The sequence below is a fragment of the Helianthus annuus genome, chromosome 8 (genome assembly GCF_002127325.2).
Source record: "Helianthus annuus cultivar XRQ/B chromosome 8, HanXRQr2.0-SUNRISE, whole genome shotgun sequence".
In the NCBI taxonomy this organism is placed as follows: domain Eukaryota; kingdom Viridiplantae; phylum Streptophyta; class Magnoliopsida; order Asterales; family Asteraceae; genus Helianthus; species Helianthus annuus.
This window is the reverse complement of record NC_035440.2, coordinates 47,330,537-47,474,715: the sequence shown is the minus strand read 5'-3', so window position 1 is coordinate 47,474,715 and position 144,179 is coordinate 47,330,537.

The following is a 144,179-nucleotide window of genomic DNA, read 5'->3' as shown; positions in this document are numbered from 1 at the left end:
TATTATTAATTTATTGTAGAATACGGTTTTTAATGATTTGATTTTTTAAAAATTCAATCCTTTTTTTCTAAGTTTTTCAAAGGATGCAATGAAAACTTAATTATTGGTTTAAAATTGTTTTTTTTTATCAAAGTGTTCTTTACTAAATATTTATACTTGAGTTACAAGCTTTCTCCTTTTATGAAACATTCTACTACTGTACTACATCTTAAAGCACAAAGTCGGTGCATATACTAAAGTTACAATTTTCTCCTTTTGTCAGAAATTACAGTTTTGCCCCTTTGTTTTTGTTTTATTTTCCTTTTACGTTTAGGGTTTCTGCCTTTTTTTCAGACGCCCACTAACATCAAAGAGAGAGAGAAGCATAGAGAGTGGGAGGAGATCGAAGATGAGATAGTAAAGGACGTCGAACACCCTGTTTTGGTAACCACACACGGCCATACTTTGGAGAGTGAGGAGTCTTCAAACTCCAAGTATTATTATTGATTTTGCTGGATTTGGGGGAAATTTGATCCAGTTGCATATGTTTGATTTCTGTTGACAAAAACTTTGCTTAAATTAAGGAAATTAATATGTTGAATGTGCAGATGAGCACTTTCACATGGTTCATGCCATTGATTTAGGTGAACTATAACAACCCTAAACCGACACCCTCGTAAATTTTCCGACACCCTAATATATTTTAAAATATTCCAATATGTCTTTAAATACACTTCGTATGTGAAAACCGAGCCCGAAATACAATATAGCATTAAAAATAAATGAAAAACAAGAAAATTTAAGTTGAGGCGGGCCGCGTAAGCCTCACCCCAACCTCTACGCGGGCCGCGTGAACTTAAGGCCTGGAACGGCCCTGGGCCGCCACGTGGCCCAACACCCGGCGGAGCTAGTTGTCGACTCAGCCCAGCTACGCATTGACCGGAGGTCAACGCGGGCCGCGTAGGCCCCGCCCTTATGTTATGCGGGCCACGAGAGAACCAGACTCAACAACTATATAAGGAGGCATCGGGCCTTCAGTTTGTTTCGTTCAAAATTGTTTCTTTCTCTCTCAAAATTAAATAGTGGGCATTATACTCGGGTCTAATACTCCCCTAAATAGCGAGGTTCTGCTACGATGTAAGTATCATAACCCCTGGAGACGTATTAGATACTCTGCCCGATAGATCTAGGGTTCTGTAACGGCTGTCGTGGTTCTGCCCGGCGTAGTCGTTGGAATGTTGTCTCGGGGAGGGTATTACTAATGTTAAAATGGGTTATTATACTAACACACGTTCATTTGTGTAATTTATAGATTATTCCCAGGAAATCCATACTGAAAACCCTAAAACAGCAATGTGAGTAATCATCTTTTTGTTAAATGTTTTTTACAAAACCTCACTTAATTAAATATATAATAAGCAGTTATTAAGTATTTGTAAAAATACAATTATCGTGGGTATGTTGGGGTTTTGTATACAAAATTTGTTACTGGCGTGGTAACATTTCCACAAGTTGAGTATGACAATACCACAGATGTTAATTGTTATATCTTGGAAACAAATGTAATTGCGGATGTGCCCTCAATACTGTAAATTGGTTTTTATTTAAACTTGATTAAACTGGGATTTACTCACCAGTATTTCCCACTGACAAAAATGTTTTTAAAACGCGTTTCAGGTAACAAATTGTGAAAGCCAAATAGAAGCCAGCTGGACAGCACCGAAGGCTTGGAAAAGTGGCAATAAAGTTACCTAAAAGAAATAAATGTTTTTCTTAAATAAAATAGGGTGTATCCCTATGAAAATTTGTGTACTAAAAACTTGGGTTTTACCCATGTGTTTAATGATATGGAAATGTGGTATTTTACTCTGATAAAATATTTCCTAACTACGGTCCTGATGAAAATTTCCGCTGCCAAATTAGACAATAACAAGATACCACCGAAACTGGCTCGCGACCGCCCATTCCCGGGAATTTGGGATCGTTGGTTGCGACAGAAGGTGGTATCAGAGCTATGCCACTGATTCAGCCACAAAAATGTTCTGCTGACATCAACATCCAAAGTGTTAGGAAATAAATAACGGGAATACATGCATAATTGTATTTTCTTGTTATGTGTTATCTGACTATTTGTTAGTTTACAGTATGAGCGACCAAGGACCATCTAAAGCATATCGTCAATTGTCTGGTTCGCTTAGCAGCGAAGGTGCCTCTTCTCAGCCTGCCCTCTCGGGGTACTCTGCTGATACAGAAGAAGGAATATTCATATTTAAGGCTCAATCTGAAGAGCCATTTCCTCATAAAAAGAGGGGATGGTTCAGTAGGGGAGCACACGAGCGTAGAAAGCGTATGAAAAAGTTACAAGACCAGAGAGCACTAGCCGTAGCCAAAAGAGAAACCGATGCATATGCCCAGGATATGCTTAATAGGGGTATAGCCAATATCCATATTTTAGCAACCACTGCAGCTGACCCAAACCTTGAGCAAATGCTAGCACCCCAACCACAACCACAAATTTCTGACCAACCGATGGAGATTGAAAACCCTGAAAACAAAGTAGAAATGCATGATTTCAATCCAGAGGAAATACCTAGGGTACCTGCACCAAATCCCCTAGACCCAAATTACGATCCATGGTGGGATGATGTTAGGGACTAGGTGCAACGCTACCCGATACATGAAGATTTGCCCATGCCAAATCTAGGAGCCTACCCAGGGTTAGATCCACTAGATCTCTATTTTGATAATGATGCATACATTAGGGAGATCTTAGAGAATCCTTACCCATACCAGGCCTCGTACCAGGAACCTACACCCCAGATTCCAAACCCAGTCCTAAAACCTGCACCCCTAATGAGTGCAGAAAATGTACAAGAACTTACGACTTTTGGTGAGGAAATTTTAGAAAGCAGTGAACGAATGAGACAGGTGGGAGAGCGTATCGTATGGAAATACGATGAACGGAATATGGATTTTTGGATGAATCCATACCCTTGAATCGATGATGGAAACGGTAGAAATAACATAATAATATAATATAATAATATATGTGTGTATATGTACGAAAAAAAACTACGGATGCCTATTACTAGTGGTGTAGTTTTAATTTCAGTACTGGTGTGTAATAGATGCATAGTATATGGATAGAGTAAAAGTCGCAATGCTCGACGCTTTTGACCAAAAGTGCGTGTTATGTGATTAACTATATTCAAATATTATTGGTGATATTAATATGTGGTAAATGTTTAAAATTCAGATGGACAACGAAGTGAATCAGGAAAACCAAAATGATAATATTCAGAATGACAACCACTCGAATAATGATAATCTGAATAACGAGAATCCGAACAACAATAACAATGGAAATCAAGTGGATAATAGTGTCACACCCCTATTTTCCACGTGTCACCGGTGGGCCCGGTGGGGGTTCCGTGACTTAGTTGATATCGTAATAGTCAAAAAATACAAAATATAAATGCACAGCGGAAGCAAAAGAAAGATTTATTTCAACCAAATAAAATTGTAATATTCAGTATCACAAAAGTTGAAATAGATCACAGGCGGATCAAACGAAAGGAGACTTTTATTCAACAGACTTCATTCATCCTAAGCTTGCGAGACTTATACTGATGCTAAGGAGTGGCCAGCCTATTACGCGTAGTACCTGCACTTAGCCGTTTTGGAAAATACGTCAGTTTACACTGGTAAATACAATTTAACTGACTCATTTTGAAAAGGTTTAAAAATTGATTTGAATGCCCGTGGCACAAAACTTTTTATAACTTGGGGTAATTATTTGCTTATAATCTTGTAAAAGAATTACATGTTTATTATGCGTTCAGTTGTCCGTGTCGTACCGGGTTAAAGATTAATAGACACACCACATAATATAGTTCCACAGCGAGATTTCTTCTCGTACCGACTGTTATACTTTATTGATTTAATGCACTACGGGTGTACGCCTACACCCGTGCGCGAAGGTCGTGGCCATTCTTTGAATGATGCCAAGGATATCCGGGACATGGTCATTAAAGCCCCAAAGGCGTTAAACAAACAAAACAACGTTTTCAAACGGGTCATTTGACTGCTCTTAACCACCGACCGGTTAAGGTCAATTACCCGACCAAGCGGTATTTTATATACCGTACCCCAAGCCCGTATAAGGGAAAATAAGCTAAATGTATTTACCTAAGCAAAGTATAAATCAAATACAGCAAGTGCACGTAGCTTTTACTGGGCTCCTATATCTGGAATGAAGGTTTTAAGTAACCTATTAGAATCCTAACGGGTCTTTTAATTTAGCCTAAGCTTAGACCGGTTAGTTTTAAATGAAGATTACGGTTTAATCGCACGATAAGGCGAAGACCTTTTTAGAATGTGGTTTTGACCCAACAAGCTTGCATACTTGTTTAATATGGGTAACTTAATCACATTCTGGATTTTGAGACCGAAATGATAAGGTTTGACTCGTTTCGGCTAAAATGGGTAAACTAGTTACATAAGCTGATCCGTTCGCGTAAACATGTTGTAATATCAGAATGATACCTTCCATTATGCCCCAAATGGTTTTTAACCAAAGCTAGGCCTCATAAGGGCATTTTGGTCTTTTTAAAGGGTGTAAAAGAGTTTAAATAATAACCTGAGTTACAGGTCTGATTAAATCAGTAAATATACTTAATTTACTAGGTTATAACAATAGGGTATCAAATATATGTGAAATTTATTACTTATAACCATACTATGCTCCGTAGGGGCATTTTAGTAATTTCACATAGACCTAAAAGGTCAAAACTGGAATTCTGAGTTTAAACGATTCACCTACTGTTAAAATATAAAAGTTTACTGAATACATGAGTAAGTTTCAACCCCAGATGCTTAACAAAGTTCTAGTACATACTTATGTGCTAAAATGCTTAAAAAGGCGATTTGGAGCCATTTCCGGGTTTTGTATAAAAAGCTGATATTTTTAAAATTCCAGAAGGCTCAAAATACTTAATTTAACATATTAGATCAGTAGAAAAAGGTTTGGGGTCAATAGGGTTTGTAAAACTCATTTTATAGCCCAAAAGGGCAAAACCGACATTAACCGAATTAAGCTTAGAACACTAAGTTATGCTCAGCCTAAAATTGAATAAAAATCTTTAAAAATCCCAAAATATTATTTTATATCAGTAGGTATAAATTTTTGTATAAAAATTTGGGTTTAGATAGGCTATATGCAATTTACGCCATTTAATTACTAAAGAAGCTTCTAATTACGCTAATGAGCATAACTCTTAATCTACACCTTAAACTGATATCAAATTTTAGGTGCAAGTTTATAAATCAGTAGCTAAGGTGTTTACCCTTTTACATTTCCAAAAATCATATGTTAAGGTCATTTGGGCATAATGGTCAACATATAAGCAATTAACAGAAACATGCATGTGAATAGGATATCTAATGAACCAGGTTGTATAATCTCAGAGAGTTATACTAACATGTAAATAGGTCCAAAAGAAGCTTTAAGGCAATCCTAGACTTGGCTTAAACGGGTCAGAACTGAAAGTCAAAGCATAAGGCAAACTATGCGACTTTCGGTTCCAAACCAAGCCTATACTGAAAATTGTCGAGTTGAACATGCTTAGACATGTTCTTACATCAGTTACCAAGTTATTTTAATAATCAAACAGGTTGCATGTATCCTACATTGCTAATTATGCATTAATTGAAAATAAGCATTCTGTTGACTTTTTAAAGTAAGCTTTGACTCGACAATTAACATAGTTAGAGTGGGAATCTGGAAATACCCTTTTAAGGGTTTATTACCCACATAATTACCTACTCAAAGGTATTTTTAATTCGTGATTTGACTGAGTAATTATTGACTAATCTCGAAGTCAAACCTTATTACGACGGTTTGACTTTTAGCTAATTAACTAAGCTAAAATGAATTAAGAAAGGTTAAGGACACTTACAAGAGTCCTAATTACGACTAGGGAGCCTAATGAATCCTTGTTGCTGACCAGAGAGCTCCATAGGTGAGTCTTGTGAACTTTGCAAATGAATGAGCAAAGTTGTTACAACTTGAAGCTCCTTATATATGCATTTTAATTGCATAAGATGGTGCCAAACAACTCTATGCATGGAGTAAGATCATCACATCTGTCCCTAGTGGATGAAAACCAATTTGCCACTACAAGAAAACTAGGTTTTTAGTACGCGCAAAAGCGTCCTAAAATGCTATTTTATAGGACCTTTCATTTAATAGGACCAACGGTAAAAGCGTTTCATGTAAAGGGGTCGTAATAAGTCCCGTAACTAAAAAAGCGTCCTAACATCTCAAATAAGATTATGAAACCAATTTTATGGTCGCGTAATATGTCTTTGAACAACCAAAATAGTGTCCCAATAAAAACATATTAGGACACTTTTACGATGTTCTAACATGTGCTTTTATACTTTTAATTTTTTGATACACTTACAAGCGTCCTTAGAAATTAATTGATAGGACCCTTATGATGTAACATTATAGCTAATTTAGTACCAAGAAAAGGGTCCTAATATAACAAATAAGATTATAAAACCAATTTTATGGTCGCATAATGTGTCTATAAACAACTTAAATAGCGTCCTAAAAATAACATATTAGGACACTTTACAATGTTTTAATATGTGATTATCTACTTTTAATCTTTTGATACACATACAAGCATCCTTAAAAATTAATTTATAGGACCCTTATGATGTAACGTTATAGCTACTTTAATATCAAGAAGATGGTCCTAATATCTCAAATAAGATTATAAAACCAATTTTATAAACAGACCATCAACATATAACATCCTAATAGTTATTGTATAACATCAACTAATGAAAGAAATAAAACTTCATTATATTTCAAATAAGCATGTTCATAACAAAAACACTAACCGTAAATAAGTTATAACATTATCTAACATAAAGTCTTAACATTTAACAAAGAAATTAAAAGCAATTAAAGAAATAAGAAGCATAAAATCTTGAGTCATCATGTGTCCTTAATCCTCATGGACTACCTACAAATAAACCATCCATGTATAAGCATTAAGTTCCAGGATATTAAAATTATTTGTATCACAAGTTTAACAAATACATACCGAGATGAATGGATAGGGCCATGCGATCGATGCACCAATACAATCTTGAATTGTAGAAAATAAACCATATGGTCTTACCAAGTTTTCATTTTTTATTGGTACTTGAACGTTTACCTCACACCATTCTGACCCAATCTTTGTATCACCAACTAGATCATTTGGGTCCAAGCTCTGGACCCTTCCTCTTGCTACAGTCTCGGTAGAGTTTGGAATGCTTTTGAGGAAAACCTTATCTTCGACCTAGATTTTAGTTTTCAACAAATATTTATTAAACTCTAGAACAAAAATTAAAAAGTATACATCAGTAATCAGTTATGATGCCTAACAGCTAGCAAATAGTAAAATAACATCATTTTCACTCAAATTTTTGCATAATGAAATCCAGTACCTGTATGGTATATATGCTTATGTGTATGGAGATCCCTATACTTTTTGACCAGACCGTAATCTATAACGTAAACCTGTTGGAAATATAACCAAACATAAAAAAATGTTGAAGATCAGAATCTCAAACAGAAAAATGTATATAAACTCCTTAGAAGTGCAATTGAGTTCGTATAAAAAGAGAGTACCTGATTTACCTTTCACCCTAAACCCATCAAAAAGTTATATGGCTTTATATCATGGTGAAGGAAACCTCGTGAATGCATATGGATGGAAATTTCTAGCCCAGTTTACCATTTGGATGGAAATGACAGTAAAAATGAAACCTCAGGGACTTGGATACAAAAAATTCATTTTTAGACTGAAGTGGAAAAATAACCTAAACTCATGGACCATTTTGCATTTTACTCTGTTTTGAAAGAGGGGTTTTGATGATCTCTATTTACAAAAAAATGTCCTTCCCATTAAAACTATAACTATCAAAGAAAGTTATTTGTTTACTTAAAGAACAATTTTTCATGATAGCCGAATACTTTTATGATGAACAGAAATAATAATTGATCAATCGTTTTCTCTGTTAGATGCAAACAAAAATTATCATCTAAATTTTGAAATTTAAATGTATAATAAATTCAACAAGTACCAATGTATGAATGTATGATCACACAATAGTCTCAAAACTTCTAGAATTTTGCACTTTTAGATACTACCGTTATTTTAATTAATTTAAAAATAATGGTGACAAAACACTAAATTATACCACCATAAAAAAAACCAAACCAAACTCGTTTAATTTTTTGATTAATAACATATATCTTCTAAATCTATAATTCTTACATATAAATGTACGTATATGTTTATGTACATAAAATACCATAAAACTAATTTAGTTTGTAATCATTAACATACGCATGTTCGCGCGCACGCACAAATATATAAGATAATCAAGGATAGTATGGCAACCAGAGTGTAGTACAGTAGCCCCGTTAAAAATTGTAGCATTAAGAGCACCGTGATGGCCATGACTACGTTAGACACTGCTGTTTGACAGCCAGCAAAAAAGTTTACAGCAGTGCGCGAAAATGAACCTGAAAAAACAAATTGAAATCGAGCATACAAGTTAACTGATTTTTGTATGTCTTATCAAGCTTTTCTATTAGTTTATGATGTTGAAATTATAGCAAGAAAATATCAACAATATGTAATAAATGTACCTGTGGCAACATAGCTTCAAGTTTTTCTATTAGTTTATGATGTTGAAATTATAGCAAGAAAATATCAACATGTAATAAATGTACCTGTGGCAACATAGCAGGAAGTTATAGATCCAGCAATATTCATAACCTCCATAGCTATCATTTCTTTATTCCTATCCATATTATACCCCTTTACTGTAGCAAAAGACCTGCCAACTGCCACAGCTTCCTGTAAAGATATATAGCCATTATACATTATAATAAATCATTATACAAATCTAAATTTTTGTGTTGTTGACTAGAAAAGTGTCTATTTTTAGGAAGGCGAACCGTTAGAGCAATGACCGCACAAACGAGCCCAATTTTTACTGATTCTCTGAGATGTGGACTGTTGAATTTCAACTGATAAACTGAACTTGGATTCAATCCTCCTTTGACATGCTTGATTATTTTAACTCCATGCTCATCAGCTCTAGTTAGGTAGACGATCGCAGTTGAGATAATTACCAATCGGCAAGCATCAAAACCGTTTTTAAAGTGAACTTTCGGTTACAGTAATTAAATAAATCTTCTAAACTTGGTCTAAGTAGGTCGACGTACACATGATTATAATAGGGATATCAACATACTTCTTATTTCGGATAAGCTAAAAACCAAGTTTCTTTTGAAACAAATCACACACCAATACAATATTATCTGAATGATACACCGATAAACATGAAAAACAACACATTATAGCATACCTATCATGTCAGCAAATAAACTAATCAAATTCAGAACGATATGAACATTTTACAAGTGACAACAAAGAACTGCATATGCAAACCACCGTGACCATCTACCTCAGAGGTTCAAAGTAAGCCACCAGACCTAGGGGTGAGCAGATTCAGGTCGACCCGAGAATACACAAAAACATTACCTAAAAATCTAAAATATTTCTACAACATAGAAATTTAGATATGAAGCCCCCTCCCTCCTAAATTACACACAACAAACAACATCAACACCACAATAGATAGTGGAAAAAAGAACAAATTAACCTAATTCAACACAATATGACTATGATACTTGGTTTCCCTCTGAATCATGCAATGTGATGATCAAATTATCTCGCAAGATGCAATTTTGTACCATGTATTACTTAGACATTTCAACAAACACATGGTGTGCAAATAGTGTAGGGTTAAATACTAGACACTTACAAGGAAACCTAATCAAGATCCATCATGATGAAATAGTAACAGGTTTCATCTCAATGAAACATTAAAGAATTTGGTATAAGTTATGTCATATACTCATTCCATACCTAGAAAAATTAAAGGAATAAATTGACAACATCGAAGCCTATAAGGTTGTAGGTCACATACCTTGAAATTGAAATCTAAAAGCCAATTGCCCCATTTCTGGAACGAAATTGAAGTATTCCACACCGGATTTGAAGCATGATGATCGAAGAGTAACCGAAGATGGCTACATTAACAACCAGCAATTAGGAATCGAAACAAAGAAGGCTAGGACGAAGACAAAACAAAGTACATAGAAATTGACGTTACTTAAATTAAAATGATTGCTACTGATATCAACGAGTTACCTGGATGTCTAGGGTTTGAAGACGAAGAACATTGGTCGTGCAATACTGTTGAAGATTGAGGTTAGGTTTTTTCTAGAATGAGAGATGTTTGTGGCTAGGGTTTTCTTTTTCAATGCGAGGGAAGAAATTTGAAAGGGAGGTCATTGATTGGGGGAATTTCAGAATGTTTCAACTATTTAGTGGCATAAGTAAAAAACCTAAATTAGTAGCATCAATGCTAAACGCCACTAAAAGTATGTGTTAGACAAACATGACATGACATACATAAAGTGTCATTAAAAACCTAAATTAATAGCACAAAATCTAAATGTCATTAAAATTGTGTGCCATAAAATGACATTTTTTGTAGTGATAGATCAATAAAAATAAAAAAATTAAAAAAAAAACCCTAGAACCTAAACCATCGAAAAAACAGAAAAAGATACTATTTTTTCGAATCAATTAATGAAAACTCCTAAAAAACATACAGAGGTTAAAGTACCCAATTACGAATTCTCAATCGAACACAGAGAGTGGTGTGGCGGAGATGGGGCTGCAGTAGCACTCTGGTCCGGCTATCAATCGAGTGGTTATTGCGATAAAGGAATTCTCAATCGATTGAAAGGAATTCTGAAATCGTCAATTGTTGACCGCGATAATGGTTGAATCCTTCTTTGTGAAATCCGATTGAATGGGACACATAGAATAAAATCCTAGCCTGTTAGCCAATAAATAAAAGCAAGTGGAACCAAACTACAACCTGGTTATTGTTTACTACCATCCCGTGTAATCACGGGTCAATAACCTAGTGTTATTATAAAACTCTAGCAAGTAAACGTCCTATAAAACTTATGTTTTACGACTCAAATATCAAGTGTCCTATTACAGTGTATTCTAATAACACCATAATAATTAAGCGTCCTATAAAGGTTAAAGTTATAAGACCTTAGTATCAAGTGTCCTATTAAGTTATGTTATAATGGAACTCTAGTGAATAAGCGTCCTATAAAACTGATGTTTTATAACTAAAATATCAGGTGTCCTATTACAGTGTATTATAATAGCACCACAATGATTAAGCGTCCTATAAAGATTAAATTTATAATACCCAAGTGTCAAGTGTTTTTTAAGTTATATTATAATAAAACTCTAGCGAATAAGCGTCCTATAAAACTAATGTTTTATGACTCAAATATCAAGTGTCCTATTACGGTGTATTATAATAAAACCACAATGATTAAGCGTCCTATAAAGTTTGAAGTTATAAGACCCAAGTGTCAAGTGTCATATTAAGTTAAGTTCTAATATGACTTCGGCTAGAAAGGGTCCTATAACACTGAACATTTATGACTTAACTACAGCGTGTCCTATTAAGTTATATTATAATAGGACCCCAGATGATCAAGTGTCCTAATATAGTACCACATAATGGGACACTAACAATTAAATGTCTTATAAAGTACTTTATTAGTATCTACATTTTAAGTATCCTATTAAATTATATGATAATAGGACCCCAAAAAATCATCCATCCTATCAAATAGTTTTTTAGGACACCGGTTTAGTAGAGTATATTATAAATGGACCCCAAAAGTTCATTAGTCCTATTAAATAGTTTTTTAGGACCCTCTTTTACAAGCGTCCCACAGAAAAGGTCCTAAAAAGCCATTTTTGTTGTAGTGTGCACAGCCCCTGGTATCATTTTACAGGCCCATAAGTCGGTTACACAGGTCTGACTGGCAGCTGCAAGTTGTTTCTGTTACTGGCACTCTGACGCGGGCCGCGTAAGCCCATAAGGGGTTCTTACGCGGGCCGCCTGGCCTGTCAGAACCAGCCAAACAAGTTTCTAACTTTGCATTTTTGGTCCCTGGTCCTTTGTAACGTGGTTTTAAGTCCCAATTTTGCTATTTCAGCCCTCTAACTTGATTTTTAAGGGCTCTAGGACTTTTACTAACTTAGTTAAGTCCTTGACTAACTTTGTGAACACTCATCAGGCCTTAAAATTCAACGTTGACGCTTTTAACCCCTCGTACACGAATTTGATCATAACTTTCTCATACGATAACGAAACTTTATGAAATTTTTACCACATATTCTAGTGAGTATAATTTACCGTTACAAAGCTTCGGGTCTGCTAAAAGGTCACTCAGAGGTATACTTTGCACATGTTGACACATTTAGCCCCTGTAGTTTGAAATTTCTCACTTTCTTTCATATTTAGCTTCGTATGATCTATGATTCATTCGTTTGAAGGTATAAACATCTTGTAGGGCTATTTTTAAATATAATTATCCATCGTTGACACTTTGGACCCTTACATTCATATAGTTTTCCCCGTTTGTCAACATTAGTCCTTCTAAAGTATTCTTTCACACGTTCAGAGCTTGTGACACGTGTTCATACATTATTGGACATAAATTTTCAAGGTGTTACATCCTCACCCCCTAAAAAGAAATCTTGTCCTCGAGATTTATGAAAACAATTGAGGGTATTTCTCTTTCATTCTGGACTCTAACTCCCACGTATATTCAGGACCTCTACGGGCGTCCCATTTCACCTTGACGATAGGCATAAGCTTCCTTCGAAGTCTTTTTACCTGTCGATCCTCAATCGACACAGGTTTCTCCACAAATTTCAAGCTCTCGTCTATGTGCGCATCTGTGTGTGATTCGTCAGCTAGACATTTCTTCAGATTGCAGACGTGGAATACATTATGAATACCACTGAGCTCTTCGGGTAAGTTTAACTTGTAAGCCACTGACCTTATACATTCGATGATCTCGAATGGTCCTATATACCTCGGGTTTAACTTACCTTTCTTACCAAATCGCATCACCCCTTTCCAGGGCGATACTTTGAGCAAAACTTTATCGCCAACTTCAAACTTGAGAGGTTTTCGCCTCTTATCAGTATAGCTCTTCTGCCTATCCCGGGCAGCTTTTAGGCGGTCGCGAATCTGGACAATCTTGTCCGTTGTCTCGAAAACTATATCAGGACCTGATAATTGAGTGTCTCCTACTTCTGCCCAACAGATGGGCGTTCTTCACTTTCTACCATATAGTGCCTCAAAAGGTGCAGCCTGAATGCTGGTATGGTAGCTATTATTATAGGAGAACTCGACCAATGGTAGATGCCTATCCCTACTACCACCTAGATCAATCACACACGCACGTAGCATGTCTTCCAAGGTTTGGATGGTACGCTCACTCTGCCCATCCGTCTGGGGATGGTAAGCCGTACTGAAATTCAATTGCGTACCCAGAGACTGTTGGAAACTCTTCCAAAAATGAGATGTGTATCTAGTATCCCTATCAGAGATAATAGATACTGGTACGCCATGTAAGGATACAATCTTATCCACGTACAGTTGGGCTAACATGTCGGAGCTGTAAGTCTCTTTAATGGGTAGGAAATGGGCTGACTTAGTCGGGCTATCAACTATGACCCATATAGTATCATTTCCTTTCTTCGTCTTTGGAAACATGGTGATGAAATCCATCGTCACCATTTCCCATTTCCAAGTGGGAATTTCAGGCTGTTGCAGCAAACCTGACGGCTTCTGATGTTCAGCCTTGACTTGAGCACACGTCAAGCATTTAGCTACGTAAGCAGCTATAGACTTCTTCAAGCCTATCCACCAATAGTTTGCCTTTACATCTTGGTACATCTTGTCGGCTCCAGGATGAACGGAATATTTGGAACTGTAGGCTTCCTTGAGGATAACATCCTGAAGTCCTCCATAAACAGGAACCCATATTCGTCCATTTAATCTTAGGATTCCGTTCTTTCCACAGGATAACTGTTCTTCAGTCACTCCTAGCTTTTCATCAGGATAGTTAGCTTCCAACACAACCTCCTTTTGTGCAGCTAACAATCTTTCATTCAAACTATTCTTGCTCTCAATGCTCTTGGCATTAATTCTTATTGGCTTTATTCTCTCTTTCCTGCTCAAGGCATCTGCGACTACATTAGCCTTTCCTGGATGGTATCTTATTTCACAGTCATAATCATTCAGAGTTTCCATCCAGCGTCGCTGCCTCATGTTCAAATCCTTCTGATTGAACAGATGTTGAAGGCTTTTGTGATCAGAATAGATCACACACTTAGTTCCATACAGGTAGTGCCTCCAAAGCTTAAGTGCAAATACAACGGCACCCAGTTCCAAATCATGGGTGGTGTAGTTCTTCTCGTGCACTTTCAGTTGACGTGAAGCATAGGCAATGACCTTGCCTTTCTGCATTAACACACAACCCATCCCGGTGTGTGATCCATCACAATAAACTACAAACTCATCAATCCCATCAGGCAATGTTAATACAGGAGCATTGCTCAACTTCTGCTTCAAAATATCGAAAGATTCTTGCTGCTTAGGCCCCCAATTAAACTTGCTATTCTTGCGAGTGAGAAGGGTCAGGGGTGCTGCAATCCTTGAGAAGTTTTCAATAAAGCGTCTGTAGTATCCTGCCAATCCTAAGAAACTGCGAATCTCCATAGGCGTCTTCGGCTCTTGCCAGCTCATGACAGCTTCAACCTTAGCGGGATCTACTTGGATACCACACTCACTAACAACATGTCCAAGAAATTGGACTTCTCGAAGCCAGAACTCACACTTAGAAAATTTGACACAGAGCTTTTCTTGATGAAGCAGTTTCAAAATGCAACGGAGATGCTTCTCATGGTTAGCTTGGTTCTTCGAATAGATGAGGATGTCGTCGATAAAGATGATGACAAATTTATCCAAATAAGGCTTGCAGACGTGATTTATAAGATCCATGAATGCGGCAGGTGCGTGTAACACCTCGAAAAATTTCGTCCAATAATGTCTTGACACGTGTCATAAGGTTCCTGTATGTGAAAACATACTTTACAGGGACTAAAAGTGACAAACAGTGAAAACTATGGAACGTAAGGGTCCAAAGTGTCAATAATGGATAAATAGGCTCTATGATAACCCTACATAATGTTTATAATCTTAAACGGATGGTTCATGGTTCATACGACGCAGAAATTGCCCAAAAGTGAAGTATTGCAAACTATAGGGGCCAAAAGTGTCAACATGTTGAATTTATACCTCTGAGTGAACTTTTGGCAGACCCGAAGCATTGAGATGCTAAAATATACTCACTAGAATATGTGGTAAAAATTTCGTGAAGTTTCGTCAACGTATGAGAAAGTTATGGCCAAAACCGTACTTAAGGGACTAAAAGCGTCAACGTCGAATTTCGTGGCTTTTCGGTTGAGCGCAAAGATATCCGAGGACATTACCATGTTGGTAAATGTCCTAAGGTTCTTAAAAACCAAGTTTGGGGGTTTACGAGTCAAGAAAAGTGGCCAAAACCTCGTAACCAAAGTGCAGGGACCAAACTGCAACATTTAACAAAGTTTTGGGGATCAGACAAAGCCAGGCGGCCCGCCTGGCACCCCAAGCGGGCCGCGTGAGACCCCCAGTAACATAAATTCGCGAATTTTGCATTTCTGGTCCGAATTTGAAGTTGGTAACAACTCATGGCACCTCCAAAAGCTCCAATAAACACCCTTGCATGCCTATGGCAATAGTAACCTATCCTCAAACCTCTGAATCCATCTTTAAATCAGATCAAAACCCCATTTCTTGGCATTTCCTTTTGTGATCAAGAACACTCTCAACTTGCAAAACACTCTCAAGCATTTCTGGAGCATTTCTGATCATCAAGGCAACATCCTAGTGTTCTCTAAGCACCTATAGGACCTTTGTAAGCTTCCAATTCGTTCTCTAATCCGTTCTTGCTTTGATTATTGCTAAAAGTCAAACTGTTTGTTCATAAGCTTTGACCTTCTGATTAAACGGATTTCTTTCAGTCATTTCTCGAATTGAAACCTGATATATGTTGGTATTTATGTGGGAAACAAACCCTCTAAAGGGTACTATCTGAATCCCACTATATGCATGCTAATTGTCGAGTCAAACATGTTTCTAAAAAGTCAACAGAAGTGATTTTTGCAAAAATAAGCTTGAATGTTAATATATTAGACATGCAATCTGATTGATCATCATAAATGACTTGTAGTACATATAAGAATGTGTTTTACCATCATCAACTCGACAATCTATAGTATAGACACGAATCGGAACCGAAAGTCTTGTAAAACGATTATCTCGTAGACTATCGATTCGGATTCACACATGCATGTTCGAGATCTGTATTGGAAAGTATTTTGAACCATTTTTATTTGGTGAAACTTTCTGGAATTTTTGTTGATTGAGTCTATACTTAGCCGAATCAAATGCATGTTTCCGATTTATACATAAAGTTGACTATTTTGCCCTTTTTGAGATAAAACGTGATTTTTGGAAAAGTGAAAGAGTAGAAATCTTTATTTCTAATATATAGACTTGCACCGAAAATTTCGGATCAGTTGGTGGTCCAGATTTTGAGTTATGGCGATTAGCGTAAAACTATATCTTAAAGTTACATAAACGGCCCTTTTCACGTATAACTCATTTCTGGCCACGTTTTGATATAAAACTTTTTACCCACTGATGTATTATAATATTTTGGGATTTTTGATGATTTTTAATTAATTTTTGGTTGAACGTATCTTAGATCGCTTAGTCGATTCGGTTTATGTCGGTTTTGACCGTTAAAGCCATAAAATGAGTTTTATACCTTCTTTTGACCCGAAACCTTTTCCTACTGTTTTTATTTGTTGAATAAAGTATTTTAAGTATTCTGGAAATATAAAAATCTCAGCTTTTCTTTGAAAACCCGAAAACGCCCTTAAATCGCATTTTTAGCGTTTTAAGCGCATAGTAAGCGTTATACTCGTTTTAAACATATAAGACTTATACCTACTGATGTAATTAGTATATTTTCATATAATAACAGTAAGTGTAAGTATATGAACTCAGATTTCCAGTTTTGGCATTTTTAGCCCTTGTGAAATTACTAAAATACCCCTACGGTGCATAGTTTGATTTTAAATGACAAGTTTGGCATATGGGTCATACCCTACTGTTATAATATGTTAAATGAAGTATATTTACTGTATAAACCAGACCCGTAACTCAGATTTACAATTTTGCTCATTTATAATCTTTTAAATAACCAAAATGCCCTTCTAAGGCATAAATTGAGTTTAAAATTATTCCGGGCAATATAGAACATAACTTACTAATATTATGTCATATTTAAAGCATATTATCTCAGGGAACTTGCATTTGACTTATTTGGCTACCCGTAACGCCCTTTTTGCGTTCGGTTCGAGTTACGTAACTAGTTTGCGTAAATTGACCGAAGCGGGTCAAACGTTATCATTTTTATCTCAAAATCCAGAATGTATTTAGTATACCCATATTATACAAGTATTCAAGCTTGTCGGGTCTAAATCACATTCCATACGGTCTTTCGCTTAATCGTGCGTTTAACCGTATCATCCTTAAAACTAACCGGTCAAAGCTTAGGCTTAATTAAAGACCCGTTAGTATCCTAATTGGTTATTTATACCATCGTTCCAGACTAGAGCTTTCCGGTAAATTGTACCTACGCTTACTTAGGAATACGGCTGAGTTATTATTCTTGCTATTTAAGACAGGAGCTAGCTCAGGTAAATACTTTTAACTTATTTTCCCTTATACGGGCTTGGGATACGGTATTATAAAAATACCGCTTGGTCGGGTGTAGAAACCTTTTAATCGAAGATGATTAAATTGCATAATCCCGTTTTAATCTGTATTGATTGATAACAAATAACATTGGGGGTTAATGACCGTGTCCTGGATATCCTTGGCTCATTTTAAAAAGTGAATGGCCACGACGTAAGCACAAGGTGTAGACAGAACACCTCCTGTTGCATATGTATAACGTATACTCACTCGTGAGATTTTCTTCTTGTGAGATTATATTTGTGGTGTGTCGATTAATCTTGTCCGGCTTGTATTGTATAATCACCGGCCCTAAATGTTGGACAACCATGTAAATCGGATACAAGATTTTTATTAATAAAATTGTCCCAAGTATAAAGATTAATTTTGCCTCTGTGCATTTTAATCAATGTGTCAAAATAATTTGTGCCGTTTGCACTCAAATCACTTTTCAAACTCTTTTTCCAAAATGAGTCAGTTAATTGTATTTACCAGTGTAAACCGACGTATTTTTCCAAAAGGTTAAGTGACAGGTACTATGCGTAATTGGCTGGGAGCTCAGGGCGTCACTAAGGAGTCTTGCGAGTCCTAGATGCCTAAAGTCTATAGGACAGTTTTCTTTTATTGATCCGCCTGTGGATCCTCTACTTTCCGTTGTAATACTTGATATTACTTATATTCGGAATGTAATATATTTATTTTCTGCTTCCGCTGTGCATTTATATATATTGTGTTGTTTGTCTATGATGAGGCCAACTACGTCACTATACTCCCCACCGGGCCCACCGGTGACACGTGGAAAATTGGGGTGTGACAGGTTGGTATCAGAGCCAACATTGAGTGAATTAAACACTAGCTTTTGTGTTTAATCTCAATGACACAATTGCACATTCCTAAATCTTCTGAGTCTAGACTTAACATAGGAATACTCCCGATTCTAATCTGGAATTTACTGCTTCCGATTATTTTCATATTGGATACGTCGCCAAGCGAAGAAGCCGTAATAGGAGTTCTCCACACCGGAGCCCGAGATGCTGAGTCTCGTACCACGGCTAAAATGGAACGAACATACAAGGAGAAAGCATTCAGAAATGAGATGAAGAAGAAACTCCTTTTACTGAAAATCGTTTTCCTTATTAGTCCTTATAAGGACATAATTATCTTTTAATGCCTACGGGCCAAACTTATTTAAAACATCCATTAGTGATGTAGTGCCTACGGGCCAAACTTATTTAAAACATCCATTAGTGATATAGTGCCTGCGGGCCAAACTTATTAAACATCCAATAGTGATGTAGCGCCTACGGGCCATACTAATTGTCATATAAGACAAAAGGCAGTGGTGGTCTATGACTCCCTGTCAAGAAAAGGTAATGAACTTTGATTCACACCTAAATGCCTTGATCCCAGACGATCATGGCTTATCAATTAAACTTGTCCGCGTGACTAAGCCTTTTGTGCTATTACTAAATGCCTCGATCCCAGACGATCATGGCTTATAAATTAAACTTGTCCTCGTGACTAAGCCTTTTTGTGCTATTACTAAATGCCTCGATCCCAGACGATCATGGCTTATAAATTAACTTGTCTACGCGACTAGGCCATTTGTGCTATTATGAACTTATAAATTAGGATTTATGATAAAATCCTGAATAAAATAAATATCCTTCCTTCCCTGCCAGTAGGCATTTAAAAAAAAAAAAAAAAATCTAAAGGTGAAATCTAGCCCACGCGGCCAAGATGGTGAAACCTACCCAAGGGATTCAGATCCTTGTTAACACCTAAGAACGTGTTAGCACTCCTGACAAATGTGATTCGATAAATCACAACAATCAAACTTATATTGGATTCTTCCAATTTTCTTATCTAGCCTAGTGATTTAGAAATCATGGCTTGTGTCATCCTATAAGATGATCACATTATAAACATCCGATAGTGATGAAGTGCCTCCAGGCTAAACTTGTTGTCCGATAAGACAACGACGGTGGTGGTCTTTGACCTCCTGTCTAAAAGTGTTGGACCAGGTCCAAGCATAATAGTCGGTAGGATCCATACGATCTCGACTAATAGCATCTGAGAAGATGATCATATTATAACCATCCCTCAATAGGGGAACGCCCACGGGCTATGCCTATTGTCCTAAAGGACAAAAGACAGTTGAAGCCTACAACTCCCTGTCGATAGAAGGTGACGAACGTGATTCGAACCTTAAATGCCTCGATTCTCTGAAATCATGGCTTACAAAAATTTAGATCTGTCCTTGTGACTAGGCCTTATGCGCCACTTTAATATCCTTAATGTTTTATAACTAGGATAAACTATAATGGAAAATACTAATTAAATATAAATAACAAGTTAACCAATATGGTTTATATTACCATGGTTGATAAATCGTCAAGGATGATGATTCCATAATAATCTCTGAATAAATCATTGTTAATAATTATGTAGCAATCAAGCTACATGGCTGGATTAGATGAAGCTAACAGTCGTTTGAAGGAGAGCAATGATACTACCGGAATTAATGTAACTGGAGCAGAACTGCAGGCAATAATAGATTATGCTGTTACTCGAGCTCTTGATCGACAGAATGATGAATCAAATGATACCCACTCCAAGAATCTATCTATGGCTCATAGTAAGCCCCCTCCTGAAACACATGAGTCAAGGGAGGACGATGACCATAACTTGTCAAATCAAAGGAGTGTTTCGTCTAGACAAGTTGTGTTTCATCAAGAGGCACCAGTTAAGACCTGTTCATATAAATATTTTGTCTCCTGCAAGCCCAGAGACTTTACAGGAGAAAATGGGGCCATCGATTGCATGACATGGCTCGATGAGATGGACGCTGTTGTTGACATCAGCGGTTGTGCGGAGCGAGACGTTGTGAAGTTTGTTTCACAATCATTTAAAGGAGAAGCGTTGGCATGGTGGAGATCATTGCTCCAAGCCACGGGGAAAGTTCTACTCTACAACCTATCTTGGGGTCAATTTGTTGCTTTAGTCAAGGAAAACTATTGCCCTCAGCATGAAGTAGAAAAGATAGAATCAGACTTCTTGACTTTGGTCATGGAAAATTTGAATTGTCAGGCATATGTGACAAGTTTCAACACTATGTCCCACCTAGTTCCTTATCTAGTCACCCCTGAACCTAAACGCATAGCGCGATTCATTGGAGGCCTAGCACCAGAGATAAAAGGAAATGTTAAAGCATCTAGGCCAACCACATATAGGTCCGCGGTGGACTTATCCTTATCTCTCACCTTAGATGCAATCAGACTTAAGTCTGTTAAGGCTTCTGGCGAGAGAAGAAGAGAAAGAGAGGAGGAGAACTCTCATCAAACTAACAAGAAAAAGAAGGGAAGCTCGGAGCATGGGAAAGATTCCGAGTTGAGGAAGAACTCGAGTCAGTCTGATAACAGACCCAAATGCAATAACTGCAAAAAGCAGCATTTTGGAAAATGTACAATAGACCCACGCGCTAAATTGTGTGGAATCTGCAAGACCAAAGGCCACAAAACCTTAGATTGCAAGGGGTTAAAGAACGCCACATGCTACAACTGTAACGAGGAAGGACACATCAAAACCAACTGCCCAAAGCTTATAAAGAAGCCTGAGAGGCCAGGAAAAAAAAATCAAATGCATGAGTCTTCCGGATGAATGCCAGGAAGGATAACTATATAGCAGGTACTTTTCCTTATCAAGCAGTTTATGCAGAAATTTAATTGATACTGACACGTGTGATTCAATAATGAACGATCACTGTTGAGAACTGTTGTCTCCGTCTTAGTAGGACTTCGGTCATTTTATACGAAGAAGGAACTGGCCGATGACACTTTGGAAAATGCTCCAACAAACCTTAGATGGATATTTTATATCTAAATAGGAATCACTCTTTCTGATATTCCTATGGCAAGCTTTCAAGCTACCTAAATTCTTTAATATAATAAAGACAGATGTGACGTTTTGATCCTCTGTCAAAAAGGTAATGGACTAGGCCCAAACCTTTAATGCCATTGATGGTCTTTTGCGACCTAGGCTAAGTAATATTAATATATTTTAAATAACGTTCATTAAGAATGTTAGTGCTATAATAGCCTGTATAGGTGATTGACACCATGGTTAGTATATATTAAGGCCATCAGAGTGAAAAATAGCAGTTGTTGGATTTCAACTAAGAAATTGTTTTATTGGTATTAGGAACCAATATCAAGTATGGCAAACTCGGGTAAGATAACAGTCAATCGCGCCATTGATGACGCGACGCATGCTAATGATGCTGAAATTGTAAACCTTAGAATTTCCAAAGATGTTCTTCAAAATATGATAGACGCAGCCGTTGGAAAAGCTGTGAAGAAGGCTGTGAAAAAGTTAAAGGAGCCCCATGCTGCTCGGTCCAAGTTTTATCTAGGACCACATTTCCTTGCTCTTAAGGAGGATCTAGTTCACGCCTCGGATGCAAAGGATGAACTAAAAAGGAAAAGGGAGGTAGATAACTCCCAGAGTTCTAAGAAAAAGAACAAACAAAAGTCTGACAAGAAACCAGCATGTGAGACCTGCAAGAAGCGCCATTATGGGAAATGCAGGTTCGAACTAAGATCCAAATCACAGCCCAGGGCTTGTGGGATCTGCAAGTCTAAGGGACATAAAGCATTGGACTGTAAGGACATGAAGAATGCAGTTTGTTTTGGCTGTAATGAGAAAGGCCACATCAAGACTACGTGCCCTAAAAATGTCAAAGGAAATGCGGCGGAGGAAGTAAAGCCAAAAATTGAAAGCGCCTAAAATGCCTAAGCTGGCCCATAAATAATGACATCAGGTACAATTCCTTGTCGTTTTATCAGTAATTTAAATGCTAAAGGTTTTATTTTGGTTTGGATACCAGTAAATTCCTTCGTAAACTATAAGTATATCAAGTTTTTAAAAACTCTTCATAAGGACTCCATATATTAAATATGAGGTATGAATTACCAATGGAATCTTTAATGACCTCTCTCCCATCCTCGGAGAAAATCCTTTCATAAGACTCTGGAGTACTCTTCCCCAGAAAGAGTACGATAATATATATATTATTTATTTTATTTTATTATTTTTCTCATTGTTTTCTATCGTCTGCGAATGCCAAACTATGTTTGATAAGAGTACCATATGAGGATTTGCGTATCCTAGTGTGTCCCATAGATTGCTTCCATGCCTGATCAGTATGGAGGTTTAATGCATGGGATCCCCGAAGATATCCCAATCGTCATATTGTACTAAAGTCGACTAGTAATATTCAAAGAAGATATCCTATATAAAAATGTCCTTATAAGTATCTCTACTTAGGGCATCTTTGCAATGGAAAAGGGAATGTGTCATTTATCTGACACCGACAGTGATAGATGAGCCAAAGCCTGAGAGTACGGAAATCTCTGACATCTTTATGTGTCATAATTAGCTTCCTTATAAGAATTACCATGTTCACCTCTTGAGAGGCAAGTAGAGTTAAGATCTATATCCCATTTCGGGTTATTCTATTATGAAACCTTCAAGGTAGCTAGTACCATCATTGGAAGAATCGAAACCCCGAATAAGTAAGTTTTAAAATAAAGGATTCATATAGCCTAACTCGATATCCTAAAGAAATCGGTATTGTTAATTAAGAAAGAAGGTTCATTCTGCTGATGCATTGAATACCACAACCCAAATTAGGCAACAATTAAGAATTTCCATCACCTGCCCAGGATCGTCGACTGCTCGACTAACTGAGAGAATTAACTATCCCTTAAGATTAGTTTTAAGTAATGGTTGGAATAACCATTTCTCATTTAAGATAAGCTTTTCTATAATAGTTGATGTATAAGTATCAAGGCTGCTCCTTGGAGACCTTGCTTAATGGAATGTTGATTATCTATTGCTAAATAGAAGATTTGTAAGTCCAATCATCCGGTCTGATAGTTGCCTTGGAAACAACGAATAAGATCAGGCAAATCCATGATCATCTGTAAGATTGCCGGTTTTGGCAGAAAAATCAAAGAGTTGTGAAAATAGCAACCCTCCTAAGTCCTTGTTAAGAAATAAGGTTCATCAAAGACATCACTCTGGAAGGGTGTGCCAAATTAATAAGTATCAGGCTAGTTAAACTCTGATTATATATAAAAATCATTCGAAGGAACCGAATGTATCTTAGAGCATATAACTTATGAGCTAAAACCTATTCAAAGAGCTTGGTGGAACTCGCAATGTATTACACCCTAAGGATTAAGGGATATGTTTCGCCAATAAGTCAAGAAGCACTATCGCATAACGGTTGGAAGACTTGTGATATAATGATAAACCCGTATCGAATACGGACCCAAGGCGCAAAGATTTTCACGTCGAAGTAGGTGAAAAAGTGTTACTTAAGGTATCACCTTGGAAAGGTGTGATGCGATTTGAAAAGAAAGGCAAGCCAAGCCCGAGGTACATAGGCCTTTCGAGATAATCGAACGTGTCGGGGCAGTTGCTTACAAGTTAAACTTGCCTGAAGAACTTAGCGCTATTCGTAATGTGTTCCACATCGGTAATTTGAAGAGGTGTTTCGCTGACGAATCACTGGTTTTACCGCATACAGATATACACATAGACGCGAGTCTAAAGTTTGTGGAAAAACCTTTGTCGCTTGAGGATCGACAGGTGAAGAAGCTTCGAAGGAAGCATGTGCCTATTGTTAAGGTCAAATGGGATGCCCGTAGAGGACCCGAATATACGTGGGAAGTGGAATCCACGATAAAAGAAAATATCCCCATTTATTTCAGTAAATCTCGGGGACGAGATTTCTTTTAAGGGGGTGAGGATGTAACACCTCGAAAAATTTCGTCCAATAATGTCCTTGACACGTGTCATAAGGTTCCGGTATGTGAAAACATACTTTAGAGGGACTAAAAGTGACAAACAGTGAAAACTATGGAACGTAAGGGTCCAAAGTGTCAATAATGGATAAATAGGCTCTATGATAACCCTACATAATGTTTATAATCTTAAACGGATGGTTCATGGTTCATACGACGCGGAAATTGCCCAAAAGTGAAGTATTGCAAACTATAGGGGCCAAAAGTGTCAACATGTTGAATTTATACCTCTGAGTGAACTTTTGGCAGACCCGAAGCGTTGAGATGCTAAAATATACTCACTAGAATATGTGGTAAAAATTTCGTGAAGTTTCGTCAACGTATGAGAAAGTTATGGCCAAAACCGTACTTAAGGGACTAAAAGCTTCAACGTCGAATTTCGTGGCTTTTCGGTTGAGCGCAAAGATATCCGAGGACATTACCATGTTGGTAAATGTCCTAAGGTTCTTAAAAACCAAGTTTGGGGGTTTACGAGTCAAGAAAAGTGGCCAAAACCTCGTAACCAAAGTGCAGGGACCAAACTGCAACATTTAACGAAGTTTTGGGGATCAGACAAAGCCAGGCGGCCCGCCTGGCACCCCAAGCGGGCCGCGTGAGACCCCCAGTAACATAAATTCGCGAATTTTGCATTTTTGGTCCGAATTTGAAGTTGGTAACAGCTCATGGCACCTCCAAAAGCTCCAATAAACACCCTTGCATGCCTATGGCAATAGTAACCTATCCTCAAACCTCTGAATCCATCTTTAAATCAGATCAAAACCCCATTTCTTGGTATTTCCTTTTGTGATCAAGAACACTCTCAACTTGCAAAACTCTCTCAAGCATTTCTGGAGCATTTCTGATCATCAAGGCAACATCCTAGTGTTCTCTAAGCACCTATAGGACCTTTGTAAGCTTCCAATTCGTTCTCTAATCCGTTCTTGCTTTGATTATTGCTAAAAGTCAAACTGTTTGTTCATAAGCTTTGACCTTCTGATTAAACGGATTTCTTTCAGTCATTTCTCGAATTGAAACCTGATATATGTTGGTATTTATGTGGGAAACAAACCCTCTAAAGGGTACTATCTGAATCCCACTATATGCATGCTAATTGTCGAGTCAAACATGTTTCTAAAAAGTCAACAGAAGTGATTTTTGCAAAAATAAGCTTGAATGTTAATATATTAGACATGCAATCTGATTGATCATCATAAATGACTTGTAGTACATATAAGAATGTGTTTTACCATCATCAACTCGACAATCTATAGTATAGACACGAATCGGAACCGAAAGTCTTGTAAAACGATTATCTCGTAGACTATCGATTCGGATTCACACATGCATGTTCGAGATCTGTATTGGAAAGTATTTTGAACCATTTTTATTTGGTGAAACTTTCTGGAATTTTTGTTGATTGAGTCTATACTTAGCCGAATCAAATGCATGTTTCCGATTTATACATAAAGTTGACTATTTTGCCCTTTTTGAGATAAAACGTGATTTTTGGAAAAGTGAAAGAGTAGAAATCTTTATTTCTAATATATAGACTTGCACCGAAAATTTCGGAGCAGTTGGTGGTCCAGATTTTGAGTTATGGCGATTAGCGTAAAACTATATCTTAAAGTTACATAAACGGCCCTTTTCGCGTATAACCCATTTCTGGCCACGTTTTGATATAAAACTTTTTACCCACTGATGTATTATAATATTTTGGGATTTTTGATGATTTTTAATTAATTTTTGGCTGAACGTATCTTAGATCGCTTAGTCGATTCGGTTTATGTCGGTTTTGACCGTTAAAGCCATAAAATGAGTTTTATACCTTCTTTTGACCCGAAACCTTTTCCTACTGTTTTTATTTGTTGAATAAAGTATTTTAAGTATTCTGGACATATAAAAATCTCAGTTTTTCTTTGAAAACCCGAAAACGCCCTTAAATCGCATTTTTAGCGTTTTAAGCGCATAGTAAGCGTTATACTCGTTTTAAACATATAAGACTTATACCTACTGATGTAATTAGTATATTTTCATATAATAACAGTAAGTGTAAGTATATGAACTCAGATTTCCAGTTTTGGCATTTTTAGCCCTTGTGAAATTACTAAAATACCCCTACGGTGCATAGTTTGATTTTAAATGACAAGTTTGGCTTATGGGTCATACCCTACTGTTATAATATGTTAAATGAAGTATATTTACTGTATAAACCAGACCCGTAACTCAGATTTACAATTTTGCTCATTTATAATCTTTTAAATAACCAAAATGCCCTTCTAAGGCATAAATTGAGTTTAAAATTATTCCGGGCAATATAGAACATAACTTACTAATATTATGTCATATTTAAAGCATATTATCTCAGGGAACTTGCATTTGACTTATTTGGCTACCCGTAACGCCCTTTTTGCGTTCGGTTCGAGTTACCTAACTAGTTTGCGTAAATTGACCGAAGCGGGTCAAACGTTATCATTTTTATCTCAAAATCTAGAATGTATTTAGTATACCCATATTATACAAGTATTCAAGCTTGTCGGGTCTAAATCACATTCCATCCGGTCTTTCGCTTAATCGTGCGTTTAACCGTATCATCCTTAAAACTAACCGGTCATAGGCTTAATTAAAGACCCGTTAGTATCCTAATTGGTTATTTATACCATCGTTCCAGACTAGAGCTTTCCGGTAAATTGTACCTACGCTTACTTAGGAATACGGCTGAGTTATTATTCTTGCTATTTAAGACAGGAGCTAGCTCAGGTAAATACTTTTAACTTATTTTCCCTTATACGGGCTTGGGATACGGTATTATAAAAATACCGCTTGGTCGGGTGTAGAAACCTTTTAATCGAAGATGATTAAATTGCATAATCCCGTTTTAATCTGTATTGATTGATAACAAATAACATTGGGGGTTAATGACCGTGTCCTGGATATCCTTGGCTCATTTTAAAAAGTGAATGGCCACGACGTAAGCACAAGGTGTAGACAGAACACCTCCTGTTGCATATGTATAACGTATACTCACTCGTGAGATTTTCTTCTTGTGAGATTATATTTGTGGTGTGTCGATTAATCTTGTCCGGCTTGTATTGTATAATCACCGGCCCTAAATGTTGGACAACCATGTAAATCGGATACAAGATTTTTATTAATAAAATTGTCCCAAGTATAAAGATTAATTTTGCCTCTGTGCATTTTAATCAATGTGTCAAAATAATTTGTGCCGTTTGCACTCAAATCACTTTTCAAACTCTTTTTCCAAAATGAGTCAATTAATTGTATTTACCAGTGTAAACTGACGTATTTTTCCAAAAGGTTAAGTGACAGGTACTATGCGTAATTGGCTGGGAGCTCAGGGCGTCACTAAGGAGTCTTGCGAGTCCTAGATGCCTAAAGTCTATAGGACAGTTTTCTTTTATTGATCCGCCTATGGATCCTTTACTTTCCGTTGTAATACTTGATATTACTTATATTCGGAATGTAATATATTTATTTTCTGCTTCCGCTGTGCATTTATATATATTGTGTTGTTTGTCTATGATGAGGCCAACTACGTCACTATACTCCCCACCGGGCCCACCGGTGACACGTGGAAAATTGGGGTGTGACAGTGCGTTAGTGAGCCCAAAAGGCATCACTAGGAACTCGAAATGACCATAACGAGTCCTAAACGCAGTTTTGTGCACATCTTCATCCTTGACTTTCAACTGATTATAGCCTGATCTCAGATCTATCTTGGAAAAGTAGTTCGCTCCTTGTAGCTGATCAAACAGATCGTCGATCCTGGGTAACGGATACATATTCTTGATAGTAACCTTATTAAGCTCACGGTAGTCGATGCATAAATGCATCGAACCATCCTTCTTCTTGACGAACAAGATTGGTGCTCCCCATGGAGACGAACTACGTCTATTGAAGCCTTTGGCTAGCAAATCATCTAGTTGCGTCCTTAATTCCTTCATCTCTGTTGGTGCTAATCTATAAGGTGCTCTTGCAACAGGTGCAGCTCCGGGAATGATGTCGATTCTGAACTCTACTTGTCTATCTGGTGGCAAACCAGGTAGTTCTTCCGGGAAAACTTCGGGGTATTCAGAAATGACTGGAATATCTTCAATCTTGGGTTTCTGCTCATCAATAGTCACTTGTGCCATATTAATGACACAACCCTTCTTTAAGCATTTAGATGCTTTGAGCATAGATACCTGCTCAGGTAACCCATACCGGGTGTCTCCTTGAATGATAAGCGACTCACCAGACGGAGTCTTGATCACCACTTGCTTCTTATTGCAAACTATCTGAGCTTGGTTATGCGACAACCAATCCATACCTATCACTATATCAAAGCCAGCTAACTTAAATGGAAGGAGGGATAAGGGAAAAGAGTGGTTCGTAATGGATATGACACATCCGTCTAATACAGTCGAAGCGGTTTCTATGGTTCCATCAGCTAATTCCACTTCATACTTCACACTTAAGGTTTTAACAGGCATTTTCAACAATTCACAAAACTTATCATCTACGAATGATTTATCTGCTCCTGAATCAAATAATACTTTTGCGTAGACATCATTAATAAGAAAGGTACCTGTTATGACATTGTCATCCTGAACCGCTTCCTTTGCATCCATGCGGAAGACCCTTGCATTAGTCTTCTTTCCTTCCTCAGCCTTCTTTGCAAGCTTTAGGCAGTTAGTGCTCAGATGCCCTTTTTCATTACAATTATAGCACGTGGCATCCTTGATTTTCTTACAATCTAATGCCTTGTGGTCTAAAGACTTGCAAATCCCACATGCTTTCGGTTGGGATTGGGACTTCGACTCATACCTGGACCTCCCAAAATGGTGCTTCTTGTAAACCTTACATTTGGGTTTATCACCCGTCTGTTGATCACCTTTCTTGGATCCCGACCCTTTCTTGTGGTCGTTGTTTCCCTTGCGCTTCTTATCTGAGCGTCGAGAACCATCATCTTCTCGTTTCCTTTTCTCGGCATCCGCAGCTCTCATTGATCTCTGTCTAACTGCGTCCAGTGTGAGGGACAGAGATATGTCAGCTGCTGATCGGAATGTAGCGGGCCAGACCCCCAATAAAACGGGTTATCCTCTTCGGGTTCAGGTGTCACGAGGTAAGGAACTAACCTTGACAGGGTATTAGAGCTCGTGAGATAAGCCTGGCAATCCAGGTTCTTCATGACCAGGGATAGAAAATCAGATTCTATCTTTTCAACCTCATGTTGCGGACAGTAGTTCTCCTTGATGAGAGCAACAAATTGATTCCATGACATGTTATACAACGAATCTTCCCAGTAGCCTGGATTAACGACCTCCACCAGGCCAGGGCTTCACCCTTAAAATATTGGGATACAAACTTCACAATATCCCTCTCCGCACAACCACTAATATCCACAACAGTGTCCATTTCATCCAGCCAAGTCATGCAATCCACTGCCCCCTTTTCCCCAGTAAAATCCCGGGGCTTACAAGATACAAAATTTTTATACGTACAGGACTTGGTACGTGGGGCATCATCAAACACTATCTTCTTGGGTGGACCACTGTTATGGGTTGAGGAGTGTCTATCATCATCTTTCTTAGACTCATCCTTCTTAGACTTGGGTTGGACAGAGGGTGGCTTGCTGTGACCCTCCGAATGAGTCTTTGACTTGGTGTGTGGTGTAGACAGGGTCCTACTGTGAGTCTCACTATACTCACTATTTTGTCGATCCAAAGCCCTAGTAACAACATTATCAACTAGTGCTTGCAGCTCTGCACCAGTCAACTGTATCTTAGCGTTCTCGTGGTTCTCCACCGGACGACTGTTCACCTCGTCCGACCCCGCCATGCAGCTTCAATTGCTACATGTAGACAAGTAATGGGCAAGGTTTTATTTAGAAGCTTTTAAAGAATTTTATAATTTATTAACCATGGTTTTAAATAGCCATTTCTGGTTAATTTGTTAATCAGTTATTTATTCAGGACCTTTATTATAATCCTATATTGCAATCAAACATTAGCATAAAAAGAAAAACTTAGTCACAAGGACAGTTTCAATTTATAACCAGGATTTTCACAGAATCGAGGTGTTTGGGTCTGAATCACAGTTCATTACCCTTTTCTAGACAGTGAGTTGTAGACTTCTACTGCCTCTTAGTCCCAGAGGACGTTAATTATTACCCGTAGGCACTTCATCCTCAAAGTATGGTTATTTAAATACAGGGAATTTTAAATTTTCCGAATTTTAAAGATGGCATGTGTGATTTATACCGCATCACAATTTGCCCAACATGCTAGCATACCTACAGATGTTAACAAAAATTTTGGAATCTTTTGGACAGGTTCTACCATCTTGGCCATGTCTACAATGACATGTGGCTAGGTTTTACCTTTAAGATTCTCTTTTAATATCAAGCGCAGAACAATTCTAAGTTGAGATGTTAATTATGGATCAGAATCTAATTATGGGGATACCATCTTGGCCTTGTCTTAAAATGACACATGGCTAGGTCTTGTCCCTTTTTAGATTTTGCCTTTTTATAATAATGGTAGATCTTTTACATGAATGCTATTTTCATTTTGCTTTGTGTTTTAAGTTTATGCATATACTTACTAATAAACAAATATGAAAATTTAAATTAAACCATTCCATTACTAAAATTGAACAAGTACAACATTTGCCCTAAACGGGACTTCTACAAATAACATGCCCATGCAGGGGCAAAATACAAACAAACAAACCCACGTAGGGGTTAACTAAAAAGACATGCCCACGCAGGGGCAGAATACTGAAAGACAAGCCCATGCAGGGGCTGAGTACAGAAACTAAAAGTCCACGCAGAGACTTGATTACAACTTAATAAAATAAACAACAAAGGTCTTTAATGACCCCTTCTTTTGGACTTCCCCTTGAGTAGGTCTGACAGACCCTTGAAGAAGCCTTGACGTTCCCTGCGGTCTTCTCGAACTTCTTGCTCAACTTGGTTCAACCTATCTAGAACCTCTTGTTGGCGTTCCAGCGGGATTAGCTGCGGCTGCGGCGGCTGGTACAGAGGTTGAGGAGGTGGCGGACGCTGGTACCCATAAGTTGGATAACCAGTGGTCCAAAGACCACCATAGGTCCCTCTGGGTTTCGAGCATTGTAGTCCCATGCTTCCTGATATGGGTCCACATTAGCGTATTTGAAGCTGTTGTGACCCGGCAGCTCAAACGGGTTGTATGCCGCTGAACCGGCATAAGCAGGGATCGGGTTATCAAAACCCGGTGGTGGCGCTAAGGGCGCAGAGTCTACTTCCGAGACGGGGTTTGATGGTCCCCTATCTGCGGTTCTTCTTCCTCCTGGAGTGGCGGATAGTGACTGCCACTCGAGGGCTGAGGAGTGCTGATGCAGACTCCTCCTTGCACGGACATCCGTGCGTTTGACCTTCTCCGCTTCGGTGGCTCCGGAGGCGGTTGCTGTTCCACTGGTGGTGGTGGTGGCGGAGTGACTGCCACAAATCGAGAATCCTCGGAAGGATCCTGCTGCTGCTGCTGCTGGTAAGGAGACGAGTGGTGAGAGGGAGTGAAGTACCAGTCAATCTGCCTGAACCTCGCCTCGTAGCTGTCAGGACCACGGTAGGGTGATCCATGAAATGATGACCCATCAGAGATTTCGATGGGGTGGTTCGGGGTCCTAGTGGCAGGCTCCATAGGATCCGTATCTTCGTCCATGTCATTTTCACCCGAGAAGTGTTCCTCGGGTCCTAGTGGGTTAAAACCCACGGGTTCTTGAATGAAATTATCCGGGTTGAACCGGCTTTGGAATGCGGGAGTGGGGTCACCAAAAGAGTGGTGTGAGTTGGATCTCTGCAAGGGTATGAAAGAAGGCGGAGGGTGGTCGGGCTCGTTTTCGAATTGCGGTCCGAAAGAATGCAAATAAGACGGTGAGGAACTTAAGGAGGCCGATCGCCTCCCGGGTTCCACGTATACCCTCCATGGCTCCTGTGGGCTAGTGCTCATTGTGATAGATGGGGTACGCCGATGCGAAGGCCCGGCTTCATGGTCGTGTCTTGCGAAAGGTGCCTTTCCCCGTCCGCGTCTCATTCTTGGTGGCATGGTTAAACCTGTCAACATCAATAATACAACAACACATATATATAAAAAAATAAAGACCAAATAAAACAAACAAAACAGAATTTGTCCTATGTTCTTTGTCTAGACTCGGAACTCGAGGAATGTGCATTTATTTAACTGAGATTAAACACAAAAGGCTAGTGTTTAATTCACTCAGCGTTGGCTCTGATACCAACCTGTCACACCCCTATTTTCCACGTGTCACCGGTGGGCCCGGTGGGGTTCCGTGACGTAGTTGATATCGTCATAGTCAAACAATACAAAATATAAATGCACAGCGGAAGCAAAAGAAAGATTTATTTCAACCAAATAAAATTGTAATATTCAGTATCACAAAAGTTGAAATAGATCACAGGCGGATCAAACGAAAGGAGACTTTTATTCAACAGACTTCATGCATCCTAAGCTTGCGAGACTTATACTGATGCTAAGGAGTGGCCAGCCTATTAGGCGTAGTACCTGCACTTAGCCTTTTTGGAAAATACGTCAGTTTACACTGGTAAATACAATTTAACTGACTCATTTTGAAAAGGTTTAAAAATTGATTTGAATGCCCGTGGCACAAAACTTTTTATAACTTGGGATAATTATTTTCTTATAATCTTGTAAAAGAATTACATGTTTGTTATGCGTTTAGTTGTCCGGGTCGTACCGGGTTAAAGATTAATAGACACACCACATAGTATAGTTCCGCCGCGAGATTTCTTCTCGTACCGACTATTATACTTTATTGATTTAATGCACTACGGGTGTACGCCTACACCCGTGCGCGAAGGTCGTGGCCATTCTTTGAATGATGCCAAGGATATCCGGGACATGGTCATTAAACCCCCAAAGGCGTTAAACAAACAAAACAACGTTTTCAAACGGGTCTTTTGACTGCTCTTAACCACCGACCGGTTAAGGTCAATTACCCGACCAAGCGGTATTTTATATACCGTACCCCAAGCCCGTATAAGGGAAAATAAGCTAAATGTATTTACCTGAGCAAAATATAAATCAAATATAGTAAGTGCACGTAGCTTTTACTGGGCTCCTATATCTGGAATGAAGGTTTTAAGTAACCTATTAGAATCCTAACAGGTCTTTTAATTTAGCTTAAGCTTAGACCGGTTAGTTTTAAATGAAGATTACGGTTTAATCGCACGATAAGGCGAAGACCGTTTTAGAATGTGGTTTTGACCCAACAAGCTTGCATGCTTTTTTAATATGGGTAACTTAATCACATTCTGGATTTTGAGACCAAAATGATAAGGTTTGACTCGTTTCGGCTAAAATGGGTAAACTAGTTACATAAGCCGATCCGAACGCGTAAAGTGCGTAACGATTGACCATATGACTCATATACTAGTTTCCTAAGTTAATATGCCTTAAACATGTTGTGATATCAGAATGATACCTTCCGTTATGCCCCAAATGGTTTTAAACCAAAGCTAGGACTCAAAAGGGCATTTTGGTCTTTTTAAAGGGTGTAAAAGAGTTTAAATAATAACCTGAGTTACAGGTCTGATTAAATCAGTAAATATACTTAATTTACTAGGTTATAACAGTAGGGTATCAAATATATGTGAAATTTATTACTTATAGCCATACTATGCTCCGTAGGGGCATTTTGGTAATTTCACAGAGACCTAAAAGGTCAAAACTGGAATTCTGAGTTTAAAAGATTTACCTACTGTTATAATATAAAATTTTACTGAATACATCAATAAGTTTCAACCCCAAATGCTTAACAAGGTTCTAGTACATACTTATGTGCTAAAAATGCTTAAAAAGGCGATTGGGAGCCTTTTCCGGGTTTTGTATAAAAAGCTGATATTTTTAAAATTCCAGAAGGCTCACAATACTTTATTTAACATATTAGATTAGTAGAAAAAGGTTTGGAGTCAATAGGGTTTGTAAAACTCATTTTATAGCCCAAAAGGGCAAAACCGACATTAACCGAATTAAGCTTAGAACACTAAGTTATGCTCAGCCTAAAATTGAATAAGAATCTTTAAAAATCCCAAAATATTATTTTATATTAGTAGGTATAAAGTTTTGTATAAAAATTTGGGTTTAGATAGGCTATATGCAATTTACGTCATTTAATTACTAAAGAAGCTTCTAATTACACTAATGAGCATAACTCTTAATCTACACCTTAAACTGATATCAAATTTTAGGTGCAAGTTTATAAATCAGTAGCTAAGGTTTTTACCCTTTTACATTTTCAAAAATCATATTTTAAGGTGATTTGGGCATAATGGTCAACATATAAGCAATTAACGGAAACATGCATGTGAATAGGATATCTAATGAACCAGGTTGTATAATCTCAGAGAGTTATACTAACATGTAAATAGGTCCAAAAGAAGCTCTAAGGCAATCCTAGACTTGGCTTAAACAGGTCAGAACTGAAAGTCAAAGCATAAGTCAAACTATGCGACTTTCGGTTCCAAACCGAGCCTATACTGAAAATTTTCGAGTTGAACATGCTTAGACATGTTCTTACATCAATTACCAAGTTATTTTAATGATCAAACAGGTTGCATGTATCCTACATTGCTAATTATGCATTAATTTGAAAATAAGCGTTCTGTTGCCTTTTTAAAGTAAGATTTGACTCGACAATTAACATAGTTAGAGTGGGAATCTGGAAATACCCTTTTAAGGGTTTATTACCCACATAATTACCTACTCAAAGGTATTTTTAATTCGTGATTTGACTGAGTAATTATTGACTAATCTCGAAGTCAAACCTTATTACGACGGTTTGACTCTTAGCTAATTAACTAAGCTAAAATGAATTAAGAAAGGTTAAGGACACTTACAAAAGTCCTAATTACGACTTTGGAGCCTAATGAATCCTTGTTGCTGACCAGAGAGCTCCATAGGTGAGTCTTGTGAACTTTGCAAATGAATGAGCAAAGTTGTTACAACTTGAAGCTCCTTATATATGCATTTTAATTGCATAAGATGGTGCCAAACAACTCTATGCATGGAGTAAGATCATCACATCTGTCCCTAGTGCATGAAAACCAATTTGCACAGCCCCTGGTATCATTTTACAGGCCCATAAGTCGGTTACACAGGTCTGACTGGCAGCTGCAGGTTGTTTCTGTTACTGACACTCTGACGCGGGCCGCGTAAGCCCATAAGGGGTTCTTACGCGGGCCGCCTGGCCTGTCAGAACCAGCCAAACAAGTTTCCAGCTTTGCATTTTTGGTCCCTTGTCCTTTGTAACGTAGTTTTAAGTCCCAATTTTGCTATTTCAGCCCCCTAACTTGATTTTTAAGGGCTCTAGGACTTTTACTAACTTAGTTAAGTTCTTGACTAACTTTGTTAACACTCATAAGGCCTTAAAATTCAACGTTGACGCTTTTAACCCCTCGTACACGAATTTGATCTTAACTTTCTCATACGATAACAAAACTTTTTGAAACTTTTACCACATATTCTAGTGAGTATAATTTACCGTTACAAAGATTCGGGTCTGCTAAAAGGTCACTCAGAGGTATACTTTGCACATGTTGACACATTTAGCCCCTGTAGTTTGTAATTTCTCACTTTCTTTCATATTTAGATTCGTATGATCCATGATTCATTCGTTTGAAGGTATAAACATCTTGTAGGGCTATTTTTAAATATAATTATCCATCGTTGACACTTTGGACCCTTACATTCATATAGTTTTCCCCGTTTGTCAACATTAGTCCTTCTAAAGTATTCTTTCACACGTTCAGAGCTTGTGACACGTGTTCATACATTATTGGACATAAATTTTCAAGGTGTCACAAATAGTGCCATCCAACACATAGTGGCACAAGGAATCATAGATGCAATGCCTTTTATTATCCAAACTGCTAAGGAAGCAGATAATAAAAGTAAGCATAGCAGTAAGCGACCAATTGAACCTGAACACAGCGTGAACAATGCTCCCGTACTTCAGGTGCCCATTCCCAAAAGAAGAAGAACCATGCCATATGGTTGTTCTTACAAAGAATTATGGTCCTGCAAGCCAATAGAATTCTCGGGCAATGAAGGACCCATTGCAGCTCTACGCTAGATAGAGAAGACTGAGGCTGTTCTAAAAATAAGCAAGTGTACTGAAGAAGATAAGATAATGTTTGCTTCTAATCTGTTTAAGAACTCAGCCCTAGAATGGTGGAACACTATCCTTCATTCAAGAGGAAGTGATAGGGTTTATAACATGGAATGGGAGGAGTTTAAAAATATGGTAGAAAGGAAATTCTGCCCTCCTAATTAAAAGGAGCAGATAGCAAATAAATTTCTGAACATTAGAATGACCGTGGTAGATAGTAAGGGGTATACTACTACATTCTTTGAATATGCTAGAATAGTATCGACCCTTGCATCACCTGAACCGGTATTAATCTCCCGTTACATCTGGGGATTAATTGGAGAGATTAGACATGTAGTCAAGGCAGCTAGACCTCAAACCATAGAAGAAGCTGTAGAACTAGCTAATACCTTGACAGATGAATCAATTCGTACTAGAGAAGAAGACCAGAGCAGAAACCTAACCCAAAGACTTACCCAAGAATTCCGTTTTGGGAATTCCAACCGTAGGAATGTAGGTTCTACATCTGCACCATATTGTAAAACCTGCAGAAAGAAGCCTTCAGGAAGATGCTCCATTCACTACAATTTCTGCAAGGCACCAGGACACAAGGAGGAAGATTGCAAGAAGAAATCCAGTAATGGAATGTGCTTCTATTGTGGAGAAAAAGGTCACATTAGGCCAAATTGTCCGAAATTAGCTCCACCGGCGAACAACAAGAAGCCTAAAAATGCTAGAGCATTTGTTCTAACTGTAGATGAAGCCAAGATGATTCCATACGTCATAGCTGGTACGTTTTTAGTTAATGATATTTTTGCTAAAGTATTATTTGACTCTGGTGCATACCAAAGTTTTATCAATACTTCGTTTTGCAAATTTCTAAATCAATCATTAACTAAACTACCACAAGAATGTCTAGTAGTGACCGCAAATGGAGAAACCGTTAGGATTTCTGAAATCTTGTAGGGAGCAAGAATAGAAACTTTTAATCAAAAGTTTATTGCAAACCTTTACCCAATGAATCTGGCAGGATTTGATGTTGTATTAGGAATGGATTGGTTAATAGCCAATAAAGCCAGTATTTTATGTGATCAAAAGTCAATTCAAGTAAATTCACCAAGGAGTGAAAAGATCACAATTAAAGGAAATAAACTATCTAAATCCACTAAATTTATCTCTGTGATGAAACTGCAAGTTACATAAGAAAAGGATCTATACTGTATTTGATTTCTATAATCACTAATACTAAAGAAAAAGAATTAAAAGACATTCCAGTAGTTTCCCAGTTTACAGATGTATTTCCAGAAGAATTGCCAGGACTACCGCCAGACAGAGAAGTTGAATTCAGAATCCATCTGCTACCAGGAACGACACCAATTGTCAAAGCACCTTACCGTTTGGCACCCGCTGAAATGCAGGAACTGAAGAAACAGCTAGACGAATTGTTGGAGAAAGGATTTATACAGCCAAGCTCATCGCCCTGGGGAGCACCGTTTTGTTTGTCAAAAAGAAGGACGGATCAATGCGTATGTGCATTGACTACCGTGAATTCAATAAAGTCACGATTAAGAATCGGTATCCATTACCGAGGATCGATGATCTGTTCGATCAACTGCAAGGAGCTCGATTTTTCTCTAAAATCGATTTAAGATCAGGATATCATCAATTAAAGGTACAGGAAGAGGACATTCCTAAGACCGCATTCAGAACAAGGTATGGTCATTATAAATTTACTGTCTTGCCATTTGGTTTAACCAATACCCCAACCGCATTTATGAACATGATGAACCGAATATGTAAGCCATATTTGGATAAATTCATAATTGTCTTCATAGATGATATTCTAATTTACTCTAAGAGTAAAGAGGAACATGCAAAGCATTTGCACTTACTTTTAAGTCTATTAAGAAAAGAAAAGTTGTACGCTAAGTTTTCCAAATGCGAGTTTTGGTTAGAGCAGGTACAATTTCTTGGACACTTAGTCGATCATGAAGGAATTCATGTGGATCCAACAAAGATCGAGGCAATTACCAAATGGAAAACCCCTGAATCACCAACCGAGGTTAGAAGTTTCTTAGGATTGGCCGGTTATTATAGAAGATTCATTCGAGATTTTTTCTAGAATAGCCATTCCCTTAAACAATTTAACTTGTAAATCTATTAAGTTTGAATGGGGACCAAAACAAGAAGAAGCATTTAGAATTCTTAAGCAAAGATTAACCCATACACCCATACTAGTGTTACCAGAAGGAACTGAAGACTTTGTAGTCTATTGTGATGCTTCTAATTTAGGTTATGGATGTGTATTGATGCAACGTCAAAAGGTTATAGCTTACGCATCTAGACAACTTAAGAATCATGAAGAGAATTATTCAACCCATGATCTAGAACTAGGAGCCATAATTTTTGCCCTTAAGATTTGGAGACATTAACTTTATGGTAGTAAGTTTACCATATTCACAGATCATAAGAGTTTAAAGTATGTTTTTGGGCAAAAAGAGTTGAATATGAGACAAAGACGCTGGATGGAAATTCTTAGTGATTATGATTGTGATATCCAGTATCATGCATGGAAAGCCAATATAGTGGCTCATGCTTTACGTCGAAAGTATCACGAAAAACCAAAAAGGGTACGTTCTTTTAAATTAAATCTACTAGTAGATTTAAATGATCAAATAAGAGAAGCACAAGAATCAGTAATCAAGGATGATACTGAAAAATTGAAAGGTATGATTAAGGAATTAGAACAAGGAACAGATGGAATTTGGAGATTCCATGAAAAGACAATATGGATACCAAAATTAGGAAATCTACGTCATCGTATATTAGAAGAAGCCCATAAGTCTAAATACACGATGCATCCAGGAAGTGAAATGTACCAGGATTTAAGGAAAAATTTCTGGTGGATAGGAATGAAAAAGGATATAGTAGCCTACGTTTCTAAATGTTTAACCTGTTCACAAGTTAAAGCTGAACATTAGAAACCCTCAGGATTGCTACAACAACTAGAAATACCAGTTTGGAAATGGGAATTGATAATAATGGATTTTGTTACCAAATTACCCAAAACAAGAAAAGGTAATGATACAATCTGGGTGATTGTAGATAGGCTAACCAACTCAGCCCATTTCCTACCAATGAAGGAAACTTTTAGCATGGAACAATTAGCCAAATTGTATGTAAATGAAATTGTTTCATTACATGGAATTCCTTTATCAATTGTTTCTGATAGAGATAACCGTTTTACCTCTCATTTTTGGGCAAGTTTCCAAAAAGCAATGGGAACCAAGTTGAATCTAAGCACAGCTTACCATCCTCAAACGGACGGACAAAGCGAAAGGACAATCCAGACAATGGAGGACATGCTTAGAGCTTGTGTAATTGATTTCGGAGGTAATTGGGATGATCACTTACCTTTAATAGAATTTTCTTATAATAACAGTTATCACACAAGTATCCATGCTGAACCATTCGAAGCACTTTATGGACGAAAGTGCAGAACCCCAGTCTGTTGGGCAGAAATTGGGGAAAAGCAACTATCTGGACCTAAGATAGTACAAGAAACAACCGACAAGATCATTCAAGTCAAGGAACGACTGAAAGCAGCACGTGATCAACATAAGAGCTATGCTGATAACAGACGCAAGCCATTGGAATTTCAAATAGGAGATAAGGTATTGTTAAAAGTCTCTCCTTGGAAAGGAGTGGTAAGATTCATCAAAAGAGGGAAACTAAGTCCCGGGTATGTTGGACCTTTTGAGATCATTAGAAGAATAGGACCTGTAGCCTATCAGCTACAACTGGCAGAGGAAATGGCAGGAATACATGATGTATTTCATGTATCTAATCTCAAGAAATGCCTAGCTGATGAATCACTCGTAGTGCCTCTTAAAGATATAGAGGTAAATGAAGAACTCAAATTTGTAGAAAGACCTCTACAGATTGAAGACAGGAAAATTAAGAATCTCAAGCATAAGAGATTAGTTCTGCTCAAAGTGAAGTGGGATTCCAAAAGAGGACCTGATTATACATGGGAGCTTGAATCAGAAATGCAAAGGAAATATCCACACCTGTTCCAGTAGATCTCGAGGACGAGCTCTAAAACAAGGTAGGGAGGATATAACAACCCTAAACCGACACCCTCGTAAATTTTCGACACCCTAATATATTTTAAAATATTCCAGTATGTCTTTAAATACACCCCGTATGTGAAAACCGAGCCCGAAATACAATATAGCATTAAAAATAAATGAAAAAAAAGAAAATTTAAGTTGAGGCGGGCCGCGTAAGCCCCACCTCAACCTCCACGCGGGCCGCGTGAACTTAAGGCCTGGCTCGGCCCTGGGCCGCCACATGGCCCAACACCCGGCGGAGCTAGTTGTCGACTCAGCCCAGCTACGCATTGACCGGAGGTCAACGCGGGCCACGTAGGCCCAGCCCTTATGTTACGCGGGCCGCAAGAGAACCAGACTCAGCAACTATATAAGGAGGCATCGGGCCTTCAGTCTGTTTCGTTCAAAATCATTTCTATCTCTCTCAAAATTAAATAGTGGGCATTATACTCGGGTCTAATACCCCCTTAAATAGTGAGGTTCTGCTACGATGTAAGTATCATAACCCCTGGAGACATATTAGATACTCTGCCCGATTGATCTAGGGTTCCGTAATGGCTGTCGTGGTTCTGCCCAACGTAGTCGTTGGAATGCCATCTCGGGGAGGGTATTACTAATGTTAAAATGGGTTATTATACTAACACACGTGCATTTGTGTAATTTATAGATTATTCCCAGGAAATCCTTACTGAAAACCCTAAAACAGCAATGTGAGTAATCCTCTTTTTGTTAAATGTTTTTTACAAAACCTCACTTAATTAAATATATAATAAGCAGTTATTGAGTATTTGTAAGAATACAATTATCGTGGGTATGTTGGGGTTTTGTATACAAAATTTGTTACTGGCGTGGTAACATTTCCACAAGTTGAGTATGACAGTACCACAGATGTTAATTGTTATATCTTGGAAACAAATGTAATTGCGGATGTGCCCTCAATACTGTAAATTGGTTTTTATTTAAACTTGATTAAACTGGGATTCACTCACCAGTATTTCCCACTGACAAAAATGTCTTTAAAACGCGTTTCAGGTAACAAAATGTGAAAGCCAAATAGAAGCCAGCTGGACAGCACTGAAGGCTTGGAAAAGTGGCAATAAAGTTACCTAAAAGAAATAGATGTTTTTCTTAAATAAAATAGGGTGTATCCCTATGAAAATGTGGGTACTAAAAACTTGGGTTTTACCCATGTGTTTAATGATATGGAAATGTGGTATTTTACTCTGACAAAATATTTTCTAACTACGGTCCTGATGAAAATTTCCGCTGCCAAAAAGCAATGGGAACCAAGTTGAATCTAAGCACAGCTTACCATCCTCAAACGGACGGACAAAGAGAAAGGATGATTCAGACAATGGAGGACATGCTTAGAGCTTGTGTAATTGATTTCGGAGGTAACTGGGATGATCACTTACCATTAATAGAATTTTCTTATAATAACAGTTATCACACAAGTATCCATGCTGCACCATTCGAAGCACTTTATGGATGAAAGTGCAGAACCCCAGTCTGTTGAGCAGAAATTGGGGAAAAGCAACTGTTATGGGTGAAATTCTGAGCCCATATCCTGAGAATTATCTTGAATTATATCTTGGTTATATGATATCTGTTCACATCCAGGATGCTGATTCAGGATATTGGTAACATCCTGAATGGTATCCTCAGGATCACTAACGGATTATGTGCAGGTACGTGGATTAGAAGCTAGCAACGTTCATGAAGACCTTTTCTACTGAAGACTCGGTCCAAGTGGTTCACAAGAAGCCGTTGAAGCCGCATTACTCGGCCTACAACGTTCACTTTGGAATATTCGGAGCATCCCATGATTATAGGAATTTTAGTTTACATTTCGTTACTATAAATAGATGGGTATATCAGATCGAATAGGACATCACAACAACACTCACTACACTCTCACACTCGTTCTCTCGCAACTTCTAGTTTCACACAAAGCATTGTAACACTTAGCAATCTGGTCAATATCCTGCACTATATCCTGAAGTTTAAAGCAATAAGAAGAACTAGGCAGCTGTGATTGTCAGCTCCCGAGGTTTTATGCCGGCGATCTAGATTGATCAAGGGCTTTCCTCGTACATCTCGTGTCAACCCCTTTACTTTTTGTTCATTGTTTGATCGTAGATACAGCTCAATATCCTAAGCCGTATCCTGAACACTGTTTTTCCAAACAACTTAATTAGCATATTTTCAACACACTTTTTAGCACACTACCTCACTTAACTAATTTGATCACTTAATTGCTTTGGTAATTTTTGACCAAAACAATTTGGCGCCCACCGTGGGGCAAGTGGTGCTATCTTTACTAAAAATCTTTGTGAAATCATTAATTGGTTTTCTGTTTTCAAAACTTTTTGCCACATTGTCCACAATGGCCTCAAGATCAAGCATGAGCTCTTCCAATGTGTCTGCTACGACTTCTGCTACTACTGGTCTGGTGCTTCCACCACCTCCTCCAAGGATGCCAGCTCCTTCACAACCTCAGGATGTTGTCCCTACTCGGAGTATTCAGGGATCTGCTCCGATCTTAGCTTCCAATGATGAAATTCTAACCTTATTTGGAAGTGTGCAGGAACAAATGAGGCAGCAACAGGAAACAAACCAAATGTTGTTAAGAGAAATACAACTCTTAAAGGCTGGCTCGAGCAGATCCCCCGAAGATATCGTCACTCCTCTACAACCTAGAACTTTGAACTTCAGTTCGGCTGTGTATACTGAGGATAATAGGGGGAATATTGTGGCCAGCCTTCCTCAGAATCATACTCCTGAAATACCCTCCTCGGTCAAAATGTCAACCATGAGGAGCTCAGGATATGCTTCAGGATATGGGCAGAATCCTCAGGCTGGTAACATATCTAATAATAATAATACTCTTGCCACTAACAGTGTTGGATCTTTGCAGGATACAGCTGTGACATCAGCGTTGTCTAGGGAGTTTCAGAAGCTAAAGGATATGATATCTAGTGTACCTGGGGTGGTTCAGCCACTTCCTGAAGTATCCCAGGATAGCCACAGGATATCTCGGTTTGTGCATCCTATTTGTGATGCTGAAATCCCAAAAAGATTCCAAACTCCCAACATGAAGCTTTATGATGGAACCACGGATCCTGAAGAGCATATTGCCCAGTATAGGGAACGGATGGAAATCAATCCTATCCCTCTAGATCTCAAGGAAGCATGCTTATGCAAGGGATTCTGTTCTACCTTGACAGGATCAACCTTAAAATGGCTGTTAAACGTTCCTCCTCACTCAATTACTTCTTTTGCTCATTTGGTTAACTTATTTAATAATCAATTTTCTTGCAGCCAATGCTTTGAAAAACTAACAAGTGACCTTTACAGGATAACACAGGGGCCTCAAGAGTCCCTAAGGGATTATGTGAACAAGTTCAGTTGGGAATCCTTAGACATTCCGCATCTTGATGTTGCAACGGTTGTGCAAGCTTTCAAGATGGGGCTGCAAAAGGATTCTCAATTTTACCAAGACCTTGTAATGAACCCATGCAGGAACCTGGACGAAGCTCGAAACAGGGCCCTAAGATATATTCGATTGGAGGATGACAGAAAGATGCAAGAGAGGATGAATGCATCCTCAACATATGAATCAACTAACAGGAAGTCAGAATCCTCGCACAAACCATAGCGCTCTAAGCCGTATGGTAGAAATGATAACAAGAGAGTGAATGTTGTTGAAGACGAGGATCCTGAAGAATATCCTGAGTTATCTGAATATTGCTTTTCTGTTAACATTCCGGAATTAATGTATCGCCCTAAGGAAAGATAAGTCAAAGTGGTGTGCCTTCCATGTAGATTTCGGACATGTGACTGAGGATTGCATCGCCCTAAGGAAAGAAATAAGCTATCTTCTGAGCAAGGGGTATCTGAAAGATCTCTTAGGAAGAAAGAAGAATAAAGGTCAGGATACTGAGAAGGATCCTGAACGAGCGGCCTCACCTCCCGCAGATGCCAAGATAATCAACTTCATTTTCGGAGGATCCGACATTTGTGGGACTTCGTATTCGGCGGCGAAGAGACATGCAAAAGGAGCTAAGGCTGAAAGAAGAGACAAACCTGTCAGGATGACTACCCTCACAACTGACAAAATGATCACATTTGATGCAAATGACAGGGATACTGTCCAAGATTCTCATCATGATGCTCTAGTAATAACATTATATGTGGCTAACCATTTTGTACACAGGATATTGGTTGATAATGGCAGCTCCATCAATATAATCCAACTAGAGACTCTGAAGAGAATGAATATGTCTTCGATGGATATCACTTCAAAGTCCACCGTGCTTGTTGGGTTCAGTGGAGAGGCTAGGAACGCAGTGGGTGAGATAAAGTTACCAGTATATGTTGAAGGAGTCAACTCGATACAACGTTTCTGTGTGATGTATTCTCTATCTTGCTATAACATCATACTGGGAAGACCATGGATTCATGATATGAAGGTTGTGCCATCAACATATCACCAATGCATCAAGATCCCTACCCCTTGGGGAGTTGTCAAAGTCGATAGTGATCAGCAGGAGGCGAAAGAATGTTACTCATCCTCGATGAAATCCTCGACCAGGCCTAGTGCAGCATAGCAATTGAAGATGCGGGCCTAGGATATCGTGGAGGATCCGGAGCAGGATGTGAAGAAAATTATCCTGGATCAGGATAATCCTGATATCTCGGTGCTCATAGGAACCAATATCCCTCAGGATATTGAGGAGCAGTTAACTAACTTTTTGAAATGCAGGATGTCAACTTTTGCATGGAAGCATGAGGATATGACATGTATATCCAAAGACATTATCACTCACAAGCTTGGAATTGACAGGTCATTCAAGCCTGTACAGCAAAAGAGAAGGAAGTTCGCCCCTGAACGAAATGCAATTATCCAAGAGGAAGTTGAGAGATTATTGAAGTCCAAGATGATCAGAGAAGTCAAATTCCCTAGATGGCTAGCAAATGTGGTAGTGGTTCAAAAGAAGAACGGGAAATGGAGAGTTTGTGTAGATTACACAGACCTAAACAAAGCTTGTCCAAAAGACCCGTTCCCTCTTCCACATATCGACTCAATGGTGGATGCTACTGCCGGGCATTAAATGTTGAGCTTCATGGATGCATCCTCAGGATTTCAGCAGATTCAAATGGAACCTTCTGACCAAGAGGATACTGCCTTCATGACACCAACATGTATTTATTGTTATACGGCTATGCCTTTTGGTTTGAAAAATGCAGCTGCAACATACCAGAGATTGATAAATATGATGTTTAAAGACAAGCTGGGGGACACCATGGAGGTATACATTGATGATATGGTGGTAAAATCAAAGAGAGCCCATGATCACCTCCAGGATATTAATGGAGCATTTGATATCTTGGACCAGTATAACATGAAGCTAAATCCTGCTAAGTGCCATTTTGGAGTTGGGGCAGGAAAATTCCTAGGATATATGGTGACCAAAAGGGGAATAGAGGCGAGCCCGGAGCAGATTAAAGCCATCTTGGATATTAAATCACCTTCAAATATGAAAGATGTTCAGCGATTAACAGGGAGAGTGGCAGCACTAAACCGATTTATTTCAAGATCCTCAGAAAAATGCAAAGAGTTTTATGATATCCTGAAAAAGAATAAGAAATTTGAATGGGGTGAGAAGCACGAAGCAGCCCTGCAGGATTTGAAGCAGTATCTTTCAACCGCACCCCTATTGATGAAGCCTGAGGAAGGTGAACCATTATCCCTGTATCTTGCAGTACCAGGGAATACAGTAAGTGCAGTCCTTGTAAAGGATCACGAAGGTCAGCAGTATCCTGTTTATTATGTTAGCAAAAGTTTATTAAATGCTGAAACTAGATATTCTCACCTAGAAAAGTTAATATTGGCTCTAGTTATGGCATCAACAAAGCTTAGACATTACTTTGAGACACATAGGATTCATGTTAAAACTAATTATCCTGTTAAAAATGTGCTTAGGAAACCAGAGATGTCCGGTAGGATGGCTAAGTGGTTGGTAAAGTTGAGTGCTTATGACTTAGTATATGAACCTATAAATGCCATAAAGCCCCAGGCTTTAGCTGTTGGTGCATGTTTGTGACAACAGCTTAGATTTGGTCTTTGGATATCTTGTAATTAGTTAAACGATAAACAGTTAGCAGGTTTAGCTTTGTAATAGTTAGTTGTAATGTTTGGGCTAACTAAACCCAAAGGATTGGGTGATGGGGGCGAATTGGGCCTGTCCAATTCGCAGCCCAGGAGTCTTTAACCTAGCCCAGTTGTGAACCTTGTGTTATATAAACAAGGTTAGACATTAGGGTTAAGGTTAATCAGCCAAAACAGTTTGTGAGAGACATAATTTCGTGAGAGCACTAGCTTGGATGAAATTAGGGTTTGTGTTTAGGGTTTGATTGATTGTAATCATTCTTGATAGATAATCAATAAAACCCGGTTTGATTGAATTGGTATTTCTGTTTCCTACACGTTTTCTGCTACAATCTGATCCAGAGGATTCCGCACTCTAGGTTAGATAGACGATTCTGTGATGATCCATAACAACAAGGGGACCTACAATTGGTATCAGAGCATTAGGCTCTTGATTGCTCGGTTCAGAATTGTTTGCTGCAGAAACAGGGAGTAAAATTTTCGAAATTTTTGAAACCTGATAATTAGGGTTCTTAAAATTTTCGAAAATTTTTGTGTGTTTGATCTTGATTTTCGAATTTTGTTGGCTGATTTGATATTCTGGTTGTTTGTTTGCTGATTTGCAGGTTTTCAGGATAGTTTCTGATTGATTGTTTGAAGGATTTTGGCTGGAAACACTTGAAGATTCGAAGATTGTTCTTCGTGTTCTTCGCGTTCTTCGTTCTGTTTCTTGTTGATTTTCGAAAATCACTGATAATTTGCTTGGTTTGATTTTGCAGAAAGTTGTTAGGAAAATCAGAAAATCATCAAAAATTCGAACAGATTGACTTTCCATAGCTACTGGGCGAATTTAGCTGTTTCTGGCGATTTTGACTGATCTGCGAACTTACACCAGCAAACTTACCGGCGAACTTAAATCCAAAGGCGACTTTGGTGATCGTATAACTTTCCACAGCGAAGTTATTACGATTCTCGGCGAATTTACTGGTCGTCGTACAAGCGAAATTGACCAGCGAACTTGGCGAAATTTGAAGCGAAATTGAGCGAACTGACCTGACACAGCGAACTACACCAGCAAACTTGACCTGCACATTAAAACTAGCGAAATTAAACATTGAACCAGCGAATTTAACTAAAACCAGCGAATTTAGGAGAGAATTTAAGTGGTGGAATTTCAGTTGGCAAGCGTCGGAAATTTTTCGGTGTTTTGCAAATAGAAATTGATCCGTAACTCGTTAGACAGAACCGTTTGCACCGTTGAACTCGTGTGATTTTTAGGACAAAAAAAAAAAAAAGAGTCTGGAAAATCCCGATTTCGGTCTTTGACATTATATATCATTGGATTCGTCTTTTCGAGACGATTCTAACGGTGTAATTTGGTAACCACTGTTTTCGGACGACTTTTGTACGGTTTTCTCAGTCTGTTAACGTTAAAATGTCAAACATGTCTACTTTGAACGAGTTGTTGAAGATGGAGCATGAGGTTGGTACTACCAACAAACCACCTAAGATGATGAAGGTGGAAAACTATATGACATGGAAGGATCGTTTTCAGTCCTTCATTGAATATCAGGATACGCGCATGTGGATATGCATCGAAGATGGTTACGTGAATCCAACACATGACTTTGAGGGCAGACCACGTCGAACAGAATATGTGAACATGCAAGATAATGATAAAAAGATGTATGAGGCTGAAAAGAGAGCCTTGGCTGCAATCAAAATGTCGTTGCCTGATAGCATCAAACATACCTTCAAAAAGTACACTAACTCAAAGGATATGTGGGATGCTTTGGAGAAAAGATACGCTGGTAATGCTGATGTCAAAAAGAACAAGATTGATCTACTGAAGAAGCAGTTTGCTGTTTTCAAGTACATGAAGCATGAGTCTCTTGAAGACGTCATTACTCGTTACTACCATCTGATGTCAGAAATGGACAATTATGAGATCGATTGCTATTCTGACGTAGAGAAGAATGACAAGTTGCTAGATGCTTTGCCTACTAAGTGGGATATCTACACTTTAATGATCAAAGGTGAAGCAGATTATGAAACTAAAGAGCTTGAAGAGGTTGTAGGAAAGTTGAGAGCTTATGAGCTCAGCATGAAGAAGAAAGATACTGGATATGATCAGGTTCAAGATCCGGCAGTGTACAATGGGCTTACATCTTCTTCATCTCACAACGCTTCTAGCGACTCTGCTACTGCGTTTTTATCATGTGAGAATGAGCAGGTTATGGTGAATCAGGATGGTGATGTGTGTTTTGTTGCTGCTTCAGGAGGATCATCAGGAGTTAAGAAATCGTCAGCTTCTAAGCAGAGTACTACTGCTAAGTCAATGCCAATGAGTGCGAAGTCTGCTGAAGAGCATCTGGCTCTACTTGCTTCGTTTGTTGCTTCCTATGAAAACTATATTCAGGGAAAGATTTCTGATCCTGCTACTTTAGATGAAGACTATGATCAGATTGACCCTGATGATCTTGAAGAGATGGATTTGCAATGGCAAATGGCCATGATTTCTAGGCGTGTGAAAAGGTTCATGAACAGAACAGGAAGAAAGTTTGTGGGAAGGAGCGTTGGTTTCGACAAAACCAAAGTGAGGTGCTTTAATTGTCAAAGTTATGGGCACTTTGCTAGGGAATGTCAGAAACAAAAGCAAGATAATTCGAGCCAGAGTTCAAACAACAGAAATGCATCAAACAACTCTAGCTCAAAGGCGTTGATCTCTACTGCAAGAGAGGGTTCATATGATTGGAGCATTCACTTAGAAAATGATGGGGATGTCTCTCAAGCATTCATGGTAGAGATTACTCCAATCGATGATGGTGAAGCTAAAGTAGATGATGCAGAAGTGAAAGTGGATGCTGAGGTGAAGGTAGAGAATAGAGCTGAAGAAAAGAAAGTTGATCAGACAACAGGTGCTGAAGATGAAAAACAAAAGTCAGAATATGAAAGAGAAGCTGAGGAAAAGGATGCTAAGTATAAACAATTGGAAGCTCAGCTTGCTGCTCTAATGGCCAACCTTGACAAACAAACAGGAGAGGTAAAATCTAATTCTGTGTGTTTAAAATGTCGTGAACTGCAGGGTGAGGTTGACAGGTTGTCTGCACAAAACAAAAGTTTGGTAAGCGAAATGTCTAACATTAAAGAATCAAACTTTTTTGCTAAAAGAAACGAAACGTCATACTTGAAGAAAATAAAAGGCTATGAAAGTGAACTTGAAGCCGTAACCTGCAAATTAAATGAAAAACTTCAAGTCATTGACTTAGCTCATGACATGATGGCTGAAAAAACAAAAGAGATTTCTGATAAAAACAAAGAGTTGTCAGATGCTCAACTCAAAATTGTTGAACTTGAAAAGAAATTGGGTCAATTCAGGGATTCTGCTTTTGTTATGAAACATATGATGGGTGGGTTAAAGAAGAGTAATGACAAGACTAGTGTGGGATTCCAAGGCTATAATGAAGTCCCACCTCCTCTTAGTCATGATTATTCATTCCTACCTGATGAAGATGAGCTAACAAAGTTTATGTCAACAGCACCAAGCAGTTCCACAGCAAGTCGAGGTGATGAGTCTGAGAGAGGTGATGCTAAGAAGGATAATAACAGCAAACCAGCTTTGAAAAAGAACACTTCACAACCTAAGAATAAAAATTCGACTTTTGCTAAAAAGATAAATTTTGTTCAAGGAAGTGACATGAAAAATGAGACAGCTGTTATTGAAAATGAATCGAACGTAGAGTTTGCTAAAAATAAAAACAACGAAAATTCTGAAATTAAGCAAACTGAACCAGATTCTTCTAAAGCATCATCATCAAAGCCCGAATCTAGTTCAAAGGCTTCAGATAAGAAGTCTTCGAAAAGGATGTCGTGCTTCAAATGTCATACCAAAGGACATGTAGCTAGCTGCTGTCCTAACAAAACGAATGAAGCACAGGTGAATGAGAGGAAGAGAGAGAAGTCACTAGAGAAAAATGGTGATAAGCAGGAGAGAGAGTCCAACTCTCCTAAGAAATCTGCTCCTAAGCAACCAGAGTCAGTTGCTGTTGGTGTGGATAAGGCTGAAAAAGGAACTCCACAAGTTCCTCGTTTTCAAAGAAATCAACCTAGATTTCAGCCTAGATCTCCACCAGGCAGATTTGAGAGACCTAGAAGCAGTTCACCAAGAATGAACAATCAAAATACAAATAATTTCAGAAGTCAAGGTCAATATCAAAATCGATACCAAAATAATGGTGGTCGAAATTTTTATAACAATGGCTTTAGAAATTACAACAATAATGCTTCTTGGAATCAAAATCAAAATTTTCAAAGGTCAAATAGTCCAAACACACATAGGAACCCTCAGGACCAAAGACCTAGTGGAAGTCAAAATCAATTTCCAACAAGTCTAAGATCCAAGACTCCAGTTAGGAGTAATGGATATTGGATGGACGTTCCGGTGGTTGGTGAATTTGGACGACCCAAGACCATTAAGGCTTGGGTCCCCCAATCTAACTAATTTCTTGGTTGGTGTGTGCAGGAGCTGCTAAGGAGGATTATCAACTTGGGGTATGTTGATAGTGGCTGCTCTAGGCACATGACGGGGGATGCGAGGTTGTTAACTGAATTTGAAGATTATGATGGAGGACATGTGAATTTTGCGGGTGCGAAAGGTGGTAGAATTACAGGTCGAGGAAAGGTGACCAATGGGAAGATCACACTGGACAAAGTGAACTATGTTGAGCAACTTAAACACAATCTTATGAGCGTGTCACAAGTCTGCGACAAGGGTCACTCGGTCCATTTTACCAAGAATGAAGCATTAGTGTTGAAACCAGGTTTGAAGATACCGGACGATTGGATAGTGATGCGAGCGCCAAGGAGAAATGACACTTATGTCATGGACATGGGTGCTAAGGATCCAACTGCAGTGGTGGCATGTTTACTATCAAAAGCATCTGAAGCTGAATCGATGTTGTGGCACAGACGCATGGCCCATATTCACTATCGCAAAATGAACTATCTTGTTAAAAATGAGCTAGTGAAAGGGGTTCCATTGCGGAGGTTTCAAGTGGAAGACAAATGTCTTCCATGTCAAAAGGGAAAACAACACAAGAAACCTCATAAATCAAAAACAGTAAATTCCATAGATGCCCCTTACGAATTACTTCACATGGATTTATTCGGTCCAGTGAACGTGAGGAGCATAGGTGGAAAGTACTATTGTTTAGTTGTCACTGATGATTACTCACGTTATTCATGGGTTTTCTTTTTAGGTACAAAAGATGAGACAGCAGAGATGTTGATAGATCTTTTTACAAAATTGGAAAACGTCCATGATGCAAAGATCAAGAGGATAAGGAGTGATAATGGCACGGAGTTCAAGAATCGTATTCTGGATCTCTACTGTCTTCGCAAGGGAATTGAACATCAATATTCTGCTCCTTATACGCCTCAACAGAATGGTGTTGCTGAGAGGAAAAACAGGACGTTGATTGAAGCCGCTAGGACAATGCTTTCAGATTCCAAGCTACCAGTTCTTTTCTGGGGAGAAGCTGTGAATACAGCTTGCTATGTCCTAAACAAAGTTTTGACTGTTAAACGTTTTAACAAAACTTGTCATGAATTAATGTTTAACAAGAAACCAAACTTAGAAGGCTTTGAACCATTTGGATTACCCTGCACCATTGTGCGAAATAAAGATAAATAAAAATTCGGTGAGGTGGCTGACGAGGGCTACTTTCTAGGTTACGTACCTGGCGCACCGAATAAAAGGGTTTTTAATCTAAAAACTGGTAAAATTGAGGTTGTGTTTAATGTTGAAATCACTTCTTACAAACCTCAACAGTCAACGAGTGGACCGGCTATATTATATGATTATGAAAGTGTCTTTAAATCATTTAATATTCCTGAGTTTTCCGATGCAGATGAGTCTCAGCTAATTCAAACAGTGATTGGTGATGATGAAGGCGAGTTCATGCCTAGATCGAATGTTGATACAACAGATGCTCCGGGACCTTCCCAAGATGCTGCTGATACTGATTCAAGTGACGATGAACCCGAACCCAATCAGGGGGAGGATTTCATTAATCCGTTTGCGGATCAGCATATTCAGGGGGAGGTTGGATCAAACCTTGGTGACAATTTGGAAGTCGATGTTGTTGCTACTACACGAGCAAATAGAGATCATCCAGTTGACATGATACTTGGAGATCCTACTGCAGGTGTTCAAACAAGAGGAAGCATAGCAGCGAATACTGGTTTATTTGTGTCGATTGAGAAGACTGGGATTGTGAACGAATGCTTGTATAGTTGCTTTATTTCCCAAGAGGAGCCGAAGAACATTCATATGGCTCTTAAAGACAATTCATGGGTTGAAGCTATGCAAGAGGAATTGGCCCAGTTTGCTAAGTTGAAGGTTTGGGAGTTGGTTGATCTTCCTAAAGGTGAAAGAGAGATTGGCACTAAATGGGTATTTAGGTGCAAGAAAGATGAAAGAGGTATAGTCACGCGAAACAAGGCTCGATTGGTGGTCAAAGGTTTCAATCAGCAAGAAGGGATAGATTACAATGAGGTGTTTGCACCAGTGGCAAGGTTGGAGGCAATTCGTTTGTTTCTGGCTTTCGCAACTTTCAAGGGCTTCAAAGTTTACCAACTAGACGTGAAGAGTGCGTTTCTTTACGGGAAAGTCCAAGAAGTGGTGTATGTCTCACAACCAGATGGGTTCGTTGATCCAGATTATCCAGATCGAGTGTACAAACTTGATAAGGCTTTATATGGGTTACATCAAGCTCCCAGGGCGTGGTACGAGACACTGTCTACACATCTGATAAAGAATGGTTTTGAAAGAGGTCAGATTGACAGTACACTGTTCATCAAGAGGAAGAAGGAAGATTTTCTGCTGGTACAGGTGTATGTGGATGACATCATCTTTGGGTCATCTGATGAAAGCATGTGTAAAGAGTTCGAGCAGGTGATGAAGAGCAAGTTCGAAATGAGTGCTATGGGTGAGCTGTCCTACTTTCTGGGATTACAAGTTGAACAGAAGGCGGATGGGATGTTTATTCATCAAACAAAGTATGTGTATGACATTTTGAGTCGGTTCAAAATGAATGATTGCACTACTTCCAACACACCCATATGTGAAAATCACAATCTTGGCCCAGATCATGAAAGTACTGAAGATGTTGATCCTACTCAATACAGGGCAATGATTGGTTCTCTAATGTACTTGACTGCTTCAAGACCCGACATCATGTTTGCTGTATGCTTGTGTGCCAGATATCAGGCGAATCCTAAAGAGTCACACATGAAAGCAGTGAAGCGAATTATTCGTTACTTGAAGGGGAAACCTAAACTTGGGTTGTGGTATCCAGCTGATAGTGATTTGACGTTTGTTGCTTACACTGACTCAGACTTTGGAGGATGCAAATCGAACAGGAAGTCTACAACAGGTGGTTGTCAGTTCTTAGGAGGCAGGATCGTGTCTTGGCAATGCAAGAAGCAATCCTGTGTGTCTACCTCTACGTGTGAAGCTGAATATATTGCTGCTGGAAGCTGCTGCTCTCAGGTTCTCTGGATTCAACAGCAAATGCGCGATTACGGTTTGGATTTCACTCGTACTCCTATTATGATAGACAATAATGCCACTATTTCAATAACTAATAATCCCGTGAACCACAGTCGCACAAAACATATTGACATACGTCATCATTTTATACGGGATTGTGCTGAAAAGAGACTAATTGAATTACATCGAGTCGACACAGAGGATAACCTGGCAGATCTTTATACTAAAGCATTTGACAGGGCTCGCTTTGAACATTTAGTCGAACTCAACGGGATGAGGAATCCTGAATAACTGGTTTTTCATAAGAATTTTGTAAATAGTTTACTGCTTTTTTCTAAAAAAAAAAATCAAAAAAAAAAAAAAAATTGAAAAATCAAAAACATAAAAAAATGGAAAAATGAAAAATGAGATTTCACTGTGTGAAAAAGAAGAAATGATAGTACATCAGCAAGTTAGACTGTCACACTGAAATTGAACATGAATTGCTTAAGTGTGATAGCAGCTTCATTATATGATGTACCAGTAGGCAAAAGCATGAAATAATCAACTTACCAATGTGATATAAACTTAAATGAACTGAATATGAGTGGGGAACATATCAGTGGTGTATGGTTTAATGACCTTAATTCTTGCATTGATATATTGCCAAAATCTGAAGTTTTGGGTCTTTATACTGTTGTTTCAACTAGGGATATCTTGGCTGTCTGTCTGTTAGAACTAAAATTGTACATGACCCCAGGAAAGATAGTCACTTGGAATTAGCTCATTTCTATTTGAATGTCTGTATATTTCCCGATACACACAATTTTGATCTGATTCTGAAATCTTCTCTGAACAAAGTCGTGTACCTCCTCTGCTGCATCCAGATATATGCTGACCTGGAGGTGCTAGGCAACGACAGCTTCTGCTGCATCCAGATACATGCTGACCTAGTTGTTCGTTGTCGCGCTATAGATCTAATACACCCGAAAGAGGCCCTCTAGTGCCCAAAAGAAACCCAATAAACCTATATCAAACTGAGAAAATCTCATTTGATTTGTATATTATACCATCTCTACTAAAATCTATTCTTTTCTCTTCTCAACCTATTCCCAGTTAAGATTTCAGAAATCTGGATTGGACTTGTGAAATATGTGGTAGGGAAGATACTTACATGATAGAGTGTGCTGTTTATATTTCCAGGATTTGATTTGTATTTAATTGGGTGTTCATGGTTACGAAATCAAAACATGTTAAAACAGTTTAAACGCAGAACTAGACACAGTCATAATATCTTAAAGGATGACTTCAGTATACTCACCTACTACGATGAATCTTTGTGCATACCTTGATCGCGGGGGTATATCCTGAAGTGGGACACACTAATATATCAGTAAGTAAAATTACCTTAACGTATCATACGGTAATGGTACTTGAAATGTTCATGCATTTTGTTTAAGTGGACAAACATACTGGTAATCGTCTTGAACTGCTTTTCACGAAAAATTAAATAAAGAATTATATGATTATGTGAAACAGTTTGATTGTGCTGATATGATCTTCTTACCAGTGATTCTCACAAAAATAGAGTGTTTATTGCTTTTGTATTTACTTGCTTTCAGAAAATATAAAAATCCAAAAATAGTGTCTTTTCCTGTTTCAATTCTTAATGTACGGAAAACTGTTATTCATGGAGGAATTGTTACTGATAGGGGGAGACGGTGTTAGTAAGTGAGTTCAAAATTTTCAATCACGCAGGTTCTTGTGTGTTGAACAAAAAGTTTTGCGTGTTGGTGATGAAATTGAAAAGGCTTAATCTGTGATACAGTTTAACTAATCTCCTGAAAAATAATAATTTATTTAACTTTTGTTGAAAAATTCTTATGGTTTCTCGAGATGTTTGTGTTATACAGATTGAAGCAGTTTGTTGCTGAGAAGTTGCTGTGAAGTATGAAGATGAGAGTTTGATTGGATGCATGGTAGAACCTCCTTTCTATATTGCAGACAAGATTGAAGAGTTGAAGATTGTTGTGCAAATGCTGAACTGGAGTTTACTCAAACGCTAACGTGTTGAAGATTTGGTGATTGGATGCATCAGCTTAGGGGGAGTCTGTTGCTGACAGAAGCTGTTGAAGCTGAAGCTATCCAAAGACCAAAGACAGTGCAAGATTACTTGAAGATTGCAAGAAGACCGAAGACAAAGTTTTGACTCAAGACAAAGTTTTTATGAAGCTATTGTCAAGGGGGAGTTTGTTGGTGCATGTTTGTGACAACAGCTTAGATTTGGTCTTTGGATATCTTGTAATTAGTTAAACGATAAACAGTTAGCAGGTTTAGCTTTGTAATAGTTAGTTGTAATGTTTAGGCTAACTAAACCCAAAGGATTGGGTGATGGGGGCGAATTGGGCCTGTCCAATTCGCAGCCCAGGAGTCTTTAACCTAGCCCAGTTGTGAACCTTGTGTTATATAAACAAGGTTAGACATTAGGGTTAAGGTTAATCAGCCACAAAACAGTTTGTGAGAGACATAATTTCGTGAGAGCACTAGCTTGGACGAAATTAGGGTTTGATTGATTGTAATCATTCTTGATAGATAATCAATAAAACCCGGTTTGATTGAATTGGTATTTCTGTTTCCTACACGTTTTCTGCTACAATCTGATCCAGAGGATTCCGCACTCTAGGTTAGATAGACGATTCAGTGACGATCCATAACAACAAGGGGACCTACAATTGGTATGACTTTGTGGCTGATTTCAGTAGTGACATTCAGGATGAGGTAGACCTAGAAGTCCAGCAGTTAGGAGAATCCTCAGGATCCTGGACATTATATACTGATGGTGTATCTAATGTAAGAGGAGTAGGTTTGGGAATACTACTAAAATCGCCACAGGGGGACATATTACCCCAGGCTATTAGGTGTGAATTCCCTGCTACCAATAACGAAGCAGAATATGAGGCTTTGATTGCAGGATTAGAATTGGCTAAGAATATGAGTATCAAGAATTTGCAAGTATATGTTGATTCCTTATTAATTACTAATCATTTTAACGGGTCCTATGCAGTCAAGGGTGAAAAATTAATCGAATACCTCGGTATTCTCAAAAAATTAGCAGGATATTTCGATATTTTTACACTTGAACAGGTACCAAGGGAGGATAATGCTAAAGCAGATGCCTTAGCAAACCTGAGATCATCGATCAGGATACCAGATGGGACCCAAATACCAATATTACATATCTTGTATCTTGCAACGAATCCTCAGGATAAAGAAGTAGCAGGTATTCAGGATCCTGGAGCGGAGTATCCTGAAAAGGATCCTAAATCCTGGATGATTCCCTCATGAGATATCTCAAAGAAGGACATATCCCCGGAGATGAAAATCCTAAGGCATTTAGGATGAGGGTATCACGATTCACTATTATAAACAATGTTTTGTATAGGAAATCTCTTGCAGGACCGTATTTGAGGTGCTTGGCGGATCCTGAAGCCAAGGAAGTACTTCAGGATATACATGAAGGGGATTGTGGTAACCACACTGGGGGCAGGTCATTGTTCTCCAAAGTATTAAGAACAGGATATTATTGGCCAACAATGAGGAAAGATGCTGCAGAATATGCTCGAAGATGTGATGCATGTCAAAGGCATAGTAACATACTACATCAACCAGCTGAACCACTATATCCTATAGCATCCCCTTGTCCGTTCATGAAATGGGGGATGGATATAGTAGGGAAGTTACCAAAAGCTCCTGGAGGAAAAGTCTTTATGCTAGCAATGACGGATTATTTCTCTAAGTGGATTGAAGCTGAAGCATTTGTCCAAGTTAGAGACCAAGAAGTAGTATCCTTCATAAAGAGGAATATCCTGACCAGGTTTGGGGTACCAGCTGAAATCATTTGTGATAATGGGTCCCAGTTTATAAGCAAGAGGACTACTGACTTTTGCGAGAGTTGGGGAATCAAAATGATCACGTCTACTCCGGTGCATCCTCAAGCGAATGGACAAGCAGAATCCTCAAACAAGATCATTGTCAATAACTTAAAGAAGAGACTTGGAGCCAAAAAAGGAAGATGGGCAGTAGAATTACCCTTTGTTTTGTGGGCTGATAGGACAATGGTAAAGAATGCGACAGGCCAGACCCCATTTTCCTTGGTATTTGGAGCAGAAGCAATGATTCCAACGGAAATGACGATACCTACTGCAAGATCTATCCTACAGGATCCTGTACGGAATCCTGAGGCCTTATGTCAAGATTTGGATACTATAGATGAAAAAAGGGATGCAGCAAGGCTAAGGATGGCAGCATATCAACAAATAATATCCAGAGCATATAACAAGAGTATAAGGACTAGGAGATTTCGAGTTGGTGATTGGGTGCTAAGAAAGGCTTTTCAAAATACTACTAATCCTGCCGATGGCAAGCTAGCTCCAAAATGGGAAGGACCGTATGAAGTTGAATCAGAAGCAGAGAAAGGAGCATATAGACTCAATAATATGGAAGGGGATATGCTACCGAGATCTTGGAATGCAATACACTTAAAGTTCTATTTCAAGTAAGAGTAGAATTTAATTTCTATCCTAATGGTATGTACTCTATCTCTTTTAAGTATATTTATGTATTATCTTGAACCCAATTGTTTTGGTCAAAAATCACACAAGGATAATGCAACCAAACTTTATGTAAACGGGGAATGATGCTTGGTATGATGGACAAAGTGAAGGACCACTTAAATGTAAAACGCACAAGTGACACAAGGATTTATACGAGGAAAAAGCCCTTGATCAATGAATGATCTCCGGCATAAAAAACCTCGGGTGATGGAAACTACCGATCACCAAACTTCAATATAACAAACAATGTTTACAATTTCGGATGGTAACGAGCTAGGTACAAAGATCACTATAGTATCATATGCTAAAGCGTGTGAGAAATGTGTTGTGTGTCTTTTCCGAATGTTGAAGAGTGCTACTTATACAAGTGTGTGTGGTCGTATTTTAGGTAAATAACCTAACTATTAGCTCGTTACCCCTTTGGGAATAGAAGTAAATCTAGCCTAAATTATCGCCCTTAAATTGTGCTGAGTTTCCATATCGTCCACAACGTCCATCTTTGATTATGCATATGCCAAAGTTGCTGTGACGAGTTCCTTGTTTATGTTGCTAAGAGCGGATCCTACTCGAAATTCCTGCAAGATAACATTAAATCCAAAGAGAACAACCGTTAGTATGAGGATCCCTAGGATGGTCCGTGATCCTGATCCTGGAACTCTTCTGAGGATCACTATCTGCCAAAGAAACAAGGATCACTGGTTAGGATCACATGTAAGGATCATAAGTCATAAAAATCCAGCCCTAACAATTGCCCCCAAAATATAAGGAGTAATATTGTAAATAAACGAGTTGTATTTTGTTGATCTTATCCGCAACAAGCTAACGGATAGCTAGCCGTTGGAGACGGACTAGCCGTTGCAAACCTGACATCACTGAAGTGACTCTCCTGCAAATCATCATTATAAATAGAAGATAGGGATAGGATCGAATGCATTTAAATTCAAAGCGACTCCCTTTATAACCGTATTCGGAAGATCAACCAGGTATTCTCCTTCTCATCTTCGTCTCTTTTGCTCTGTTTTTCTTCTTCCTTCCATCCTTCTGTTAAGATGTTGCTCCGGAACTCCCCGCATAAGGATCCTAAGAAGAACAGCCCCTTGAAGGGTCAGGGGATTATTAAAGATTCTCCCACCGAGAGGTGCTGTTTTACCGATCCTCAGGTCGACAGAATCCGTCATTGTTTTCCGGCGAACACCATCTTCAAGTCTTTCACCCTCACTGCTTTGAGTGATTTTATTTCTGATGCTTGGGTAGCTTTCCCGGTTACTCCGTTCTTGATAGGATATTCGTATCCTTTCCCACAGTTCACTCAATCCTTCTTCTCTCTCACCGGCATCTGCTATATCCAGGCCATGCCCATGATCTGGAGGGTGTTATATACCCTTGAGAGGATCATTGAACAAGAGGGGATTGACCTTGGTATGGCGGAGCTGGCTGAGATGTATGATCTTACCACTTTCGGATCCCATCGTTATTTGTTTAAGCGAAAAGCTGGAGAGGATCACCCTGTCTTCAAAGTCACCAAGAACGACACGAACTGGAAGCATCGGTTCTTTTTTGTTAGGAGAGATACCATTCCTGATGGGAAGGATTTGCCCAAGGAGTGGGCTATCCATGGTAGGATAGAGGATCCTGGAGGGATCACCATAAAATTTGTTCCTTAGGATGAGGATCACTGATATTTTCTTGTTTGTTGTGCAGCTATCTCCATCTCTCATCTGAAGTTAACACCTACTGCAAAAGAGAGACTTTTGGCCTTTAAGAAGCTTGACCCGGAGACAAAAACTTTCCAAGTTGCCACCTTGGATTCTCAAGAAGTATCTTCTGCCTCTGCCACAATGTCAAGTAAGTATTCATATTCATAAAGTAATTCTGTGTAGGATTTCAATTTTAATTAAAATACTTATCTTATTTTGGTTGTGTAGGTGCTGGAAAACCTTCTAAGTTTGCCTCAAAGTTTGGCATCGATGATCTGACCAATGTGAAATCCTCAAGGAAGAAGAATCCTGCTAGCCCAAGTGCTTCAGCCCCTAAAGCACCTATTAGGGGTAAAGGAAAGAAGAGAAAGGCCTCTGAGGATTTACAAGGTCTGCCCCTGCTCCGCCAACGGTTTCTGGACTACTTCAACGAGGTAAGGATCACTGCCCCTGTTTGTTATCCTGACAGTTTTGTGGATCACTTGTTTCTGACGTTATGCCTTGTTTTCCTTGCAGAAATTTGCTGAAATAGAGACTTATGTTGGCCACGTTGAGGATCAAGACCGCCAAATTGCTGACCTCCAACAGATGGGTGTGCTGAAGGATCTCAAGATTGCTGATCTTGAGAAGGAGCTCCGAGCTACCAAGGATGAAGCTGCCAAAATACTGATCAACTTTGATTATGAGAAGCATGATATCACCCAGGATGCCAAGGTCTCTACTGCGATAGCCATGTATAAGATCCAGCTGCAGATGGCTGCGGAAGCTCAGGATCCTGCCTTCGACAAAAGCACATGGGACGTGGAGGGCTGGAAGGCGAGGCTGGCAGAGTTGGAGGATGATGAGGAAGCTGAGGAGATCCCGATGCTTGAAGGTGCTGGCAAGGATCATGCTGGGGAGGCGAGTGGAGCCGGTGGTGATGGTGCCGCGAAGGATTGAGCTGCAGGATTGGGCGATGAAGGAAACTTCTAGACATAGCCGGAGCCCAATTTTTTGTGGTTGTTGATGTTTTTTAGAAACAATTATGGTCTGTAACTCTGAACAATAGTTTTAGGATTAAGGATCCAGGATCCTTCAGACAATAGGTAGGATTGCAAATGGTGGAGGGATCCTCTGTTTGGGGGATGAAGCCGTTGTGATCCTGCCGCCTTTTATTTACCTGCATGCTATGACCGCACAAACAATGGACACCCTTTGCCAACCCATGTGGACGGGCCACGTTTTGCTGGTAGAAACGTGGGTTGGCAATTTTGACAACTTTGAAGGGTTTCAAACCTTTGTTAATAAAATAACTCTAATCTTTTTGGCTTATCTCGTATTGTTATCCTTCTAATTTCCAATTGTTTTAATACATATTTGTTTGAGTAAGAAAAGTTAAGCAAACTATGTTTAAGAAATTTAGGATATGATCCTGGATCAAATATCCTATAATCGAAAATTTTCAAAGTAGTTTATTTTTAGGATCATAGGTTCAGTTGTCAAGGTCTAAGGGTTATTCAAATGAATAATGAATGAAATTAAAAATAGTTAAGGATCATACCTGAGGGTCCAAGTTAGGATCCTAACCTTTAATCAGGATAACCATAAGTAAAACTTTAATGGATAGTAAGGATTAAGGATCCTTAATTGTTTAACTTCGAAAACCTGAAAAAATGGGATATAACTTGGGACTAAGCCAATATAAAAGATAAGTTAGTAACTGGGGACATGCCCAAATGATAACTGGGGACAAGCCCAAAGGATCACTGGGGACAAGCCCAAAGGATAACTGGGGACAAGCCCGAAGGATAACTGGGGACAAGCCCAAGGATCGTATGTAAACTGGAGTATGGCCCTCACTGGCGACTATCCAAACTTAGTGACATGAAAATGCCAAAACCTTAGCTAAAGTGAAAACGTTAGAAACTTTAGGAACGGATGTATGGTACGTCTACCATTATACGTAGGATCCTGGTATAGCCAGTACGATGAGGTTATCAGCCCCTGGAGTGGGTACTGGTCCCAAACACATGAACTATACCAGGATCATCGTGCGCTACAGGCGAAAACTGGGGACAAGCCCAAGGATAACTGGGGTCGAACCCGAGGATCTGAGATGCTTTTGAAGACTATCAATAACATGCTGAGGACACCTGAACTATCAGAACTCAAATTCTCGTGAGAGGAGGATGAAGGATACATGATCCTTATCCTTAGGTAAAAATAAGAAAATGGAATAGTTTAGGATTAGGACTATACCAGAGTAAGGATCATTGACATCACTGGGATCCTTCGAGGATGCTTTTAATGTAAGGATCATACGTGCCAGGAGGATCCTGTTCACATGAAATATTTCTTTAAGTGAACAGCATTCCAGGCTCTTGGTAACAAATTTCCTTCCATGGTTAGCAATCTATATGCCCCCTTTCCTGCTTCGGCTTCAATCAAGTAAGGGCCTTCCCACTTTGGTGCCAATTTCCCATCAGCAAGATTGATGGTATTTTGGAATGCTTTTCTCAATACCATATCCCCAACTTGGAATTTCCTTATCCATACATTTTTGTTGTAAGCACCAGTCATTCTTTGTTGGTAGCTAGCCATCCTTATCCTAGCCAGATCCCTGATTTCCTCAATAGTATCCAAGTCCTGAGCCAAGTTTGCAGCATTTCCTTCAGGATCACGAGTACTTGTTCTAGCAGTTGGAACCACCATTTCTGTTGGGATCACTGCTTCTGCCCCAAACACTAAAGAGAAGGGTGTTTGACCAGTAGCATTCTTGGGAGTAGTCCTATCAGCCCAAAGCACATAAGGCAATTCCTCTGCCCATTTCCCCTTCTTGGATCCAAGTTTCTTCTTCAGATTATTGATGATGATCTTGTTGGATGATTCTGCTTGACCATTGGCTTGTGGGTGGACTGGTGTTGATGTTATCATCTAAATCCCCCAGCTGTCACAAAAGTTAGTAGTCCTGCTCCCAATAAATTGGGAACCATTATCACATACAATTTCAGAAGGAATGCCGAATCTAGTTATAGTGTTTCTTTTAATAAAGGATATAACTTCCTTTTCTCTGACTTGGGCAAAAGCTTCAGCCTCTATCCACTTGGAGAAGTAGTCAGTCATGGCAAGCATGAATACTTTTCCACCAGGTGCCTTAGGGAGCTTGCCAACTATATCCATTCCCCATCTCATAAATGGCCAAGAGGATGGAATAGGATGTAGAAATTCAGCCGGTTGATGAAGGATATTGCTGTGTCTTTAACAAGGATCACACTTCTTAGCATACTCCACAGCATCCCTTTTCATAGTTGGCCAGTAGTATCCTGTCCTTAAGATCCTTGAGAATAATGCCCTGCCCCCAGTGTGGTTGCCACAGTCTCCTTCATGGAAGTCTTTTAAAACTTCTTGAACTTCAGGATCCTCGATACATCTTAAATATGGTCCTGCAAGAGATCGCTTATATAGCACCTTATTTAAGATTGTGAATTGAGATACCTTAATCCTGAAAGTCCTAGGATTTTCTCCCATAAGAATCTCCCCGTGTTGTAAGTATCTCATGATTGGTGAGATCCATGATCCTGAATAAGATTGAGTATCCTCACTAGGGATCATTGCAGTATCCTCTTCTATTTCCATGGCCACCTGATTTTCAATAGCAGGAGCCAGGATATGGATGATGGGGATACTTATATCCTCTGGGTTCTTCAAAGATGATCCTAGATTGGCCAATGCATCAGCTTCTATATTTTCCTCCCTTGGTACCTGTGACAAACTGAAAGAAACAAAGGAGAGTGCCAATTCTTTGACTATCTCTAAATATTTGGTTAGTTTTTCACCTTTCACATCATAGGATCCATTAAAGTGATTAGTGATTAACAATGAATCCACGTATACCTCAAGATACCTGATCCCCATATGCTTAGCAATTTGTAAGCCAGCGATTAAGGCTTCATATTCAGCCTCATTATTAGTGGCTTGGAATTCACAAGCTATGGAATGGGGTATTATGTCCCCCTGTGACGATTTTAGTAGTATGCCGAGCCCTGTGCCTTTGACATTTGAGGATCCGTCAGTATGTAGTATCCAAGGATCCTTGGTCTCATCCAGCTGCTGGACCTCCAATTCGGCTTCCTTTGTAGATCACTACTGAAATCAGCCACAAAGTCTGCTAATGCTTGAGATTTGATGGCTGTTCTAGGCTCATATCTTATATCATGGGCACTAAGTTTTACTGCCCACTTAGCCATTCTTCCGGACATCTCTGGTTTCCTGAGGACATTCTTAATTGGGAAATTAGTTCTAACAACAATAACATGGGTTTCAAGATAATGTCTTAGTTTAGTAGATGCCATAATCAGTGCAAGAATAAGTTTTTCAAGGTGTGAGTACCTGGATTCAGCATCAAGTAAACTCTTACTTACATAATAGACAGGATATTGTGTACCTTCATGATCCTTAACAAGGACTGCACTTACTGCTTTTGAGGATACCGCAAGGTATAAGGATAACACATCTCCTTTTTCTGGTTTCATCAATGCTGGGGCTGAGGACATGTATTCTTTTAGGGCTTGTAAAGCATTCTCATGCTTTTCAGTCCATTCGAATTTCTTATTCTTTCTTAGGATATCATAGAATTCTTTACACTTTTCTGAGGATTTGGATATGAATCTGTTTAGAGCTGCTATCCTGCCTGTTAGCCTTTGCACATCCTTAGCGTTGGCAGGGGATTTGATATTTACCAATGCTTTGATTTGTTCCGGCTTGCTTCAATGCCCCTCTGGGTCACCATATATCCTAGAAATTTACCTGCTTTAACACCAAAGTGACATTTTGAAGGATTAAGCTTCATATTATAATTATCAAGGATATCAAATGCTTCCTCCAAGTCCCTTAGGTGATCCTCAGCTCTCTTGGATTTTACGACCATATCGTCTATGTATACTTCCATAGTTTGTCCAATCTGATCTTTGAACATCATGTGTACCAGTCTTTGATATGTTGCACCTGCATTCCTTAATCCAAACGGCATAGCAATATAACAATATAAACCGGTTGGGGTCATAAAAGCCGTATCCTCCTGGTCAGATGGCTCCATCTGAATTTGTTGGAATCCAGATGATGCATCCATAAAGGTTAATAGTTCATGACCCGCCGTTGCATCCACCATGGAGTCAATGTGGGGTAATGGGAAAGGATCCTTGGGACATGCCTTATTCAAGTCAGTGAAATCGACACATACCCTCCACTTTCCGTTTTTCTTTTGAACAACAACCACAATGGCTAGCCATTTTGGATATTTTACCTCTCTAATCATACCTGCTCGAAGTAATCTTTCTACTTCTTCCTGGATAATGGCATTTCTTTCCGGTGCAAACTTCCTCCTTTTTTGATGGATTGGTTTGATTGTCCTGTCAATGCCAAGTTTATGAGTTATAATATCCTTAGATATACCTGTCATATCCTCATGTTTCCATGCAAAGGTAGAATTTCTTCTTTTGAGGAAGGATACTATGTCTTCTTTCATCTTGCTAAGGATCCCTGATCCGATATAGATTTTTGATTCAGGATCATTAGGATCCAAAAGGATTTCGTCCACATCCTGCTCTCTCACCTCCAAGACATCCCTTGGAGGATACTGTAATTGCTATTGCTCCCTTGGCTTCGAGGCTGGTTTCATTGATGAGGTGTAACAATCCTTAGCCTCCTGCTGATCACTGTCGATCTTGATTATTCCCCATGGGCTAGGGAGCTTCACACATTGATGGTAGGTGGATGGGACTGCCTTCATATCATGTATCCAGGGCCTGCCAAGGATAACATTACAACAAGACAAACAGTCAATAACACAAAATTTTTGATAATTATGTAATCCTTCCACATAGATTGGGAGTTTGATGTCCCCCAGGGTTTTCTTAGTTTCGCCACTAAATCCCACAAGCACGGAGGATCTTGGGGTTATATCTGACTCAGGAATACCCATCTTCTTCAGAACATCAAGTTGGATAATATTCATTGAGCTTCCTCCGTCAATGAGGATCCTGTGGACAAAATGGTTAGAAATAAAGAGAGTGATGACTAGACTATCATGATGAGGATCCTGGATGTTAATTCTATCATCCTCATCGAAGGTTATAATTTTTCCTTCCGAGACACTTGATGTTCGAATAGGTCTTTCTCCGTTATCCATTTTAGCTTCCTTTGCATGCCTTTTAGCTGCTGAGAAGGATGTACCAAAGATGTCTGATCCTCCAGAAATAAAGTTGATCACTTGTGCATCTGCCGGAGGAGCTGGAGCTTTCTCAGGGATCCTTTCAGGATCCTGAGTCCTTTGCTTTTTTCTTCCCAACAACTCTTTTAGATGTCCCTTGCTTAGCAGATATCCAATTTCCTTTCTTAATGCGATGCATTCTTCAGTTAAATTCCCGAAATCCTCGTGGTATGCACACCACTTTGACTTGTCTTTAGTTCCAGTTGGTTTGTCGTTTTTTCTGGGCCATCTGGCTTTTTCTCCTAGATTCTGCATTGCAAGGATTAGTTCATGATTATCAACGGAAAAACAATATTCAGAAATCGGAGGATAATCCTCATCATCCTCTTCTTGGTCAACGGCATGCACGTTCTGGTTGTCATTCCTATTGTAGGATTTGAATCTGTTGCTTTTGAAAGAGGATCCTTGCTTTTCTTGTTTTGAGGATCCTACTTGTCTTTCCTGGATCCTTTTGTCATCTTCTAGCCGGATGAACCTGAGTGCACGAGTTCTTACTTCATCTAGGTTCCTGCATGGTGTCATAACAAGATCATCATAGAACAATGAACCCCTAAGCAATCCCATTTTGAAGGCCTCAACAGCTGTGGCCATATCCAAGTTGGGAATGTCCAAGGATTCTTTACTGAATTTTGTAATATAGTCCCTTAATGATTCATTATGATCCTGAGTTACCCTATATAAATCACTAGTCAATCTTTCAAATTTTCTACTACAAGAGAATTGATTATTGAATAAATTAACTAAATTAGCAAATGAAGTAATAGAGTAAGGGGGATGACTTAGCAGCCATTTAAGAGCTGATCCAGTAAGAGTGGATCCAAATCCTTTTCATAGGCACGCTTCCTTTAATTTTTCTGGAATTGGATTGATCTCCATCCTCTCCCTGTATTGTGCTATGTGTTCCTCAGGATCCGTTGTACCATCATACAGCTTCATAGTAGGGATATGGAACCTTTTGGGTATCTCAGCATCACAAATCGGTGGTGCAAAACGAGATACCTTATGGCTTCCATCTGCAATCTCCGGGATAGGTTTGACTACCCCTGGAACACTTGATATTATATCCTTCAGTTTTTGTAGTTCTCTGGCCATAGCATGATTGATACCTGTATCCTGCATGAATCCATGGTTAGTGGTAAGAGAATTATTAAAAGTGTTACCTCCCATCGGGTTCAAGTTAGGAACATTGGATGTGAATCCATATTGTTGGGATTCTGGGATGATGGATGGACCAGTGGAAGCAATGGTCTGCATTGGAATAAAATCTCCTTGAAGGACATCTAGACTTCCTGTTTGCAAATTCTTCAAGGATCCTGGTATCTGAAGGGATCCCTGAATATGGGGTGATCCTGGAACGAAGGAGGATCCTTGAACCTGGGATAATCCTGGAACTAAGGAGGATCCTTGAACCTGGGATAATCCTGGAACTAAGGAGGATCCTTGAACCTGGGATAATCCTGGAACTAAGGAGGATCCCGAGTTCATGAGGGATCCCATATGCTGAGTATAGGATCCTGCCGGTCGGAAATATGATCCTGACGCCTGAGTCACTACTGCTGGGCCGAAATGCACTCCTCTTGATCCACACATGTGTTGAACGTCTGGGACCTCTGATGGCTGAGAAGTAATCATCGGGGTATCAAAATTCAAAGATTTGGGCATTAGTGGGGAATGATCCTCTGCCGTTTTCTTTTGCCTTTTGAGATCTCCGATTTCCCTGAGGATCCTGTCATTAGTTTCATCCTGCTGCTGCATACGATCCCTCATCTGCAAAATCAAAGTAAATATATCACTAGTACTGGGAATAGAAGAAGTTAGAGCAGAAGATGATGGTTTAGAGGAGATAGGAGTTGGTCTTTTCTCAGCATTTTTCTGAGATCCAGCTGGTGGTGGAGGCAAAGGTGGAATGCGATTAGATGAATTGACTGCAGACATCGCTGTGGAAGTATTCTTCAACGATGAAGCCATGCAACACTTCCAGAATGATCACCAACAGAAAATTTTCTTATGAATGAAGCACCAATTGCCCCACGGTGGGCGCCAAACTGTTTTGGTCAAAAATCACACAAGGATAATGCAACCAAACTTTATGTAAACGGGGAATGATGCTTGGTATGATGGACAAAGTGAAGGATCACTTAAATATAAAATGCACAAGTGACACAAGGATTTATACGAGGAAAAACCCCTTGATCAACGAATGATCTCCGGCATAAAAAACCTCGGGTGATGGAAACTACCGATCACCAAACTTCAATATAACAAACAATGTTTACAATTTCGGATGGTAACGAGCTAGGTACAAAGATCACTATAGTATCGTATGCTAAAGCGTGTGAGAAATGTGTTGTGTGTCTTTTCCGAATGTTGAAGAGTGCTACTTATACAAGTGTGTGTGGTCGTATTTGTTTTGGTCAAAAATCACACAAGGATAATGCAACCAAACTCTAAGTAAACGGGGAATGATGCTTGGTTTGTTGAAAAAGTAAAGGATCACTTTAGTAAGAAATATGCAAGTGACACAAGGATTTATACGAGGAAAAAGCCCTTGATCAATGTATGATCTCCGGCATAAAAAACCTCGGGTGATGGCAACTACCGATCACCAAACTTCAATATAACAAAAAATGGTTACAACTTCGGATGATAATGAGCTGAGTACAAGGATCACTATAGTATCGAGTGTCTAAGCATGTGAGAAATGTGTTGTGTGTCTTCCGAATGGGGTAGAGTGTTATATATACAAGTGTGAGTGGCCTATTTTAGGCAAACAAACTAATAATCAGCTCATTACCCCTTTAGAAATAAAAGTAAATCTAGCCTAAATTATCGCCCTTAACTCATGCCAAGTTTCCATATCCTTCACAACGTTCATCTCTGATTAAGCATATGCCAAAGTTGTAAAGACGCGTCCCTTGATTGTGATGCTAAGAGCGGATCCTGCTAGACATTCCTGCAAAATGACATTAAGTTCAATGAAAGCAACTGTTAGCATGAGGATCCCTATGATGGTCCGTGATCCTGATCCTGGAACTCTGCTGAGGATCACTATCTGCCAAAGAAACAAGGATCACTGGTTAGGATCACATGTAAGGATCATGTGTTATAAAAATCCAGCCCTAACAATTGCCCCCAAAATATAAGGAGTGATATTGTAAATAAATGAGTTATATTTTGCTTGATCTTATCTGTAACGAGCTAATCGGATAATTAGCCGTTAAAGTCGAACTAGCCGTTGCAATTCTTACGTCACAGAAGTGACAGCCCTGCAGATCATCATTATAAATAGGAGATAGAGATAGGATCAATTCGCATTTAAAATCAAAGAAACTCCCTTTATAATCTCGTCTGAAGATCAATCAGGTATCTCTCTTCTTCCTTCTTCCTTCTCTTACTCTGTTTTTCTGCTTCTTTGTTTTTCTTCTGCAAATATGTTGCTCCGGAATTCTCCTCATAAGGATCCTGAGAAGAACAGTCCCTTGAAAGGTCAAGGGATCATCAAAGACTCTCCCACCGAGAGGTGCTGTTTCACTAATCCTCAGGTTGATAGAATCCGTCACTGTTTTCTGGCGAACACCATCTTCAAGTCCTTTATTCCCACTGCTTTGAGTGACTTTATCTCTGATACTTGGGTGGCCTTTCCTGTTACCCCGTTCTTGATAGGGTATTCATATCCTTTCCCACAGTTCACTCAATCCTTCTTCTCTCTCACCGGCATCTGCTATATCCAGGCTATGCCCATGATCTGGAGGGTATTGTATACCCTTGAGAGGATCATTGAACAAGAAGGGATTGACCTTGGTATGGCGGAGCTGGCTGAGATGTACGATCTTACCACTTTCGGACCCCATCGTTATCTATTTAAGCGAAAAGCTGGAGTGGATCATCCTGTCTTCAAGGTCACCAAGAACGACACGAATTGGAAGCGACGGTTCTTCTTTGTTAGGAGGGATACCATCCCTGATGGGAAGGATCTGCCTAAAGAGTGGGCTACTCATGGTAGGATAGAGGATCCTGGAAGGATCACCATAATATTTGTTCCTTAGGATGAGGATCACTAACATTTTCTTTTGTTTTTTTGTTTATTGTGCAGCTATTTCCATCTCTCGTCTGAAGTTGACACCTGCTGCAAAAGAGAGACTTTTAGCCTTCAAGAAGCTTGATCCGGAGACAAGGACTTTCCAGGTTGCTACTCAAGATTCCCAAGAAGTATCCTCTGCCTCTGTCACGATGTCAAGTAAGTATCCTGATTAAAAAGTAGTTTCATGTAGGATTTTTTTAAATTAGTTAGAATACTTATCTGATTTTGGTTGTGTAGGTGCTGGAAAATCTGCTAAATCTGCCTCCAAGTTTGGCATTGATGATCTTGCTAATGTCAAATCTGCGAGGAAGAAGACCCCTGCTGCCAGTCCAACCGCTTCAGCCCCTAAAGCACCTATTAGGGGTAAAGGAAAGAAGAGGAAGGCCTCTGAGGATCTTCAAGGATTTCCCCTGCTCCGCCAACAGTTTCTTGATTACGTTAACGAAGTAAGGATCACTGCTCCTGCTTGTATATCCTGCTTGTATATCCTGCTTGTATATCCTGCTTGTTTGAGGATCATCTGGTCCTGAACTTACCCTTTTCCCTTTTGGCAGAAACTCGCTGAAATAGAAACATATATTGGCCACGTTGAGGATCAAGACCGCCAAATTGCCGACCTCCAACAGATGGGTGTGCTAAAGGATCTCAAGATTGCTGATCTTGAGAAGGAGCTCCGGGCCACCAAGGATAAAGCTGCCAGGATGCTGATCAATTTTGATTATGAGAAGCATGACATTACCCAGGATGCCAAGGTCTCTGCTGCGATAACCATGTATAAGATCCAGCTGCAGATGGCTGCGGAGGCTCAGGATCCTTCCTTCGACAAAGGCACATGGGACGTGGAAGGCTGGAAGGCGAGGCTGGCAGAGTTGGAGGATGATGAGGAGGCTGAGGAGATCCCAATGCTTGAGGGCGGTGATGTTGGCAAGGATCAGGGGGAAGCAAGTGGAGCTGGTGGTGATGGTGCAGCGAAGGTTTGAGCTGCAGGATTGGGCAATGATGGAAATTTCTAGACATAGCCGGAGCCCAATTTTTTAAAATTTGGTAGTGGTTTTTTGTGGTTGTGATGTTTTGAAACAATTTATGGTCTGTAACTCAAACAATAGTTTTTAGGGTTAAGGATCCTGGATCCTTTGGACAATAGGTAGGATCGCAAATGGTGGAGGGATCCTCTGTTTGGGGGATGAAGCCTTTGTGATCCTGCCGCTCTTACTTTCCTGCACCTGCTATGACCGCATAAACAATGGACACCCTTTGCCAACCCATGTGGACGGGCCACGTTTTGCTGGTAGAAACGTGGGTTGGCAATTTTTACAACTTTTGAAAGGGTTTAAAATCCTTTGTTAGTAAAATAACTCTAATCTTTCTGGCTTATCTCGTGTTGTTATCCTTTGCTTATCCTTTTATTTTCCAATTGTTATACAAATCATGTTCAATCATTTTAGGATATGATCCTGGATCAAATATCCTGTAATCGAAAAATTTTCAAAAATAGTTTATGATCGAGGATCATAGGTTTAGTTGTCAAAGTGTAAGGGTTATTCAAAATAACAAGTATAATCAAAATAGTCAAGGATCATACCTGAGAATCCAAGTTAGGATCCTAACCTTTAATCAAGATAACCATAAGTGAAATTTTAACGGATAATAAGGATTAAGGATCCTTATTTGTTTAACTTCGAAAACCTGAAAAATGGAACATAACTTGGGACTAAGCCAATGTAAAAGATAAATTAATAGCTGGGGACATGCCCAAAGGATAACTGGGGACAAGCCCAAAGGATCACTGGAGACAAGCCCAAAGGATAACTGGGGACAAGCCCAAAGGATCACTGGGGACAAGCCCAAAGGATAACTGGGGACAAGCCCAAGGATCGTATGTAAACTGGAGTATGGCCCTTACTGGCGACTATCCAAACTTGGTGACATGAAAATGTCAAAACCTTAGCTAACGAGAAAACGTTAGAAACCTTAGGAACGGATGTATGGTACGTCTACCATTATACGTAGGATCCTAGATATAGCCAGTACGATGAGGTTGTCAGCCCCTAAAGTGGGTACTGGTCCCAAAGACGTGAACTATACCAGGATCATCGTGCGCTACAGGCGAAAACTGGGGACAAGCCCAAGGATAACTGGGGTTGAACCCAAGGATCTGAGATGCTTTTGAAGACCATCGATAATATGCAGAGTAAAGGATCACTGATGTCGTCGGGATCCTTCGAGGATGCTTCCGATGTAAGGATCATATGCTTGAAGGATCCTGTTCACATGAAATACTTCTTTAAGTGAATAGCATTCCAGGCTCTTGGTAACAAATTTCCTTCCATGGTTAGCAATCTGTATGCCCCCTTTCCTGCTTCGGCTTCAATCAAGTAAGGGCCTTCCCATTTTGGTGCCAATTTTCCGTCAGCAGGATTGATGGTGTTTTGGAATGCTTTTCTCAACACCATATCCCCGACTTGGAACTTCCTTATCCTGACATTTTTGTTGTAGGCACCAGCCATTCTTTGTTGGTAGCTTGCCATCTTTATCCTAGCCAGATCCCTGATTTCCTCAATAGTATCCAAGTCTTGAGCTAGGTTTGCAGCATTCTCTTCAGGATCACGAGTACTTGTTCTAGCAGTTGGAATCACCATTTCTGTTGGGATCACTGCTTCTGCCCCAAATACTAAAGAGAAGGGTGTTTGACCAGTGGCATTCTTGGGAGTTGTCCTATCAGCCCACATCACATAAGGCAATTCCTCTGCCCATTTCCCCTTCTTGGATCCTAATTTTTTCTTCAGGTTGTTGATGATGATCTTGTTGGATGATTCTGCTTGACCATTGGCTTGTGGATGGACTGGTGTTGACGTTATCATCTTAATTCCCCAACTGTCACAAAAGTTAGTGGTTCTGCTCCCAATGAATTGGGAACCATTATCACATATAATTTCAGAGGGAATGCCAAATCTGGTTATAATGTTTCTCTTAATATAGGATATAACTTCCTTTTCTCTGACTTGAGCAAAAGCTTCAGCTTCTATCCACTTGGAGAAGTAGTCGGTCATGGCAAGCATAAATACTTTTCCACCAGGTGCTTTAGGGAGCTTGCCAACTATATCCATCCCCCATCTCATGAATGGCCAAGAGGATGGTATTGGATGCAAAAATTCAGCTGCCTGATGAAGGATATTGCTGTGTCTTTGAGAAGGATCACATTTCTTAGCATATTCTACAGCATCCCTTTTCATAGTTGGCCAATAGTATCCTGTTCTAAGGATCCTTGAGAACAATGCCCTGCCCCCAGTATGGTTTCTACAATCTCCTTCATGGAAGTCTCTCAACACTTCTTGAATTTCAGGATCCTCGATACATCTTAAATATGGTCCTGCAAGAGATCGTTTATATAATACATTATTTAAGATTGTGAATTGAGATACCTTAATCCTGAAAGCTCTAGGATTTTCTCCCATAGGAATCTCCCCGTGTTGTAAGTATCTCATGATTGGTGAGATCCATGATCCTGAATAAGATTGAGTTTCTTCACTAGGGATCATTGCAGTATCCTCTTCTATTTCCATGGCCACCTGATTTTCAATAGCAGGAGCTAAGATATGGATGATGGGGATACTTATATCCTCTGGGATCTTCAAGGATGATCCTAGATTGGCCAATGCATCAGCTTCTGTATTTTCCTCCCTTGGTACCTGTGTTAAACTGAAGGAAACAAAAGAGAGTGCCAATTCTTTGACTATCTTTAAATATTTGGTTAGTTTTTCTCCTTTAACAGCATAGGATCCATTAAAGTGATTAGTGATTAGTAATGAGTCTACGTATACTTTAAGGTATCTGACCCCCATATCCTTAGCAATTTGTAAACCAGCAATTAAGGCTTCATATTCAGCCTCATTGTTGGTTGCTTGGAACTCACAGGCTATGGAGTGGGGTATTATGTCCCCCTGTGGCGATTTTAGTAGTATCCCGAGCCCTGTGCCCTTGACATTTGAGGATCCATTAGTGTGTAGTATCCAAGGATCCTTGGTCTCATCCAGCTGCTGGACTTCCAATTCTGCTTCCTTTTGTAGATCACTACTGAAATCAGCCACAAAGTCAGCTAGTGCTTGGGATTTAATGGCTGTTCTAGGCTCATATCTTATATCATGGGCACTAAGCTTTACTGCCCACTTAGCCATTCTTCCGGACATCTCTGGTTTCCTGAGGACATTCTTGATTGGAAAATTAGTTCTAACAACAATAGTGTGGGTTTCAAAATAATGTCTTAACTTAGTTGATGCCATAATTAATGCGAGAATAAGTTTCTCAAGGTGTGAGTACCTGGATTCTGCATCAAGTAAACTCTTACTTACATAGTAAATAGGATGTTGTGTACCTTCGTGATCCTTAACAAGGACAGCACTTACAGCGGTTGAGGATACCGCCAGGTATAAGGATAACACATCTCCTTTTCCGGGTTTCATTAATGCTGGTGCTGAGGACATATATTCTTTAAGGGCTTGTAAAGCATTCTCGTGTTTTTCTGTCCATTCAAACTTCTTGTTTTTCCTTAAGATATCGTAAAATTCTTTACATCTTTCTGAGGATTTTGATATGAACCTGTTTAGAGCTGCTATCCTGCCTGTTAGCCTTTGCACATCCTTAGCATTGGCAGGGGACTTGATATTCACTAGTGCTTTAATTTGCTCCGGGCTTGCTTCGATGCCCCTCTGAGTTACCATATATCCTAGAAATTTACCTGCTTTAACACCAAAGTGGCATTTTGAAGGATTAAGCTTCATGTTATAATTATCAAGGATATCAAATGCTTCCTCCAAGTCCCTTAGGTGATCCTCAGCTTTCTTTGACTTGACTACCATATCATCTATGTATACTTCCATAGTTTGTCCTGTTTGATCTTTGAACATCATATTCACCAGCCTTTGATATGTTGCACCTGCATTTCTTAGTCCAAAAGGCATGGCAATATAACAATATAAACCGGTTGGGGTCATAAAGTCTGTATCCTCTTGGTCAGATGGTTCCATCTGAATTTGTTGGAATCCAGATGATGCATCCATAAAGGTCAACAGTTCATGCCCCGTCGTTGCATCCACCATGGAGTCAATGTGGGGTAGTGGGAAAGGATCCTTGGGACATGCCTTATTCAGATCAGTGAAATCGACACATACCCTCCACTTTCCGTTTTTCTTTTCGACAACAACCACATTGGCTAGCCATTTTGGATATTTTACCTCTCTGATCATACCTGCTCGAAGTAGTCTCTCTACTTCTTCTTGGATAATGGCATTCCTTTCTGGTGCAAACTTCCTCCTTTTTTGATGGATTGGTTTGATAGACCTGTCAATGCCAAGTTTATGAGTGATAATATCCTTAGATATACCTGTCATATCTTCATGTTTCCATGCAAAGGTAGATTTTCTTCTTTTGAGGAAGGATATTATGTCTTCTTTCATCTTGCCAAGGATCCCTGATCCGATATAGATTTTTGATTCAGGATCACTAGGATCCAAGAGGATTTCGTCCACATCTTGTTCCCTTGCCTCCAAGACATTCCTTGGAAGAATCTGTAATTGCTATTGTTCCCTTGGCTTCGAGGTTGGCTTCATGGATGAGGTATAACAATCCTTAGCCTCCTGCTGATCACTGTCGATCTTGATTATCCCCCATGGGCTAGGGAGTTTCACACATTGATGGTAGGTGGATGGGACTGCTTTCATATCATGTATCCAGGGCCTGCCAAGGATAACATTGCAACAAGATAAACAGTCAATAACACAAAATTTTTGATAATTATGTAATCCTTCCACGTAGATTGGGAGTTTGACGTCCCCCAGAGTTTTCTTCGTTTCTCCACTGAATCCCACAAGCACGGAGGATCTTGGTGTGATGTCTGATTCTGGGATACCCATTTTCTTTAGAACATCAAGCTGGATAATGTTTACTGAGCTTCCTCCGTCGATAAGGATCCTGCGGACAAAATGGTTAGAAATAAAGAGAGTAATAACTAAACTATCATGATGAGGATCCTGGATGTTAATGCGATCATCCTCATCAAACGTTATCGTCTTTCCTTCCGAGACACTTGATGTTCGAATAGGTCTTTCTCCATTATCCATTTTTGCTTCCTTTGCATGCCTTTTGGCTGCCGAGAAGGATGTACCACAAATATCTGATCCTCCGGAAATAAAGTTGATCACTTGTGCATTCGCTGGAGGGGCTGGAGCCTTTTCAGGGATCCTTTCAGGATCCTGAGTTCTTTGCTTTTTTCTTCCCAACAATTCTTTTAGATGCCCCTTGCTTAACAGATATCCAATTTCTTTTCTTAATGCTATGCATTCTTCAGTTAGATGCCCGAAATCCTCGTGGTATGCACACCACTTTGACTTGTCTTTAGTCCCGGATGGTTTGTCATTCTTTCTGGGCCATCTGGCTTTTTCTCCTAGATTCTGCATTGCAAGGATTAGTTCATGATTGTCAACAGAAAAACAATATTCAGAAATCAGAGGATAATCCTCATCATCCTCTTCTTGGTCAACAGCATGCACGTTCTGGTTGTCATTTCTATGGTAGGATTTGAACTTATTGTTCTTGAAAGAGGATCCTTGTTTTTCCTGTTTTGAGGATCCTACTTGCCTCTCCTGGATCCTCTTGTCATCCTCTAGCCAGATGAACCTGAGTGCCCGAGTTCTTACTTCATCTAGGTTCCTGCATGGTGTCATAACAAGATCATCATAGAACAATGAATCCTTAGGCAGTCCCATTTTGAAGGCCTCAACAGCCGTGGCCATATCCAAGTTGGGAATGTCCAAGGATTCTTTACTGAATTTAGTTATATAATCCCTTAATGATTCATTATGACTTTGAGTTACCCTATATAAATCACTAGTTAATCTTTCAAATTTTCTACTACAAGAGAATTGATTATTGAACAAATTAACTAAATTAGCAAATGAAGTGATAGAGTAAGGGGGAAGACTTAGCAAGCATTTAAGAGCTGATCCAGTAAGGGTGGATCCAAATCCTTTACATAGGCATGCTTCCTTTAACTTTTCTGGGATTGGATTGATCTCCATCCTCTCCCTGTATTGTGCTATGTGCTCCTCAGGATCCGTTGTACCATCATACAGCTTCATAGTAGGGATATGGAACCTTTTGGGTACCTCTGCATCACAAATTGGTGGTGCAAAACGAGATACCTTATGGCTTCCATCTGCAATCTCCGGGATAGGCTTGACTACCCCTGGAACACTTGAGATCATATCCTTCAGCTTCTGTAACTCCCTGGCCATAGCATGATTGATACCTGTATCCTGCACGAATCCATGGTTAGTGGTAAGATAATTATTTAAGGTGTTACCTCCCATCGGGTTCAAGTTAGGAACATTGGGTGTGAATCCATATTGCTGGGATTCTGGGATAATGGATGGACCAGTGGAAGCAATGGTCTGCATTGGAATAAAATCTCCTTGATGGACATCTAGGCTTCCTGTTTGCAAATTCTTCAAGGATCCTGGTATCTGTAGGGATTCTTGAATCTGGGATGATCCTGGGACGAAGGAGGATCCTTGAACCTTGGATGATCCTGGAACAAAGGAGGATCCTTGAACCTGGGATGATCCCGGAACGAAGGAGGATCCTTGAACCTGGGATGATCCTGGGACAAAGGAGGATCCTAAGCTCATGAAGGATCCCAAATGCTGGGCGTAGGATCCCGCCGGTTGGAAATATGATCCTGATGCCTGAGTCATTGTTGCTGGGCTGAAATGCACTCCTCTTGATCCACCCATATATTGAATGTCTGGGACCTCTGATGGCTAAGAAGTAATCATTGGAGTATCAAAATTCAAAGATTTGGGCATTAGTGGGGAATGATCCTCTGCCGTTTTCTTTTGCCTTTTGAGATCTCCGAAGAAGTTAGAGCAGAAGATGATGGTTTAGAGGAGATAGAAGTTGGTCTCTTCTCAGCATTTTTCTGAGATCCAGCTGGTGGTGGAGGCAAAGGTGGAATGCCAGTAGATGAATTGACTGCCGACATCGCTGTGGATGTATTCTTCAATGATGAAGCCATGTAACTCTTTGAAATGCTTTCGAACAGAAAGTTTTCTTATGAATGAAGCACCTATTGCCCCACGGTGGGCGCCAAACTGTTTTGGTCAAAAATCACACAAGGATAATGCAACCAAACTCTAAGTAAACGGGGAATGATGCTTGGTTTGTTGAAAAAGTAAAGTATCACTTTAGTAAGAAATATGCAAGTGACACAAGGATTTATACAAGGAAAAAGCCCTTGATCAATGTATGATCTCCGGCATAAAAAACCTCGGGTGATGGCAACTACCGATCACCAAACTTCAATATAACAAAAAATGGTTACATCTTCGGATGATAATGAGCTGAGTACAAAGATCACTATAGTATCGAGTGTCTAAGCGTGTGAGAAATGTGTTGTGTGTCTTCCGAATGGGGAAGAGTGTTATATATACAAGTGTGAGTGGCCTATTTTAGGTAAACAAACTAATAATCAGCTCATTACCCCTTTAGAAATAAAAGTAAATCTAGCCTAAATTATCGCCCTTAAATCATGCCAAGTTTCCATATCCTTCACAACTTTCATCTCTGATTAAGCATATGCCAAAGTTGTAAAGACGCGTCCCTTGATTGTGATGCTAAGAGCGGATCCTGCTAGACATTCCTACAAAATGACATTAAGTTCAATGAAAGCAACTGTTAGCATGAGGATCCCTATGATGGTCCGTGATCCTGATCTTGGAACTCTGCTGAGGATCACTATCTGCCAAAGAAACAAGGATCACTGGTTAGGATCACATGTAAGGATCATGTGTTATAAAAATCCAGCCCTAACAGTATTTTAGGTAAATAACCTAACTATTAGCTCGTTACCCCTTTAGGAATAGAAGTAAATCTAGCCTAAATTATCGCCCTTAAATTGTGCTGAGTTTCCATATCGTCCACAACGTCCATCTTTGATTATGCATATGCCAAAGTTGCTGTGACGAGTTCCTTGTTTATGTTGCTAAGAGCGGATCCTACTCGAAATTCCTGCAAGATAACATTAAATCCAAAGAGAACAACCGTTAGTATGAGGATCCCTAGGATGGTCCGTGATCCTGATCCTGGAACTCTTCTGAGGATCACTATCTGCCAAAGAAACAAGGATCACTGGTTAGGATCACATGTAAGGATCATAAGTCATAAAAATCCAGCCCTAACACCAATACTGACTTAAGCACCGGGGGGTGTTAGCCAGGCTAACACCCACCTTAGTTTATAGTCGTTTTGCAGCATATGCTCCAGGATATAGCTCCAGGATATGCACTCGAGACAAGTCGGAAGACTAGAGGATTGGCCCCCTCTCTCACGTTTAAGGGATCTCGATCCCTTCAAAGGTTTAAAGGTATTCACCTTTCTTTCGATTTGGGTTTAAACACCTCGCCTGGAGCGCAAGTTATCTAGGTATAGTTCAAGGTAGTGGGACCAGTTCATGTAAAAGTGGCTGACAATTTCGTTACTGTTGGCTATATCCTGGATCCTGAAGGTATATGAGGATTGATCACCCTCTCTCACGAAAGGGTATTTTTCATACTCTCTAAGGTTTAAGGGTTTTCACCTTTCTATGATTTGGAGTTTATACACTCTCGCCTGTAGCGCATGAAACTCAGGGTTTATCCCAGGATATTAAGGGTTTACCCCCAGTATGCTAAAGATTCATTTCAGGATATCAAGGTTTTTGCCTCGAGGTGTTTGGAATTTATTCAAGCCAGAGCATGAATACATTTGCATTTCTGTGTTATACACAGGGGACGTACATTATACTATTCAAAGGTTGGATCCAAGTTTGTAACTGTGCACTGGGGACATTCCTAAGGCGGAAGATTGGAGTTGATTCTCCAAGAGTCTTTGGTATGATCTCTCCTTTTTTCAAAAGACTTAAGTTTTCTAAGTTGTATGATGATATCCTGACCAGGATATCTCTTAGGATACTTGTCAGGATATTCTCAGATGATGTCCCATAATGTTTCCAAGAGTTCTCAAGAAAAACAGTTTTCATAAGTAAAATTCATGCAATGAAAGGAGTAAAGCCAAAAAAGAGTTATATTATTAACATAGCAAAAGATTGTGCTTTTGGCTTCGTCTCAAACCGAGACCCATCCACCAAAAGCATGATTAGTTTTCTACCATATTTACTTAACAAGTGAAGGCTTCGTCTTGGAACCCAAGAAACCTTTACCTTCAATTGTTAAAAGTGTTCAAAATAAACCATACTAACTGATGACCAAGGGCTTCGTCCTGAAACTCAGGATCCCTCCACCTTTGGCTATCATATTGTCTACGTGTAGAAAATTAAAATTGTTCAACAGACAAGAAAAGTAAATTGTTCAAAACACCAGCCATCAAATCTAAAAAAGTGGGCTCCGCCCTAAGCATCAATATCCAACATCGCCCACTCAGATGCCCTCACGCAGCGGCATCCTCTCCAACCTTCTCTGACTTCTCAGCACCAGCATCCTGCCCAGCATCCTCACCAGCATCCACTCCAGCATCCTTCTTGTCTCCAGCCTGATCTGCCACCTCTGCTGACTTAGAGGACTCACCAGTTTCTGCAGGGAGTGGCACAACTTTTCCTCCAAGCTCCTTCAGCTTGGCCACCCAAGAGTCAACCGGCCAAGCTGGGCACACGAGGCCTGTCTCCTTGGCCTCGTAGGCCATATTGATGCGAGCTTGTAGCAAGGAGACGATGGCAGAGGCTTTGATCCCTTCCCGGAAAGAAACCATGGCCTGTTCGTGATCCATTTCGGCGGTGGAAAGTTTGAGCTCAGCCTCTTGGGTGACCTTCTTCATCATGCTCTCGTAGTGCCGGGACTTAGCTTCAGCAATGGCACCTTGGTCAGCAACAGTGCTTTCGAGCTGTTTAATTCGGGCTTCGTGGAGTGCAACAGTACCGCAGGCGTCATTATACATATGGAGCAAATGCTGAAGGCCCTGCACATTAAATTCAGGTATGGGTTAGAATATATTAGTCAGGATATCCTGTCAGGATATCCTATCAAGATATATTTGCAGGATGTGTAGCAGGATATTACCTTGTTGATGAAGGATGTCATTGGCTCTAAGGAGTCAGAAAAGCTGAGCTCATCATAGGAGAACCCTTCGGAGCCTGGGGCACTAACTTCAGAGCCCTTCCTCTTTTTTTGCTGTGGAAGCACGGGTCCTTGGATTAGCCTTGGGGGCCAGGAGTGGCTTGGAGCTGGTGGCAGCAGGTGTCTCTTTCTTGACCATGACTGGAGTAGGATAGCTGTCGAGTTCGTCAAGGTCAAGGAGGATTGGAACTTTGCTGGAATCTGCACACAGGGAGTAAAAATTCTTTCCTAAATATTTCAAATAAAAGCATGTGTGCAGGATATTGAGCAGGATCCTTACCAGACATGTTTACACTGGAAAGAGGGCTTGGAGACGGTGGAGATGGGTTAAAACTTCTTTCAGTTTCGGGAAGGAGTCTGATAGTGTCAATCCTCTTCTGTGATTCAGCAAAGGGAGGTGCAAGCTTCCTAAAATCAGCTGTGTACAAGAAAATAACAAAGTCAGTTCAAGATATGTGGCAGGATATGTTTTGGTCAAAAATCTCACAAGGATAATGCAACCAAACTCTAAGTAAACGGGGAATGATGCTTGGTTTGTTGAAAAAGTAAAGGATCACTTTGGTAAGAAATATGCAAGTGACACAAGGATTTATACGAGGAAAAAGCCCTTGATCAATGAATGATCTCCGGCATAAAAAACCTCGGGTGATGGCAACTACCGATCACCAAACTTCAATATAACAAAAAATGGTTACAACTTCGGATGATAATGAGCTGAGTACAAGGATCACAATAGTATCGAGTGTCTAAGCGTGTGAGAAATGTGTTGTGTGTCTTCCGAATGGGGAAGAGTGTTATATATACAAGTGTGAGTGACCTATTTTAGGTAAATAGACTAACAATCAGCTCATTACCCCTTTAGAAATAAAAGTAAATCTAGCCTAAATTATCGCCCTTAAATCATGCTGAGTTTCCATATCCTCTACAACGTTCATCTCTGATTAAGCATACGCTAAAGTTGTGAAGACGCGTCCCTTGTTTGCGATGCTAAGAGCGGATTCTGCTAGACATTCCTGCAAGATAACATTAAACTCAATGAAAACAACTGTTAGCATGAGGATCCCTATGATGGTCCGTGATCCTGATCCTAGAACTCTGCTGAGGATCACTATCTGCCAAAGAAACAAGGATCACTGGTTAGGATCACATGTAAGGATCATGTGTTATAAAAATCCAGCCCTAACAATTGCCCCCAAAATATAAGGAGTGATATTGTAAATAAATGAGTTATATTTTGCTTGATCTTATCTGTAACGAGCTAATCGGATAACTAGCCGTTAAAGTCGAACTAGCCGTTGCAATTCTTACGCCACAGAAGTGACAGCCCTGTAGATCATCATTATAAATAGGAGATAGAGATAGGATCAATTCGCATTTAAAATCAAAGAAACTCCCTTTATAATCTCGTCCGAAGATCAATCAGGTATCTCTCTTCTTCCTTCTTTTGCTCTGTTTTTCTGCTTCTTTGTTTTTTTTTCTGCAAATATGTTGCTCCGGAATTCTCCTAATAAGGATCCTGAGAAGAACAGTCCATTGAAAGGTCAAGGGATCATCAAAGACTCTCCCACCGAGAGGTGCTGTTTCACTGATCCTCAGGTTGATAGAATCCGTCACTGTTTTCCGGCGAACACCATCTTCAAGTCCTTCACTCCCACTGCTTTGAGTGAGTTTACCTCTGATACTTGGGTGGCCTTTCCTGTTACTCCGTTCGTGATAGGATATTCATATCCTTTCCCACAGTTCACTCAATCCTTCTTCTCTCTCACCGGCATCTGCTATATCCAGGCTATGCCCATGATCTGGAGGGTATTGTATACCCTTGAGAGGATCATTGATCAAGAAGGGATTGACCTTGGTATGGCGGAGCTGGCTGAGATGTACGATCTTACCACTTTCGGACCCCATCGTTATCTATTTAAGCGAAAAGCTGGAGAGGATCATCCTGTCTTCAAGGTCACCAAGAACGACACGAATTGGAAGCGACGGTTCTTCTTTGTTAGGAGGGATACCATCCCTGATGGGAAGGATCTGCCCAAGGAGTGGGCTACTCATGGTAGGATAGAGGATCCTGGAAGGATCACCATAAGATTTGTTCCTTAGGATGAGGATCACTAACATTTTCTTTTGTTTTTTGTTTATTGTGCAGCTATTTCCATCTCTCGTCTGAAGTTGACACCTGCTGCAAAAGAGAGACTTTTAGCCTTCAAGAAGCTTGATCCGGAGACAAGAACTTTCTAGGTTGCTACTCAAGATTCCCAAGAAGTATCCTCTCACGATGTCAAGTAAGTATCCTGGTTAAAAAGTAGTTTCATGTAGGATTTTTTAAATTAGTTAGAATACTTATCTGATTTTGGTTGTGTAGGTGCTGGAAAATCTGCTAAATCTGCCTCCAAGTTTGGCATTGATGATCTTGCTAATGTCAAATCTGCGAGGAAGAAGACCCCTGCTGCCAGTCCAACCGCTTCAGCCCCTAAAGCACCTATTAGGGGTAAAGGAAAGAAGAGGAAGGCCTCTGAGGATCTTCAAGGATTTTCCCTGCTCCGCCAACAGTTTCTTGATTACGTTAACGAAGTAAGGATCACTGTTCCTGCTTGTATATCCTGCTTGTATATCCTGCTTGTATATCTTGCTTGTTTGAGGATCATCTGGTCTTGAACTTACCCTTTTCCCTTTTGGCAGAAACTCGCTGAAATAGAAACATATATTGGCCACGTTGAGGATCAAGACCGCCAAATTGCCGACCTCCAACAAATGGGCGTGCTGAAGGATCTCAAGATAGCTGATCTTGAGAAGGAACTCCGGGCTACCAAGGATGAAGCTGCTCAAATGCTGATCAACATGGATTGTGAGAAGCAGGAGATGACCCAGGATGCCAAGGTCTCCGCCGCAATAGCTATGTATAAGATCCAATTGCAGATGGCTGCGGAGGCTCAAGATCCTGCTTTTGACAAGAGCACATGCGATGTGGAGGGCTGGAAGGCAAGGTTAGCAGAGTTGGAGGATGATGATGAGGCCGAGGAGATCCCTATGCTTGAAGGTGGTGATGCTGGCAAGGATCAGGGGGAAGCAAGTGGAGCTGGTGGTGATGGAGCAGCGAAGGTTTGAGCTGCTGAATTGGGCGATGATGGATATTTCGAGACTTGGCCGGAGCCCAATTTTTTTTTTAAATTTGGTAGTGGTTTTTTGTGGTTGTGATGTTTTGAAACAATGATGGTTTGTAACTTTGAACAATAGTTTTTTAGGGTTAAGGATCCTGAATCCTTTGGACAATAGGTAGGATCGCAAATGGTGGAGGGATCCTCTGTTTGGGGGATGAAGCCTTTGTGATCCTGCCGCTCTTACTTTCCTGCACCTGCTATGACCGCATAAACAATGGACACCCTTTGCCAACCCATGTGGACGGACCACGTTTTGCTGGTAGAAACGTGGGTTGGCAATTTTGACAACTTTTGAAAGGGTTTAAAATCCTTTGTTAATAAAATAACTCTAATCTTTCTGGCTTATCTCGTGTTGTTATCCTTTGTTTATCCTTTCATTTTCCAATTGTTAAGCAAATCATGTTCAATCATTTTAGGATATGATCCTGGATCAAATATCCTGTAATCGAAAAATTTTCAAAAATAGTTTATGATCGAGGATCATAGGTTTAGTTGTCAAAGTGTAAGGGTTATTCAAAATAACAAGTATAATCAAAATAGTCAAGGATCATACCTGAGAATCCAAGTTAGGATCCTAACCTTTAATCAAGATAACCATAAGTGAAATTTTAACGGATAATAAGGATTAAGGATCCTTATTTGTTTAACTTCGAAAACCTGAAAAATGGAACATAACTTGGGACTAAGCCAATGTAAAAGATAAATTAATAGCCGGGGACATGCCCAAAGGATAACTGGGGACAAGCCCAAAGGATCACTGGGGACAAGCCCAAAGGATAACTGGGGACAAGCCCAAAGGATCACTGGGGACAAGCCCAAAGGATAACTGGGGACAAGCCCAAGGATCGTATGTAAACTGGAGTATGGCCCTTACTGGCGACTATCCAAACTTGGTGACATGAAAATGTCAAAACCTTAGCTAACGTGAAAACGTTAGAAACCTTAGGAATGGATGTATGGTACGTCTACCGTTATACGTAGGATCCTAGATATACGTAGGAACCTTAGGAACGGATGTATGGTACGTCTACCATTATAAGTGGGTACTGGTCCCAAAGACGTGAACTATACCAGGATCATCGTGCGCTACAGGCGAAAACTGGGGACAAGCCCAAGGATAACTGGGGTTGAACCCAAGGATCTGAGATGCTTTTGAAGACTATCGATAATATGCTGAGGATACCTGGACTATCAGAACTCAAATTCTCGTGAGAGAAGGATGAAGGATACGTGATCCTTATCCTTAGGTAAAAATAAAAAAATGGAAAAGTTTTGAGATAAGGACTTTACCAGAGTAAAGGATCACTGATGTCGCCGGGATCCTTCGAGGATGCTTCCGATGTAAGGATCATATGCTTGAAGGATCCTGTTCACATGAAATACTTCTTTAAGTGAATAGCATTCCAGGCTCTTGGTAACAAATTTCCTTCCATGGTTAGCAATCTGTATGCCCCCTTTCCTGCTTCGGCTTCAATCAAGTAAGGGCCTTCCCATTTTGGTGCCAATTTCCCATCAGCAGGATTGATGGTATTTTGGAATGCTTTTCTCAACACCATATCCCCGATTTGGAACTTCCTTATCCTGACGTTTTTGTTGTAAGCACCAGCCATTCTTTGTTGGTAGCTTGCCATCCTTATCCTAGCCAGATCCCTGATTTCCTAAATAGTATCCAAGTCTTGAGCTAAGTTTGCAGCATTCTCTTCAGGATCACGAGTACTTGTTCTAGCAGTTGGAACCATCATTTTTGTTGGGATCACTGCTTCTGCCCCAAATACTAAAGAGAAGGGTGTTTGACCAGTGGCATTCTTGGGAGTTGTCCTATCAGCCCACAGCACATAAGGCAATTCCTCTGCCCATTTCCCCTTCTTGGATCCTAATTTCTTCTTCAGGTTGTTGATGATGATCTTATTGGATGATTCTGCTTGACCATTGGCTTGTGGATGAACTGGTGTTGATGTTATCATCTTAATTCCCCAACTGTCACAAAAGTTAGTGGTTCTGCTCCTAATGAATTGGGAACCATTATCACATACAATTTCAGAGGGAATGCCAAATCTGGTTATAATGTTTCTCTTAATAAAGGATATAACTTCCTTTTCTCTGACTTGAGCAAAAGCTTCAGCTTCTATCCACTTGGAGAAGTAGTCGGTCATGGCAAGCATAAATACTTTTCCAGCAGGTGCTTTAGGGAGCTTGCCAACTATATCCATCCCCCATCTCATGAATGGCCAAGAGGATGGTATTGGATGCAAAAATTCAGCTGGCTGATGAAGGATATTGCTGTGTCTTTGACAAGGATCACATTTCTTAGCATATTCTACAGCATCCCTTTTCATAGTTGGCCAGTAGTATCCTGTTCTAAGGATCCTTGAGAACAATGCCCTGCCCCCTGTATGGTTTCCACAATCTCCTTCATGGAAGTCTCTCAACACTTCTTGAATTTCAGGATCCTCGATACATCTTAAATATGGTCCTGCAAGAGATCGCTTATATAATACATTATTTAAGATTGTGAATTGAGATACCTTAATCCTGAAAGCTCTAGGATTTTCTCCCATAGGAATCTCCCCGTGTTGTAAGTATCTCATGATTGGTGAGATCCATGATCCTGAATAAGATTGAGTTTCTTCACTAGGGATCATTGCAGTATCCTCTTCTATTTCCATGGCCACCTGATTTTCAATAGCAGGAGCTAGGATATGGATGATGGGGATACTTATATCCTCTGGGATCTTCAAGGATGATCCTAGATTGGCCAATGCATCAGCTTCTGTATTTTCCTCACTTGGTACCTGTGTTAAACTGAAAGAAACAAAAGAGAGTGCCAATTCTTTGACTATCTCTAAATATTTGGTTAGTTTTTCTCCTTTAACAGCATAGGATCCATTAAAGTGATTAGTGATTAGTAATGAGTCTACGTATACTTTAAGGTATCTGACCCCCATATCCTTAGCAATTTGTAAACCAGCAATTAAGGCTTCATATTCAGCCTCATTGTTGGTTGCTTGGAACTCACAGGCTATGGAGTGGGGTATTATGTCCCCCTGTGGCGATTTTAGTAGTATGCCGAGTCCTGTGCCTTTGATATTTGAGGATCCATCGGTGTGTAGTATCCAAGGATCCTTGGTTTCATCTAGCTGCTGGACCTCTAATTCTGCTTCCTTTTGTAGATCACTACTGAAATCAGCCACAAAGTCTGCTAGTGCTTGGGATTTAATGGCTGTTCTAGGCTCATATCTTATATCATGGGCACTAAGCTTTACTGCCCACTTAGCCATCCTTCTGGACATCTCTGGTTTCCTGAGGACATTCTTGATTGGAAAATTAGTTCTAACAACAATAGTATGGGTTTCAAAATAATGTCTTAACTTAGTTGATGCCATAATTAATGCAAGAATAAGTTTTTCAAGGTGTGAGTACCTGGATTCGGCATCAAGTAAGCTCTTACTTACATAGTAGATAGGATGTTGTGTACCTTCATGATTCTTAACAAGGACTGCACTTACAGCGGTTGAGGATACCGCCAGGTATAAGGATAACACATCTCCTTTTCCGGGTTTCATTAATGCTGGTGCTGAGGACATATATTCTTTAAGGGCTTGTAAAGCATTCTCATGCTTTTCAGTCCATTCAAATTTCTTGTTTTTCCTTAGGATATCATAAAATTTTTTACATCTTTCTGAGGATTTTGATATGAACCTGTTTAGGGCTGCTATCCTGCCTGTCAGCCTTTGCACATCCTTATCATTGGCAGGGGACTTGATATTTATCAGTGCTTTAATTTGTTCCGGGCTTGCTTCAATGCCCCACTGAGTTACCATATATCCTAGAAATTTACCTGCTTTAACACCAAAGTGACATTTCGAAGGATTAAGCTTCATGTTATAATTATCAAGGAAATCAAATGCTTCCTCCAAGTCCCTTAGGTGATCCTCAGCTTTCTTTGACTTTACTACCATATCATCTATGTATACTTCCATAGTCTGTCCAATTTGGTCTTTGAACATCATATTCACCAGCCTTTGATATGTTGCACCTGCATTTCTTACTCCAAAAGGCATGTCAATATAGCAATATAAACCGGTTGGGGTCATAAAGGCCGTATCCTCTTGGTCAGATGGCTCCATCTGAATTTGTTGGAATCCAGATGATGCATCCATAAAGGTTAACAGTTCATGCCCCGCCGTCGCATCCACCATGGAGTCAATGTGGGGTAATGGGAAAGGATCCTTGGGACATGCCTTATTCAGATCAGTGAAATCGACACATACCCTCCACTTTCGGTTTTTCTTTTGGACAACAACCACATTGGCTAACCATTTTGGATATTTTACCTCCCTGATCATACCTGCTCGAAGTAGTCTTTATACTTCTTCCTGGATAATGGCATTCGTTTCTGGTGCAAACTTCCTCCTTTTTTGATGGATTGGTTTGATCGACCAGTCAATGCCATGTTTATGAGTGATAATATCCTTAGATATACCTGTCATATCTTCATGTTTCCATGCAAAGGTAGATTTTCTTCTTTTGAGGAAGGATATTATGTCTTCTTTCAATTTGCCAAGGATCCCTGATCCGATATAGATTTTTGATTCAGGATCACTAGGATCCAAAAGGATTTCGTTCACATCCTGTTCCCTTGCCTCCAAGACATTCCTTGGAGGATACTGTAATTGCTATTGCTCCCTTGGCTTCGAGGTTGGTTTCATGGATGAGGTATAGCAACCCTTAGCCTCTTGCTGGTCACTGTCGATCTTGATTATCCCCCATGGGCTAGGGAGTTTCACACATTGATGGTAGGTGGATGGGACTGCTTTCATATCAAGTATCCAGGGCCTGCCAAGGATAACATTACAACAAGATAAACAGTCAATGACACAAAATTTTTGATAATTATGTAATCCTTCCATGTAGATTGGGAGTTTAATGTCCCCCAGGGTTTTCTTAGTTTCTCCACTGAATCCCACAAGCACGGAGGATCTTGGTGTGATGTCTGATTCCGGGATACCCATTTTCTTTAGAACATCAAGCTGGATAATGTTTACTGAGCTTCCTCCGTCGATAAGGATCCTGCGGACAAAATGGTTAGAGATAAAGAGAGTAATAACTAAACTATCATGATGAGGATCCTGGAGGTTAATGCGATCATCCTCATCAAACGTTATCGTTTTTCCTTCCGAGACACTTGATGTTCGAATAGGTCGTTCTCCATTATCCATTTTAGCTTCCTTTGCATGCCTTTTAGCCGCTGAGAAGGATGTACCACAGATGTCTGATCCTCCGGAAATAAAGTTGATCACTTGTGCGTTTGCCGGAGGGGCTGGAGCTTTTTCAGGGATCCTTTCAGGATCCTGAGTCTTTTGCTTTTTCCTTCCCAACAATTCTTTCAAATGTCCCTTGCTTAGCAGATATCCAATTTCCTTTCTTAATGCGATGCATTCTTCAGTTAGATGCCCGAAATCCTCGTGGTATGCACACCACTTTGACTTGTCTTTAGTCCCGGATGGTTTATCATTCTTTCTGGGCCACCTGGCTTTTTCTCCTAGATTCTGCATTGCAAGGATTAGTTCATGATTGTCAACAGAAAAACAATATTCAGAAATCGGAGGATAATCCTCATCATCCTCTTCTTGGTCAACAGCATGCACGTTCTTGTTGTCATTTCTATGGTAGGATTTGAATTTATTGCTCTTGAAGGAGGATCCTTGCTTCTCCTGTTTTGAGGATCCTACTTGTCTCTCCTGGATCCTCTTGTCATCCTCTAACCGGATGAACCTGAGTGCCCGAGTTCTTACTTCATCTAGGTTCCTGCACGGTGTCATAACAAGATCATCATAGAACAATGAATCCTTAAGTAGTCCCATTTTGAAGGCCTCAACAGCCGTGGCCATATCCAAGTTGGGAATGTCCAAGGATTCTTTACTGAATTTAGTTATATAATCCCTTAATGATTCATTATGACTTTGAGTTACCCTATATAAATCACTAGTTAATCTTTCAAATTTTCTACTACAAGAGAATTGATTATTGAATAAATTAACTAAATTAGCAAATGAAGTGATAGAGTAAGGGGGAAGACTTAGCAGCCATTTAAGAGCTGATCCAGTAAGGGTGAATCCAAATCCTTTACATAGGCATGCTTCCTTTAACTTTTCTGGGATTGGATTGATCTCCATCCTCTCCCTGTATTGTGCTATGTGCTCCTCAGGATCCGTTGTACCATCATACAGCTTCATAGTAGGGATATGGAACCTTTTGGGTACCTCTGCATCACAAATTGGTGGTGCAAAACGAGATACCTTATGGCTTCCATCTGCAATCTCCGGGATAGGCTTGACTACCCCTGGAACACTTGAGATCATATCCTTCAGCTTCTGTAACTCCCTGGCCATAGCATGATTGATACCTGTATCCTGTACGAATCCATGGTTAGTGGTAAGATAATTATTTAAGGTGTTACCTCCCATCGGGTTCAAGTTAGGAACATTGGGTGTGAATCCATATTGCTGGGATTCTGGGATAATGGATGGACCAGTGGAAGCAATGGTCTGCATTGGAATAAAATCTCCTTGATGGACATCTAGGCTTCCTGTTTGCAAATTCTTCAAGGATCCTGGTATCTGTAGGGATTCTTGAATCTGGGATGATCCTGGGACGAAGGAGGATCCTTGAACCTGGGATGATCCAGGAACAAAGGAGGATCCTTGAACCTGGGATGATCCCGGAACGAAGGAGGATCCTTGAACCTGGGATGATCCTGGGACAAAGGAGGATCCGAAGCTCATGAAGGATCCCAAATGCTGGGCGTAGGATCCCGCCGGTTGGAAATATGATCCTGATGCCTGAGTCATTGTTGCTGGGCCGAAATGCACTCCTCTTGATCCACCCATATATTGAATGTCTGGGACCTCTGATGGCTGAGAAGTAATCATTGGAGTATCAAAATTCAAAGATTTGGGCATCAGTGGGGAATGATCCTCTGCCGTTTTCTTTTGCCTTTTGAGATCTCCGATTTCTCTGAGGATCCTGTCATTAGTTTCATCCTGCTGCTGCATACGATCCCTCATCTGCAAAATCAAAGTAAATATATCACTAGTACTGGGAACAGAAGAAGTTAAAGCAGAAGATAACGGTTTAGAGGAGATAGAAGTTGGTCTCTTCTCAGCATTTTTCTGAGATCCAGCTGGTGCTAGAGGCAAAGGTGGAATGCCAGTAGATGAATTGACTGCCGACATCGCTGTGGAGGTATTCTTCAACGACGAAGCCATGCAACACTCCGGAATGGTCACCAAAAAAATTTTTTATGAATGAAGCACCAATTGCCCCACGATGGGCGCCAAACTGTTTTGGTCAAAAATCTCACAAGGATAATGCAACCAAACTCTAAGTAAACGGGGAATGATGCTTGGTTTGTTGAAAAAGTAAAGGATCACTTTGGTAAGAAATATGCAAGTGACACAAGGATTTATACGAGGAAAAAGCCCTTGATCAATGAATGATCTCCGGCATAAAAAACCTCGGGTGATGGCAACTACTGATCACCAAACTTCAATATAACAAAAAATGGTTACAACCTCGGATGATAATGAGCTGAGTACAAGGATCACTATAGTATCGAGTGTCTAAGCGTGTGAGAAATGTGTTGTGTGTCTTCCGAATGGGGAAGAATGTTATATATACAAGTGTGAGTGACCTATTTTAGGTAAATAGACTAACAATCAGCTCATTACCCCTTTAGAAATAAAAGTAAATCTAGCCTAAATTATCGCCCTTAAATCATGCTGAGTTTCCATATCCTCTACAACGTTCATCTCTGATTAAGCATATGCTAAAGTTGTGAAGACGCGTCCCTTGTTTGTGATGCTAAGAGCGGATTCTGCTAGACATTCCTGCAAGATAACATTAAACTCAATGAAAACAACTGTTAGCATGAGGATCCCTATGATGGTCCGTGATCCTGATCCTGGAACTCTGCTGAGGATCACTATCTGCCAAAGAAACAAGGCTCACTGGTTAGGATCACATGTAAGGATCATGTGTAAAAATCCAGCCCTAACAGGATATAAGACAGGATTTTCCTAAAACCCTAGGTCCTACCCTTTTTCAACCATTTCACCGGATAATCCGCCCCACCAGGGATTGAATCTCTTTTTACAAAAAAGAACTTGGATTTCCATTCCTCTTCATTCCTGGTGGCTCGGAGAATCAGTGGAGTAGAAAGATCAGGTATGCTAAAGGAAGGTCGTGAACAGAAAGATCAGGGATATGGTTATTCTTGATTTGATCAAGAACAGACAGGACCCGCCAAAGCATTGGCATTGTTTGACTAAAAGAAATCTTGGTGAGGTTGAAAAACTCGGTGATAAACTCAGAAAAAGGAAATTGTAGCCCTAAAGTAAAAGGAAAAGCATTGAAGCACAACCACTCGTCGGAAACCATATCCGATCGGATTTCCCGATCAAATGGCCGGAACACCGTCCCTTTTGGGAAGATGCCGGAGGTTTTTAGGGCTGACAAATGTGCGCTGTCAAAGGTGCATATTTCTTTCTCCGGATCTTGGAGAATATTCTGGTGGATAAATGTGGGGGCGGAATCGCCGGAGCTGGATCTCGTTTGCCTTGTCATATTGTTGCCGGAATATTGAGGAGGATGAAAAAGGAAGATGGAGTTGAGAGAGAAAATATTTACCTTTTTTCTCTTCAGTGATGGTTAAAAGAAGATAAGCATGAGAAGATATAGGGAGCAATGAGTAAATATAGACTGAACGATTACAAGCGGTCACATCATGGGTCTTATCACTTAATTGCCTCGTTCTCCGGAAAAAATATAACCGTTAGTGCCAGGATACTTAACGGTAACATTTTTTGGGGACAATTGTTATGGGTGAACTTCTGAGCCCATATCCTGAGAATTATCTTGAATTATATCTTGGTTATATGATATCTGTTCACATCCGGGATGCTGATTCAGGATATTGGTAACATCCTGAATGGTATCCTCAGGATCACTAATGGATTATGTGCAGGTACGTGGATTAGAAGCTAGCAACGTTCATGAAGACCTTTTCTACTGAAGACTTGGTCCAAGTCGTTCACAAGAAGCCGTTGAAGCCGCGTTACTCGGCCTACAACGTTCACTTTGGAATATTCGGAGCATCCCATGATTATAGGAATTTTAGTTTACATTTCGTTACTATAAATAGATGGGTATATCAGATCGAATAGGACATCACAATAACACTCACTACACTCTCACACTCGTTCTCTCGCAACTTCTAGTTTCACATAAAGCATTGTAACACTTAGCAATCTGGTCAATATCCTGCACTGTATCCTGAAGTTTAAAGCAATAAGAAGAACTAGGCAGCTGCGATTGTCAGCTCCCGAGTTTTATGCCGACGATCTAGATTGATCAAGGGCTTTCCTCGTACATCTCGTGTCAACCCCTTTACTTTTTGTTCATTGTTTGATTGTAGATACAGCTCAATATCCTGAGCCGTATCCTGAACACTGTTTTTCCAAACAACTTAACTAGCATATTTTCAACACACTTTTTAGCACACTACCTCACTTAACTAATTTGATCACTTAATTGCTTCGGTAATTTTTGACCAAAACAACAACTATCTGGACCTGAGATAGTACAAGAAACAACCGACAAGATCATTCAAGTCAAGGAACGACTGAAAGCAGCACGTGATCAACAGAAAAGCTACGCTGATAACAGATGTAAGCCATTGGAATTTTAAATAGGAGATAAGGTATTGTTAAAAGTCTCTCCTTGGAAAGGAGTGGTAAGATTCATCAAAAGAGGGAAGCTAAGTCCCGGGTATGTTGGACCTTTTGAGATCATTAGAAGAATAAGACCTGTAGCCTATCAGCTACATCTGCCAGAGGAAATGGCAGGAATATATGATGTATTTCATGTATCTAATCTCAAGAAATGCCTAGCTGATGAATCACTCGTAGTGCCTCTTAAAGATATAGAGGTAAATGAACAACTCAAATTTGTAGAAAGATCTCTACAGATTGAAGACAGGAAAATTAAGAATCTCAAGCATAAGAGATTAGTTCTGGTCAAAGTGAAGTGGGACTCCAAAAGAGGACCTGAGTATACATGGGAGCTTGAATCAGAAATGCAAAGGAAATATCCACACCTGTTCCAGTAGATCTCGAGGACGAGCTCTAAAACAAGGTGGGGAGGATATAACAACCCTAAACCGACACCCTCGTAAATTTTCCGACACCCTAATATATTTTAAAATATTCCAATATGTCTTTTAATACACCCCGTATGTGAAAACCGAGCCCGAAATACAATATAGCATTAAAAATAAATGAAAAACAAGAAAATTTAAGTTGAGGCGGGCCGTGTAAGCCCCACCCCAACTTCCACGCGGGCCGCGTGGACATAAGGCCTGGCACGGCCCTGGGCCGCCACATGGCCCAACACCCGGCGGAGCTAGTTGTCGACATAGCCCAGCTACGCATTGACCGGAGGTCAACGCGGGCCGCGTAGGCCCGACCCTTATGTTACGCGGGCCGCGAGAGAACCAGACTCAGCAACTATATAAGGAGGCATCGGGCCTTCAGTCTGTTTCGTTCAAAATCATTTCTTTCTTTCTCAAAATTAAATAGTGGGCATTATACTCGGGTCTAATACCCCCCTAAGTAGCGAGGTTCTGCTACGATGTAAGTATCATAACCCCTGGAGACGTATTAGATACTCTGCCCGATTGGTCTAGGGTTCCGTAACGGCTGTCGTGGTTCTGCCCGACGTAGTCGTCGGAATGCCGTATCGGGGAGGGTATTACTAATGTTAAAATGGGTTATTATACTAACACACGTGTATTTGTGTAATTTATAGATTATTCCCAGGAAATCCTTACAGAAAACCCTAAAACAGCAATGTGAGTAATCCTTTTTTTGTTAAATGTTTTTACAAAACCTCACTTAATTAAATATATAATAAGCAGTTATTGAGTATTTGTAAGAATACAATTATCGTGGGTATGTTGGGGTTTTGTATACAAAATTTGTTACTGGCGTGGTAACATTTCCACAAGTTGAGTATGACAGTACCATGGATGTTAATTGTTATATGTTGGAAACAAATGTAATTGCGGATGTGCCCTCAATACTGTAAATTGGTTTTTATTTAAACTTGATTAAACTGTGATTCACTCACCAGTATTTCCCACTGATAAAAATGTTTTTAAAACGCGTTTCAGGTAACAAAATCTGAAAGCCAAATAGAAGCCAGCTGGACAGTACTGAAGGCTTGGAAAAGTGGCAATAAAGTTACCTAAATGAAATAGATGTTTTTTCTTAAATAAAATAGGGTGTATCCCTATGAAAATGTGTGTACTAAAAACTTGGGTTTTACCCATGTGTTTAATGATATGGAAATGTGGTATTTTACTCTGATAAAATATTTCCTAACTACGGTCCGGATGAAAATTTCCGCTGCCAAATTAGACAATAACAGGATACCACTGAAACCGGCTCGCAGCCGCCCGTTCCCAGGAATTTGGGATCGGGGGTTGCGACATGAACATAGGTAGGTGTAGGTTTATTCACTCATGGTGTGTATAGGCGGTGAGGGTAATTTCGGTTAGCATTTCAAACGGTGTACCGCCAGAGCCATTGAAAAAGAGTTGAGCCTCAGTGCTGCATTTACCGCTGCTCGAGTCGAATGAGCAACCAACACTGCCACTGACCACCACTGGTTGTTCCTTTCTTTTTGTATTAGTGATAAATTATAAAAGATAATTGTAAAATTCAAAGGGTAAAGAGGTAATACGAGAGAGCCTGGTGAGCGATGCAAATAATCTGGGTGATATTCTGGCCCACTCAGAAACTTGAGTCTTCTCTGAAGTGACTTTGTATCGTTTCATTTCTTGCTACTAATTCATTGTGATGGCTTGATTATTTACTTTTCACATGTTGGGGTATATATATATAACGGGGGTTGTGTTTGTCGTGTTATTCTAAATTTGTAAAAAAAAAAAAGGTGACGGTCGTTACATGGGTTTCGGTTACACGTGCCGTTGCATGTGTCGAGAAGGATGGGATTGTTGTTTCATGTGTGTTTCACCACTTAGATTGCTACATCAAGATGATATTTTATTATAGGATTACTTGATTGTATATACTTCATATGGTAGATGCTATCATGAATCCACTTGAGTTAGTAGTAGAAGATTAAAAATGGATGTTGCTATATGCGTATAGTTGGGAGCAGCTGCATAGAACGCAAAGGGGTATTTCGGGCTCATGAGTTCAAATTTTTGATGTGCCAAAATTGATTTATTAGATGGGTATCTATTTCTTCACATTGGGCCAGGCCTAAAAAATTATTCTTGGAGTTCTATTTAATACAATTTGTTTGATAAAATTCTGTAATGAGAACTATGCATGTTAATTTTAACTATTTCTCTTTGTCCAAGGTAAAATCCATATAACTGTTCTTGATTTTGGGAGGCTTAATTTCACTTACCTTTGTTATGCTTTTTTGTATAGAAATTTGCAGACCTTCCATCAACATCCGTGTAAGAATAGAGTACCAAAAAGATTATCAAATGCAAGTTGTCAATGATATGCTTGCAAGCCGAAAGCCACATCCATAATCATTGACTGGTAAGAACAAACCTCTTTTCTATTTATATTGACAATTACAATGACGACTAATACAAATATATACAAACTACATAGGACATGCGGAAAACAGTGTCACCTCCATTAATAAGGGCAGGCAAGAGTGTCAAAAAAGTTAAAATCGAAGATGAATGGTAAGTACTAAGTACCTTGCATAACTAATTCCATATTATTACAACTTTTAATGTCATTTAAACTTTATAGCCTTCATATTATATTAGATCTTAATAATAAGTTCTCTTTTTCTTTAACACATTTTGCAAGAGAAAGAATCCAATAAAAATTACCTTCTAGTTAAAAACATTGTTTCCATATAAGAATGAAGATGTTGGCAGTTGCAACCTTGATAACACTGTACCTAAGTAAGTTTTACCATTATTGGCTTTATTACACATCTACATAGATGTCTTAAATGCAACCTCATTACCAAATACATATTTATAGTAAAAAAATTAAGTTTATCGCATATATAGATAATGATTTTAATATCAAAAAGATAATTAGTTATCATATAGTTAGTTTAACCTATCAGTTTTTTTATTTGTAATTTTAAGTATGAGTCTAACTTCAAAACAAACAAAGACTTGGCAACTTGCATTCTTCATTTAGTCATTTTCTTTGAATTCATGTTATGGCTACAATGGTTTAATATCTAATAGTTTGACTTGGTGTTTGGCAAAACTAACTGACTGGTTTCATAGAGAATGAGACTGTAGAAAATCAAGCAAAACAATAATGTAAAAGAATGTTGGGCAAGGTAGATTTTTTGCAAGCCGAAACAATTCCATATGCATCTAATTAACTTCCAGGTGCACAAAATACTTTGCCACTTTACCAATTACTTTCGTACAACATATTGACCAATTTATGTTAACTATATTTGTAGTGGTAAATTTCGGCATACAATAACAATATGACATGTTTGGCGATCAAGGGAAGCGTTAGCGACGTACCACATTTTCGCGTCAACAACAAAAATTAGCTACACAGGAAGTTGACAAAGTCAATACCTTTTTTTACCGAAACGTTATGTTATCCGTTTGATTTTTGCGATATGTCCATGCCGCAACGCGTACGGGTCTAATTGCTAGTTTATACTTAAATTGAAAGCTTTCTCCTTTAAAAGATTAAAAATATAACACTAATAAGCACTAAAGTAAATAATACTTCAAACAAATTAAATAATAAAATAAGATAAACTGACCGACAATCGTATAATACTTCACAATAAATATTCACTCAAATAGAAAATATTATTTGTCCTTATTTACATGGGTTTCCCATAAAGCTACTAATGTCGTGCCATAGAAGGACGATAAAGAATGCCCTAAATATACATAAATTTGGTTTTGAATTTAACTCAACTAGTTGATTTTCTGCTCGCGCGTTGCGGCGGGGACCCAATGACTACAAAACGCATGTCAGTAACGGCAAGCAGATACCGAATATCAAAACATAATTAAAAATATTGTGATAAGGATAGTTACTCCGTCCTAAAAAACGATCTTAAATAACCTAATATATAATAATAGGACCCAAACGTCCTACACGTTGGAAATTCGGTTCTTTTTTTAGTTCAGTTATTACGGTGCTAACACGTTAAAATATGGATGAGCTCGGTACCGGTAACGGCACCGAAAGTACCGATCCGGAAAATCATCGAAATTAGGTATCGGCACCTAAAATGCTCGGTACAATATGCTATGGTAGTTGAAGGTAAAAATCAATAAATACAGGTATGGTGCTAGACCGGTGTCGAACCGAAAGTAACGATTCTGAAAACGCCAAAAGGTGAGTACCAAATTGGTACCGAAAATGATTTGGTATAGTAAATTTGGTGCCGGTACGCTACCGGTTTGATTATAGGATTTGATACGATTTGCTCATCAATAATCTAAATATACAAGTTAATTTTACATGCTACAATTCATTCATTACAGGAAAAAGAAAAAAAATAAAGCAAAGAAGTTGTTATGTATATAAAACCTCATTCAAACGAAATATAGTTTACTTACTGTGTGTATGAAAAGTAATCTAAATTGTGCAATTACTTGCATTGCTACATTACTACAGGATTTGAAGAGCTCGGTACCAACCGGTACCGAAAATACCGTTATCGAAATCCCCAAAAGTGGGTACCGGTACCGAATATACCTGGTACGATACGGTTCGGTACTGAGAGGTACTGGTACGGCACCGGTACTTGAGGGTAAAAACCGGTGAATACCGGTACCGAACCGGTACCGAAAATATACCCGTTTTGATAAATTTGATACCGTTACCGATACCCGATATCATTTGCTCATCCCTTAATGATTTAATGATGTTATATTCATTTAATTCTTTACGATTTTATTTTACTACTACTGTTCATTGAATTTAAATTTTAATATATAGGTAATAGGTAATGTGTAATTACTTGCATTGCTACATTACTACAGGATTTGATGAGCTCGGTACCAACCGGTACCGAAAATACAGTTATCGAAATCCTCAAAAGTGGGTACCGATGTCGAATATACCTGCTACGGTACGGTTCGGTACCGAGAGGTACTGGTACGGCACCGGTACTTGAGGGTAAAACCGGTGAACACCGGTACCGAACCCATACCGAAAATATACCTGGTTTGATAAATTTGATACCGGTACCGATACCCGATATCATTTGCTCATCTCTTAATGATTTAATGATGTTATATTCATTTAATTCTTTACTATTTTATTTTACTACTACTGTTCATTGAATTGAAATTTTAATATATAGGTAATGTATCGATATCATGTGGTATGATATTAGTTCAAAACTTTTAGCGGTACCGTACCATAATGGTACCTACTAAACATATGTGGTACAATAATCAGTTTTAATTTAGATAAAATTTAGTATCAGTACTATGCGGTATGATACCGATTCGATAAAGAATTACAAATACGGATATATAGGTAAAAGGTTAAATCGGAACGAACATCTAATGCAAATTTAATCCTACAAATACGGATTGACTTGTATCTTTAGTCTTTTAGTTATAATCATTTAGTCTTTTTAAGGCTAAGAAGTCCATTTCGTAAGTCATAAAACGCATTTGGTAGTTTTAAGAACGCCGATTGCACTTTATGTCCTTTATGTTTAAACGTTCTTTCAGGTGGTGTCCTTTAACTACCAAAAATACACTGGTTGTCCTTTAAGTTAACACATATCATCAGGCGGTGTCCTTGCCTCCTAACCCGGTTAGATCTTCTAGTTAAATTCGCTTACGGGCAATTCACGTGAGGGTATTATTGTCAATTCATTTATAATTTAAAGACTAAAGTGCACTTTCTGTCCTTTATGTTTGAACGTTCTTTTAAGGGTATCCTTTAACTACCAATAATTACACTAGTTGTCCTTTAAGTTACACATATCATTTGACAGTGTCCTTTAACTACCAAAACTTCACGTTTCATTTAAACATCATTACAAAAGCAGGAACACAACCCACAACTACGGATGACAATAGGACGGGTTTGAGGTTGGTATTCGGGTTTGGAAATAGTTTTTTTTTTTTTTTTGTGGGTTTGGGATTTGGTGATATACATGTTTACCCAACCCTATTAACATTACCAGATAAAGTGTACTCGTTTATCTGTTTATCTGACTGTATACTCGATATAATTTCTTTTATTTTTTCAATATGTATATGTATGATATATATCAATAGTTGGCATATAAGATTTTTGTTATCTATGCATCTGATATTTTTATATACATTTTGGGATTACCTAAGCCCCTCCCATTACCATCGATGTTTAACTGAAGTGTGAAATTCTGGTAGCTAAAGAACACCGCCTGATGATATGTGTTAACTTAAAGAACAATCAATGTGATTTTGGTAGTTAAAAATAACGGACCTAAAGTGTAGCTTAGCCTTTAAGTTATAAACTAATTGATAATAATACCCTCGTGTGATTTGCACGTAAGTGATATTAACCAGAAAACCTAACCGGGTTAGGAGGAAAGGAGATTTCTTGATGATTTGTGTAAACTTAAAGGACAACCAGTGTAATTTTGCGAGTTAACGGACATCGCCAGATAGAACGTTTAAACATAGAGGACGTAAAGTGCAATTTAACATTTTAAGAATTTCCCGTACCCATTTTGAGCAGTTAAGTGAACCGACGTCAGGAAAATAATCCGTTTATTATTTGTTCACGTATATTATTTGAAAAATTAATTTATGCATAATAGCAGAAGGAGTTTGGGTCTTCGAGCGCAAGGTTGGTGCAAGTGGAGGCGATACACAGTGTTTCGAACACACATGTAAGCAACACCATGCGTGAGATAGCAAGAATTCGTGAGTTAATCATAATAAATATTTTTGGAATATTTATGTGTTATTGAGAAAGTATTTTATAAGTTATAGTAAATTTCAGATCATTGAAACGACATGAATTGGCAGGCGAATCAACTTACACAATTTAAACGTGCAACACGAATACGCGCGACATCTCATCTTGGCAAAATATTATTATTTTGGTTATAAAAATAATTATTTTGATTTTAAAATAATTTGCATCAAAGTCTGCGCGAGAAAACGAGAATTATGACACGGGAATGGGTTGAAACATAGTTTTGTGCGTGTGATAGTGGATTCGAGAGAATGAGTTTTGGCTAATGGGTTCTAAGCTCACTCCACCAAACCCCAAGTATAAAGACAAAATTGCACTGCACGTCCTTTACGTTTTGTAACACCCCGAAATTTTTAAAAGTCATAATATAATATTTTATTGTTAATGCTTTATAAAAGAAAGTGGTAAATGTAAGTTTTACCATATGAAAGTAAATAAGGTGCTAGTAATTGAAGTATTAACAATTAAATCATGGAAAGTAACCAAGTTAGTGTGTGGGTCATTAAATAACAAGATAATGAGTTTAATCTCATTTATAAGCAATTAGAAACTTGAGGGACTATTTTGGCCTTTATGAAAGATGAAATAAATAAAAATCAATTAAAACACAAAACTCACACACTGATGTGTGTGAGTGTGTCGCCCAGACAAAAGAAGAACAAGGGGAATTTGAAGATGTATAGGATGCATGTATCAAGATTTTCGTTCTCCTATGTGTTCCTCACAATCAAGTAAGTTAAATTTTATGATTTGATAATCTTGAATAAAGTGGGTTATGATTAATCTAGGAAATTTCATGAAATTAGCTATGAATATATGTTAGAATCATCACATGAAAGACGAATTGTGCAAGACTTTAAGTAAATTGATGTTTTAGGATGAAACCCACTTGTTCAATGTAGTATGATGATATATGATGATCTTGTAAGAGTGAAGTTTGTGCAAAATATGATGAACTAGTTGGTGTGTGATGCATAATTATAGGTTAGATTGAAAGATTGTATGAAATTTATGTAATTTTTAGTGGTGATGATGAATGAAGATAAGAAATAGGAATGAAAGCATGATTTGGTTGTACATTGTGCATTAAACGGTGTACGCACACCAGGTGTTTGATGAAATGCCCAAGTGAAGTTAGGATATGAGAATTTTATGAAAGGGCTTGGCATTTATGAATGAATTGGGGAATGACGAGGTCGGTAGTAAACTAACTTGAATAATGTGCCTTAGAGGGAATTCATATGAGAATTCGGGTTGAATGTATGTTTTGATTAAAATCGTACATTTAGGAATTTGTATCTTGTGCATGAATGGTGTAATGCTCACCATGTATTTGATGCGCTTGATTTATGGTAACTAAAGGTGAATGTATACGAATGTGAAACGAATATCTGATTTGTAAGTAAATGTGTTGGAGTTATGTCATATTGTTACTGTAGATGATATTGCCAAATGTAGAATCACAAAACAATTACATGTGAAAGTATGTGGAAGTAAACGTGTATGTGTATATAATTATGTGATCATGTGGTTGTAAGCACAATTGCATCATAAGTATGAAATGTATATAGTGTCATATGTATAGCCTAATATGATGTCACGTATATATGAGGTTAAGTTGAAAGTTTATACAATAAACCGTTGACTTTTGAAAGTCAACTGCACATAAGAGGCATGGCTAGAATTTTTGTCACAATTGTGAAATCTTAGAACGTCATATGGTATGTGTTAAATAAATATGCGTTTTATGCATTAACATGATGGATTATATGAGTTTGAAAAGATGTGATTTTGGGTATATGCCATATGCTTGTTAGATTGGACTAATGAAAGTCAAATGTGAGTTATGCATTCGACATGATCATTTATATGTACAATCATGTATACTAACAAGGATGTAATTGTGGTGACACGAAAGCATAGGGATCATGTGGAAAATGGACTCAAGCAGGAAAGGCTAACGGGTGAAGAAGAGATAAGGAAATGAATGCGGAAACGGACGCTCAAGGTAAGTGAGTTCCGAACCTCACTTCTTAGTATATAATTAAAGTCTATTTATGAAGATTCGGATTCTTGTAGGAATGATTGAGAAGGTAAGTAAATGGAAAGGAAAGTCATAATAAGTTGTTAATAGTTCACAAGGTAACGAAAAGTGCATGGCGAAATCAAACGAGCCAAACATATATGCATGAATCGTGTAACGATAATGTAATTCATAATGTTTAAGGACCTCAAGGTATGGATTTTTAGTTAATTAGGTGGGGAAATGTTTTATGAACAATTAGAAACAAGTTTCAAGTGAAACGGATGCAAAACGAGCAAGTTATGCGATTTTTGGTATAAAAATGGAAAGCTAATCTGGGCGCTAGCATAACTTACGGTAGCCAGCATAATTTACGGTGGGTGCTGGGCCTTTCTTTCTGCCGCAAGGCAGTTTAATGCCACCGTAAGGTTTTTGGGGCCACCGTAAGCTACGGTAGCCACCGTAGCTTACGGTGGAGGTCAGTTGCAAAATGTAAAGTTATGCATTTCTTTGTTTTTTCTTTGATTTCGGACCTCGTGAACCCATCCCAAGTCCCGATAAGCTTCTATAATGCACCTCAGCCCTACCAAATGGCTTGATAAGCTACGGGTGAGTATGGAACTCATATTTAAGATCCTAAATGTACCCGAAAGTCACGTAAAAGCGTTTAGGAAGCGTGAGTAAGTAATTATAAATTGGAGAAAGTATGTATGTAAGCTGTTCACTCATGTTTTACTACTCGGAGGTTGAAATTAGGACATGCCAGTAAACCATATTGAATTGTGTGAGTGCTACGTATGAGCTTGTATATATGCATGTATGAAGGGTGTATGTATTAGATGACTATAAGTATACACACGGATGTACGTAGGCACGATGTAGTATTTATGGTACACGAATGAATGGGGCATGAATAGATGTATACATAGCTTCCAAACGTTTGAGTATTAAGTTGCTAATCATATGCCTTGAGAATGAAATGAGATTTGCAGGTATGCTATTGAAATCCGTTGTGCAGTTTTGAGGAATTGGAATGCTAGATTGTACGTGGAAGAATGATCGAAAGGACTTGCAAGAATAGAAAGAATGTGGCGTGGTCATTTAATTATGTATGATAGATTATGAATTGTAGTTATCAAATTCTAATGATGTGCATGTTTGTGGTGAATGTAGGTTACGCAGATTAACGTCGGCATAAAGTATTGGAGGATTAAAGATGGAGTCAAGAGCAAGAATTGTACGGGAAGAGTAGTCACATAACTGGGGATTTTATATGTAAATGGATGCGATAAAATGTAAATCTTTTAGTCAAGTATTAAATAGTTCAAGTATTAGACATCAAGTATGTTACATGGCTAATAAAGAAAGAAAAATTTTGGGCTCATATTTCCGCTATGTCGTTTTCAAGTTATTAATTGTTAGGGTGTTACACGTTTATATTAAATTGCGTTGCACGTTCCTTTATGTTTAAAAGTTTTAGTGCATGTCCTTTACGTTTATATTAATGGGTTCCTTATAAGGTGTTTTTGAGTGTTGTTACACTTGATGTCACAATATTACATTGGTTTGCCATGTAAGTTGCTATTATTTTATTATAAGGTACCATAACATGTTTAGATAGAATTGAATTTACTAATTTTGTCACAATTTTTTTAGGCATTTCTTTGAGTCGCCCAATTCTAGGTGTGGTTTTTTTCAATCCACAAAAAATCAGTGGATCACGGTGCAAAACACTTCTTGAAGACGTTAAAAAGCGTAAAAGAAATACATGAGATTCATTCTAAAAAAGTGTTCTATCTTGTACCATACTTAGCAGAGTAATATAAATTCCTCACCATACATACACATACGCATACAAATACATACTTAATATGTTCTATAATTTTTATTTTTGTAGTAAACATCGGTCGCTTATAATTGTTTGCCCGGAATTCAAATTCGGCTATATTGTTGATTCTATAAATGAAGGGAAGACCCGTAAAAAATACATGCTCGTCAATATCACTGATGAAGTTTTTGAGATTTAAGTAGCACATGGCATAGGTATGTGAATACTTTATTTTGTTTAAAATATTCTAGTCAAAGTAATTCATTGTGAATATGATGCAGTGCAAACAACAGAAAGGCAATTGGGAATGTGGGTATATGGTAATCAAACATATGAAAGAGTTTATCGACTCTATACAACATGATTTGGTTAACCGAGTGAGTTTTTGTAAGTACTCATAAACTTTGTTTACTTCATTAAATTATATTTATTTGAAATCTAACTTTTGTATTTATTTGTTTTTAGCTTTGGAATGAAGAAGGGTATTTTGAGGAATCTCAAATTGAGAATTTAGTGGTAGATTTAATGTCGGGATTTATTAAAAAGATGTTTTGATCTTGTAAGCATTAGTTTGCCTTTCATATTTTTGTAATTTCATATACTTGAACGGGTTGTTTAATGCTAGTTAACTTTTGTCGTGAGCATGTGTATTTGTCTGTAATTGGAAGGGAGATCTACCCTTCGATCAGCCGACATTCTGGTCTTTGGATGGGTAGGAGGAAAACATGATGTGTGGATCTAACAGGGGTTTCCCTGCTTGTGGGCTTAGGGTGTAGTGCTTTCACGGTGGGTCAAGCTGCTTCGGGTAAAGTGACCAAACACAAGAAAGCGTGCCTTGACAACCAACACGTGTTTATCCCAACTATCTCGATATGACTCCGAGATCTATGTAGTGCTTTCACGGTGGGTCAAGCTGCTTCGGGTCAAGCTGCTTCGTGGTTTTCTGGCGTCAGTGGCTGTGGACCTACTTAGTCGAGTTCAAAGGATCATGCATAGTAATGATATGACTCCGAGATCTATGTACGTAGTTTTTAAAAGACGTAGTTTTGCTATTTAAAGAGGGGTAGCGGCGCGTTTACCAACTATCTCGATGTAAATTCATCACACCATAAGGAATAAAGATTTTAATTTCTTTTTCATTGGAATTATATTGGAAAATATTACTGAAATTTTTGGAATTTTGCAAAAATATTAAAAAATTATATTTTTTTGTCTTATTTTTTGGTGCTATGAAGCTTTGTTTTTTTGTGCTATGTAGATTTGTTATTTTTTGACACGTGTTATTGTTTCATCCTTGATTTTTGGTGGTGTGTTTGGAGATTTAATGGTACTAGCAACCTCTATCATGAAACATAAAATAAAGTATAAAATACAACACCAAAAAAGTTATTTTGAACTAGTGTTTTTATATATGTATGTTTTTTTATTGTGTTGGTATGTCTAACCCGTTTAAAAAAAAACATATCATGTTATCTTCTAATTGTGCTAAACTCCAACATTTTGATTGCTCTATCAAAATATTAAGGATAAATTACACTTTTCGTCGTTTATGTTTGTACCAGATTGCAATGGATGACCTTTAACTTCAATAATTACAGTCACAGTCCTTTATTTAGAAAACGCATTGCACCCTACGTCCTTTAACTCTAACCTTGTTAAAAATTTTAGTTAGCTCAGGCATGTGCGTAGATTGGTAATTTTACTTGCTTGTTTACAATATATATATATATATTTATATATAAATACACATAAAACCCTTTTCACTTCCCTCAACCATCTCTCTCTATCCAACCTCCACCACCACCACCATTTATCCAACAACCACCACACCAAATCCGTCCCCCAAGCCCAACCACCACCACCATTGAATCCATCCACCACCAAATCTTATTGTGAATTTTCGCTTCATTTTCAGTGAAGATTCAATTGACCCACATTAGAAAATCTTGAATTCCATACAGGTTTGTGAAAAAGTTCACATCTTGTTGTGAATTACTGCTTCAATTTCATGTTTATTGTGATGGTTATTGTATGCAAGATATGGGTGTCTCTATTTTTTTTGGAAGACGGCAACATGAGGGTATTATTGTCTGAGTTTTGAAAACGATTAACTTTGGGGAAAATGAATAATAGGAAAGTTAGGCTGTGATTGTGGTGGTTGGGTGGTGAATTTGGTCAAATGGTGGTGGAGAAAAGGTACAGTGAGAGATGGGGAGTTGCAGAAAGTGAAAGGAGAGGGAGGGTGATTCATCTCACATACATTTTGCTTTTAGTTATATTAATATATTTCAACCTGCAGCTTGCCCTTTAAACTTTGAGTTCATGAACTACATGATCCTCACCAGCCGTTGCTTTTAAACTTTGAGTTCATGAACTACACGGCTTGATATGCCCTGCTTTAGCACGAGGAACAGGAAGGAACATTAGCGGCGACATGTCGCCGGTAAAGCGTCGCCGGTATTGCTCGGCCGCTATTGACCTGTTGTCGCCGGTATTGATCTGCCACTTTTAGCGACGACATTTGTCGCCGCTAAAAGTGTCGCCGCTAAAAGTCTGTTTTTTTTTTAATACAGCCAGCTATATATACAGCTGCCCAGCCAGTTTTAAGTTTTATGGCCGAAAAAACAAAACCTGCTTATTTTCAAACAACGCAAACATACGCCATGAACATAATCAACATATACTAAAGGTAATATAGTTAAAAACTACGTTTAAGTCGTACATTATAATCCTACAACGTTTAATTAAATCATACATTAAAAACAACAAGTCACTCCTCGTCGGATTCCCTATCGAATAAGTCATCAGGATCGTAGTCTTTTGACTTTCCTTTTCCTTTTCCTTGTGAAGCAAGATAGTTGTTAAGTTGGTTCAAAAAGGACGGGGTTTGAAACAAGCTGTTAACAAAATCCTACAATAATAGATATCAAAACATATATTAGCATATATTTAATAAGGAAACATGCGTTCATTTGTCATTTTATAAATTGCGTAGTTTACCTCGAAAAAGGGTTCTTGCGTCCGAGCTTGCGAAGACGACATGTTAGATGACGAGTTCGAGGACGTGTTGGAAGAAGGTTTAGGCCCCATCCCGCGGTACCATCCTCGCCACTCACCCAACGCTTCCTGATACGGGGCAATTGGTGGACCCTCACCGCTCCATTCACTTGTGGCCTGTTGTATGTTCCGCTGTATTTTACGAAGATGATTAAATATATATGTGTATATATATATATATATATATATATATGTTATAGAAAATAATACTTAAAAGAAATACTTACATAATTTTGTTTACCAACCGGATCAACCCAATTCCCTTGATTGTCCGTGTGGGTTTTAGCATACGTAGGTACCCAATCTATCTCCTGTTTAACATTAAACTTAGATCAGACATTAAATAAACAAAAGCTTACACACACACGCATACATAAAAGATTACATTTTTATAGGCGGTGCTACCGTACGATGATGTCCCCCCACGGTATGGGAATTGTTGTTTCTCGCGTACTAGTTTGTTGGCCTTGCTTCTTTTAGTATAATTTTTGTCCCGAAAACCTTCGATGGTTCTCAACCAGTTATCATAGGGCATATCCGGGGGATGGTATGCCCTTGCGCTCGCAATATCATTGTAACCTCCCTTACTGTTAAATAATTTTTTAGCGTCGTACTTGCGGTCAGAGTACCGCTTCATAAGCACAGCCCTAATACCACCCGTCAATTCTTTGGCCTCTAAATCACGTTCCACTTCATCAAAATTGAAATTTTCCTACAAATTAAATAAAAAGTTAAAATATCATATATAAATTAGATTTGCATGTGCTTAAATGTTTGATAAAATTTTATGCATATAACTTATTTACCCGTAAGTGGTTCATGAGGGCATCCTTGTAATGTTATGCAACATTATCCCATCCAATTTTATCGAACGGGATGGTCCGCCACATATACAGGCCGGCCTCCCGTGAAAACATATCTCTTGATTTACCAACAGGGGTATACGTGACCTGTCTGTCAAACGTAAGGGATACAGGCCCCCACGCTTTTACCAGACGCCTTAGTTTCTCGTTTTTCGCTTTCCCCCTAACCTTCTTTGGGGGAACCGCTGCAATTAAAACAAAAATAATTAGTAACAACATTTATAATATATAAAATATAAGGACTACAAGATAATTTAGTAAAAGACTTACCGTCTGTCTCGTGTGGGCCACGAAATCCACCAGGAGGAATCGGTGGATCACCAGCGCCGTCACCCCAATGTCCCCAGGGGGCCACATCCGCCATAAGATAAGCGAATATCAGCAATACCGAAAACATAATCCCTATAAAGTTACAAATGTTACAGCATGTGTATCTAATAGAAATTAAGGGAAAGTACAACAAGTGTAACTCAAATTCAAATAAATATTTCAAACAAGTCTTTATCAATTACAAATCAATATAAATTACAATAACTTTTCTTTTAGTCAGACTCCACATAATCGGGATCATCCTCATCACAATCAGCCTCGACTTCATCACAATCAGTCTCGACCTCAAACACTTCATCGACGGTAGCCGTTGGGAGATCAACTTCAATTGAAGGCTCACCCGCAGTAACATGAGATGATCTAATTTGAAAGTATTGAGTCAAGTCAATGACAAGTGGACAGTCAGATGAAGAGTTGTTGTCGAAAACGTCAATATCTTCTAAGCCTTTGTCAACATTTTGAACCTTATTGACGCGGTCATCACTTAATGGCCGATCCCAAATTCTTCGATGATTAACATTTTCGACTACCCACCTACGTTTATTTTTTTGGTTTCGAGACGTTTCTTGGATGAAGAACACTTGTTTGGCTTGCGAAGCAAATATGAGTTGATCGTCTTTGTCCCATTCATGTTCAGTGCTTATACTGGTGATATTATTGTCATGGTTTACACCCCTTCGAGTATCAAACCACTTGCACCGAAATAGGACAGTGGAATAATCATTTGTATAACGCAACTCAATAATTTCTTCTAATTGGCCATAAAAGTTCACACCGTTCTCTCCAACCACTTCCACCCCAGAGTTTTGCGTTGCGCATTTTGCATCACGTTCAAGTGTCTTAAACCTAACACCGTTGACTACGCAAGCAGTGTAAGTGTAAGCAGATTTTCGCACAAATTGAAAGAGCATACAACTCCGGGTGGAATTCTGGAGAATTTTGTGTTTTCATCGAATGGACCTAACAAATATAGAGTAATAATGTTTGTTATATATGTATTACCTAGCAAGTGTAGAGTAATGAGTGTTATATATGTATTATACCTTATGGAGAAACCATCCCAGAAATTTGGTTTTAAGATCATCTTGGGGATGTGTATGTTTGAATTCACTACATTGATGACAAATATAAGAAAGGAATGAAAAATACCAATTAACAGATTATGAAAAGTTAAAGATAGAAGCACTCACTTCATGTACTCCCTAACTTCTGCGCAGTTTTCGAGGACAAACCATTCCATCTTGCTTTTTTCGATGAATGATAGATAGTTGTCCTTTCTTGCGCCAACAGGACGACATTTGGACTCAAATACCCATAACTTTCTTTTTTCAACAACGACATCATCGTTTCTATCAGGGCTATTGAACTTAGTCTGAACATCTTTAAGGTACATTGAACAAAATGTTAGAGCTTCTTCAAACACATAACCTTCAGCTATACAACCTTCAGGCCTTGCCGGGTTTTTGACATAGTTCTTTAGTTTTTTCATGTACCTTTCAAATGGATACATCCATCTAAAAGCTACTGGACCTCCCACAATCGCTTCATCAGGTAAATGCACAAGTAAATGAACCATAATGTCAAAAAACGCAGGTGGATAAATCATCTCTAACTTGCATATGATGGTAACAATGTCATCCTTTGCTTTCTTCATATCATCCACCGATAGTGTTCTAGAGCAAAGTTGCTTAAAGAACATACAAAGGTCTACTATTGGTGTAGATGTATCTTTAGTCAAAAGCCCTCTAACCCCAATCGGTATCAAACGTTGCATGAGGATATGACAGTCATGAGATTTCAACCCGGTAATGTTAGCATTGTTATCTGTCACCCTCTTCCTGATATTAGATCCAAACCCATCTGGTAATTTAAAATTTTTTATAAACTGACAAAAAAGTTTTCGATCATCGGACTTGAATGAGTACTTTGGGTGAGGACTTAAGAACTTGCCACCCGATTGTTTCAGCCATTGTGTCGGCCGAATGTTTAGTTTTTCCAAGTCGGACCGCGCATTTGGCGTGTCTTTGCTCTTATCGTTCATTAGCAGAGTACCGAGCAAGCTGTCGCACACATTTTTCTCTATATGCATTACATCTAAGTTATGTTTCAGCTGCAGCGAAGACCAATACTCAAGGTCAAAAAATATGCTTCTTTTGGACCAGTTCAACTCGAAATCTGACCGGGTTATCCCCCCACCTCCAAAATCCGGATGCTTGCCTGGTAGACGATTAATTAAACGACTGAGTTGAGCTTCTATGTCAGCTGGGCTAAACTGTCTCGGAGGGTCTCGTGTCTCGGGTCTCCCGTTAAAGTCGAGACTTGTTCTCCAAGGATGGTTGGCATCTAAGAACCGGCGATGACCAACATAAGCACATTTACCAGTTACACGTATTGAAGGAGTGTCTTGGTTACAAGTTGGGCATGCCATGTAGCCTTGTCCGCTCCAACCTGATAGACTACTACGGGCTGGAAAGTCATTTATGGTCCATAACAACGCCGCCTTCATTGTGAAGTATGTGTTTGTTGCTGCGTCTTTAGTACATACACATGTCTGCCACAATTGCTTAAGCTCATCCACTAAAGGTCTAAGGAAAACGTCCATGTCTTTCCCCGGTGATTTAGGGCCAGGAATCAACAAGGTCAACATGAATGTGGACTCTCGCATGCATAGCCAGGGAGGCAGATTATACGTGGTGAGTATAACCGGCCACGTGCTATGAGTCGAGGATCCACTATCGTTGTTAAAGGGATTAAAACCGTCAGCTGCAAGCCCTAAGCGAACATTTCGTGGCTCCATCGCGAAGTTTGGGTACTTTTATCAAAGTCTTGCCATGCAGATCCATCAACTGGATGACGCATATTCCCATCTTCCGATCGTCCGGTACTATGCCATATCATATCTTTCGCTGTGTGCCTTGAACAATACAAACGTCGTAGTCTAGGCGTCAAAGGAAAGTATCGTAACACCTTACGAGCCACCTTCGTGCCTTTTGTGTCTTTATCGACCCATCGACTCTCATTACAAACGGGACAATTTTGCAAGGACTCGTTTTCTTTCCAAAAGAGAGCACAATCATTTGTGCACACATCTATCATCTCATATGCCAAACCAATCTTCTTAAATGTCTTCTTAGCTACATAATACGAAGGGGGAATCTTGTTGCCTTCTGGCATTGACTCTCGCAACAACGAGAGGAGTCGATCTACTGCTTCATTTTGCAAATGGTACGTATCCTTTATATTCAAAAGCTTTGCTAAAAAGTCGATAGAAGAAAACTTGGTACAACCAGGATATAATTCTGTTTCAACTTCCTTTACCAGGTCTTCAAAATCATCAACAACACCGCTACTATCTCCATTCGAGTTCTCTTGGTTAAGGTATGTATCTTCTTCCATACGCTCCCCCCTAATGTCTTCAATAACGTTTACCATACTGTCTTGTGGCGCAACATCGTTTACTTCTGCAATTGGAGTCGTGTCCCTGTGATAGGTCCACTTCGTGTATTCCTTCCAAAAACTGTTAATACGCAAATGGTATTTCATTTCTGCCATAGTTAATAAGCCGGAATTTTTACATCGGGTACACGGATATCTAACTTCATGGTGGTTTTTTATCACTATTTCACACATCTCGATAAATGACCTGAGTCCTTGCTTGTAGTAAGGTGGATGACGTGGGGAATCAATCCAACTTTTATCGATAGGCATTATGCAACTGAAAGGAAATCTAATTTATGATTAACAAGACAAGGGTAGGCTGCTAAACCCACTTTTTGAACACTTTATCTCATATGTGAATGTGTATTACATGATTGTTTGTTTAAGAAAAATTCGGCAGCATTTCCTCTTAGCTCCCAAGTATATATCTAATGATATATATACCCGAGGAGCAAAGAGAAAATGATAACCGAATCCTTCTTAAACAAACAATCATGTAATACACATTCACATCCAAAATGAGATAAAGTATTCAAAAAGGAGTCCCAAGATAAACGGGGACAACCCGAAATTAATTTCTAAATCAATTTCGGGCGGGTATTTCTAAGCTCGTTATGTTTAAAATGATTAATTAAACACGGGCATAGTTTTTTAAGCTTGTTATGTTCTTAATGATTGTTTTAAATTTTGGGCGGAACGTTATGTTTTAAATCATGATTTCAATTTCGATTTGGTGTTTTCTTAGCTCGTTATGTTTGAAATGATCAATTCAATATCAGGCATGATTTTTTAAATATGTAATGTTCTTCATCGTGGTTAAAATTTTGACGGGTATTTTCTTAGCTTCTTTTGTTTTAAATGGTGATTTCAATTTTGGCGGGTATTTTCTATGTTCGTTATGTTTTAAATGATAATTTTAATTCAAGGAGGGTATTTCCTAACTAATATATATCTTTCAAAGGTAAATATAAATGTTTCCAAACCTAAACACAAACATACTAATTATCAAAGTTAATTTTTTTTTTTCAAACCTACACATAAACAACATTCAAATTATCATCTCATATATATTTTTTTTCTCAAACCTAAACATAAACAACTTTCAAATTATCATCTCAAATATATTTTTTTTCTCAAACCTAATCATAAACAACATTCAAATTATCATCTCAAATATATTTTTTTTCTCAAACCTAATACGCAAACATAGAAATTATCAACTTAAACATATATTTTTTTTTCAAACATGACCATAAACATAGAAATCATCAACTTACACATACATACTTACAAACATACATTCATAGACTTACATACACATATACATGCTTACATACACAAATACATACTAACATACATACATTCATAGACTAACATACACATATATATGCTTACATACACAAATACATAAATTTTCATATACACATTTTCCCCAAATACACCTACATTATAAATTTGACATACTAACATACACCAACATACATACATTCATAGACATGCATACACACATACATGCTTACATACACCTACATACACAAATACATAGATTTTCATTTACACATTTCCCTCAAATACACCTACGTTATACATTTGACATACTAACATACACCTACATTATACATTTACATAGCTAAACAAAAAATTATTCAATATCTAAACTTTGAAAAAAAATACATATAAAACTAACTGTATTTTCAAGTTTCCAAGAGATGTAGACCGCGTAGACGAGGTGGTGACCGGAGAAGTGACGGTGGTGATCGGAGGAGGAGTGATGGTGATGATCCGATTTCACTACCATAAACACAAAAACACACAAAAATATACAAAAATTAAAGCATATCATATGTATATAACAAATAAAGAAGAAATCTAACAAAAACAAATATTTAGTTACCGATTTAGTCGAATAATGGTGAAATCCGGCGGTGCTCTCGAGTTTTTGGGGGAAAAAGTGAAGAAAGAGGGAAAAAATGGCGCTGATATGGGACTATTATCGTTTCACCATTAGCGGCGACGGTCTGTCGCCGGTATTGATTCCTGTCGCCGGTAAAGGTGTGACCAAAGATAAGGTTTCTGTGGCTAGGGATTAAAGTTCTGACACACACTTTTAGCGGAGACAAGCTGTCGCCGGTATTGATGTAAACCTGTCGCCGCTAATGTTTATTAATTCCCCAACCGTTAGATCATGATTTTGATCAATGACTGGTGTTTGGTTTAAGCAGCCGTGACGCGGATCGAACAATAGCGGCGACAATTGGCCTGTCGCCGCTAATGGTGTCGACGCTAAAGGTGTACAATTCTTGTAGTGGATGGTGGTGACCCTGGCGTCCAACGATAATGAATGGTGGTAGAGGCTGGTTGGAGAGAGAGAAGATTGGCTGAGAGATTCTAGGGTTAGGGTTAGAGTGGGAGAATTGGGGAAGATGATATTTCTGTATGTAATATTTTTGGTTTTATTTATTAATGAGCATTCTAAATAAAAACATAAAATGACTAGAATACCCTTAAGTGGATAGACATAACTGAAAATTTTAACCTGGTTAGTGCTAAAGGACGAAAGGTGTAATGCGTTTTCCAAATAAAGGACTGTGACTGTAATTATTGAAATTAAAGGTCATCAATTGCAATATGGTACAAACATAAAGGACGAAAAATGTAATTTACCCAAATATTAAAGTATCTGCAAGTATTAATCCATTTCCATCCAAGTAACTATTTGTTTAAGCAAAACAGTAATATACATCTAAAAAAGTCGAGGTGCACACTTGTGACCTACGTACACATGCTTAAACATGATATGTTTCAATCAATCATAAATGTTTTTTAGCTATTGAAAGTCGCACAAGCTTAACATCTAGAAAACCACATATTTAAGCTAAAAACTCAATGATCAAAAAATGTTCAACAACACATTCTTGGCAGCGTCTTAAGTTCTGTTGTGTAATTACAAAAATGAATAAACGGAATGTTCGGGTATGATTCTATCTATACTCTTCCTTAATTCATCGTGTGGCCATCTTCATCTTCAAGAAGTGACAATAATTCCTCATAGTCTAGTAGGTCCCAAAGATTATCATCAGTAGCAGCCTCCTCCATGGATCGATTATAACCACCTTGCATGTTGACTAGTGTTTGACTATCTTCTTGGTAGATGTTATGAACGTTTGTTGAAGCTGACATACATTGATTCTGATCGTAATGTTCACACGTTGAGCTCCCGGTAAAAGATTGAACTTGTTATTGATTAGGGTCTTGAAATGTAGCCGGGGTGATCAGTGTGCAATTGGTGTTTGATCCCGGAAGATGGTCATGACCAATACGCAATGCTTGAGCACCCATCACATTGTTGTGAATAACAGATTGATGGTTTGATTGAAACAAAGATCCCAAATGATTAAAAGTTTCATGATGTTGAACTTGTTCATTTGGTTGATTTATTTTGGAATTTATTGACACTCTTGGTCTCTTTGCGGGTTGATTTATTTGGTTTTGTTGTTGGATTGCCTCCTCTTGATTTCTTGTGTTCTGAACTTGTTGATCCGGCTGATTGTTATGATTAACACTTTGGGTTGAATGTTTCTTGTATATCTTACACAATACCCAATCCGTCATCTACAAGAATGGAACAAAAGTTGGTCCAAAACCAAATGATAGATAAAAGGATAATACATATATGTGTTGAAATGGTTTCCTCTTTATTCACTTTGCTAATACCCTTAGCCCTATAAACGTATCAAACGATTAGTGATCACTTTCGTGAACTGTTCGCCGGATTTGTCATGTCCATTCTTTTTCGTTTATTGTAAACGTTCTCTTATGTTTGTTCATTTACATTCATTTACGTTTATTCATTTATAATGTTTTATGTTCGTTCATTCATTTATGTCCATTTACATATTCCTTTAAACTTATTTAGTAGTTATTAGTAATGAGCCCATTACGTTTACGTCCTTCCATTTATTTATTTACGTTCATATAGAATATTGATGAACGAACATAAACGAACACGAATACATTTACTTACCTAGCAAACAAACATGAAAAAGAAAATCGGTTTGTCTAAGTGCTCATGTTCGTTTGGTTAAGTTAAACAACGAACATGAGCAAGTCTCGTTCATGCTCGTTTTGGTTCGTTTATAGGCCTAAATACCCTTGCTAACCAACGAGATTGGTTAATTTGTAGCTTGCGTTAGATAGGCGCTTGTGACCGTCAAGATCAAGTGATCAGCTTATGAGCTTATGACAGGAAATAGTGAAATAGGATTCAAACATGATAGTACCTCTAAGAGCTATTAAGTAAATATACCTTGTTGGAATGGCTTCCATTTGGGATATTTAGATTATTGCAAGTATACTCATACATTAGCCATTCTGTCTTTTGATCCTTCTCGTCATAAAAAGCTTCCTGAGTCATTTAACAGGGGGAGGTGAGGGGAGGGGAGGGGAGAGGAGGGGAAGGAAAATTTTCTCTCCAATTTGGGAGGATGAATATATGGTTATATTTGGTCATATTTTCCTTCATTTTCCCTCCCCTCCCCCTGTTAAATGAAACTCGAGAACATGGTTTTTAATATTTTCATCTTTTTTCCCTCCCCTCCCCTTGTTAAATGAGTCTCGGGAACAGAAAGGTCTTTTTGTTCCAACCACTCGTCTCGTCACAAAATCATACACCTTCTTATCTTTCTGGGTCGACATCCAATACCCAAAGTCCTTGGTTCTTCTATTCACTCGTGTCCCCGTCTGGTGTTTTCGCTCTCTCATTGGAAAAAGTTACCATATGCTTTCACACGACCGGTAACGTTCTGTTATCAACAAACCGTCAAGAATGATTGATTAGTATAACGTGTTACGCTACTAAATAAATATTACACTACTAAACAAAAGAAGTATCAATCGTGGTAAAGTAGTCTATAAATATTTTTTCACCAATCAAATTACCACGACCATATTTTTTACAGCGGTTTACCAATGGTATATTCGTTGGTAACTACCTTTACCGACAGAATGCCGGTATATTTGGCCGTCGGTGATACTTCTTTGTTTTATATATTATGAAAGATGCATGGTAGATCGCATTATACTTCACATACCTGTAAGTTCGTTAGGGTGGTGGCTATAAACATCAATATCGTATATCCGACATCTAGGTTGTTCGCCTAATTCAATCTTTCGTTTAAGGTAGTAGATGATGAGCTCTGAGTCGGTCGGACAAAAGCGATAACCGGGTTCTAATGCATCATCATAATCACGCAATTCTTGTTGAATGTATGGAACAATTTGTTGGTCTTCGGCCATTTACGTCGAGCACAGGGTTTTAGAAAATTTGGATATTTGAATGCATGAAAACAATACGTACTGCTTTATTATATATATCCGTGAAAAGAAAGCAATATATAAAATATGAAATTTTTCATCCATTTCTTGCGGAAGTCTCAGATTTTTTCTGCAAAAAATTATCTATAAGTCTAATAAATGATGATAAATATATTTCTTATTGAAAATCGATTCATTTAAGTTGTTTTCTTTTCATTAAAACTTATTTTGATGATTTATATTTGGACTTTTGAGTAACATGACCTAAATATTTCTTGTAACAAACTGATATTTTGAAGACTTAATTATCTCTTGTAGCAAACTGATATTTTGAATAATTTATTTATTTATTTTTAATAAATAAAATATTTTGTTTATTAATATGTGTAGCTAAGCGCATAATATAAAACCTATAGAATTAAGAACCGTCAACTTTCAACATTCCAGATGTATATAAACTATAAGAATTTGGCAATCAGTGGCGAAGCTTGAGATTTCCGACCGAGAGGGCGAAAATCACCATACCTAAAAATTTCTATAAAACCGGGGGGTCGAAAACGTATATACACCCAAAAATTTATATACGAAAACTATCTACTCTCCACTACTGAGCGAAAAGTTTGGGGGGTCGGCCACCCCCTCCCGCCCTACTTAAGCTTCGCCCATGTTGGCAATGTCTCTGCATGGCAATGTCTTCATGTGTTTGCACGGCGCAGAAATTAGGGGGCCTAAAAAACTCTATAAACCTTTGATACACTGCTTGTTCGTTATAGTGTGTTGAGACTAAGCTGCTATACATTTGATACACCGGGTTAAATGAGTTTGACACGAGTTGTTCTTTTCTACGGGTGTATTGTGTTTGTTGGTCATTAAGCAGTTAGGGGGTACGGGGCACCTTCGGTGGGTGAAATCGGGGAGGGGTTTCGCCGGATCGGGGGGTGCCGCCATTGATGCGGTGGGTGAAATCGGGGAAGAGAGAGGAGGGAGGGTAGGTGGCGGCTCACCGATGAGAGGGGAGGAGAGAGAGAGGAGAGAGGAGAGAGGGGACCAATCACAACATTTCTTTCTTTTTTTTTTTTTTTTTTTTTTAAAAAAAAACCAATTCACCTAATAGGGGAGTGGCGCCATCAAATGGGGGTGTTAGGGGAGTTTAAGAGGGGAGTTGACGTGGCACACGGGGATTGGTTTGGCGTAAGAGAGTGCACTCACCTATTAGGTGTGCACCCCCTTCACCCTTAGAAGTTTGTTATCTCTCCTGTAGCAGCTTCGACTCAACACACTATGTTTGAACAAATGACCAATATTAAACACGGTTACCAATATTAGATTACAGTTCGAGTGTTTGACTTGATTGTACTGAACGTGTGGAAGGTTTTTGGATGACATGTTAGATGGTTCATATATATTCTTTTAGTAGCAAAACTAAACGGGAAGTGATTGTTAGTTCAGGTCCCTCACTCAAACTCACGAAATAAAAGCAAGTGTTTTTTGTTTGAACTATTGTTTCATTGATTGTAAAGTTTACATTAAATAGAAAACAAACAACTTCTTCCTAAATAAAAGGAACTAACTGCTACGTAAATTACCTAAAAGCTAGGAAAAACAAACCCGTGGCTTTTAACCCACTAGACCTAGTAAAACAAAATAAATAAAACGTGGCATATTAAACCACTTGTTAATCTGTTCAAGTCTACGAAGCTCCATGACCCGAAACCCGCTAACATGTTAACCATGAAGAACCGTAATGAACCGATTAATCCAACAGTGATTCCTTGATTTATGCCTTTAAAAACCAATTTATGCCATCTTGTGTTTGATCTCATGTTTTCAAGCTTTGAACTTGTTGGTGCACTTGTGTCTGTACTTTGTCTGTATTCGGTCTGTATGTAAACGATGTCCTAAGTGAGTCTGTAAGTTGACCAAGTCAACTATCCTCCTAGTTTGACTTGGCCAATAAGTTGTATGTTTGTCTGCATCGAAGGATAGCCTCGAAGGATACTGTCGATCCTTCGAGGTAATCGAAAGATATGCTTCGAATTGTTGGACCTCGAAGGATCATCCTTCGAGGTCATTGCTGATCATTCGAATATGTTGTCATCGATAGATGATCCTTCGGACCATCTATCGGATCCTTCGACCAAGACCTGCTGTGTATGGGTATATATACCCATGCAGTGTGTTGTATTTCAAGCAGACACCAAGAGAGAGCACATCCGAGAGATAGAGAGGATACTCTGCTGAAATCACACACACATACACTTTGAGAGTTTGCAAACTGATTGTAAACATTGTGCTTGTAACCGGAACCTTCATACGTATTAATACAGTGGTGTTAATCGGTGAAATCTTGTGTGTTTGTTTCTCCACTTGCTTCATCTCGGTTTGCCTACTAGCTTGGATTCCGCACTTGCTAGTGGGTTAGTATAACAAGGTTTAGGTTCGTTATCCTCCGCGAAAAGGGACCTACAAGTGGTATCAGAGCTTGGCTCTTTACCTTGTTTAAAACCGGGTTGTTCGAGTTCTTGGTGTGTTTGGACACTAGGTTTAGCACCCGTTTTGGTGGTTTTTCTTGCTTGTTTAGACTGAAAAACGGTTTCTAAACCTTCGGGAGTGTTCAAGGTTGGGTTGGGTAACTTGAAAACTTGTTTTTAAGTGAGTTTGATTTTTCCGGTCATATTCCGATTATCATTCCGGTGAACTGGTTGAGGATAAGGTTGCCTATTTTTAGTAAACTTTTTGAAAGTCAAAAAGTTTGGTGAAAAGTTGTTGGCAGACCATATCCTTTCTGCCGAAAGTTGGTACACCAACCTGTCACTTTTCTCACCAACCCATCAGTACTTTTGTCAGTGTGTCAGCCGTCGAAAGATAACTTTCGAGCTTGAAGGATCATCCTTCGATCAAGGAGATTCGAAAGATAACCATCCTTCGAACATCTTTCGAAGTCAGTGTGGTATCCTTCGAGTCAAGGAATCTTTTCGATAGATACATCCTTCGAGTTACTGTTCATTACGAAAGATAAGGATCCTTCGTGTTGGGTGAATCTTTCAAGGTTATCTTTCGAGGTTATTGTTCGAGTCATCAACAGTGATCCTTCGAACACTGTTGATTCTTCGAACAAGTATCATCTTTCGAGACCTGTGATCGAAACATAAGGAGAATCTTTCGAAATCATCTTTCGAAAGATAAGGATCCTTCGTATAGTCAATCTTTCGAAGTCAATCCTTCGAAGTTTTTGTTCGAAACTCAACAAGGATCTTTCGAACCTTGTTGATCATTCGAACAAGTATTGATCTTTCGAACAGGTTGCATCATTCGATTCATATTTGTTTTTGCACTTAACAGTTTGTGGTGTGTAGGTTTGGTACTTATATTTGATCAAAATGAGTTGTACTAGTCCGTGGGATTGGAGTTTGGACTCACGATCCAATCAAGAGCTAGTGACTGCTGCAGATTGGGCAAAGAGTATGATTCCACAGCCATCAATCAGTCCAAGTCAATGGGCTTTGGTATCCAATCAAAGTCAAAGTCTTCAGAACCTTCTGATTAGTGAGAGTGAAACTGGCAGCAACAATCGTCCACCTAAGTTGAACCATATGAACGATTTTCCATCTTGGAAAAACCGTTTTCACACATATGTTCAAGGGCAAAGCACTGATCTTTGGACGTGTTTCATCAATGCGTTCAATACTAATCTTGAAACTGCTGCGTCAACTTCAGAGGGTTATGCAAATATGCTTGAAAATGACAAGAAGGCTTATGAATTGGAGAAAAAGGCCTTTGCCACACTTACTCAAGCACTCAACAAAGACATCTACCATCAGTTCTCATATTGCAAGTCCACGAAAGCATTGTGGGATGCCTTAGTTGCTAGAGGAGAAGGCAATGCAGCTGCTCGAAAATCTCGACATGATTTGTTGAAGAAAGAGTTTGAATCCTTTCAGTTTTTGGAAAACGAGACTCTGAATGATATGATCACACGTTTCTATCATTTGATTAGTGAGATGTGTGCTTATGGAGTTGTCTCTACTCAACAAGACATGGTGAGTAGATTTGCTGACGCCTTACCTCCAAAGTGGAGTTCTTTCATTGAACTGCTGAAGCATACTGGAACTCTAGATCAAGTCAACATCTATGAGTTCATTCAAAAGCTGGAACATAAAAATGATGAAGAAATTAGGAAAGCAAGGCGTGCTCCAGCTCCTCAGAATACAGAAATGTATCTTCCAGGATTCGATGCTTTGGCAAGATCCGCTGCAGCTCAGCAACAGCAACCTAAGCTGCAGACTGCATTTGTGTCCAATACAAGTTCAAGTTCCTTTCCGTTTCCTCAGTCAACAGCTGCTCCATCACAACCTCAATTCGATCCGAGGTCCTACATTCCTGTTCCAACACAGCCACAACCACAACCTCAACAACAACAACAGCAAGCTCACTATACAAGCAATCCTCAACCTCAACCCCAAAGTCATCACACAATCCGAGTCGACAACTCAAATCTTTCACACCTTAGCATTGAAGTTGCTAAGGAACATATGGAAATTATCAACACCATGGTCAGTGCGTACTGTGGTTTGGTAGCAGGTCAGCTTGGGAACATCAACATGACCAATGAAGATTATGATCAGATCGACAAGGAAGAAATGGAGTTGATGGATATTAAATGGGCTTTTGCTAGTGCGGTTAGAAGGGCAAAAGATTTTATGGCTCGAACTGGAAGAACTTCGTTGGAAGGAAAGAAAAACACGAAGTATGGGTTTGATATTAATGCCGTCACGTGCTTTAACTGTGGCGAGAAAGGGCACTTTAAACGTGAGTGCACTCGACCAACAAAACACGGCAATCACAACCCTTTCAGAAACCAGATGAATGTGAATGCCCAACAAGAAAACCGTGAACGGAGGATGGTGGCAGTGAACAACAATCAGGGACAGCCTGGAACTGCAAATCACAATCGGGCTTTGGCTGTTCAAGCAGATGAAGGCTGTGACTGGTCAGTGCAGTTTGGTGAAGGTGATCAGGGAAGTGGAACTGCATTGTATGCTAAAGTCATCGAGCATGTTCATAAAGAAGAATCTTCTGGGAGTGATGACAGTTCTGGTTATTCTGGAAGTTCGGATGAAGAAGGCTCTGTTTCTGGGGATAATCACTCAGAGCCTGATGAGAAGGAGGAAGAAGAAAGTGAAGATATTCAGGATCTTCTGAATGAAGCTGATGAGCTTAAATGTCAGAAATCAATTCTGATTAGGAAGGCTGCTGCTACATCAACGGAAATGGAAAAGCTATTTTCTGAAGATGGAGCTTTTTCTTTTCAAACTGCCTTTATGGCAAATGGTTCAGCCTCTACTAGTCAGGTAAATTCTGAACCTCCTGCCCCTAGTATTTGTAACTCATGTGCAGAGATGAAGCTTGAATCAGAAAAGCTTCATAGTCATAACCAGAATTTGGTTATTGAACTGTCGAAATGCAAAGAGGCAAACATGGCTTTAACCCGGAATGAAAAAGAATTTAAATCTGTAATAGAAACATTAAAGAAAAATGTGTCCGAGGTTAACAAAGTAGTTTACCACAAACAAGTGAGTATAAATGAGTATATTAACATTGTGGAAGAAACTAAAAAGCAATTAGCCATTGCCCAATGCGAACATGATGCGATCAAACAGAAATTGGATAGTTATTCTAACTCCCAATTTGTGCTTGATCACATCATCGATGTTCAACAACTAAAGGGAAATCAGAAAGGCATAGGGTATAACAAATGTCCACCCCCCTTGATGAACAACTATACCAAGATGCCTGATGAGGAAGAAATGCCTCGGTATAAACCCAGTGTGCCTCTTGATGTTGAGGAGTTTACTACTGGCCTTGGGTTCAAACCGGACAATTCTTCAAACACAGCCTCTAAGGAACAAGAAACTTCACCATCCATGAAGCAAAGTCCCCCAATTATCGAGGACTATGAGACATCGGATGATGAATCAGATGTGGCTGTAAGTGATCAGGATAAATCACTTAGCAAGATGAAAGGAGTAGATATTCCACGAGAGAATCACATCCTTTGTGATCCTGATACTCCTGAGGTTCCATCTGTCAAGAAGCAAGTGATTGATCCTGTCAAGGTTGATAAGACAGGTGTGTCTACTGTTAAAAGCAGTAATGTGTTGTACACTTTGGTTGGAGATAATAAAATCTACTCAGATCATGTTTTTGCAATTAAAAATGTAAATAAATCTTTGATTGACAAAGTCTTTGAAGACAATACAAACAAATTTTTGGGAAAAACACTTCCGGGAATTGTGGTAACACAATGTGATCCAATTCCTAAGGCTGAGATTAGAAAACAGTTTGGCAATCAAAAATCTCCAACCACTCAACAACATACTGCTTCTAAGGGTAAACAACAACAACGAGCTCCAAAGCCAAAGGCTAAGGTTGAATCAAAAGGAGCTCGTTACATGAAGAAAGGAAAAGATGTTAAATTTGTAGCATCACAAGGTACAGATAAAATTGAGACTTTTGAAAACAAATCAAACACTGATTTTGTACAACAAGTCAAGATTTTGAAACGTAACAGTGATAACAATTACACCCAACACACAAACGGGTGTGATGAAAGAGCAAGTACCTCAGGTTCTACAGGTTCAACATCTGGTAGTCGATCAAGTTCTCCTAAGTCTGTTGAAAGGAGAACTTGTTTCAAATGTGGAGAAATTGGGCACATTATCAGAAACTGCCCAAATACTCCAAAGAAGAAATTTGTTGAGAAAACTCCACCTGAAACAGTTCACCCTCAACGTCGGTCAGTTTCACCTAAACAAGATAAACGAACTGTAAAAGAACAAGAAACTAAACAACGACGTAAAAACATGAAAACTGTTGAAAAGGCTTTAAAATCTGAAGTTAAAACAGTGCAAAAGGAACAAAGTGTGTCACAACCTATAAAACCAGAATCTTCAAAAACTAGTAGGCAACGACAAACTTGGTTACCTAAGTCGGGTGACAATTCAGGGGGAGCAATTATTCTTGAAAATCATCAAGAGATCGAGCTCACGTTTCGTGATGCTAAGGGACGACCCAAGACCACTAAGGCTTGGGTCCCCATTCTCAACTGATGTTTTTATGACATGTGTAGGATGTTCTAGGAGGAACTATTAATAGTCATTGGATTGTTGATAGTGGAGCATCCAGGCACATGACTGGCGACTTACGGCTCCTATACGACGTGAGAAATATTAGAGGAGGGTATGTTGCTTTTGCGGGTGATAAAGGTGGGTACATCACTGGAGAAGGAAGTATCTCCAATGGTATCGTGTGCTTTGATAAGATCAATTATGTGAAGCAAATTGATCACAATCTTCTGAGTGTGTCGCAAATCTGCGATAAAAAGTTCTCAGTGATTTTTGATGATGCTGGCTGCTATGTGCTGAAACCTGGATTCAAAATTCCACAAGAATGGATTCTCTTATCGGCTCCGAGAGTTAATGATCTTTATATTCTCGACATGAGCCAGGCGATTACTACATCTGCACAAGTCACTTGCTTTGTCTCAAAAGCCACAGAAAAGGAGTCTATATCTTGGCACAGAAGAATGGGACACATTCACTTGAGAAAGATGAACCATTTGGTGAAAAATAACCTTGTGAATGGTGTGCCTGTAAGAAGTTTTCATCTACAAGATATCTGTGTCTCGTGCCAAAAGGGGAAGCAAACAAAGAAGTCTCACCCTTTGAAGAAAATCAACACTGTCAGCATGCCTCTCGAGCGTCTTCATATGGACCTTTTTGGACCTATGAAGCACAAGACAACGTTTGGTGATGCTTATTGTTTAGTAGTTACTGATGACTACTCTAGATTTTCTTGGGTATCTTTTATGGCACACAAGAGTGAAACTCCTGGCATCCTCAAGGATCTTCTTACAATGTTGGAAAATCTCTATACGTTGAAAGTGAAAAGGATCCGAAGCGACAATGGAACCGAATTCAAGAATCAAGTTATGGATGAGTTTTGTACTTCTAAAGGCATTCTTCATGAGTACAGTTCTCGTTATACTCCACAACAAAATGGTGTCGCTGAGAGGAAGAATCGGACTATTATTGAAACTGCAAGAACAATGTTAGTAGAGTCGGAACTCCCTATTCAATTCTGGGGGGAGGCTGTATCGGCTGCATGCTACACGTTAAACAGAGTTCTTACAGTAAAGAGACATGGCAAGACTTGCTTCGAACTCCTTCAGAAAAGGAAACCGGATCTTTCTTACCTTGAACCGTTTGGTGCTCCTTGTACTATGATTGAGCCGGATGGAAAGTTTGGTGCAAGAGCTATCGAGGGTTTCTTCCTTGGATATGCTACTCCGAATTTTCGTGTTTGGAATCTGGCTACCAAAAAGATAGAGCTATGGAGTGAAGTTAGGGTTCAAAGGTACACGAGTCCTGTTAGGGCTCCGGGTGATCCGTGGATGTTCGATTATGATGGGCTATTTGACTCCTTCAATCTGCCAACCTTTGACGAAGAATCAGCAGCGGCTCGAATGTTGTTGGAAAGTGACAACGCTGCTGTCTCGCCATTGGTTAGACCTATTGTTGTTGACCCTCAAGCTTCTTCGTCAGTCAACAATATGGTTCAAAATGAGGTTTTTGAAGATGCTGCTGATTATAATGACTCTTCTGAAGATGATGAATATCATGATGCAGCCGAAGGATCTTCAGCTCCAGCTGCTCCTGTTCAAGGTGCTTCTGTAGATACACCTCATATGCAGAATGTAGACACTGCTGAAGGGAATGCATCCACCTCTACCCACATTCCTGGTGTGGAGTTGGTTGTTGATCTTAATCTGAATAATTTGGGTATCAATGCTCGTGTGCCAGATAATCCTGAAATGAGGATTCACGATACCCATCCCCAGCAGAATATCATAGGAGATGTCCATCGCGGTGTGCAGACGCGTAATCAGCTGAGAAACAACCGGAATGCTGGTTTGTATTCAGCTATAAGAGAATCTGGTCAACAAAATGACTGGTCCTTCGCGTGTTACGTGTCACAAGAAGAACCAAAGTCGTGGAAAGAAGCATTGAAAGATAGTGCTTGGGTTGAAGCCATGCAGGAAGAATTACAGCAATTTCACAAGCTTGGTGTTTGGAAGCTTGTTGAAAAGCCTGAGAACTACAAGAAGATTGGCACTCGATGGGTCTTCAAATGCAAGAAAGACGACCGTGGAGTGGTTATTCGAAACAAAGCTCGTTTAGTCGTTCAAGGTTTTCGTCAGATAGAAGGGATCGACTACAACGAAGTCTATGCACCAGTTGCACGTCTGGAAGCTATTCGGATCTTTCTTGCTTATGCCTCTTTCAAAGGATTCAAGGTTTACCAGATGGATGTCAAAAGTGCATTTCTACATGGTGTGGTTGAAGAAGAGGTATATGTCGAACAGCCTCCAGGTTTTGAAGATCCTGTTCATCCCGATCGGGTTTGGTTGCTCAACAAAGCTCTCTATGGTCTTCATCAAGCGCCACGAGCTTGGTATGCAACCTTATCTACATATCTGCTGGAGAACGGTTTTCGAAGAGGTCTTATCGATTGTACTCTCTTCATCAAAGAACAAGATGGAGATCTTCTTCTGGTACAGGTATATGTTGATGATATTATTTTTGGTTCTACTAATGATGTTTTGTGTAGGAATTTCGAGCGCATCATGCAGGATAAGTTCGAGATGAGTGCTATGGGGGAAATGAATTTCTTCTTGGGCCTACAAGTGCAACAAACGGAGTCTGGGATATTCATCCATCAGACTAAATATGTTGGAGACATCTTGAGCCGGTTCCAGATGTCCGATGCAACGCCCATTGGTACCCCATTGCCAACTAATCACGGAATAACTCCAGACTTGAAGGGTGAACCTGTTAGTCCTTCATACTATCGCGCGATGATCGGATCCCTTATGTACCTCACAGCATCAAGGCCAGATATAATGTACCCAACGTGCCTGCTTGCCAGATATCAAGTTAACCCGAAGGCCTCACATCTTGCAGCTGTCAAAAGGATTTTTCGTTATTTGAAGGCTTACCCCGACACCGGTCTGTGGTATCCTAGGGATAATAACTTTGACTTGGTCGCATTCAGTGATTCTGATTTTGGCGGATGTAAAATCGACGGCAAATCCACAACGGCTGGATGTCAGTTTTTAGGAAATCGCCTAGTCACATGGCAGTGCAAAAAGCAGACGTGTGTCGCTACATCAACATGCGAAGCTGAATACATTGCTGCCTCAAGTTGTTGCTCCCAAGTTCTTTGGATCCAACAACAATTGCGGGACTACGGTTTTGAATTCCTAACTACTCCTATTTACGTTGATAATTCTGCTGCTTTAGATATCACTAAAAATCCTGTGCAGCATTCAAAGACCAAACACATCGAAATCAAATATCACTTCATACGTGATTGCTTTGAGAAAAGGCTAATCGATGTTGTTAAGGTCCACACCGATGACCAACGTGCCGACTTATTTACCAAAGCTTTTGACAAATCTAGATTTGACTTCTTATTATTGGTAAATGGCATTAAGGTCAAGCAAGAGTAAACCAACATCGGAAAATCATTTTTGTAAATATCTTTGTGTGTTTTTAAATTTATCTTAGTTTATTGATTTTAGGGGGAGTAAATCCAAAAATCTGAAAATCCAAAAACATCGAAAAATTTCAAAACACAAAAACAATAGAAAAACAAAAATGAGTTTCCTGGCGAGCAAAAGAGGAAATGATAGTACATCAGTGGTCTATCCAAACCTCTTTAGACCTTAAATGCAAAACGATAAGCAGCTCTATATAAGATGTATCGGTAGGCTCACAATCATTTTAAAGTGTGCAGGGTGATATAAATCTTAATCGACTGAAGACCAGGTGGGAACCATTCATTGGCATATGGTCTTAGTACCGAAATTTCGTTTGATAGATTGCCGAGGTTCTGAGATATTCGGTCTTTATGCTGCTTATCATCTGGGTATCATGGTTGTATCTTTTACCGAAAAATAACGGGGACGCAAGTCTAGATCTTCCATGATACTATACATACGTGTACATATTACATACTGCATTCGACCTCAATAAGTGATAAACAATCACATGTCCAAAACAAATAAGTGATAAAATATCACATTTATCCGGGTGTCAAGTTCGTCTCTCTGCTGTACGGAAGTACTGACCTGTTCACGGACTTGCACCTGTGCCCTCATGCATACGAAAATCAAGTTCCTCATCAATAAGTGATTATATCACAAAGGGCTTGTTTTCAAATCAAAATAAGTGAGTATCTCACATTTTATACGGTCAAACAGATGATAATCAGTATACTCACCGGTAAGATGAACCCTCGTGCATACCTTGATACGGGAATGTGTCGTGATGTGGATGAACACCGGTCGGTAAGTATAAATCATACCTTAACGTATCCCCTCGCCATGATTACATCTGATAAGTTGAGCTTAAGTGGACAACGATACCGATAATTGTTATAGGATGTTTATCTTAATGTTAATTAACTGAACAACAAGAGTGTTTTGGCATGACCGTACACTGATATGATTCTCTTACCCTCGAAACTCGCAAAAAGAATGTTCGTATATATTTATTTACTGCTTAACTTTTATTGTGTTTCTTTTAAACAGTTTCGTCGTTTGGTGCATATCAGCACGACATTAGCGGTGATGTCATTTGATAACACTCAAAGGATTTTAAATTGTTGTCTTTTAATTTCTAAAATACCAAAAAGATTTTAGGTGTGTTTTAATATAAACTTTATAAAAGCCAAAAAGATTTTCTTTCTACTTTATTTTCGATCGTACGATGTTGGAACTCAAGTCTTCGTTGCCTGAAACCTGAACGAAAACCGGATTGACTAAATCTTCATAAACGGTCGAAATTTGCAAGTTTTGAAAGTTAAAACTAAAATTGACAAATTTATTAAACTTTCAAACTGTCGGACGGTGTTTGATTGTGACATGGTCATTCGCGTGTCATTTGCTTATACTATGTTCCAAGCAGTTGTTCTCATTACGCGTTTAGATTTCTTGCATGTGCAGATTCTAAAGGCTAGGAGAACATGGTCGATGACAAGCTTTGGAATGAAGACACGACGAGAAGGCGCTCAAAAAGATGAAGATGATCGAGTTGCCGCTGGCCATCATCAACACCACAAGGATCTCACTTCACAAAGATCAAGTCATTCACGAGCATGACCCAAGGGGGAGCTTATGTTAAGGGGGAGTTTGTCAACACACTTCCTTCATGATACGAGTAGTTTGTTGATACACTCTCTACTTTCAAGACGTGAAGACTTAGAAGATCCTCCGACAATGAAGACTTGAAAGACTTGAAAGGACATCAGAGTTTTGGTAACTCGAAGACCAAAGACCGTCGAAGTTCGAGACGAGTCTACAACTATAGAAGATAAAGACAAAGCTACAGCCAAGGGGGAGTTTGTTGGTGCACTTGTGTCTGTACTTTGTCTGTATTCGGTCTGTATGTAAACGATGTCCTAAGTGAGTCTGTAAGTTGACCAAGTCAACTATCCTCCTAGTTTGACTTGGCCAATAAGTTGTATGTTTGTCTGCATCGAAGGATAGCCTCGAAGGATATTGTCGATCCTTCGAGGTAATCGAAAGATATGCTTCGAATTGTTGGACCTCGAAGGATCATCCTTCGAGGTCATTGCTGATCATTCGAATATGTTGTCATCGATAGATGATCCTTCGGACCATCTATCGGATCCTTCGACCAAGACCTGCTGTGTATGGGTATATATACCCATGCAGTGTGTTGTATTTCAAGCAGACACCAAGAGAGAGCACATCCGAGAGATAGAGAGGATACTCTGCTGAAATCACACACACATACACTTTGAGAGTTTGCAAACTGATTGTAAACATTGTGCTTGTAACCGGAACCTTCATACGTATTAATACAGTGGTGTTAATCGGTGAAATCTTGTGTGTTTGTTTCTCCACTTGCTTCATCTCGGTTTGCCTACTAGCTTGGATTCCGCACTTGCTAGTGGGTTAGTATAACAAGGTTTAGGTTCGTTATCCTCCGCGAAAAGGGACCTACAGAACTTGTGTTTAATTTAGCTGTATGGGGTATATTGTGGTTATCACTCCTTCCAACAATTTTTTTCAATGGGGTCCACTTTTTCGCTGTTTAAATTTTTGACAAACAAAAGTTAAAATTTTTGAGTCATCGTCGTTTGGGTCTGGTCGGGATGAGGAACATAATAAAATACAATACCATAACAAAACTATATAATCATTACTCATTAGAAAACACACAGTAAAAACATGCGATGTCTTTCGAAACGACAAAAAAACATTACAAACTTTTAGAGTTGTCCCCGACGAGTTTTCATTTGAAACATTGGCAAGAAGGTCTCTTTCGATATAACAAATGCAACAATCGTTCATATAATCATCACCCATTCGATTACGCAAATCCGTCTTCACATGTTTCATTGACGAAAAACACCTCTCAACACCTGTCTCTGCAACCAGTAGAATTAATGCTAACTTCAATAAATGATAGACCAACGTATACCTCAAATGTTTCTTTGTTTCCACTGTCCTCTTTGCAAGATTAGATATCCCATTCACGTTAGCAAACATTCCATCTTTTCTCATAATAATAATATAGTTGCCTAGCTCAATCATAAGAGATTTTCTGGTCACATTTTTGAAGTGCTTGTTGTGAAAACTATTCGGCTTACCTACATGAATACCCAATTTATCTTTTTTGTTCCAACCATAGTATCCGTCAGTCACAAATGCATCTTTTTGACCACTTTCTTTGAACAAGTATCGAACCAAGCAAAATACGGCGTTCGATTTTACACTATATTCTAACCAACATCCAAATTCCTTAAACCAATCGGGACTAAATTCTCTTAATCTACCACCAATATCTTGTTTTGGAAAAACATGATCTCACGGTTGACATGGACCTTTATTCAAATACGTCCGTCTAATTCCATCTCTTTGGTTAACGTCATAAGACAAAATTGGTTTTCGTTCGGCGGGATCCCATGGAAGGACTTCCAAATCAATTCTCATACGAGTACTACTTGAAGAAGATGAGACATGAAACTTTCTAATGATTCTTGCATAATTTGGCCTATAATTCTAGTTTTAAGATAATAAGCAACTATATAAATAACAAAATTCAACAATATTAATACTAGTATTACTTGAAGAAGATGAGGCATACAAAGATTCATAGCAAAAAAGTCCTTGAAGAAGATGAGGCATACAAAGATTCATAGCAAAAAAGTCCTTAAACAACCAGATATATACCAAAATTCAAGTTAGAGAAATAAAATAATTCTTACCAATGGAGATGATAAGCAACTATATAAATAACAAAATTCAACAAGATTAATACTAGTATTACTTGAAGAAGATGAGGCATACAAAGATTCATAGCAAAAAAAGTCCTTAAACAACTAGATATATACCAAAATACAAGTTACAGTAGTAGAAAAAAAACTTATCAGTGGAGGTGGATAGGGCGGCGGAGAGGGCAGAGGAAGGGGGAGACGGTGGTAGGAGGCCGGAGGCGGAGGAAGGTGGAGGGTTTCTTGATTGTGGATGGTGCGCAGGAGAAAACAACGTGCCTTTTGATTTTGCTGTGTGCTTTGATTCTTTTGAAAGTCTATTAAAATACCCAACTTTAAAATCAGATTTAAAAAACAAAAAAAAAAACACAAAAAAAAAAACAAAACAAACAAGTATCGAACCCGGGACCTTTTGTGTGTAAACAAGGGGTTTTACCAATGCACCAGACTCACTTTCATTGTTATGGGGTACAACTAAATTATTTTATGGGGTCCATAAAAAATTTTATATACAACTTCAATTCTACTACTTTAAAAAAAAAAAAAAGATTGTGGTCCGGGAACACCGTTCCGCCTAACGTGGGTCCGCCCCTACCAACAAGGATCATTCTCTTGTGCATATAAATTATAAGGGGGTGGGGGTTCTCTTGTGCATATAAATTATAAGGGGGTAGGGGTGCCCATCACTCATCACTCACTCACAACTTCCAATCAAGTTCCGCCATGTCATCAAGCATTATTCTATCACTAGTGATGGATTTTAGTGGAAATGCCCATCACTTGTGATGGAATTCCATCACTCACAACCTTTTTTTTTGTTTTTTAATTATAAATTAACAATAAAACAATAAAATTCTAAATATAAATTTCTTTTAAATTGAAAACAGTATTTATAGAAATATTTTAGACTACAATAAAAATAAAAACATACATAAAGAAACTCTACTCCTCGTTCGAATTAGGAAATTCCAAACCTAAAGAACCTACTAGTTCAATTAAATCGTATTTCAACGGAAGGTGAATTTCTTCATGTCACACCCCAACCGATGGCGGAAACACCAGGGCATGGCACTGAGCGAAACAGATTGTTCAAGAGAAATTCCATAACAACTACATTACCAGATAGTTAATATTTTGTCCCATACCATAACTCATCAAGCAAACTAAGTTATTACAGATAGCGATATCTCAAAAACAAATAACATGTTCCGACAACTCAGATTTAAATAAATTGTTTGTTTGTTTCTAAACTCTTCCTAACTCGATTCCACATAGCAAACATCCTAGCAGATAGCATCCTAAACACCTGCCACATACGTTAAAATAACGGTCAGTACACGTAGTGTAAAGGTGAGCATACAAGTTGGATAGTAGTAATAGAGTTCGAAATCGTTTACGCATAACCAGCATGTAACATGTACAAAGTGAAGGCAAGTAGGTTATCGACAGAGAATTATGCACAGACGTGACTGCGAGTTGTAGAATGCGCAACACATATCCCCACTGGGACACGCGAAGTAAAGCCCTTAACAACCCCTGTTCACGACAGGTGCTGAGTCCAAACTATAGTACTATCGTTGCTAAGGTGTCAGGCAACAATCCTTGTGTTAACATAACATACAGGCATTCCACATAGCATCCAATAACGGTTAGTGTATGAATAGTGTTTGCGTAGTGTGTCGATTGTGGGGGGGGATATTCCACGGTCCTCCCAACCGCTGGAGTGATCACACTCCACAAGCTAGCTTAGTCCCATAGTGTGTCAATTGTGATTTAGAATAAGTAACGTATGTAACACCCAAAGGTGCATAAAGCAAAAAGGGATCGAGTATATTCACAGGTTGTGTTTAACAAGTAAACACTCTCTTGGATTGAAGGGAGCGCTGAGAGAGATTAGCCTGAACAGTTAACGATAGCATAAACGATAAGCAGCGCGTAAAACAGTGCAATAATACCAAGTATCAGATGGTAATCCGATCGGACGGCAATCCGATCGGATGGCCATCCAATCGGATGGCCATTCGATTGGATTGTCATCTTGTTTGGTAAGGACGTGTTTGTGTATGATGGCTTTGAGGTTTTCGTTGTAGCATTTTGAACACATAGAAGTATCTCTACCCTTCAGGTCGATCGATCGAACGGCGGTTCGATCGGGTGACGATCCGATTGGTAGGACACTTAGTGAGAACAAGTTCACAACATGGTTGTCATTCGATCGGATAGCAATCCGATCAGGTGGCAATCCGTTGGTCACTGTTCATGCATTGAACAAGTTGAAAACTGTTTAAGTGTTGAAGTTCCAAAACTCACATGGTCGGATGGTAGTTCAATCGGATGGCAATCCGATCGGATGACAATCCGTTCGACCTTCCGAACTCTTGAAAGGTTGAAATAATATTTAAGTTTGGGACCAAGTGCAAGCCGATCGGATGGCTGTCCGATCGGAGGGCAATCCGATCGGACGGAAATCCGTCCCAACAGCCTGAACGTTCTTGACACTTGACTGTTTTGACAGTTTTGCAGTTTTGATCGAGACGGCGTGATAACGTGCTAAACAACGGAAACCTCATCTTATCCCAAGTGATCCGATCGGGCAGGAATCACCCTAGTGCGGCCAGTCAACTGTTCGAGATGGTTTTTCATGTTTAACCCGAAATCGGTAGTCTCTCCGATACGAATTGGATCTTGAACCAACGTATCACTAAGAAGAAGTAGAAGACCAGAACAAGTTCCGATTCTATCGGTTTTGAGTGCATTGAGTGTAAAAGAGTTGAAAGAAAGTTAGAAAACCATCTTTCAATCCTTTTAACCATGAATATGTGTAGATCTACGCGAAAAAATTAGTCTTGTGGAAATCCTTCAGATCTGAGTTGTTCATGGTGGATTGAGGCCAACACTTAAAGTTCATAAGAACTCCATGATGACATCATCCTAGAAAACCTCAAATCCGCTGATTTCACGGTTAAAAATTGAGATTCAAAAGAGGGAAAGATGAAGGAGTGTGTGTAGATCATAGAAGTATAAGATTTAGGTTGAAAACTTACAAGCATCGCGAGAAATCGAGAGAAAGGAGGCTGAAGTGTGGCTGGGTCGAGTAGAGAGCTGTCACATCAAGGGATGTGACAAGTGAGGGTATTTATAGGGTTTCCTAAAAAGGAAAGTGCTAAAGGGTCGAGTGGGTCACCGATCGGATGGCCATCCGATCGAGTAGTCACTCGATCGAGTGGCTCCGACGATTGGAGTTCCGTCATTTCGATTCACGTGCTGAGCTTCGCGATGCATTTCGAGTGAGGTTACGATACACTTAGAATTAAATAATAAATGACCTATCCATCACTCACTATATCTAACATACAATCATCATAATTAACTGGCGTATAGCGTTTGCGATTCGATTGCGATAGAGTTGTGATTACGTTTTGATTAATCACCACATCATAAACCTAGATAAACATGCACAAGTAACACATAAATAGCACACACACGGAAAACAATATCTAGAACGCATAATTCAGGTTGCGAATGCGATTGCAATGCGATAAGCGATAAAACATGCGATAAATAACGATTAAACCTCTATTATTAATAAGTACTCCACATAATACAACTAATGCAATAAAATAATTAGATTATCTACAAGTCTAAGAAGTCAAAACAGGAGTTAAGCAAGGAATGACAGATCGCAACTAGCAATCTTTTATTCCTTTGACTTCAATCTTGACTTTGACTTTGACTTTCGAAACACGGGGTGTTAGAGCCTCCCCCTCTTAAGGGAATTTCGTCCTAAAATTAGGCTTTAGACATAACAAACAACTGCGGGTACTTCTCCTTCATGTCGCTTTCGAGTTCCCAAGTGAACTCTGCGCCTCGTTTGCCTTCCCAGCGAACTTTTACAATGGGAATGCGTGAGCGCCTGAGCTGCTTGGTTTGTCGGTCCATGATCTCGACAGGCTTCTCCACGAAGTGTAGTGTTTCGTTCAGTTGAAGATTCTCAAGTGGTACGTATAAATCATGCTCAGCCAGGCACTTTCTGAGGTTCGATACGTAGAAATTCGGGTGGACGTTGCTAAGTTCCTCCGGTAGTTCGAGTCTGTAGGCCACTTTTCCGATCCTTTCCAGAATCTTAAAGGGTCTAACATATCGAGGCGCGAGCTTTCCTTTCTTGCTGAATCTAACCACACCCTTCCAAGGTGATCTTTAGGAGTACATGGTCGCCAACGTCAAATTCAAGGGGCTTGCATCGTCTATCGGCGTAACTTTTCTGACGACTCTGAGCTTTCAGCAGATTGTCTCAAATTTGGAGGATTTTGTCAGTCGTTTCTTGCAGTAGCTTAGGATCGGTTATTTGCGAATCTCCGATCTCATGCCACACAATTGGCGATCGACATTTTCTTCCGTACAATGCCTCAAACGGTGCCATTTGTATACTAGAATGATAACAGTTATTGTACGAGAACTCGACTAAAGGTAAGTATGCATCCCAGTTACCACTGAAATCTATGACACATGAACGGAGCATGTCTTCAAGGGTACGAATCGTTCTTTCAGTCTGACCGTCGGTTTGGGGATGGAAAGCGGTACTTAGATTAAGCGTAGCACCGAGAGCAGATTGGAACGTTTCCAATAGACGCGAGGTAAACCGACATCACAGCCAGAGATGATGTCGCGAGGCGTCCCATGTCGAGAAATGATCTCATTGGTGTAGATTCGGGCTAATTTTTCTACCTTGTAGTATTCTCGTATTGGCCGAAAATGAGCAGATTTGGTCAAGCGGTCAACGACAACCCAGATGCTGTCGTGATCTGATGGCGTGCGCGGAAGTTTCGTTATGAAGTCCATAGCTATATACTCCCACTTCCACATGGGAATCTCGGGTTAGACGAGTAAGCCAGAGGGTCTTTGGTGCTCGGCCTTGACTTTCGAGCAAGTCAGGCACTTCGAAACATAGAGAGCGATATCTTTCTTCATGCCCGGCCACCAGTACTTGTAGCGAAGGTCCTAATATCGAGACTTGTGGGCTTCGTCCATCAGAATCTGTCGTAAATCGATGCACTTAGGTATCTAAATTCGGTCCAGATAATGGAATATCCCATTCGACTTATTCACTAGCTGGGCTCCATCGTTAAGAATCCTTTCCTTCTTCAGAGTGCGTTCGGTGAAACAAGCATGTTGGGCTTCGTGGATGAGAGTTTCGAGATGATGCTGGGCTTGAATGTTACGAACGCTATGCAAATAGCTTCGGCTGTTGAGGGCGTCGACAATGACATTTGCTTTGCCAGGGTGGTAACGAATCTCACAGTCATAATCGTTGAGAAGTTCTACCCATCGGCGTTGACGCATATTCAGTTCTTTTTGGTTGAAGATATATTGTAGGCTCTTATGGTCGGTGAAGACCGTACACTTTGTACCGTAAAGGTAGTGTCACCAAATCTTCAACGCAAAAACAACTGCACCTAGCTCGAGGTCGTGGGTCGTATAGTTCCTCTCGTGGATCTTGAGCTAACGAGACGCGTAAGCGATAACCTTGTCCCGTTGCATGAGAACACAACCAAGACCTAGGTTAGAGGCATCGCAATAGACAACAAAGTCATCGTTTCCGTTGGGTAAAGAAAGGACGGGAGCATTGTAGAGCATATGCTTGAGAGTTTGAAAGGCAATCTCTTGTCCAGTCCCCCAAACAAAAGGCTTGTCTTTGTGCATGAGGGAAGTAAGCGGCACAACGATTTTAGAGAATCCTTCGATAAATCGGCGATAGTAACCCGCTAGTCTGAGAAAAGAACGGACTTCAGAGGGGTTCTTTGGCGTAACCTAACTCTTAACAGCTTCGATCTCCGTGGGGTCGACGTGAATACCTTGACTATTGACAATATGACCGAGGAATTGAACCTCCTCTATCCAAAATTCACACTTGGAGAACTTGGCACAGAGTTGATTCCCTTGGAGTAGCTCGAGAACTAAACGTAGATGCTGCGCATGTTTGGCTTTCGACTTGGAATAGATCAGGATATCATGGATGAACACGATGACGAAGCAGTCAAGAAATGGTTTACACACGCGATTCATCAGATCCATGAAACCGCGGGTGCGTTGGTTAAACCGAAAGGCATAACAACGAACTCATAATGGCCGTAACGAGTGCGAAAAGCGGTTTTGGGTATATCCTCCTCTTGAATGCGCAATTGGTGATAGCCTGAGCGTAGATTGATCTTCGAGAAACACGATGCACCTTGTAACTGATCAAACAAATCATTGATTCGAGGCACGGGATAGCGATTCTTGAATATCAGCTTATTCAATTCCCTATAGTCGATGCACATCCAGAACGACCCATCCTTCTTTTTGACAAAAAGGACTGGTGCGCCACAAGGAGAGGTGCTAGGGCGAATGAAGCCTTTATCAAGAAATTCCTGAAGTTGACTCGAGAGTTGACGCATTTCAGACCGAGCGAGTCGGTAAGGGGCTTTAGCAACAGGATTTGCTCTAGGAATGAGGTCAATATGAAAGTCGATATCACGACTTGGGGGTAAACCGGGTAACTCATCAGGAAAGACGTTGGGGAATTCACAAACAACAGGGACATCTTTCACTCCAGTATTCCCTTTCTTTTCCTTCTCCGCTACAAGAATGTTAGCCAAGAAAGCTCTGTATTCCTTGCGGAGATACTTGCTAGCTTGGACACACGACATGAGCTTGAGACCTTTCGAAGGAGTTTCTTCATAGACACACAATAGATCACCGTTAGCAAGCGAGAATCGAATCATCTTATTGAAACACACAACTTCAGCACGATTTTCATAAAGAAGGTCCATGCCTACTATGACGTCAAAACTACCGAGCTGCATCGGAATAAGGTCGATAGGAAAGATGTGATTGTTGAGTTCGAGAGTACAATCACGAAGAACAGAATTAACGGCGACGGTTCTTCCGATGGCAACTTCAACATCGAATGATGAATGACGAAGGGAGATGGGCGCGCTTACGATTAAGGCTTGAGCTGGTGGATTGAGGCCAACAATTAAAGTCCATAAGAACTCCATGATGACATCATCCTAGAACACCTCAAATCCGCTGATTTCACGGTTAAAATTTGAGATTCAAAATAGGGAAAGATGAAGGAGTGCGTGTAGATCATAGAAGTACAAGATTTAGGTTGAAAACTTATAAAAATCGTGAGAAATCGAGAGAAAGGAGGCTGAAGTGCGGCTGGGTCGAGTAGAGAGCTGTCACATCAAGGGATGTGACAAGTGAGGGTATTTATAGGGTTTCCCAAAAAGGAAAGTGCAAAAGGGTCGAGTGGGTCACCGATCAGATGGCTGTCCGATCGGGTGGCAATTCGATCGGATGGCCATCCGATCGAGTAGTCACTCTATCGAGTGGCTCCGACGATTTGAGTTTTGTCGTTTCGATTCGCGTGCTGAGCTTCGCGATGCGTTTCGAGTGAGGTTGCGATACACTTAGAATTAAATAATAAATGACTATCCATCGCTCACTATATCTAACATACAATCATCATAATTAACTGGCGTATACCGTTTGCGATTCGATTGCGATAGAGTTGTGATTACGTTTCGATTAATCACCACATCATAAACATAGATAAACATGCACAAGTAACACATAGATAGCACACACACGTAAAACAATATCCAGAACGCATAATTCGGGTTGCGAATGCGATTGCGATGCGATAAGCGATAAAACATGCGATAAATAACGATTAAACCTCGATTATTAATAAGTACTCCAAATAATACAACTAATGCAATAAAATAATTAGATTATCTACAAGTCAAAGAAGACAAAACAGGAGTTAAGCAAGGAGTGACAAATTGAAATTAGCAATCTTTTCTTCCTTTGACTTCAATCTTGACTTTGACTTTCGAAACACGGGGTATTACACTTCATCACGCAAGTCTTGTTGGATATTTTAAGGAACGAGAACTTGTGTAGGAGGATCCGGCACCCAATCTGGAGATATTGCAAGTCCGTCTTGTTTGATTAGCATATTTTGCAATATAAAAACCCTCCTAAAAAATCCTTACAACACCCCTATATGTCCTAAAATACACACCGTATACGAAAAACGGGCCTGATATACTAATTAAAAATCAAGAAAAACAAATAAATATAGGGCCTCGCAGCCCGCGACGGAGAATGCTCAGGCTGTCACGGGGCACGACAGCATGACACACCAGGACGCACCCAGAGGCGCAACGTGACCATACGCGTGTGAAGGCTAGGGGTCCGACTCAGCTAAGCTAGGGCCTACTCTAGGTCGCTCGAGGCCCGCGAAGGCTTAGCCTTCATCTATCGCGGGGCGAGACGGCTGGCCTAATCAGCCTATAAATTGAGAACGAGAGCTCAGTTGCAATCCGCTCATTTTATTTTCGTTCTCTCAACTTCTGAATAGTCATTATAATACTCGGGTATTATACCCACTAAAAAGCGAAGCTCTGCCTCGTTGTAAGTATTATAACCCCCGGTTACGTATTAGTTACTCTGCCCGATTGATCTAGAACTCCGTAATGCATGTGATGGCTCTGCCCGACTCAGCTGTTGGAATTCTGTCTCGGGGGGAGGGTATAGCTAAAGTAAATTGGGTTATTATACTAACGTGTGTGCATTGTTTATTTTAAATAGATTATAACCAGGAAGTCACCAGGAATTATCTTAAAATAGCAATGTGAGTAATTCCTCTTTTTGTAAACTGTTTTCATAAAACCTCAATTGTTTTAAATTATAATTAACAGTGATTGAGTATTTGTGATTCTACAATTACTGTCAGTATGTTGGGGTTTTGTATACATAACTTGTTACTACACTGTGAGTAGTGACATTACCACAAGTTAGGATTGACAGTACCGTGGGTGGTAATTAAAGTAGATGTAAACAAATGTAATTGCGGGTTGCCCTCAATGCTGTAAAATGATAAAACTTGTTTTGATTAAACTGGGATTTACTCGCCAGTATTTCTTGCTGATAAAACTTTTTCAAAATGCGTTTCAGGTAACAAAATTTGAAAGCCAAATAGAAGCCAGCTGGAGAGCACCCAAGGCTGGGAGAAGTGGCTATAAAAGTTACCTAAATAAAGAAAAGTTTTATTTCAATAAATTAGGGTTTATCCCTAAAAACATGTTTGTAATGGAAACTTGGGTTTTTCCCATATATTTATTAATTATAGATATGTGGTGTTTTACTCTGATAAACTATTTCCTAACTACGACCCTGATGAAATTTTCGCTGCCAAATTAATAAACACTGATACCACGGCTATAAGACTCGCGACCGCCCGCTCACAGCGAAAAGGGATCGGGGGTTGGGACAGAAGGTGGTATCAGAGCTACAGCCACTGATTTAAGCCACGGAAGTGTTCTGCTGACACCAAAATTTTATTAATTATGTTAGGAAATAATCTATGTGATTACATGCATATCTGTATATTATTGTTTTGTGTTATTTGACAATTTGTTAGTTTACAGTATGAGTGATCAAGGTCCGTCTGACGCCTATCGTCACCTATCTAGTTCTCCTAGAGATGAAGGAACTTCCTCCCAGCCTACTCCTTCAGGGTATTCAGCTGACACCGAAGAGGGAATCTTCATATTTAAGGCACAATCCGAAGAACCATTCCCTACGAAAAAGAGAGGATGGTTCAGTCGGCTAATAGGGGGATGAACACTTAGACCCAAGACATAATCAATAGGCGATTGGCAAACTCACACACACTAGCCACCACTACAGCAGACCCAAACTTAGATCAGATAATTGCACCACAACCACCGCCACTATTCCCAACTCAACCAATGGAAATAGAACTAAACCAAGGAGATCAAATTCCCCTACATGCATTTGACCCAAACGAGATACCTAAAGTCCCAGCACCTAACCCTCTAATGTATAACCCATGGGAGGATAACCATAGGGATTATCAGAAATTCTATCCACAGGGAAACCCAATGCCAAACCCCATATCACAATATACCAACCATAACCCTCTAGATCCGTATTGGAATGCCGATCGATATGTCCAGGAAATACTAGAAAACCCATACCCATACGGAGAACCTATGCCCCAGTACGCTAAACCAATACCCGCACCACTACCGTCCATGAGTGAGGAAAATGTGCAGGAACTCCGTACTTTTGGTGAGGAGTTAGTTGAGGAAGGAGATAGAATCAAACAAATAGGTGAAAAACTCGTCTGGAAATACAACAAGCGAGAGATGCAATTCTGAAACCACCCCTAGCAGTAATATATATATATATATAGGGTAAGGTTCATGCGAGAACC